This window comes from Neopsephotus bourkii, unplaced genomic scaffold, assembly GCF_033783945.1.
Source record: "Neopsephotus bourkii isolate Nb327-2 ecotype Australia unplaced genomic scaffold, CSIRO-AGI_Nbou_v1 NB_668, whole genome shotgun sequence".
NCBI classification, from domain to species: Eukaryota; Metazoa; Chordata; class Aves; order Psittaciformes; family Psittacidae; genus Neopsephotus; species Neopsephotus bourkii.
Window position 1 is genome coordinate 1,278,933 of NW_026901167.1, and position 142,361 is coordinate 1,421,293.

A 142,361-nucleotide genomic window follows, 5' to 3' on the forward strand; every position below is an offset into this window, starting at 1 on the left:
CGAGGACTTCACTGGGGCAGCACATCGAAGGGCAGTGGCTGCTCCACCGTCCCACCTCATGTGGGGCGTGATCTCAGTCCCATGGCCAGGACCACCCTCACCACCCTCTATATCAACCACCCAGGATGCATCTCACCACTGGCCACCTCCCTGACCCTGATCTTCCTCCTTTCCCTTGGGATTTGAGTGCAAACTCCTCAGAGCCATGGACTGCACAGGCCCTGGCACCAAACAGCCGGGTTTGCGCGGACTGATGTGGGATGCGGGATCACTGCATCCCAGCAGGGAATAGGGACCTGCAGGGTAACGAATGCCTGATCCTGCTGCTGCTGGTGGTGCTCTGCTTGGTTTTCTTTCCTTCTCTCCCAATCAGCTATTACAACAACAGGACTTTCATTTCCCCCACCCCTTTCCCCCCCAATCCATGACCAAACCGCAATATCGGTTAGAAATATCATCTGTGAAAAGAAAGGGCAAATAAATGAGCACATCAAAGGCAGCAGCCTGGGGCCGTTCAGTTGGGAGCAGGAACAGGGCTAGGCCCTGGGCCCATTATCTTGCTGATATCTAATGCCACCACTTCAGAGTGTGAGAATGGAGCCTTTTTCCCCCTGCAGCCCAGCGCGCTGGCCCCGCTGGTGTTTGGGAGCACAAAGGCCGCCATCCACCCGGCTCTCACACAGGCTGTTGACACGTTGCGCTCGGATTTCATCCCTGAAAACCTGGAACTTTATGCCGAACAAATAACAGGATCTTTTCCCTTCATCTGGAAAGGATAAAAACAATCGCTGGCACTTGGAGCGGGTCGCTCTTTCTTTTCCTTCCTCCCCGCTCTTCTCCCAAGCCCCTGCTCGCTACCCGCAAGTCACAACTTGTGTATTTTCACCTGAGAACTTTAAACCATGGGGGGTGAGGGGCAAGAGTGGAGGGGAATGAAGAAAGGAGATTAAAAAGGAGGGTTGGAAGCAGCACTGATGCAACCATGAATGTGCGGTAGTGTGCGCGCTGCCCTGGCCCCACGGGCAGTGTTTGCTCTTTGGGGGGACATAGGCAAGGGCTGCCTGTGCTCCTCATGGAGGAGTGGTACCCAGCCCTGCAGCACATCCCTGCTAAGGGATGGATGGTGCCTGATCATGCAGTGCATCCCTGCTGTGGGATGGATGGTGCCTGACCCTGCAGTGCATCCCTGCTGTGGGATGGATGGTGCCTGACCATGCAGTGCATCCCTGCTGTGGGATGGATGGTGCCTGACCATGCAGTGCATCCCTGCTGTGGGATGGATGGTGCCTGACCATGCAGTGCATCCCTGCTGTGGGACGGATGGTGCCTGACCATGCAGTGCATCCCTGCTGTAGGAGGGATGGTCTCCTGCTTCCCCCATTTAGGGGCTGGGACAATGGGCAGGGTTTCACCCTCCAGGAATCACACTGATGAGCATCACACCTGGGATGGGGATGCAAGCTATGACGCTGTGGTCCAAGGCAAAGCCTGGTGAGCCTTCCTCAAGCAGCAGGACAGGCTGGCGCTCATCCTGTGCCCTGGTCCTCTGGGCTGCTCCTTCCTGGGCTTTGTTTCCAGCATGGCACTGTCGGGAGAGGAGCTACACCAGCAAATCCAGCCCATGAGCGGGGTGTGCACTGCCCACACCTCCTGCTGCCGCCGGGGGCATTGAGCAGGTTTTGTTTCCTTTCACCCGGGTAAGTACACACGGTTTCCACTCCGTGTTTACAAACCCTTTTGAAACAGCCTTTAAACACAGCCAGTGCGTGGGGGAACAAAACCATCATTATTGTATTCTATCCATCACTATGTTATTGATACCGAAGCCCTGCACAAAGAGGTTTGTGGGTGCTGTGCCCTCTGCCTGCACTTGGGTTGGTCTTGCCCGTTAATGGGAATTCTCCCAGGCTAGGATAAGCACATCCCCAGCCCAGGGGTTCACAAAACCCTGGAGCAGCAGAGATTAGGACTGGAAAAAGCTTCAGAACCCTGGCCCTGGCCCAGCAGCACTGACCTCGAGCTCTCCTCTCTCTGCTCTCAGAATCCCTCCTCCATCAAGACTCCACAGCCTGTCCCAGCTACCGATTCGGGATCTTGTTGCACAAAAGCATTTCCCAGTGGCTAACCTAAACCTCCCTGGCCGCCAGTCAAGCTCGTTGGGGTTTTTTTCTCCTATCTCCTGTCCATGGAGAAAACAGACCCTGCTCTCGGCAGAGCCCAGGGCTCGGCACATGCGGCTGGCACGGCACACCATGGCTGGACATGGCTCCATGTGTGGCTCTGGCTGTGTGGCCTCGGTCCCTGCAGAGCTGGGGCAGAGGGGATCGACCCCAAGTGCTGTCTGGAGAAGCAGGAAATAATCTCCTACCATGGGAAGGAGATGGGGAGAGGCACGCTCAGAGCAGCAGGTGATGCAGCAGCTGGCACTGCTTAAATATCTGGGTATACCTGAACCCCCAGCTCAAAACCCACGGAGCACAGCCAGGGGAGAAGGGGCCCCATTGCTCTCAGTTGTCAGCAAGACCATCCTGGTCCCCTCTGATGCCGTCCATCCCTAGTATGGCAGTTGCTCACTGGGTAGGAGGCTTGTTTCCACCAGCAGCATTGGTGCTGTGCTCCGGGTCAAGCTCTGCTTGTGCTGGGCTGGAGCCGCACCGTGATGGTCTGCAGAGAGGTCAAAGCTGGCTTCTCATAAAGATCAGTGTGAGGTTGCTAGGGGCAGCTCCAGCACCCTCACTGCTTCATCCAGGGCCTTTCAATGCCCTCAAAGCCCTTCTACCCCGGCACCGGTCCAGCGAGCGCTTCATGCGCAGACATCTGCCTTGCTCCAGCAGGGATGGGCATCAGCCCTTGAGGGCTCCATTAGCGGAGGGGAGCAGAACTGGCTCATCCCTTGAGCACCAACCAGGACACGGGAGGCAAAACGGGTTGAGAGAGAGAAGGGGAAACACTGGCTCCAAGTGGGACTTTGCCCAAAGAAATGGTAAATGCTCCATCCCTGGCAGTGTTCAAGGTCAGGCTGGACAGAGCCTTGGACAACACGGACAAGTGTGAGGTGTCCCTGCCCGTGGCAGGGGGCTGGAACTGGATGAGCTTTAAGGTCCCTTCCAACACAAACTCATCTGGGATTCTGTGGATGGAGGATTAAGCGCCATGGCTGTAATTCAGACCAACAAAGGCCTGGGTCCTATCCTGTCATCCAGCTTCCTTGCTGACATCCAGGTGTGTGGCCACCTGGGGTAGGGAAGATGGTGACACATCCCCCGGGATGCTGAGCTGTGGGAAGGGATGCGGGTGGTCCGGTGTGGATCCAGGATGCCAGTGCTGGTCCAGGGAGCCACTGGGGAGAGGCAGCCCAGGGACCTTCTCTGCAGAGCCGCAATGAAGGAGTGGAGAGAAGAGGAAGCCGTGGCAGGCTCTGGAGCAATGGAAGCTGACGTTCACTTGCTGGGAATCTGCTAGGGAATATTTTTACCCACTGGGTGTGAGTGCGCTGCACGTCAGAGCCATCTGCCTGCCACAGGGTCCCTCCTGCCAGAGCCGGCACGAGCAGGCACAAGAGCCTGTGAGCACGAGAGCATTCCTGTGCCCTCCGAAGCTCTGTGTCCCCACATCTCCTCCCTGCGGTGTCTGGGGACAGAGCTGGGACCACATCCTGTCCTGCTGTGGGAGAGACAAGCGCTTGCGGTCCCTAAAATGGAGATGGTCTCGAGCTCTGCACAGCAAGCCCTGTACCCTGCGAGCCGGTTTGGACATGGGAAGCCGTGTGACACCCTTGTTGCACATCCAGCTTGTTCCCCTTGTCCTCTCAGCGTCTTCCCACCTTGCTTCAGTGGGCACAGCACTGCAGAAGACAGCAAGGAGCTAACCCCAGTTAACAACCAGCTGAGCAGCTTCGGGGGGTTCTGTTCACTGTGAGTGAATGGGCCCCAGGGTAAAAATAAGTGGTAAAAATAAATGGAGCCGTCAGCCAATGCTGAAACATCAGCTCTGCTCACCCTAAAATACCAGCCCATTGACATTTAAAACCCAGAGTCGCAGCCTCGTTTTGCAGATCCCCCATCCTCGTGCCAGATGTCGTGCATTAAACACACCCCCGATCTGTGGGATCTGGGGTTTTATCAAAGGAGCCTGTTTCCACTGGAGCCTCCCTGGTTCCAGCCCGACCGCGCTGCCGCAGGATGGGGAACGCGCCTGGCTGGGGTTCACAATGAGCCGTCTCCTGCTGATGAGCTGGAGCTGGGAAGACGCCCGTCCAGCTCCCTTTCAGCACTTTCTAACCTCCTTGTGGCCCAGGCTCTCCTGCCAGAGTGGAGGATTTAATCACCCCTAATGATAGCCAGCCCAAGGACCGCATCCAGCCAGCTTTTCCTAAAGGGAATCTTTATCCAAGTACAACCCCCTCCACCGTAAATTCCCTGACAGACGGCTGGGAATGCCGCAGGGCTGTGGCAGACCCCTGGCCAGGGCCAGGATTAAATCAGAACCAAAGTTTAAGCCCTGGTGGGGCTCCAGCAGGATTTCAGATGTAATCAGTGCCTCTGCTGGGCTTGGGGCTCCCCTCTGCTGCCAAGGGACTGCCCCACTTCACCAGTTGGAGTTCAAACCCACCCAGCTCACCGCACGCAGGTGGGAATGACTTGTTGTGATTTGTAGCGGAAGCTGGTGCATCACCAACGGGGACTCATTGGGTTTGCCCCATGTCCTCTAGAGCGGGTTGAACGTGGTTTTAATTAAACTGACACAACTCTGTGTGTGGACAAAGGCTCTGGCAGGAGCAGCGTGGCCGGAGGTCTGTGCTGGAGAGGAGAGGTGGCACAGAGCGGGGAGGTGAAAAGGAACAGCGGAGGAGCTGGGTTTCCTCTGCTTTCCCCTTCCCTCTCTCCCCAAAGCTGGCAAAGCTGCAGGTTTTCCACTGAATGAGATGCCGGACACTCGAAATGCCAAGATGCCACGGCATCTGCAGGAGGCTCCTTGCTGGCGCTATGGGGTGACATCACCTTGCCCCTGTCCCCTGTGTTGGGGCCAGCAGCAGCTCTGCCCAGCCCAGGGGTACCCACACTGGTGACAGGGACACATTGGGAGTCCCCCCCAAAAGGACAGAGGAGACTCGCAGATGACTTTGTGAGCCAGAAGCCCTGCAGGAAGCGTAAGCTCGGCTCCCTGCCAGGTAGGGGAGATGGGGACATGGGAGCATCCCATGCATCTGTGGCTGGAAAAGAAACCCTGAGTGTGGGGGCAGAACTACTGATGGGGAGAGGAGAGCTCGGGGGGTTTGGGGTGTGTGTGTGTGTGTGTCAGAAGTTTTCACCATGAAAAAACCCAACCCTCAGCATCCTTTTAAAACTGATCTCAAGGTTTTTCCCTCTGCTTTCCTCCTGGGAAAAGGAGAGGAGCGGGGAAGGGGAATCGCTCGAGTGGTTTGGGGCGAGGGGGCTGGGGAGCTCCTGCCAGATGTGCACAAATGCTGCAGAAGAGAAACAAATCTCTTCTTCTGAGTGGGGCGACTTTGCTGCTCCTTGAAAGGGAAAGAAAAAGGAGTTTTCTCATGAAAAATTCCAGGCAGAGCCATTGTCTCGCTGCAGCCTTTGATTGAGCGACTTGATCAAGCACTGGACAAAACCCTCCGTGTTTTTCAGGAGGTTCCTTAAATCCCGCCGAGGTATGGGATTATGAGGAACAACAAATGGCGAGCTGCCTCTAACCCCGCAGACTTTCTCACTCTCGTTTTCTCTCTCGCTTTGGAATAAGAAATGCAGTGCTCCCTGCTGAGTTCTCTTTAAAATTCACATTGTCTCTTCAAATAAAGGCGGGGAGGGTGAGGTGGCGCTTTGAAAACCAGAACTCAGTCATACACTGCAGGGCCAGATCCTAGAGGATTATTCTCTCTCAGGACACTTTATAACTTCATGAGAACTTCTGGCCTGGCTCGTCTCACCAGCCCGGTGTGAGCGGCCCCAGCGGAGGGCAGGGTGGCTGAGATCCCTACACCCCTTCCCATCGCCATGGCTCTGGAAGCTTTTTAAACTTAAAGCCAACTCCAGCTCTGCCCTTGGGGATGGCGTGAGCCCGTTTCCCATGCAGGCAGGGATGCATCCATCCCACAGCAGCACCCTCTCCATCACAGCTGGACCAGGCCTGCCTGGGTTAATGTGACTTTCTCCTGCTTCTGAGAAGCTCGGAGCTGCAGCAGCATTGTGTTCCTATGTGAAGGGCCTGGCAGGGCAGCGTGGCTGAGCTTTGCTGTTGGCATGCTTTTGCTGGGAAATGAATGGAATAGGAATGGTCTTTTCTTCCTGACACACACACATGGCGTTGTGCTGACAAAAGCTTGAGAGCAAGGGGGTGAAGCTGGCAGCCTCGCTGTTGTTTCACTCTGTCCTTCCCCAGAGTGGCAATGAGAGAAATAATAGAGGAGCATATTGAAATGTAAACTGCTGGTTTTAAATGATGCTGCCACCAGGCCATTACACTGCCATGGGGCAAATGACACTGTGGACACACAGACACTGCAGCAGGACAGAGATGCCTGTGCAGCATCTTCCCCCCATGGGGCACCGGCACTGAGAGCACGCCAGGCAGGGAGCAAGGTCTCCATGAGCAAAGCCTTGAAGTGTTCACACACAGTGTAGACGAGGCCCTCAGTGCCATGGGTTAGTGGTGGCCTTGGCAGTGCTGGTGAACAGTTGGATTTGATGATCTTAGAAGTCTTTTCCGACCCAGTTCATTCTGTGGCAGTGGTTACAGTGAAATGAGGGCAGTGCCAGTCATTCCTGCAGGGCTGTTTCTGTGATTGTCAGTAAACAGAAGCAGCAACTGTTGAACTTCAGTCCCTGGTTCAAGGGTTTAACAGGGCTTGTTCACATCTACGCATGTGTCTGCGTGCAGGGCCAGGGTACAAAGGAGGAAGAGCGGCTGGAGCACCTTGGTGTCTGCGTTCCCGAAGCTTCTGTCCTGCCCGCCTCTTGGGAACAGAACACTAGTGCGAAGGAACAGTTGGTTTTGACAACACACGGCTCAGACGTGTCACAGTGATGTCAAAACCATCACCTGAGTGAGCCTGTTAAACCAGGGGCAGAGCCGAACCATCTACAGCCCCAGTGCGGGAACAACAGCCAGCCCAGCCCCGGCCAGGGAATTCCTCTTTCCCTTGGCTGCGGATGTGCGGGACCGGGGTCTCCCGCGCCGGGGCACGCTCAGACCCGGCTCCAAGCTGCGGGATGCGAGGGGCTGGGTGCCCCTCTGGGACCGGGCTGCGCGGGGCGGGCAGGAGGGGGGGGGGAACCCGCCGATGTGGCGCCCGCTCGGGGCGGTGCGGGCAGCCCCGGGCTCTGCTCCGCCTCACTGGGCGGGCGGATCCCAGCTCCTGCTTTTCCCGGGGGCTGCAGAGGCTTGTCCCGGCCCTGCGCGATCCTGCTTGGCTGCCGCCCTCCCCGCCTCCCTCCTCCCTCTCCTCCCTCCTCCCTCCTCCTCCTCCACCACCCCATGTGCTTCCTGCCGGGCCAAGTTTGCAGAGCGCCGCCGCATCCCGGGCCAGCGGAGCGGAGCCGCCAGCGGAGCGGGGCGCAGCGGTGCGGGGCAGCGGGCGCGGCTCCAGCGCGGCGCGGCGGGGCAGGCTCGGCCTCGGGCCGGCTCCGGCCTCGGGGCGCTCTCCCCGGCCCCTGCGCGGCCGCACGATGCCGCGGCGGCGCGGGTGCTGCCTGCCGCCCCTGCTCTGCACTTTGGCCGCGCTGAGCCTGCCGCTGCTGCTGGCCGCGGAGCCCCGCGCCAGAAGTTGCTCCGAAGTGCGGAGGCTGTACGCTGCCAAGGGCTTCAGCCAGAGCGAGGCGCCCAGCCACGAGATCAGCGGTGAGTCGCGATCGTCGCCGCCGCCGCCTTTGTGCGCGATCACCCCGGAGGCGGCCCCGCGGGGTGCGCGCCCGGCTCCCCCCAGCCCGGGTCCCCCTCGCTCGGCTTGGGCTCGGCTCGGTTCCCCCCATCCAGCGGCGCTCGGCGCTCGTCCCGCCCCGGCTGCCCGGTGCCTGTTGCGGCTCCGCTCCCCGCCGCTCGGCCGGGGCTTTACGCGGCGCTGCCGCTTCCCGCGGCCCCGTCCCCGTCCCGGCGGCTCGGCAGGCGCGGGCACCGGGAGCGGTTTCTTTCTTCCTTCGCTCCTTTCCCTTTCTTCCCTCCACGTCGGAGCCGAGGGAGCGGCGCACCGCGGGGACGGCAGTGCTCGCAGCCGGCAGCGGTAGGAAATGGTAGCTAATGTGCTCCCACCCAAAACAGTTTATTCTTTTTTGTTCCATCCTTCATCTCCCTCCCAGGGCCGCTGCTTTTATTTCCCCTTCTGAATGACCTACTGGACCGCATTCTCCGCGGAACAAAGGAAGTGCCTTTTTAGCTGGAATCCTCGGAGACCACCAAGGACTCCGGCTCATGCACTGCAATTTCGCACTACTTTCAACAATAACAAAAATGCATGACTGAATGGCTCAAAAATGTGGAGTGTTAGAGGCATTCATTTCGGTCTAGGACACTGTCACAACACAGACAGACCCCGAGTAAATACCTTTAGACGGCTAAGAGAGGAGCTGGGGGTAGTCTTTGCCATTGGTGTGCCCTCCAGATATGCATACATTATCCTTTAGACTGACAAAACTGCAATGATTTCAGGCGGTTGCGCTTTTACATTGTCAGCCTAATGATATGCGTTTAGCCTACATCTGTTTGAATAAAATTGCAGGCCCGTTTGCTTCTCCAAGAAATATTTTAATGAGAACCGTCTGACTGGCTGCAGTTAAAATACTCGCTCCCCACTTCACCCTCCCTGCTTTTAAAACGGTCTCTAATAAACAGGCTGGGATTTGATTGGAGTCCAGCCCTCATCAGTGGAGGATCAGGACCCGAGCAGGCTTCTGCACAGTGGCCGGTGATTGGAAAGGTTTGACCTAGTCCTTATTTTATATGTTGTTTAAGATGACTCGGTGAACTTTGGAGGGTGTCGGGAGCAGATTGTGCTGCCAGGGCTTCCATTTGAAGCTCTGCAGCTGCGGTCAGTTTGACCGCGTGCTTTTGGAACAAGGGGTCGGAGAAATGTGATGAGCAAGGTGAGATTATGGGACAAAAGAAGGGCTTTCTGCAGAGACACGCTGGGAATACCAGCAGGGTTGTGTTACCGTCCCAGGGGCACCGGGAGGCTGTGGCTGGCCTTGCTTGGAAAGCAACAGGTCTTGCAAAGTTGGGTTTTAAACAGCATCCTGCTCCCCACGGTGTTCCGGGCGGGATGGTGGAAGTCTTGAGAGGACTTGTTCTGTGTAGAGCTGTAAAGTGTGCTGTGGTGGCACTCAGACCCCGAGCAGGGTGCTGGGTTGTTGTCACAGGTGATGGTGTGTTTTCATTAGGGTGGGTAAATGGATTGGAAGGGCAGTTACCTGGGAGGCTGGCTAATAGGTGACAACAAGATAAATGTGTGTGAGGGAAGGAGCTGGCTGTGTTTGGGTGAGTTGGCTGTGATGGGGGAAATGGGTGATTTCTGCTCGGTAGCATCCCTCTGCTCACTAAACCATGCTGGAGAAGTTTGAGCGAATTCAACAGGCTGTGGTGCTGATGGGATGATGCATGGAAACATGGTTGTTACCGGTATGAACTCAAATCTGAAGTCAATCAAGCTCTTTAGGGTTTTGGTTCGGTTAGTATGGTGCTCTGTTCTCCTGTTCTCTCACAGAACTGCTTTAGACCCCAGGGTGCAGACAGAAGCTTCCTTCCACCTTTCCAAAACAGTGTCCTAAAGGCTGTGGCACTGTCAGCATAGTGACTTCTGTCCTGTCGGGGATCACTGATCCTACCAAACGTTGGCCTGGAATTGTCACAACGAAGCAGCCGGGTGGCATGGGCAGATGTGCCACCACCCTGGGCTCTGGGACAGAAGTGAAACATCCCCATCAGATGGGCACGGGAGCTATTTGGGGTTTAGCAGCATCTCACATGGGGGTTTTGGGGCCAGTTTGACGTTCTGGAGCTGTAGATACTACTTTTTTCCTTCAAGGTAATGCTTGTTCCAGCAGTCTTTTCATCTGTATTATTGCTGTATCAGTTGCATGAAGAGGCTGTTTAGTGTTGATAATAACCCAGCAGTTCAGTTTAATATTTGTTTAGGCCAGGTTTAGGACCTAGTTAGAAGATGCATAAATGACAGGTTGTGTCTTGCTGAAGTACATAAGCATTTTGGAGAGAAGCACGTGGCTGGTCAGCTCATTGCTGGCTTGCTAAGAGGTGTAAAATGTGCTATTTGTAGGGTGGACCATACACAGATTGTTTCCTCTTCTGTTAACTTGTGTTAACTTGTGTCAGGAGACTGATACTGTAAATCTGCATGGAAGCATTTCAGAAGTCATGGCCCTTTGGTACCACCTTGTGTCCAGGTGATCTTCACCTCCTGCACCTATAGCTGTGTGATGGATGCTTTGGAAAGCTCAGGGCAGTGGTGAGATGCAGCCTTGGTGCTGCTGCTGGAGAGATCAGTGCTTGTGTAGAGCTGATGTGGATGGTTAGTTTGTGAAGCCTGACTGTTGATGATGTATAGAGTGGCTGGTATGGGGAGAGCACCAGCCTGTAGCTGCTTTGAAGATGAATCTAAGTCACTTAAACTTTTAAGTTCCCTGAGGAGAGGGCACATCTTGGAAGGTCCAGGTCCTAATGCCTGTAGCTACTCACTTTGTTCAAGCACTGCCTGAAGAGTATCGCTCCTTATTGAACCCATGTGTGTCCAGGCTGTGGTGGTGATGGAGCAAAGCTCTCTGGGATGACCTTACCCTGGTCGCCCTGCTGTGGCTGCAGAATGAAATGCAAAGCGAGCTGGTGTCAGTGGCATCCGGAGACCCACAGTAGGTGGCAGTGATTTAAAAACAAGTTTCTTTCAGGAGGCTCCTTCATGCCCTCAGGTGTTAAACGGATGGAAATTCCTTCCCTTTTCCTGCTAATTGGAAGGAATAGACGTTTCTTTTCCTGGATTGTAAAGAAACGGGTGGAAAGTGTTATCAGTTAACCCATGAGTTCCCTGAAGAGGTGTAATGCTTTCTGTGGCTGGCACTGCTGTCCTGAGTTCATGGAGGCAGGCTGGAGGGCAGGATGCCCTTTGGGGAGTACAGAAAGAGCCTGGAGCTCGGTGCAGGGAGCTGGGCACAAGCACCATTCCTTGCTCAGTCTTGGTGAGGATGCTTAGTGTAATGTTTGTCTCTGTTTGAACTGGATTAATGGAATAGTTGCCTTTATCCATTGGGAGCAACGAGAGCAGTTCTTGCACCGTGCCAGAGAGTCACTTGGCTCCTTATGTTTGCACTCATGGGATTTTGCCCATGGTGGTGGGGTGCTCCCATGTCCTGCTGCTGCTTGTTGTGGTCGTGAACCGGGTGCTGGTGCATCACCTGGATGTGCTGCCTTGGCTGGTTGGGAAGGGCGCTTTGCTGGCATTGCTGTTTTATGTAGTGAGTTCAGCAAAGACTCCTGTAGTTTTTTACGTGCTTCTCTTCCAACTGGGAAACCATTTCTGGATCTCATCCAGGCTGTCTGGCACTGTGGAGCCTGTTGCAGTGGGTTTGCACGAGAGAGCTCCTGGGTTCGTTGGGGCATGAGAAGTACCAGGTAGCACCTTGTCCTCCTCCCCATCCCTTTGAAGGTGTGGAGCTGTTTGCACTGACTCATCCAGTGAAGGCAGTGGTCCTTGGTGTTAACACAGCCATCCCCTGCTCCCCTATGGGTGGAGAGAAGTGCCCGTTGCAGAACATCCCCTGATGGCCATGGAAAAATAAACGAGAGAATCACTTGGAGTATTTTTAGCTGCTTCTAATGTCATTTAGCAACTGGAAACAGCGGGAGGGGGAGCGAGCAGCGTGCAGGGTGCCCCAGGGCCACTGGCGAGGCTGCACCGGCTCCCGGTGCTCGCTTGGGACTGCGCTCTCCCTCCCTCCGTAGCTCTGCAGCGCGGGGTTCGGTTGGGCGGCAGCAGCGTGAAGCGTGCGGTGAGCAGCGAGTGCCGGCAGTGGTGCGGGCCGAGTGGGAGGATCGCTTTCCTTGGCACACGCTTCACAGAAAGTTCTGTTTTTTCTGCCAGAATAAGCAGTCATTACATTCCGTACAATTCGCAGGCAAATTATTATCTATTGTTCAAATTGCCTTAATTATCAGATGTTTCCTTAGACGTGTAGCTGTTTTCGAAGAGGCTCAATGGATGTGTGTACATTGGGCAGGAGGCCGGAGCTGCACGATGTTTTCAGGGCTGTTTTGTAGTTTCAGGGAGATTTTCCGTGGCTTTCGTATGTCAACAGACTTTATTCTTGCTGAAACAGCAGCAGAGCGGGGCCAGCGCGGCGGCGAGGCGCTGGGTTTGCCTCGGTTCCCTGCCGCTCCCCTCTGCCGTGGTATTTATCCTTCCTTCTGCAAGTTGAGCCTGAAGCATCGCTGCTGCGTGCAGGCACTGGGTGTGAGATGGCTCCGATGGGAGGAGGTACCAGACAAGCATCTTCTGTCTTGGAGGCGCAGGTAGCACCTACCCAGGAGGCTGGAAGGCTCCCAGGTTGTTTGGGGTAGTGATGTCCATGGTCTTAGCCTGCTCTGTGGTGTTGGCTGCTGGCTCATGTGGACCCCACTGTCCTGGTTATGTGCAGTAGTTACCAACCCTGGGAGCATCCTGGAGCCTGCACGGATGGGGAAGGACTGCCAGGGCATCTGGGAAGGTGTTGGATGTGTGGCTCTTGACTCCTGTCCCCTCCACCCGTAGCCATTCCCTTGATAAGTAGAGGGCTGCTTCCCAAGGGAATTCTATAGATGTGCACATGCACATAGATGTCGAGTTGCATTGGCTCAGTCATTCATGTCTCCCTCCTGCTGTGCTCCCCAAAACCCACATGTTTTGGGATGGAGCCTTAGGATTATCCCATCTGCTGCAAAATCTTTCTTCTCTTCCTAGAAGAGGAGCAATGCTTCAGGCCCAGGTTTCTCTTCCTTGCTTTTGTTCTGACTTTTTTTTGCGGGGGATAAGGGGGTGTTAGCTGGAGGGGGGGCAAGGAAATTCTTGTCAGCCAAAGGGGTCAGAGCGTGTGTCTCCTTGCTGGCTGCCAGCGCCGGTCTCCGGGGCAATAACCTCCTCGCATTCCTCACATTCCTCCTCCTTTCTCTTTCTTTGGAGATTATGAAGATAACTTCCTTCTCCCATTGCTAAGCAATGCGAGGGCCCAGCAACACTTAAATTTTCCCCCTTGCTCCCTAAATTACCTCGTGTGATCCAACATATCCCATAGCAAACCCTTCTGGTGCCCTGGAAAGGGCAGTTTATGCTGTTTGCTGAGATTGTGCATTTTGTATTATTATTATAATTGCCAAGCACTTTAATTAAAAGAGAACAGCTTTGTTGTAGCCCATCTTTCCTGCTTCCCAGTTTGGTAAAGGCTTTCCTTAGTGTTTCATGACACTGTTTTGCCTTTTTAGCTGAGATTTTGGGCTGTCTCTGTTGTTTTTCTTTGCCCTTGCAGCCCCACAGGGGCTGTGGCTGAAGCATCCTGTTTGTTCCAGTGGGTTTTCTCCTTCTTTACATCTTTCTGGTCTGGGGAAACAGCGTGTTGGGAAGAGGGGAGCCAGAGAGGAGGCATCAGAGGCTTTACATGTGCAGAGGGGGCTGGTGGCAGCTGCGTGGGGTATCAGGAGGGTTTGTCCCCACGAGGATAGGGTTGTGATGGGTTTCATGGGATGGTGGGTTCCGTTTGCAGATGCCACAGGTGTCTTCCCCACCGAGTTGTGCCACAAAGTCCTGCACATTTCATATCCCTGTGGGGCCCAGGGGAGGGGTGAGGTGGGATGGGGAAGGGGTGGTGGTCCCCATGCGCAGGGGTCATCCCCATGGGCCGTGATGCTTCAAAGGATAGAGAAGGTGCTTAAAAAGTGCATGGGGACGGGTACCTACTGATAGGATTGGCCTTTAAGAGCAGCCCAATGTTGCTTATGATGTGAAATTCAGATTGTAGTGCCTCTGTCCCAATGTAAAGCGTTGCCTGTCTCCCCAGTCACTCTTAGAAATGCTTTTTTGTTGCTCATCTTTTAAACAGAAAGCTAAATCTGTTTCTTGTCTTTCTACTCGTGTATTCTGTGCCTGGCACAATTGGACTTGTGTTGGTTCCCTGTCAGGGACTTCTCTCCTGGCTTTGGTGTAGGAAAGGGCCATGGAGAGCAGAGAGGAGCCGCCCTTCGCGAAGGATGTGCAAGAAGTATTTCTCTGTGTTTCCAGTTTAGAAGTTGAGAATTGTCTGGATTTTAAGCAAATTCAGATGGGAGCAAACAATGATGAAATGTTTAAAATATGTTTCAACATTTTTGTGGGAATAGGAACTGTTCCTACCCAGGCAAGGCTGCAGCTTTCGGGAGGTGAAAGTATGTGGCCCTTACACATTGTCAGCGTTGTTGCTGTTCTTTTTCTTCTCCTTCTTCTTCTTTTTTCCCCCTAAATGCTCATAGGAAATTGGCTTTGGTAATTGAGTTTCTACAGAACCACAACATCCAATAGCTGTTCCTTTCCAGGGGTCACACTTAGGTTAGCTTAAGTAATGTGCAGTCGGTTTAACCTCTTGTGGTTGGCAGTGCTATTCTAGAAATTACTGGTGATTTGGGGTGTGTTGAAGTAACAGCTTCACAGGAAAACCCCAAATGTCAGGGTGTCTGCTTTTCCCAAAGCTCCGACTGCGCTGGGAACCGGGCACCTCATGGTACTTTGGGTTTGCATTGGGAAATGCAGTGAAAGCCTTTATGGCCTGTTGACTTTCCTTTTGGAAGGAGCCCAAGTTACCTTTGGTGAATTTGGGTGCCATGGTTTAGTGTGAGGTGTCCCTGCCCATGGCAGGGGGGTTGGAACTTGATGATCTTAAGGTCCTTTCCAGCCCTAACTATTCTATGATTCTCTAATTCTAATTGTTTACCCACATTGGCCTGTAACATCCTCCTGCTTCGGATGCAGGATGCTTGGTGTTGGGTCACATCGCGATGCGATCCGCTGTGGAGCATCCCGCATCCGAAGCAGGAGGATATTAAGGATGTTACAAGCCCATGTAGTAGCTCTGCTGGAGGAGCAGCAGTGCCCTGGAGCCCCAGATCCCCAGGGTTTAGGGGATTTGCTGGCAGCAGAGGGCCAGCTTTAAGAAATTATGAGTTGGGGCTTTAGCTTGGTAGCACTGACAGTTTGGTATAAAAAGCTCTGTGTTGCAGGCTGCGATGACAGGGGGTGATAAATCACTCTTGGCTGGTGCTACAGGTTCTAATAATGGTGTTTTAAAAAGATTACATGGGTTTTAATGCAAACTTTTTGCTTCTTTGTACTCTCTTCTTTTTAAAGAGCAGAGCCTGTTTTGATTCAGCATTCTTGGAACATAAAGATGGAGCCAGGATTTTTACTGGGCTGAAAGGCAGCTTTTTGCTTCTCCTGCAAACATGAGGATCTTGTTTGAGTGTCTTTATAGCCAACTGGCTGGCAGTGTCCTCTTTTACAAGGGAGCTTGCTTGTTTGTTTGTTTAAAAGGTAACTTTGCCCCATGGAAGATTAAAGAGCAAACAGCTTCATGCAGCTCACTGAGGCTATCAGAAAGAAACTGATGATAGGGACTTTGCATGATAGCAGTAAGGGGGGGGGAAATAACCTCCTGCTTTCCTTGGCCCGTTCCCATGGGAGGACAGGGTGCTTATGTGATCAAAGGAACCAGCACAGTTGTAAGCCTGGTGGAACATAATTCCCTTGCCAGGTACATGTGGGCTTTACCTTTGCTCTGAGCAATGCGGGGTGGATTTTCTTGCCCACCCGTCAACCTTTGGGTGTCTAAAGCGTGTTGGCTGGCAGTACTTGGGGAGCACACTGGTGGGGCAGTGATGGCAATGCCTCTGCCTGGGCAGAAACCTGCTGTGCGGGTCACAGCTCAGCACTATGGCACTGGTTTGGACTGGAGGAAAAGGAATGGGCGTCCTCCTGAGTTCTGGCTTGGAGCTCAGGGTGCTTTTCTTTTCAGTGGGGAAAAAAATGGCTTTGATAGCGTCTGCTAATGAATCAGTGCTGTTTACATAATAACTGCGGTTCGTTTTCATTAGCTTTCATAATGAGATCACTTTTCTTCTCCTGCAATCGCTTGCTGGTTCCATTGCCCACGTGTCTGCTCCCCTGAGCGCACCAGCGGGCCCTGGCCTCCTTCCCCACTCTGGGTGTGGAAGAAGGTTCACAACTTGTCACCGCATAGGAGAGGAGGCAAAGGGGGCTTGTGTTGCTGGGATAACTTCTGGAAGGACCCAGGCTGCAGTTTGGAGCATCACAGAGGTTTGGAGCATCTTAGAGGAGTTGGGTTTAAATTCAGTGTGGGTGATTTCTCAGTGCAGCGCTCATCTTTGTACTGAAAACTCTTGGGTTTAGCTGTTTGCAAGGAGGGGAACCCACTGACCTGCTTCCACCGGGAGGATGAAGCCAGGTCCTTTCACCTCCGACATCCACCATGTCAACAGCACTGATCTGTGACAGGCGATGTGCATCATGGATATTGTTTGGGTATACGAAGCTCCTGAATTAACTGCTGCAGCCTAACCTTGATCTAGTACTTGCTTGCTTCCTGTGTCTGAGCAATTGTGAATGGTGGCGTTCCTGTATGACAGGCTGCTAGCACCTTCCTCCCGCAGCATCCTGCTGTTGGAGCAGCAGTGCCAAGATAACACCCACCCTTGAGCTCTTATTAAGTAAATCATGGCACCGGGAGCAGAATACAGTAGTGTGAGCACTGCCTTCTGGAAAGGTAAGGCTGGGTGCTGGTTTGGCTTCTGTGTTTTGGTGGTTTTGTTCCCTTTTTAGCTTATAGGAGGCACGTTATGGTTTCGGAGCAGCCCTGACCCTGTGGGCACAGTGGTGCTCCAGAGCAGGCTGAGTCCTCGCAGGGCAGAGGGTGCTTGCCTGGTGAGTGCTATTGGGAGGATGGGTGGGTGCATGGGTTGCTTTGCAAATGCCTGTCCCAGGGAATGCACACCTTCTGCTCCCTTTTGGCTGCAAGTGCCTGTTTCTATAGAGGTGTGCCCCAAACCATTTGCTGTCAGCGGTAGATGATGGGCTCAGGTGCTGGAGGGAGGGCCTGACCACCTCTTCTTTGTGAGTGTTGGGGAAGGTGGCAGTGCTCTTGGCTGTGGCTTTGGCTGATTAAACGGAGTTAACTGGGGCTGTTGGAGAGCTGTGGTTTGTGAGTGGAGAAGGCTCAGGACTAATTCTGCCCCATTGAATCCACCAAAGGGATGCAGAGATCCCGGTGGCAGGCGCCTCGCTAGCAGGAGCTCCACGTAACTCAGCCCTCTGCTTTATTAAAGGCTCCTTTATAGCACTCTTCTGCCGTAACCCGCGTGAGAACAGCCAGCCTTTTCAGCAGCCTGAAACCTCCCTTACCAGGAAGGCTGCTCCGAACCAGCCCGAAACTGCTTTGGAAGCACAGTCTGTGAGCAAGCGAGGATGCCAGGCGAGCCTGGTGCTCCTGGTCCCGCTTTGACAGCCTTGCTGAAACCAGGGATGGGTCCACTCACCAGCCAGCTCAGTGGGATGCTGAGAAATAAAGGTTAATTTCTAGGTATCAAAATATGCCCAAAAGGTTAAACGAGACTTCCACCTTGTCAATGAGTTACAGCCTTAAAATATTTGCATTCTTTCCTGAAAGATTTAGGAATAATTATATAGCACTCAGGGGCAAGTCACTGCCAGATAAACTTAACAACTCTGTAATTTGTACTCGAGGCAGGGTTTCCTGTAAATGATAGCTTTGTTTAATTTTACAATAGTGCTTCCAAATGTTTGCTGGGTATGGATTGCCAGCTCAACTGGGCTCGTGAATCTGGAAGAGTATTTATTTGTTTGTTATTACAGACAATAAAAGCTGCTGTATTAGGCTACAACTTGGCATCGTCCCCCTTTACGGCTTCTAAGCATCCTTCCCCAGGTGGGTTCGGTGGTGGGGTGCGAGCAGCTTTCCGACCTCTCCATCCAAAGTCCCTAGGATCTCCTCCTGCTCTGCCTTTCCTTTGGGGTCGGGAAAGGAACGCTGCAGTCGCAATGCACATGCTTTATTTCCATTACTCAAAGCCGGAGTCATGCATAGTTACAGCCAAAGACACTTCAGCAGCTCTGGGGATAACAAGATAGCTGACAGACTGGAATGCGGATTTATCAGGGGTAAAAACTGGCAAAATTCCTCATTTCTGAGTCTTCTTTTTAAATAGGCCCTTCGTGCTCCTGTGGCATGAGCCCACCGTGGGCTTTAACCCCTTGTGTTCTCCCTGCTGGATGCAGGGATGTGTGTGGGACCAGCCCTGTGTCGTCTGGGGTTAAATGCCTCAGTCCCACCTCGTTCCTAGGTGCTGCTTGGAAGCTGCGGAGCTCCTCCGGGAATGTTTTCAATGGGTTTTTAGTTCCAAGTGCAAGCCTTTGCCCCAGATGTGTGTCTGAGTGACCGCAGAACATAAATTTTACTGTATGTTGCCTTTGGACTGGCAGTTTGGGAGGCTACTGGGCAGTTAACATAGGCGGATTGTGCCATGAAATGCACTTCCTTGGGATTTGATTCACATTCATTTCTTTCAGAGCAGCTCTCTTTATTGGTTTCAGTTACATTCTGATGTCGAGCTACTTTTCCTGTGCCTTTGTCAGGACAAGGAAGTATTTATATTGCTGTGTGAAACGGGTCATCTTTGGCTCTATGGCTTTTCAGTAATATATATGTATTAATAGTCGGAGACATGAAGCAATTTCTGCTTGGGGAAACGAGTTATGGCAGAAGCAGCACCCTTGGAAGTTCAATGGATGAAGTGGAATGCCTCAGTTGCAGGAGCCAGGCTCGGGCTGCTTAGGGAAAGACTTCCCAGTTAAAGTTTAACCTTTCCCAATGCTCCGGGTGCAGCCAGACCTGCCTGGTGCCAGCCCGTGGGGAGAGGGCTCTGACGTGGCCGTCTGCAGGGTGGGAGGGTGTTGGAGCTGGTGGTTGTGCCTGTGGTTGTGCGTCTGGGAATGAGGGGAATGTCACTTGGTATTGGAAAAGGAAAGGATTGCTCAAGGGTTGCGAAACACTTTGCTATGGAAAGAAATGCACGAGAGCAGGAGGGGGCTGTTCCAGAGCCTGCGGTGGGCTTGGGAGTGTTCTTCTTACCTGGGGGCTCAGGTGGAGTTTCAAGGCTTTGGTGTTAGCTTGGACTTCTGTCCCAGGGTACCCAGCCTAGAAGGCTACACTGGTGCCATCCCTGCCTCTCCCTTTGGTGATGACCATGGGAAACTTTGCTTGCCCGTGGGCAGAGCCTGGTGCTGGCTGCACTGAAAGCACTCGAAACCCGGCCGTGGGCTCTCGTGGGAAAGCTGCTGGCTCCTGGTTTCCTGCCCTCTGTGTGCTTTCTGCCCTGTCGCTGTATTTATCCCCTTGGCTGAGCCCCAGGCACATCCATTGGAACCAGCGTGGCTCCTCACTGCTTTGCTGCTGGTGCTTCTTGGCCTGTGTTATCCTGGTGCACCCACAGGGCAGGTTCATCCCCGCAGTGGGAAGCTGCTCTGGTCACAACCCAGTTCCCACTGGAGGCACCCAGCCCACATAGGATAACCATCACCAGCAATCCTCGTGCTAAAGCCTTATCTCAGCCCTGCTAGCATCACTTCGTATCTCCTCTGGGGACTGCCCATCTCTCCTCTGCTTTTCTAGCCACACACTCTGTAAAGACTGGTTTTGCTGATGGGGGATACTGGGATTGCACAGCAGCACTGCATGGAGCTCATCTCCCTGAATGGGAAGGGCTAACACAACTGGTAAATGCACCCCATCCTTCTGCTTGGCCATTCCTTCCCTGGGGTTGCAGTGTGCCGGGGGCTGTTTACCTCCCTGGCAGTGGATGTTGGATGGTGCAGCCTGGGAGGTGGATGCAGAGGTCTTGTTTGCACTTTTGCCTGCCTCGGGTTGCTCAGGACTGTGCTTAAAGAGACAAAATAACCCCCTTAGATGCCTGCCAGCAAGAGCCTCGGTGCAATTGTCAATTCTAGGGTGAGATGCTTTCAGCCTTAGTTGTTGTGTATCCACCCCACCAAAGCTGTTTGCAGAAAATCCATCTCGGATGTAAAGGAGAGGTGCCACGTTCTTCAGAGCAGAGCAGTGCCAAGAGGACATGTGCCCATGGTGAAACCTGCTTGGAAGGAGGGTTGGGAAACCAAAAAGATGGTCTTGTCTTAAAAGGCTGAAGTGGCCTCCTGTGCCCTCCCTGCGGGTGGCTGTCCCTTCATGGGGGATGCGGCTGTCCCCTCATGGGGGATGCGGCTGATCCCTTCATGGGGGATGCTGCTGCCCCTTCATGGGGGATGCGGCTGTCCCTTCATGGGGGATGCTGCTGATCCCTTCATGGGGGATGCGGCTGCCCCTTCATGGGGGATGCTGCTGATCCCTTCATGGGGGATGCGGCTGCCCCTTCATGGGGGATGCGGCTGATCCCTTCATGGGGGATGCTGCTGTCCCTTCATGGGGGATGCTGCTGATCCCTTCATGGGGGATGCTGCTGTCCCTTCATGGGGGATGCGGCTGATCCCTTCATGGGGGATGCTGCTGTCCCTTCATGGGGGATGCGGCTGCCCCCTCATGGGGGATGCGGCTGCCCCCTCATGGGGGATGCGGCTGCCCCCTCATGGGGGATGCAGCTGTCCCTTCATGGGGGATGCGGCTGCCCCTTCATGGGGGATGCGGCTGCCCCTTCATGGGGGATGCGGCTGTCCCCTCATGGGGGATGCGGCTGATCCCCTCATGGGGGATGCGGCTGTCCCTCCTGGCATGATTTTGTTCAGACAGAAACTCGATGGTGCAGATGCTGGTTTGTGAATTGTTGAGAAGGTGCTGGGGTTTATCTGTGCTAAGGAGAAGGAGTGCCCCTGTGAACCTGCTGCAGATAAGACACTGAGGTGAGAAGGGGGAATTTCTAATCCTGTGATACCCTTATCTTAATCCTTTCTCCCTGCTCTCCCACCCCCTTCCTTGGCTTTTCCAGGGGAGTTTAAACTACTCAGCCTCGCCTTTCCCACAAATACTGGCAGGTTGCTAGTTCCCGACCTGGGGAATACATTGGGAGTCTGTTGCAGCAGCAGGATGGGGTTTTGGATGTAGATCACATTATGCTGGCTGAGCACAGTGTGCTGCTTGTGTGAGCTGGGTGGCTTCTGCAGCAGATGCCCCGGCTGGGAAAAAACTAAATCGTGGTCAGAGGAGCAGGCAGGGGGCTTAAAAGCACATTTTTCAGGCAAAAATCTCATTTACAAACTCAGCTGCGGCCTTAGCTCTGAGGAGTTTTGTCTAAGGGAAGATAAAGGCGAGATGTGGGAGGTTCAGGGGATGGTTCAGACTGTCACTGGTGCTGATGCTCACCATAAAGACCCCCAGGTGAGGAGGCAACAACCCTGGCATTGGGCGCTGCCATGGTGGCACCTCCTGGCCCAGTTTCATAGGATCATAGAATACTGAAGGACCCATAGGGATTGTGGAGTCCAATTCCCTGCTCTTGGTAGGACCACCTCAAACTTCAGGGGCGTTTCAAAGGTCTTGGGAAGGTTGCACCTTGGGTTTTTTGGTGCTGGACTTCCCCTGTCTCCTGTTCCGTGGCTTATTTGCCCTGCTCCATGTGATGCTTCAGTTCGGGCTCAGCTTTGTGTGTTTTTGGAGGTTTGTCTTATTTACACGAGCAGTTCTCAGCAAGTTCAGCTGAAAAGCAGCTTGTCTTCCTGGGAGCAGCCAGGAATCACTGGTGTCTGATCTTTGTGTATAAAGTTGCCTCTCTCTGCATATAAACTTTGGCCTTACAATGGATGTGCGGTGGACCTGTTTAGATTTAAATCTGACCCACCTCCTTGTTTTCGGTGCTGGCGTCCCCTTTGAGCAACGTGTTCTTTCCTGCCTCTTGCAATCACATTGAGTTATTCAATCACTGAGGTTTTTAACCTTTCAGAATTGGAAAGCCATTTCAGATGGTGCTGTTCTGCTGCAGACAGCTCCGTTATGATTTTATTTTCCCTCTTTTCTCCCTGCACAATGTCGCATGCACAGATTGCTCGGTAATTTCCTTTATTCTGATGGCCTGGTAAGCCAGGACCTGATAACCACAGGAAGCCGGTTGTGTGTCTGAATAAGCCCCTGGTAGCTCTGGCTGTATGAGGGGTTGAGCTGGGAAGCACACGTGCACGCCTTGGTCCTCCAGATGTGATGGAAGCGCTGCTGTGAGGTGAAGCTCTCCTGGCTCTCCCTCCCAGGGCCCTTCATCTGGGCTTGTTTCCCCAACCCTGGTTTGCATCAGATTGATGGGAGCTAATTATTCCTGAAACCCCTTTAATTGGTGCCTCTTTGTGGTCCAGCTGAAACTGGGGAATTGTTTCTACACAGCCATGAGCAGAGGGGAGACATGGGGCAGAGCAGCATTGCTTTCCTTCCTGGGAAGGCAAACTGGAGCAAGGGGTTGGCAGCATGGCTGGGTCACTGATGGAGCATGCAAAGCCTTTGTGTTTTAGGTTGAAAACCAGTGCAATGCCTACTTGCTGCTTTACTGGGTGTTTGTAGTGTGCAGGTACATAGTGCGATGTAGTGTGGGTTCCTGCAGATAAACTCCATTTTAAGTTGCGGCTGTGATGAGAAGCATCATAGGGTCAGGATGAAGATAAGAAGCATCTCTGGGTCAGTCAGTAGCAGTGGTCCCTCCAGACTCCTGTTCTCAAAAGCTGCTCTGAAATGGGATATTCCTGGCTGAAATATTGGGCCCAAAACTGGCTGGGCTGAGATCACCCTGCACTAAGCTAAAATGGGAGACGGACACATACAACCAGGGAGCTGCAAGCGTTGAGCTCTGCCTCCCCTTTGGTGCCAGAACAGTCTTGGTGTTGCTATGAAAATGTCCTTATGGAAAACATTCTGCTTCTAACTGAAGTCTCATTTATGTCTGCCCAGGACCTGCTCTTGGGCTGAACTTTATTTTCTCAGCAAATGAAGATTCTTGGTCCTTGATGAAGGAAGGGGAATAAAGTGCTGGTGGCCAGGCGCCGGGAGGGTTCTGGCAGAGGGGATGGTTTGCTCACAGGAGCAGTGTAGGGCTGAGCAGGGCAGTGGGTAGCACAGCTCTCTTGGCCTGTCTTAGCTTGTGAGCCCTCTAAAAGTGAACCTCCAGGGGGGCCACAGCCCCTGTTATTCCAAGCTTCAGACTGCTGCCTATGTGTGTGTGCTTCCACAGACCCCTCCAGTCGCCTCTTAACCTGGTCTAAGGTCTTGGGTACTGTGCACTGTTACTCTGCTTGGCAAGCTCTGCAGACAGGGGAAGGGCTTATTAATGTGGGTTTTTACATAGATAAATGTGGTTGTGGAGCACTGTTGACACACGGAAATGTTGGTGGATGCTTAGAGAGGAATCAGCTGCTTTGTGATAGCTCTGTGCCAGTGCCTCCGTTTGAATGGCTTTACAAAACCCACTTGTCGAAAAGCATGTAAAAGAAGGGATGCATATTTCTGTGGCTTAAAGAGAAGAAAACCAACCCCCAAAACACCCCCCCCCCTTCCTTAGTAAAAGTTTTGCGCACATCAGAAACAAAGGCTTCAGCATTTGCTTGTCAGAGCTAATAAAGTTTGCTTGGATCTTAATTTTTCTGCTTGATTTCACAAAGTAATTGAAACTTCCTTTTTGCTGCAAGCTCTTTCTTTTTTTCCAGTATTCTTAAAAGAACATCTTTTGGTCAGTGAGCTGATGGAATTTTGCTCACAAGGCAGGCACGGTTTGAGCACACGGAGCCACTGGTCAAAGTTTATAGGACAAATCACTCGCAAGTCGTTCTTCCCAAGTTGAAAACCACCTCGACCAAATAAACCTTGAACTAGGGGTTTTATAGGAGCTTTTGAGCATGTAAGGGAAGCTTTTGTAATCGCAGTGATCTGATAAAAACCTTAAAAAACAGGGTTCCCATAAAGAAAATGGTGGTTCCACTTAAGGTGATAAACCCCACATCTGGTAATCTTTGCTTGCTACCTCCTGATGCCCTGTGAAGCAGCAAATAGTCCCTGCTCCACTGGAGAGGATGCCAAACTGCTGGTGCCATACCCTTATTATGGGGAGGGGAGTTTAGACCAAAAGCAGTTAATTTGAGAGCAAAGCCATCAGCTTTTGAAGACGGAGCATCCTCCAGCTCCCATTTGGAATTGCATGACTATGGTGTCCTGCTGCCTGCCTCCCGGCCGGCACGACACAGGGAGTTTTAGAGGTTAGGATAAGGAGGGGCCAGGGTAATTGAAAGCAAACAAACAGCGAAGACAGAAAAAGCAACATAAACCAGCAAACGCAAAGCCGCAAATAGAAAACAGGCTTCGCGGATTGATCCGTTCGGATTTGTTTATTTGAAGTCCCCAAAGTTCGCATCGTCGCTCTTTTGGGGCGGCTCTGATACTTGGCAATATGTTCACCATGTGTTTTCGGGGCGGCTTTGCTAAGAAAGACCCTGGGGTTTTGTGTGGTGGTGTTGACTTAAACTTTAAATAGAAAGGAGGGTGTCAGGCTCTGAAAACTCATTTGTAGCCTTATGTGTAGGTGCTGCTCTTGAGAGAATCATGCTCCATCAAACTCTGGTTTTGTGGAAGGTTTGCACTGAGCGTTAAGACATGGCACCAGTTGCGTTTTTCCTTGTGTCCCTGGTGGAGACGGGTTTAGGAATACTGATGCACAGTGGAGACCTGATAAAATCTGGTTTTACTTCTACTTTTCAGGGTGTTTTGGCCTAGAAGGTGCTTCCTGCCTTCAGTAACAGACCAAAAGTGTGGCTGATACATATAGAGTTTTTACAGATTTGGCTTAAACACCCCCCAGATCCCCCAGACAGAGGAATTGCAGCCTGTTAACTGTTGGCCATTAATGAATCGGGTCTAAATGCCTTGATTGTGCCTGAGCTTTCTAAGCTGAAGCATTTGCATAATACGAGTATGGCAAGAATGCCTCCCGAGCACAAGCAATTCGCCGCGCCTCTCCAGGAAGGAGTAAGTACATTTTGGGCTGCGCCGATACCATCTCGTGCCTTGGTGCTATCAAAGCGGGTGGAAGCTCCCCGCTGCTCTGGCAGCCCGGCTCTGCTGTTTTTTCACATCCAGGCGTGTTGTTTATCTTTAACCCAGGCTTGGATAAACTTCCAAAGTAAATGAACGTAGCCGTCCAAGTCGGTGTGCTTTGGCGGAGCTTCTCTGCAGTGACTCAAGCGTTATAAATATGAAAGTAGCTAGACTTCAAACGCTGCTTTTGGACCAGGTTTTCCTCGTTGTCTCCTGAAGCAAAGGGAGCTTTTCCTTGAAGAAAACCTTCAAGTTTTGCCATTTAGCCCCCCTCCTCCTTTCTCTTTTCATCTGCCCCCTCCCTTCACGTCTGCCTTCCTGATTAAGAACTAATCAGTGAAGATAGATTAGCCCGGGAGCATTGCAGCCCTTGGGACCGGTGCAGCTCCGGCGGGTCAGGAGCCGGGAGGCACCGTGGGGTCACCATCACCACCGAGGAGAGGAGGAGGAGGAGGCTGAGCGCTTGAGTGCACGGAGGAATGCGGTAACGGGATTTAAAGGAAACCTACAGAACTAACGAGGATTAAGGCTAATTGTCCTGCGAGGGGCGGCAGGATGTGGCCACGTGGGGAAGGACTCTGTTCTGCAAGGGGCAAGTCTGGTAGTTAGGGTCTGCTCATGGAGGACTTGGATAGGTTTTGGGTGGTTTAGAAGTGGAAAATTGTGCATTGGAAAGGGATGCGGGGGGAGTCAAGTTCTTCCTTAAAGACTTGGAGGGCGGGAAACATCCTATAAATGAGTGATTCTTGCCATGGCTGGGCTCTGGTTTTGCTGGCGTTGCACAACTGTTGCTTTGTGCAGGGCACTGACATCCCCCAGCTGCTGGATGCTCACCCTGGGGCTGGTCTGAGGCCACTCACTGAAGGGCTTTGCATGCCTGTGAGTTTGCTGTGACAAATGGGATGATGCTCTCGGAGGTGTTTTGGGGACCTTGCTGATTACTTGGGTCTTGCAGAAAGGCCTCAGGTATCCCTTGGCTTGAAATAGGGGGGATCTGGGGAGCAAAGGCCCTCAGGGTTGGTCCTCAGCAAGCCTACTGGGCAGGGTCGTGGGCTGCATTGGCCCAGGTGGATGGGACACCTGCCCAAGCAACCTCATTCTTGCTTGGCCCTCAGGTTTTAGCCCTTCCTGATGGAAGCAGTCCAAAGCTTGTCCTTTTCTGTCTTGTGAGGTGCCTTTGGGGATGTGCAGCAGTAGGGGAGGGTGCCCATTTCCTGGCATGAGCTGACTGTTAGGTTACAGCTGGACTTTGCTACTCCTGAACCCTGAAACCTTTGCATCTTCCTGTATGTACTCACAATAGCCAGAAGTTGTACCTCCTGCCCCCAAGAAAACCGGAGGGAGCAACGCTCTTGCAAATCAAGGAGATAAGAGTTTTCCTCCTTGTTACAGAGCTTGGGCTCGTTTTTGCTCCCCATTAGCAGGATTCCCAGGGATCGGTGGCCAGTGGCACATGGGGGTGGCAGGAGGAAGGAGTCTGCTCTGATCCAAAGTCCAGGCTGCCTTTGCCGGTTGGGAAATAAGCCCTGCTATTGGCAGCTGTGTGGAGCAAGGGATGCACATGGGAGCTAAAGGAGACCTCCTGTCCATGTCACCTAGAACATGGGTGTCCCTGCCTGGTGCTGGCTCCCTGCTGAGCCCCTGCACGCTGCTCACTGTCCTCCCTGCCCAAAACCACCCAATGCAGGGTAAAGGAGTGCATCCGTATGGATGAAATACATCATCCGGGTACTTTCCAGTACCTATTTTGGGTCCCTCCATAGAGAATTAATCTCTGGGGAAGTTAATTAACATCTCTCTTGTGTTCCAGTTTATAGATTAGATTATTGTTTGTATAAAGCCTGAGCTATGTTTTTTAATTTTATTATGAGTCGAAAACAGGAAATTGTGGCTGAATTTCACGAGCTTTGTTTCTTATTTAAGGAATTGAAAACATCTTTAGCTTTTGGGGCTCTGTTAAATGTTTGCTTGGGTCATAGCTGCGGGTTCACATGGGTTTAGTACTCCTATTCCTGCTGGTGCTCTTAGAAAACGTGGCAATGGAAGGGTTGCTTTGTGAGATGATGCGTGCTTGGTTTGAGTTTTGTGAGAAGGAAAAGTTCCCTTCTGTTGAGTCCCTGGTAGCTGGCAAGATGGGAAAGGTGAGGTATTTGGGGACATTGACCACATGGCCACTGCAGCACTGCCTTGGGATGGGGGTCCTTGCCTTCTCTTCTCCAGGCTGACCCAGCCCAGCTCTCTCAGCCTGGCTCCATCCAGCATCCCAAGCCCTTCTCCTCAGGGCTGCTCCATCCATTCTCCCCCAGCCTGTGTCTGTGCTTGGGACTGCCCTGACCTGCTTCAGGACCTTTCACTTGGCCATGTTGGACTTCATGAGCTTTGCCAGTAGATGACCGCTGTGCTGGCAAAAGGCTGTAAGCCTGGGTACGTGTCACAAGCAACCACTGTGTGTGTGTCTGAAACGTGGTTTTGTGCATTGAGGCTGGAACTGGCTGTGTTTGAAAAGGGGAAAAAAAACACTGGAAAAGCGATTGCGAGCTGTGTATCCTGCTTCTCCTGCCTGCCCGTGTGTGCTGTGAGTCTCCCAGGTGGAGGGTCCCTCCACGAAGGAGAAGGAGTGAAAATGGAGGGAGAAAATGTGGTTAAGAAGGAAAAATACTGCAGTTTGAATGGCGGTGTTTGTGGTGGAATCCGGTTTGGTTCAAAGCTGCTTTTTGGGCAAATAGCCTAAAGTTTATGGAAAAAAAAAACCCCAAACCCCAACCAGGGTGATTTTTGGCTTTGTTTTGCCTTCTTCATGGGGAATTTGAGGAAAAAAATGAGAAGTCTCATAAAGAAAGTAACTGTCTCCCAGCCAGATCTCTTCTGTTTACTGTGCCTTGTGCTCGAGGCTTCATAATTCTCTGTGTGTGCTGTTCCCAGTGGATTTTCTTTGCCTCCCCTCCTCCTCCTAACTGCACGAGGTTATACTTGGTGGGGTGTTTTTGGAGTTTTATCCCTGTAAAATCTCTTGGACTATTTCTGTGGAATTCTGCACTCTGATCACTGGCTCTGTGCAGGCTTGGGGGCTTTTTAATCATAACCTTTATTTTTACCTATATGTATGCCCAAAATTGCTGACGGCATTGGGCTTTCCAGCTGCTCTTTGGTGGCTGATGGAGGGGCATTGGCACTGCCTGTCCTCACTGTCCCGGAGAGGGGTCGTCTGCGCGCCTTGTGTTATCCATCCTCCTCACCAGAGAAGTGGAAAAACCCCAAGCTACTCTTCAGCATAACTTGTCTGTTGTGTAACACTGCTTACATGGGGCATATAGGCAGAGACATGTTATGAAAACTGCTTCATGCCTCAAGAATTTGATGATAATAAAGAGCATTTGCATTTCCGAAGTTCTCACTCAGCAGTGTCAAGTAGGGGGGTTTGGTTTTGTTTTAATGAAGAAACAACTCTTGGTTTTCATTAAAGGTTTGTGTCTTAGATAGAGCTGGGGAGAATCCTCTACTTAACCAGAGCTATTTTAGTCTCCAGGTTTGCTTAAATAATAAGTTTAATTGTGTAGTATTATTATTTTCCCCTCGCTTTATTTGTATATTCAGGTCTTTGTGTGGTTGGGCTCGTGTTTGATGTTTGCAGAAGTGCATTATCTTCATCTGTCTGGTTTGTGTTTGGTGTGCCGCTAATTGACTCAATATCCTGTTTGTTGGAATGAAAGCATGCTCTATTATGGCATATTTTTCCAGGGTGTAAAACCTCACCATTTTTGGGCCACCCTGTTGGGAAGGAAATTGTTGGTTGCGCTGTGGAAACGAAGCAGTGATGGTATTTTTCCTCAGGTGAGCAGGGTTTTAACTTGTAAATGAACTCTTATAAAACCCTACTGAAGGTGAGATCCTGCATCCTTCTTGCTTGGACATCACCTGCAAAGGGCTCAGATGCGCTGTAGAGCATTTTTGGGTTTGGTCACTGGGGGTCTCCACCTGAACCTCCTTGTTGCCACAATCACAATGTGAGAGGAGGGGACCTTGGTTGACCAGTGATGCTTCTTCAGAGTGCTGCAGAGAGTAGAGACAAGCCCTTGGCTTTCATTTTCGGGTGAAGAGCTGCATTAGGATCATAGGAAGGGCTTTCCTGGTCTGCCCCTGCCCAGGAGGGATATCCCAAAATCACTCTGCTCAGCCTCAACGGGTGGGATTTGCCTGGTCATGGTCCTTCAGGGACCTGGCTCTGTCATCAGCTCGAAGACAAGCTTTGTGGTAGGAATTCGGACTTGAGCGGGTGGAAGGCAAGAGCCCTCTTTGTGTCCTAAGTTGCTCTTTCCAGTAGAAAATTAAGGTTCCTAATGTGAGTTTAGCTTAATGCACACACATGAATATAAATCTCTCTTGTTCTCTTAAGTCCCTGACTCGCTTGGCAGTAAATTTGGGAACCCGAAGCTGTCAACAAAGCAAAACGGGAAACTAGAAGCCAGACAGACCTGGGTTGTGTAGGGTATTTTAGGTAACTGTAGGTACACTCTATGGAAATAATTAGGATTATTTGTTGTGTTGAAGGGAGGTATGTCACTGAGGTATTGTGTGCGCTGGCATTCCCTGCGCCTGCAAGATGGATTAGCAGCCGAGTTAACAGATGCAGTAAAGCTCGACTGAAAATAGTTCACTGTTGTTAAGCGTAGGTGAAAGGGCTTTGGTTTGGGTATCAAAGAGTGTGTTTTGACTGCTTGACAGGTTTGGAGGGGGGAAAAGGGAATTTCAGTGTTATAAGCTTGCTCTGTGAGTCTGGGGAGGTTTTCTGTGCCATTAGAGTAATCAGCAAAGAGCTGAAACGTGCATTGATTAATAACCCAAGTGGAAGCACAGGGGAAACAAGTGGCTTTAACATTAATAAGGCAAATAAACCATTTCTCTAAAATGGTTGCTAATTGAGTGGGATGTTAAATATGCTGCACGCTGGCACATGCTGCCAGACTGTGGTACTTCCATAACCCTACCAGTCAGCTCTGGGAGCTGAGTGCATGTGTGGATGTCTTCTGGCTTAAAAATCCTGGGTGCTTGGATAAAAGGGATGCAGGTGGGGGCGAGCATCCTTGATGGGCGAATCGAGGACCAGGTCTTCCATGGCTGTGGAAGGGCTGGAGCTGCTGGGCCAGGCTGGAAGGCAATGCTGGTTGCTGACTTCCACGACAAGGACCTGGGTTTGGGTATGTGGGATGCTCTTTTGGTGCTTTTTGGGTTTGAGAGCACGATGATAATGGCAAATGTTGGAGGAGGGAAGAAAGGAAAGCTGGCTCAGGTTGTGTGATAGTGGCCTTCAGGTTTGGAAATGATTTGCATTGAAAATGGGGTATGTTATTTTGTGTCTGATGGGGATGGATGTAGGGAGGATGCTGCACAAAGCAGTTCTTCTGGAAACATGCAGTAGAAACGCTGCTTTGGGCTGGAAATGGCACCGTGTGCTTGGCAGGACTGGGGAAGATACAGCTCCGAATGTCCCAGCCTGGTTTGACCTGCTCTGGCCAGAGGATACCAGCAGCCCTGCATCATTTGCAGGATGTTTGCTTAGAAACTTCCCACTCTGCTCTTGGTGGGTGCATCACCTCCGTTAGCAGAACCTCAGTGCTGTTTTACATCTCTTCCTTCCTGGAATGCTGGGCTAAAAAGCACTCCGTGAGGCAGCATGCACGTGTGACACTTTGGATGTGCGGTGTACACCAGAGCTGGGTTATTTTTCTCCCTTTGGCATTTGCAGCTTAGTATCGTGTCATATGGAAAGATGTATATGCTGAGGCACTCGCTATCTGGTTTTTTATAGTACTCTTCATTAGCAGGTATGCTTCTCTTCTACAAGCAGCATAAGGAGTGGTTAGGGTGACCCAGCATTGCCGGGGGGACAGGGGCTGTTACGTTTGTGCTGATCATCTGTAGGGTTACAGCAGCACCGACCTCACAGTCCATTCCCAGAGATGCTGAGCATCCCCATCTCATTCTGTAGCCAGGAAAACTGAGCTGGTTTTGGTATTTTGGGTGTAATTAAAGGTGATCGGATTGGGTGGATGGTTCAGCAGCCTTGTCTGTCTCGATGACTCTGCTGGAGTCAATCACAAGCTCACACTTCCCTTTCTTCTTCTCACTCCCTGTTAATGTGGGGCCAGAGCAGTGGAGCTGTGCTCAGGGGTGATGCTAGTGTTTCTTGTCATCTTTGTTGGGGGTTTGGTAAAGCCTCGGTAGCATGTCAATTATATATGATGGGTGGAAGCCTAATATTCTGTGATAATTAGAAGGCAAGTCTAGTGTGAAATCGGATTAGAGCCTGGCATTACAGTCCAGGATTCCTTTGGTATTTGGTTCAGAGGAAGTCATAAAACTCTTAAAGATGACACAAGCCCGTGTGTTCTATAGGGAAGAGGCAGAGCACAAGGCTGAAAGGATGGCACTGGTCCCCCCCATAGTGTTCACCTCCTGCTCCCCCATCAGCCCAGCTTACCTAGGCTGTTAACTCGCATGGGAGCCCAGTCCAGCAGTAACATCTTGGATGGTAAATGACTTTTGGCTTGGTTACCAAGCTGCAGTGAAGGGCTAAACTGTGTAAGAGTCTAACCTCTGCCTCCCAGTACAGAACTCCTGCTAGTTTTGCAGCTAGGTATATATAGGTGTGTATATATATAGGTATATATGGGTCGCTTGAGATTGCCCCAGGAGTTGACAGTCCTGGTCGGAAGCTTCCTGATTCCCTAAGAAGCCTGTTTTCCATCCAGATTTGCCTATCCCACATGCCCTTGGTCATCATGCTGGTAGTAAGCTGGGTAAAGCCCTTCTCAGATCTTTGTTCGTGAAGCCAAGCCATCAATATCCCCTAAAGTATGAGCTTGGCCGAAGCAGGTTGGGAAGCCACATTAGACATCCAGAAACAACATTTGGAAAGGCCTTGGGAAATGGGTGAAGAGAACTGCTTTTCAGGACCACTGAGCCCCCCGAGTTCGCAGTGCACGCTTGCTCACTCGATGAGAACTTGTTTTCCAGCACACTGCCAAACAGTTACTTGATTTGGAGGAAACTCCGTGTGCCCAGAGCCTGCTAAAAGTGGTGTTTCTGTGATGGCTTAAATGATGAGTTTGCAAGATTACCTTTCTGAGCGCATTTCCTTGGATGTACCGATGGCAGTGCTGTGTACCACTGCATTTCTGTCTTTAAACCTCCACCTCCGTTCCCCAGAGGTGTGCTGTTAACTGGCCAAGCTTCTTCCTTAATTTTGGTCCTTCCTTTTTCTCCCTGTGTTCATCTGTAGTGTAAAACAGAGGAAAAGGCTTGCTGCAACAGGCCATGGGAACGATCTGCTGCGAATCCATGGCAAGCTGCAGCCATGGTATGCATATGTGGTAGATACTTGGAGTCGTTCTCTGCTACTTAAGCTCTTTTTGCCATGCAGCCCCTGATGTGATGATTGCACACCCTGCCAAACAATTCAATAAGGAGCCTAACTTGAAAGGAAGCTGTGGCAGGGTTGTATTTTTGCTGTGCTCACATGGTGATAAATTACAGAAGCTGTTGAGTCTTTAACACTCAACAGTAGATGAAGAGTTGCCTTCTATGGGCATTGTTTGATGAGTTTTAACTCGGGAAATAATTGTTGCCGAATGTGTCCTTGACAGTGAGCGCGCACCAGGAGGGTTCTTTACATAATGTACATAAGCATTAGGTCGCTGCTTCAGTGGAACTAAATAATCTGGTTTTCACTCCTTTTCCATAGAGGAGTTGACTGGAAAGACAAAGAGCGTTGTCTTTGGTCTTGGCTCTGGATGAGTGTTTTCTGTGTGTGACTGGTCCGTGTTCACATGGACCATTGGTTTTCATTCCCCTGCAGACCATGGTTGTAGCACTTTGTGTTTTGAAGCTGGCTGGGGTCTCTTCTTGGAGGCATAAGCAGTTCCCAACACCACAGCCACTCACCGGAGGGCAGGTGATGGATCCATCACCCAGGCAGGTGATGGGATGTCGTGTTGCTCTCCCTGCAAACTCAGGCATGGGGCAAGTCCTGTGGATGGATGCTGACCAGATCAGCTCTGTTAACTGATGTAAAACAAAGGCTAGACATGACTTCTCACAAGCTGTGTCAGTGCCTGTTGCTTTGCTAAAGTGAGGCTGTATTCTCAGGGATGTGGAGGTGCTAAGGACAACCTTTCCTGTGGGAAAACTGGAGCCCCCACTGTCTTTGAGTGACTTTCCATTGATGTCTCCCACTGTGGCATAAGAAAAGTGCAAGAAAAGCACCCCACAGCCCTAAACGTTCTGGTTTTTAACACGGGGTAACACAGTGCATCCTCTATGATTAGCACTGAGTAGCCGGAGCTCCTGGGCTCCAGACAGAGCTAATTCTTGATCACGAGCCAAGACCACATAGTGCTGACATGACTGAGAAATATCTTCCATAATTAGATTGCTTGGTCATTCATTTTTGAATGTCTGCATTTTGGAGCATAATTTCTTAATGATCAACCAAATGAGATCTGTGCAAGCTTGATTTACTACCAGTAGTGTTCTCTTGGCTTGGCTTTGTGTGTGTGTCCTGGGGAGGCACCGTGCAAATCAGGGAGGAGAGGGATCAAAGAGCAAGGATTTAGCTTGTAACACTAGGTGCCTGGTAACTTTAGTTTAATGGTATAAATGGATATAAACCTGTTGTTTGTATTTGTGGAGTGCATGGGGCTCTTATATTTTTTGCCATAAATAAATGGAGTAGTTGCTAAAAACAGTCATTTTGGGGAGCCCAGGGCATCTGTGAAGAACTTGAGAAGTTGCCAGTGTAACGAGTGTAACCTGCTATCAGTAGGTTTGAATTTGCCAAGTAGGGTAGAGGCTTACCACTCCAACACAAAAGAATGGGAAGTATGTGAGTTTAACCATCAAAGGCAGGCGTACATCATGGCAATAGGACTGAATCTATGAGGTGTATTTCCAGCATACTCCCCCCATAAGAAATACAGGAAAAAATCAACCCCAAACCATTACAAGAGCTTTGAAATGGTGTTATTTTGACACCTCAAAACTAGGTGCCACTCTAGCTGAAGTTATGACTCCACTGCTCTTTGTTTCCCATTGAGTCAAAGAGCTGTAGTCCTGTATTGAAATAAGCTGTGGTGCTTGGGCATTTTCCCTTTGTAATGCTTGCTAGCAAGGCAGGCTCATTCCAGGTGCATTCCAGGATGGATTTGGTGGTCAGGCTCTGAAAATCTGCCTCTTCCTCTCCTCCCTTAATGCCTTGTCAAACTAAATGGAGCCGCATCCCTCAGTGCTGCTCCCCTTAATGCGTTTGCTGCTGGAGGCGCTCCTCTGAGGTGGAAAGGAATAGTATCCATGGAAGGAAAATGTATGCGTAAGGAGATTGTGAGCTTTTTTTCTGTGTTTTCCGAAGGCTGTGCCCAGGTGGTGCTGTTTCCTGTAACAGACCCTGAGCTTGCTGGAACTCAAGAGCAGCGGATGGGCTTGTGCAATAATCAGCTGTGGCGGAGTTATCTGTTGGTCAAGGTCTCTGTAACTCCAGGGAAAACAAACCAACCCCACAGCACAAGAGGAAAATAGATTTAGGAGGAGAGGTTCTTAGGAATTCTATATATAGATATATTTATAGATATAACAGTATGTATAGCTCATTTTAAAATGGTCCTTAAGTGTTTGAAAGGAGCGATACCAATATTTCTGGGCTGGAAATTGAAGCAAAGTGATGCAGAAGTTCAATAGCTGGGTAAATGATGTTGGTATGAGGTCTGGCAGAAGGCAGGCAAAGAAGCAACTGTTAGGCATGGGTAGGCTTTGATTTGCACTGTGCAAAACCTGCTTTTGTTTCTGTAAACCCACTTTTGATGCTCTTTAGTAAGGACACAGTTCACAGCTCTGTTGAGAAGAGGTGGTTTGCTTTGCATTTGCCATGAGTCCCTGAATCTTGGTGGTGGTTGTTGGTGGCTTTCAGGGTGTGAGCAGGTAGGGAAGAGCCTTTACTCCTCCATCTGCTTCCTTGGGATGGAAGATAAGGTTTGGCAGCGGGGTGTGAAACTGGGAGAGAAGGCAGCAGCTTACATGTAGGCTGTGTCATCTAAAATACCATCTGACTTGGATGGATGAGTTTCTCATGTTAACTGCTTGTTTTGATCAGATCTTCAGAGTTGACAAAGATTTGCACAGTTTGCCCAAGATTGAACCAGTTTCGTGTCAGCCCACGGTGGTGCTGCTGCTTTGTGGGACCTGCCAGAGAAGCTGGAGCTGAGGATTGCAATGGGAAGAGTTTACCTTGGCCCACCAAACTCGACGGCAGCGTTTTGTTGGTGCTAGAAGCAGCTTCATCCCACACTGCAGCAAGATGCTTTAAAAGCAAATGATGTGGGGCCAGATCCTGTGTCCAGATTGCCTGTGAAAGTTTGAAATGGAGCTCTAGTAGATAACGGAAGCACTTGATGATGGCTCTGACCACACCATCTTGGGCCAGATAACTCTTAGGAGAGAATCATCCTTCAGGGTGAAGGAAGAAAAATCTGTTTGAATTTTCTAAAGCCTGGTTTCACCCAGGACGATGACGGAAAACTGTCAAATTGGGAGCTGGGAAAGATAGTGCTGTAGCATCAGTGAGCTGTAGCATAAACCACGTGTACTTTAGTGTCGGTGATAACTGTGCTTCTGAGAGGTGACTCCTCCTGTGGTAATTGGAGGTGAAGAAGAAAGGGTTTATCTGTACAAAAAGGACTGCTGGCATTGATACTGTGTGGTGTGCGAACTGAATGAATTGGAAGTAATTAAAATATTCAGCAAAAATTTCATGGTAGATATCAAAGAATATACAGGTCAGTTTGCTGGATCTTCAAATTATACTGTGTGAGATGAGTGCGTGTTTATTCCATTTATTAACTGAATAAATAGGAGGCCCCTTTTTAATGTTCTCGCAGAAAGACCAGGTCGTATTTACATGTGTTGCTCTAAAGTTCTACAGAACCAGGTTTTGATATGCCCGGTGCAGTGCTCGCAGTGAGGGGGATGCTCCTTGGAAGGGGATGGTGCTGTGGGTCCTCGTTCCCTGTGCCTTGCAAGCTGACCTCTTTGCATAGAGAATCCTTCTAATTGGGGGTATTTTCTTCCCTGCTTTTCAGGTGACCATTTGAAAGTTTGCTCCCAAGGCTACACGTGCTGCTCCCAAGAGATGGAGGAGAAGTACAGCCAGCAGAGTAAACACGACTTCAGGAACGCCGTTGTAGAGCTTAGCAATCACCTACAAACCATGTTCAGTTCTCGCTACAAGAAGTTTGATGGTAAGTGCGGAGACCTTGAACTTGCTTTCCTTGGGATCAGATGTAAGAAAACCCTCATCCTGTTGTTGCCTGTGCAGTTGTTCTGCTCTGCCTCCCGTTCGCTGGGAAAGTTCATGACTCGTGGCTCGGAGGGCAGAGCATGCCTTGTTTTGCAATCCCATGAGAGAGAAGTATTTGCTGCTTATGGCTCTTTGTTTCCCAAAGATCTTTCCTTCTGATTAATCCCTTGAAAAACCATTTTGCTCTTAATACAAGCTCGCAGTGAGTTTTGTTGGTACATCCCTGCAGTGTGTGTAATTGTAACGTGCGCATCTCGCAGCCCCGATCCACAAAAATGCTGATCTTTCCCAGCATGTTATGAACCAGCAGGATTTGTATCCATCTCACATAGCCTTTGGGGCTCAGCAGAGCAGCAGATTAAGCACAGAGCTGGTTTTGTGAGGAGGCCAAGGGTTCAAGTGTGATGCAGGGTCAGAAGGAAAATGAACAAAGTCTCTGCTGAGTTCCCATCCTTTGACTGGCATTTACTGCTGACTGATAAGCAAATGCCTGGTCCCAGTATTGTCCTCTGATCCACAGCAGTGTCCGGTCAGACTGGGTCTCCATAGGGTTTGCACTCATCTGAGGTCTGAACAGCATCTCTTGGTTTCACTGCTCAGCTCTTGGTTGTGGCAGTTCCCTTGGTGTCCCCGGTCACTGCAGCCCCAGCCCCTTGGCATGCCCCTGAAGGAGGAGCAGAGCATCAGGCTCCTGCCTGGGCTGTCCTCGTTGACTGGGGGATGAGGTGGTACCCACTGGCACATGGTAATACCTGACGAGTCAGGTGGACTGGGTTGCTGAGATTGTTCTGCTCGTACATCATCATCGTTGTCTGGTAGTAGAGGGAGATGCCACTGCGCAGAGTCTCTGGATGTTCTTCTCCCTTGTTTGGTCATTAGTTCAACATGGGTTTTCTATTAATATCGCAAAGTCTGTGCCTTGAGACCTCCCAGAGACCCCCTCTACCTGACGGCAGCAGGTAGCAGCCTCTTGCTTTCAAAAGGGTAAGTGAAAAAGTCTCTGGGTATGAAATGGCAGTGAGTCACAGTGGAATGATGCAATCGTCTTGATAGCATCTAAATCTGCTAGCTAAATATTTCCCTCTTAACCTCTGTTGTCTCTACCTGCTGGCACACCAAAGGGGTGATAGAGAGAAAAGCAAAGTGTCTAGACTTGCAAGCTTATTAAATGCAGAACAAGACACTTAATGAAATCCAGCCCATAGATAAGCCCTTTCAAAGAGACCAGAGGAGCAGCATCTGCTTCACCTTAAATGAACGACGAAGCTTTTTGAAATGCTGCCTTGAAAACAAAGCATGCATGCAGGGTGCAGTGTCTTAGCAGCCCTGCTGTGGTGCAGACACATGGTGAGGTGTGGCTGCCTGTTTGTAGGGCGAGAGATGGCTGCAGGGCTGCGTTTTGTTTTCTGTCTGCCCCTCACAGCTTTCCCTATGCTGGCCTTAGCCTCATCTTGGCCCTGGGAGTCCTTGGGAGGCAAATCTGGAAGGGGATGTTGTGATCCTATTCCCAGAAGCTGAATTTACTGGGCCCGGCGTGTCCCTGCAGGGTGTTTCTCTGCCCTGTACAAAACTAATGAAGGAGAATTAACAACCTCCTCAACCTAGTCCCAAAGCCTAATGGCTCTGTCTTTGAACATTTGCTAATATCAGAGCTGAATCTTCATTTGCTGCAGACAAAGCTGATTTAGGGAGTTTTTAATCTTACCTGGGCTGGAAGCAGAGATTAACTGATTACTGTTCTCCATCATTTACCTCTTGGAAGACTGAATCATGCCTGCTTCTCTCCTTCCAGCCCAGTCACCTGGAGGCTGAAGGCACACCTCCTCCAGCAGCACTCATGCTGGTGGCTGGGCAGGTTGAGGAGTCTTCCCTCTGAGGTCAGACCCTTCCATGACAGCTTTGGAGTGCCGAGCCCTGGCTAGTTGTGTTTGTTTAAGAGCCTGCTGTTGAGTGCTCAGCTGGTTGCAGTGTGCTGTTTCCTTCCCTCAGTCCTGGTGCTTGGTCATCAGGTCAACCATGATCAGTTCTGCCTTGCACGTCTGGGTTCTCCTCGTTGAATGTAATCCTTCCCACACTTCTTGGTGCAATGTGCTCAGACTGCAGGAAGGAGTGCATTGGAGGGGCTGAGCAGGCAAGATGAGTTACTGCACAGACCAAATTCTGCTCCATGAACTGGTCACTCAGCAAGGGGGATGAACACTCCTCTTGCAGTGTGGCACATCCCCATGCTGCCAAGAGCCTCTGCAGGATGCAGCTCAAGCAGCAAACTGCATCCTCCAGCTCTTTGGAAGTGTTTGTTATGGGTTCTCTGGCTGTTAATCTCTCAGCCTTGACCTTCAGGTTGAGAGGAGAGGCAGAACCGTGCTGCCTCCGTTATATGCTTGACCTTTGCAGCAGTTGCCGCTGCGGAAGGACAGTTGAAGTCCTTTGGGTGGAGGCTGGGATGCCCTGTGGCTTTTGGAGTGTTTGAATGAGCTGTGTGCCATTGGAACCGTTGCCAGAATTGCTCTGATCTGACACCAAAGCCATACAGAAATGGATTATCTCCTCTTAATCGGGAGCATGGAACAAGCTACTGATTATCCATCCCCATAGGGCTGACCAGAAGGCATTTCGGCTCCTAATGCGTAATGTGACAACGTCAGATCCTCCCGTGTGTGTTTGCTTTGCAGACACTGGGAGAAGACTGAAGCTTTGGAGTCCCATATCGTATGTAGGCTGTGTAAATATTTGCTTACAGTACAGCTATGTATGCTCCTGGGGGTTTCTCCTGTTGTAATTTAAACCACTAGCCTGATTCTGGTGTAGTGGTAAGGTATAGAGCATCAGCAGTAAGGGGAAGGCTTTTCTGATATAAAGAAAAGCACTTTGGGACTTGTTGGCTTCCCCACTGCGAGGTGTTTTTAGAAGTGAGCATCTGCTGGGTTTTATGGTGTACATGATCTCAGGTATGTTTATGGGCTTCACTGAGAAGTTAGTGCATGTGATTCCCTTGGCCAGGTAAGCATCTCCATCTGACAGCCCCAAAGCTGTGTGACTGTGGTGACACCTCATGCCACAGAAGCAGCTACAACAGTGAGGGCTTGAAACATAGCCCCCACACCACACTTCTTGCTTTGGGGCTTTTTTCCCCCTTTGGCTTGTCTCATCTTCACCAGGCAGTGCCCTCCCCTTCCCTCTCCCAGGTTAATAACATTAGCAGGATTAATGGTGACATTGAGGCTGCGTAAATGCTTGGTCCCATTTATTAAACTCGAACTTTCACCTCTTTTGCCCTTTGAGGCTGAAGTTTTCCATGCCAGGGGCTGTGCTGGCCAAGCAGTGCTTTGGGGAAGTTGCTCAGCTGTTTTGAGGAATTGGAGCAGGGACAGGACAGAGCCCATAACTCTTCCGCAGCGTTTCCGCTGTTCTCTTGCTTCCTAGATAAGATTTCTTGGTTTTTTTTTTCTTATTAAAGACACCTCCTGGATCTCTTGGAACACATCTGTTGTGCCAGGCCTTTTCTGGGGGCAGAAATGGTCTGTTTTGTGGGCTGGTTGCGGAGTGATTGGGAAGGCAGAGCCCAAGCCCTAGTGAGCAGGGGAACTGCCGAGTCCAGTGGCTGCTCATTCCCTGCTCCTGTGTTTCACAAGGGCTTTTGCTGCTGCACTTAACCCAAGTCTTGTCCCTTTCTTCTGTGCACTCTGGATTTAGGAAAGGCGAGTGAGCTTCTGCAGCCCTTGTTGTATGGGATATGTACAGGAGGTGAATGGGAGCTGGTTTGGCAATAGTTTTTAGTGTTCCCAATGCCCAGGCGACAGTGGGATTTGTGCAGAACCATACAGCTTGAGCCAGCCTCTGGGAAGCTGTTGAGTGCCAAGAGTCTTGTTTCTGATCTGCTCACCCTGACTTTTCCATTAGCGTTCAAGATAAAGCAAATCCGGAAGTGTAAAACGAAACCCCTTCAGGATGATGAGCGGAACGAAACCGAATCCAAGCAGCGGGAGCAGCCAGGGGTCCCCAAGACCGTGGTGCACCCACCCCTGTTCTGTGCGGGGACCAGGCAGAGGGCCTGGAGGGGACTCCTGTCCGTGGACCCTGTGTTTGTATTGGGCACAGTGGCCACAAATCAAATAGGTGTAAAGCACAATCATGCCATGCATCTTTAAACCATCCCCTTTAAAGGGTGCCCTTTGACTGTGAGTCTTGTGTTACTCCTGGGTGCATGAATTGGTTCCACTACTGGCATGTGGTTGAATCTCAGTCACCGGTCATGGGGGGCATTGGCCAAATACCCTCAAGCTGCTGAAAGTGGGGAGCAAAACCCCTCTAGAACCTCATTTCTGAGTGTAATTTTTGTTGTTCAGATAACCCCTGGCTTCCAGCCGCTGCTTCCAGGTGGGAGTTAGCAGGGAGGTGTGCCGGGACAGTGGGATACAGAGCAGGGAATGAGACAGAAGGGACCAGGGGAAGCTTTCCATGGTCTCCTCCCTGCAGGCAGTGTGGAGGCAAACGGTGACAGATGAGCCCCGCAGGTGCCCAGCCTGCTGCTCCTATAGTTAGAATTTGGCAGAGCATCGGGGCGCTCTGCCTCACCGAAATAACTGCCCTTTGGGGACCTTCATCTCACATTAACTTTTGGATTGGAAACTGCCTGCAAGAGCAGAGACCTGGGGCCTCATCCTGCCCTTGTGCCAGAGCACCCCGTGTCCATGGCACCCAGGACTGAGGGGTTGATTCTGACCTCTGCAGGTAAATCACAGAACCCCAGCCTGGTTTGTGTTGGAAGGGACCTCAAAGCTCCTCCAGCTCCAACCCCTGCCACGGGCAGGGACCCCTTCCACTGGAGCAGCTTGCTCCAAGCCCCTGTGTCCAACCTGGCCTTGAGCACTGCCAGGGATGGGGCAGCCACAGCTTCTCTGGGCACAGGGACACGGAGAGGGGAGACCTGGTGGACCTTCGATGCTTGCTGTGTGGTGTTCCCACTCCTGAATCAATCTGTGCTGTGGAGAGAGCTCTGCCGTTACAACCCATCCTCTGGTGTGCGTGCTGGTGGCAACTGCATCATTAACATAGAAACAATAGAGTGGTTTTGTCTACCTGCTGCCACTCATGTCTAAATGAAGGCACGGCCTTGTTCTTCCCTCTCCAGGCACCAAACTTCGTACCAAACAGGACAGAAAATGATGGGAAGATCCCTAAAATGTCATAGAAGAAGCAATCGCTGAGATCTCATCCTTCAGGCTTGGGGTCAGACCTGTGCTCACCCAGGGTAGGGATGGAGTGTTTTAGGAGAAGCAGGAGGGAGCAACCACCAACACACTTCCTTTAGTAAATCCCACTTGTGGGCTTTTGTTTGTGCTTTCCCACTCTCTGCAGCAATAATGAAGCACATTGTGTGCTGTCTGTGCCTGGAAGTTCGTTTGTTCGTTGTTTTTGTTGAAGTGGCTCCTCTCCATCTGGAGGTTTTTAAGGAGGTTCGTAAACCACTGTGGGTTTTAGCCCTGTTCATTGAGAAGGGTGATGCTTATGCAACAGTGATGGGGACCCCGCTGCTGGTTTGGAAGATGTGGGGAGATGCTGAGGTCAGGTTATCTCAGGAGATCTCAAAGGAGGATGTGGGGGGGAGGCTCCTGCCCTGTAGGTTTAGGGACGGGGGAGAAGGAAACCAAAGTTTGGGTTTTGTAACTGGGCAATGACTTCAGGAGTGGGCAAACCCACTTTGTGTATGGGTTTGGAGGCATCAGTCTTCTCCTGTCTCAGGTCCAAGCTGTTCAGATCACAGGTAAACTGCTCTTTTGGGTTATTCTGTTCCAAAAGCAAAGCTGAGGGCAGCTTGCTTTACACACAGGAAACATGCTTGATGCTCTCTGGTTACTAATTGCTGTCAACCAGTCAATGAGCCATTGTTTGTCTGTTTAAAATTAACTCTCTCTTCCTCTTTCTTGAATATAGGAGCCACCTCTATGTGCAAGCTAGGATCCCATGGATGATGCCTTTTGATTTGGTTGTGGTTTGGGCTCTTGTAGTAGGCTTGGTGGTAACCCACCAGTGCAGAGCTGGAGTGATTGCATTAGTGTTAAAGGTGCTGTAATGTCTTAGCATTTGGCTGTTTGCACGCTGGATGTACGAATAAGAGAGGTGGCCTTAGCTACAGGAGCTCTCTGTCCAAAGGTGAGGAGATGAGGGGAACTGAGGTAACGGGAGCAAGGGAGCCCCACTGTTCAGCAGCACAGGTTCTCCTCAAGCTCTTCAACAGCAGGAGGAAGGGAGGCTTGGAGAAATACCTATGTGTGAAATGTCTTACTGAGCGTCCCAGAAAGCTCCTCTGAATGTGGGGTATGCAGGAGGCAACCTGAAGGAGCTCACTTTCAGGTTTGGCAGGTGGGAATTTGGTGTGCTATGGATGCGGGTCAGCAGGCTAAAGCAGCTGAGGGGAGTCCATGTGTTTGAAAAGTCAGTTGAGATGGAGGAATGGGTGCAGTGAAAATAAGACACGGTGGGGGAGTGGAGGCACGAGCGAGCAAACAGAGGGAAAAGAAGCAGCAGCAGGGGAGGTGCATTGGGGAAGATGAGTTGTGGTCGTGAGGATGGAAGAACTGGGAATGATGAACCTGCTGCTTGGGGAGGAGGCAGCGTGCGAGCAGCTGCAGAAAGCCACTATAACTGACCCAGAACAGGACGTGTGAGTAGTGATGGTCCCTAGAAACAGGGACAAGGAGGCTGCGAAGTCAGCTCATCCTGCTATGTGGGATGGACCAGGAGGGGACCAAGGGCATTTCTGTTGTCACCGCTTTCCTAATTTGTGGAATGACTGCTATGTGCAGCAGGATGCAATGTGCTGCTCTTTGAATCACAGACACACTGTGTTCCCCTCCCTTTTCATTGGTTCTTAGTGTGATGGTGATAATCTCGCTCTGTGTGTTATCTTCTGCCCTGCTTTTTCGGGGTCCTGCCAGCCACAGCATCTTGGGCCCTCCAGAAACAAGTTCTAGAAATCCTGGTTTTTGGTGGCTGGGATGATTTTTTTCCCTATGAGGCTGCAGCCCAATTGTTGTTACTGTCTTGGAACCTTTCACTGATGAGGCAAAGTGTGGAGTGATGCTGTTTTCCCTCCCACCCCTCTTTAGAGTTCACATGTTGGGGCTGTTGCTGCGACACTGGCGTGATTTAAGCCTGTACTTCTTCAAACTGTGTGGAAGAGCTCTTCCCATGTCAGTAAGTGCTAACACATGTTTGAAAACAGGACAGAGAAACAGCTTGTGGATTCGCCCTGCCCTTCCTGAGTTCTTATTCAATAAATGTGTTAACACTGCGCCTGCATCGGTTTCCCAACACTTCCGGAAGAAGGTTGTTAAGCCATGGTTTGTTTTTCCCTGGTGGAAATTACAAATGCACTATATGCAATAGAGGAAGTGAAGGCATACTCAAAATAATGAGGCACACTTTTCCTTTGGAGTCAGTGGCATGGCTCCGGATGGCTTCACCTTTGAGGTGAGAAGAGCTGTGAAACATCTGTCTCCTTCCCTCCGCATCCCTTTTATCTGTGCATTGGCTTTTGCTTTGCATGGTAGGAACCAGCTGCAGGGTGGAGTTTGCATCCACACAGCGAAGGCGCTGGGATCATAGGATCAACCGCATTGGAAAAGACCTTCAAGATCATCAAGTCCAACCATTACCTCAGTGGTGCCAAGACCACCACTAAACCATATCACTGCGGGCCTCATCTACACAGGTTTTGGGATGGTGCCTTCAGGGCTGTGGCTCAGGCAAGAACGTTCGTCTGGGAACACGGATTTGCTGTTGTGGATGTGTTATGAACAAACCATTTAATGAGAAAATGTAATTAATCTCTGGCAGGGTTCTGTACATGCTAGAAAGCATAATTGTCTATGCAGACAAGCAAATTAAAGGTTTTGGTAAGACAGACGGTCCTTAATGACCCGTAATCTGGAAAGCATATTAAGAGGATACCTGAAAAGCTGGGTGGCAAATTAGCTGAAACTAATTAATTGTGTCCTTAAAAAGTCCCTCTTTGTGCTTGAGCCTGGTTTTTGTGTTTTAAGGTGTCTTTGGTAATCTCACATCTACCTGGTGTCTGTGTAGTCACTTTGGAAACCTCAAGCAGAATAAGGCCAGTTGAAAACCCAGTTCTAAAATGAAGCAGACCTGGTGCATGGGAAATGTGGCTTGTCCAGTGGCTTTGGGGAGCAGAATGGTGCGTGGTGGACCTGGTCTCCTTTTGGAGGGACATCAGCACACCCAAATGTGGCCAACAGATGGGAGTCTGTAGAGAGCACACCGGCTCAACAGCCTTGCTGAGTTAAGACCCTTTGGGAGTCTTGGGTAAGTCTCTGCCTTTTCCCCAGCTCAGTCTAGGTTGTTTTGATGCTGAGCCCTGCGTCCCTTGTGGTTTGTCTCTTTGCAGTTGCTGAAGAGGAGCAAGCAGGGTCCTGTGGAGCATTCCTGAAGATCAGGGAGTGCAAGGCGAAACTTTGCATCCTATGGTGGTTCGCTATGGATTCAGCCTGGGGCTTGGATGGAGGGGTAAAGGACATGAGGGCTATGGCCCTGCTGAGGGGCAGCCGGTGGTGGCAGGAGGCAGCTCAGCCCAGGAGGTTTTGCTGCTGCTTCCTTTGTCACCAGCAGGCGTAGGGAAATGACCAAACCTGCCTTTTGGTGAAGGTGGATGTGCCCCTCAATGTGGTCATCTAATTTCCAGGAGGTACCTTTGATGGGGATAGAACTGTGCCCTCCAGCAGCAGGCTCTCCTCATCAAAAGCCCTCTTGTATGATAACCCCACTCTTAATGTGCTATGAAAACGTTAGCAATGGGAAAACGTTGCATCCCTTCTTACTTGGAAGCTATTTTCGGATGAGACCTTTGGATCCAAGATTAAAAAGTGCTGGGTACAAAAGTGGAAGGAAGTGGATGTATTGTCTGGAGGTGGGATTTGCCCTCTTCCTCACAGTGGATGGAGTGATTGTGTGTAAGTAGCTTGTGTATTCACAATAGGGAAGAAAGAGTGTTTTGAGTTATTCTGGCAGTGGAAGCTGATGTTATGTGGAAGCACCTCAGGGAGATACTGTGCTGGGTTACTGGCAGGGCTGGTCTGCCCTTAAGATGCAAACAGGTAGTACATCTTATTACCTGGAAAAAGAGGAAATTGCCAAGTAACTATGTTATGGGTTATGTTTCCCACTGTGTTCTTTTATGGAAGTTGTTTTGTGTTGTTTGGTTTGGTTTTTCCAGAACTCTTCCTGCAGAAATACCATGTCACCTCCAGTCTTTCTTACAGTTTCATTATAATCACAAACCGGTTTGTGTTGAAGGGACCTTAGAGCTCCTCCATCTCCAACCCCTGCCACGGGCAGGGACCCCTTCCACTGGAGCAGGGTGCTCCAAGCCCCTGTGTCCAACCTGGCCTTGAGCACTGCCAGGGATGGGGCAGCCCCAACTTCCTTGGGCAACCCCTTAAGTGTTGGGCATTGAAATTCTACCCTGAAATCAAACATGTTAAAATAATAAACAGGGCCCAATGCTGTAGATTGCCCCACTGTAGATTCCTGCCTTTTCTATCTCTGAAAATTAATTGCATTGGAAATGTCATCTCCCTTTGAGCATCAAAGACCATAGCATCCATAGGGTTTATTTTGCAGTAGTCTTTCTTCTTGGTGTTAGGAAAGGTTTTGTGGCTCTGGTACCCTCTCCTGCACTCATCCTCCTGGGCATCACCACAAGGTATGAGATGGCTTTGCATCTGCAGGGCTTAGGTTGGGATGGGTTGAAGCTGTACAATGGCAACTTGCTCCTGTATCAGACTGGACCAGAGCTGGCTGAGCCATGTTACCCCACACCTGCTCTGTGGTCCGTCCTCTCTGTGTACCCCAAACATCTCCCCCCACTCTGCACTTAGGAGAACCAGGGAGACCTTCAAGCCATGTGCTGCTCCTATGGGTTAGTTTGGGAAGCCCTTCCCAGTGGTGTGTTTGCTGACAGAGGGGCCAACCCTTGTTCTGGGAGTTTAAACAAGATAACTGGAGGGCAAGGAGAGCCTGCCATCCCTCCAGATAACAGCATCTCCGAGAGCACCAGCAAACTATGGTTTGTCATCTGTGAGAAATGTTTGCCTTTGACAGCTTTTCACAGGAAGCCTGTCAGAGTGATAATTTAATGAGTACAGATTGCTTGCAACACAGCTGTAAAACGTGCTTTTACAGTGCTGTAAAATAAGCAACCAAGGCCTTTGTGTGTTTGCTTTGTTTGAGAACAAGTCAGCTTCTAATACAAATAAAAGGTGGTCATTTATTTTACCCAGCAAACAGTCAAGACGTAAGAGAGGAGCCTGCCATTTTTCTTCTTGTGTTGGCAAGGTTAATGCTGGGTTACGTTGGTGTTTGCTGATCAGCTTGTTTCTGTGAAGGGGAGAACTAATATCTAATTAGATGGAGGGAGTTACTAGTCAGATTAGCATTTAAGTCATAAAAAAGATTTTTGGGCTTTCTTCTCTTCATTGCAGAAATCTCTGCCCGTGGTTTGCACGATGTTCCTTCTGTGCCCAAGCTGATTTCTTGACAGGGAGACAGAAGCTGAGGATGCGCACTTAGAGTGTGCCAACAGCTAGAGTAAAGCAGATCTGTATTTATCACTTGATCTGTGCTGCTGACCAAGTGAAATGCTGTGCATTGCGTGGAGGAAGATATTGCTGTGAGTGTCTCACTGCTGGGTTCATCCTGCAGCCCCCCATCCCCAGGGCTGTGCTGGGTATTCCTTCTTCCCACATTCCCAACCTCATCCATGTCCCAGGAACCTTGATGTGCCAGCAAGGCCATCCACTGGCACCAGGGCATCCTATCCGGCACGGTTTGGGATGCAGGCTTGTGCTGGTGGGAAGCCTCATGGGGCAGGAGGGTGGGTGCTGCCTCTGTGCTGTAGACACACAGCCTCCTCTCTCCTCCTTCTCTCCTGATCTGGAAAGGGGCACTTGGGAATGGGTGTTTCCTGCTTATGGAAGTGGTGGCTGCTGCTCGAGCCAGAGGTGATGGCTTCTTACCTACCTGATGCCTCCTTCCGCAGTGTTGTGTTGGGGCTTTAAAGGTGGTTGGTTTTGGGGGGAAGGTTTCATTTCCTTTACCTTCCTTTTGGGGAAGGTAAATAAGGTGTTTGCTGCTAATTAGGTTGTATTTTATTTTCTGCATAATTAACGAACATACCTGATTCTAACCCATGTGAAAAACTGCTAAGAGCCCAAGTGCTCTAAAGCCCAGGTTCAGTTTATTCAACTTCCATTTTGGAGTATAACCAATAAATGAGTTTGGGCAAGAGACTAAATTGATTATGGTAATATGGGTATATTACTTGAGGTGATTTTCGTGGCTCAAAACAGTGCATTTAGGTTCCTTTAGACCAGTGGTTGGAGCTCTCTCATAGATTTCCCATCAATAGAGTTTCAAGATCTTAATTCTTTCTGAAGAGTTTGCTGATGCATCTGCCAGCTCTTGTGCCTGGCAAAAAGAAGTCTATTTAAATAAACAACTGATTTGGTGCTCCGAAAAGGTCTGAGCAAAGGAAGGAAGTGAGCCTTCAAGATGATGAAGTGAATTAGAAATTAATATACACCAAGCTAATCTCTATAGTATAAACTCCACCGAAAAAAAGCCTTCCTGCAGAGGAAATGCCAGTCATGGGAACGAAAGTGGAGGTTCCTGCTGATGTTGGACAGAGGACGGGTTGGGTGTTTGAAATCAATCTCTTCTTCCCTGGATCATTTCTCTTGTGCTCCTAAGAGGCTGCGTTATATACAGGCATGTCAGGCGCGGAGCCCCATGACTCTGCTGGTCAGGAACTCCAGGAATGTTTCAGTTTTTCCAGAAAATGTTTTCTGTGTTAGGCTTTGTTTGTACTGGAGCACTTTGAAGACGAAAAGCTGAGCTTCAGCATACTTTTAATACGTTTGAACAAGGTTTAAATTCACACTGGGCCAAAATAGCCCTCCCCCCCCCCCTCCTTCTAACAACTTCTGGCTCTAAACGTGGCTCCTTTGAGGATTAAAAAACCCCACAGAGGCATGTTTTAATAGACAATATTTATTGACAATGAGTCACTGAGAAGCAGAGGTCGCAATCCTCAATTGCTGGTGGCATGCATAAAGTAATACACTTCCTTGCTGGTGCCGTGCGTGGTGGTGGAGGCTGTGCCCGCGCCCCAGGGTGCCCCTGTCCCCATGGACCTGGAGCAAGCGGGTGGTAGCACCACTGGCATGTGAGGGTTTGTCCTGGTGGCACCCACCCGTAGCTCCTTCCCAAGGCCATGGAGCATGGAGTTTTGTTCCAAAATGGCCCAAATGTATTTGGCTTAATGGACTCTCCCCTGGTTTGGTTTTATTTTGTTCTGTTTTATTTTACTTTACTTTTTACTTTACTTTTTACTTTACTTTTTACTTTACTTTTTACTTTACTTTTTACTTTACTTTTTACTTCACTTTTTACTTCACTTTTTACTTTACTTTTTACTTCACTTTTTACTTCACTTTTTACTTCACTTTTTACTTCACTTTTTACTTCACTTTTTACTTCACTTTTTACTTCACTTTTTACTTCACTTTTTCTTCACTTTTTACTTCACTTTTTACTTCACTTTTTACTTCACTTTTTACTTCACTTTTTACTTCACTTTTTACTTCACTTTTTACTTCACTTTTTACTTCACTTTTTACTTCACTTTTTACTTCACTTTTTACTTCACTTTTTACTTCACTTTTTACTTCACTTTTTACTTCACTTTTTACTTCACTTTTTACTTCACTTTTTACTTCACTTTTTACTTCACTTTTTACTTCACTTTTTACTTCACTTTTTACTTCACTTTTTACTTCACTTTTTACTTCACTTTTTACTTCACTTTTTACTTCACTTTTTACTTCACTTTTTACTTCACTTTTTACTTCACTTTTTACTTCACTTTTTACTTCACTTTTTACTTCACTTTTTACTTCACTTTTTACTTCACTTTTTACTTCACTTTTTACTTCACTTTTTACTTCACTTTTTACTTCACTTTTTACTTCACTTTTTACTTCACTAACTCATCTACACCAGATCTCCATGCCAAAGAGTTTGTGGTAATCGCAGAATCAGGGAATGGTTTAGGTTGAAGGCACCTTAAAGCTCCTGGCTTCTGTGATGGGATTCATGCATCACAAGAGATTTCATTCTTTGGAGTCTTCCAGTCTGGAGAGAGGTTGGGGGGGTTGGTTTAGGAAGAGTAACCCAAAATATTGAGGTCTAGAAATGGTGTGAAGTTCTTTAGGGAGCCTTTTAACCTTCCATTTCATGCGGGTGATGGTGTTGTGGTGAGTTTCCAAGCTCAGCAGTGGGTGTAGCATGTGCCAACACTCCTGTTCACCAGATCTCCTCTTCTCCTTCTAGAGTTCTTCAAGGAGCTCCTGGAAAACGCGGAGAAGTCCCTGAACGACATGTTCGTGCGGACGTACGGCCGCTTGTACATGCAGAACTCGGAGCTGTTCAAGGACCTGTTTGTGGAGCTGAAGCGGTACTACGTCGGGGGCAACGTCAACCTGGAGGAGATGCTCAACGAGTTCTGGGCGCGCTTGCTGGAGCGCATGTTCCGGCTGGTGAACCCCCAGTACCACTTCACGGATGAGTACCTCGAGTGCGTCAGCAAGTACACGGAGCAGCTGAAGCCCTTCGGGGACGTGCCACGGAAGCTCAAGCTCCAAGTGACGCGAGCGTTCGTGGCTGCCCGCACCTTCGCGCAGGGCCTCGCCGTCGCGAGGGACGTTGTGAGCAAAGTGTCCGCGGTGAGCTCCGTGTTGTGGTTATTCCCATGGGATGGGTAGCATCTTTCCCTGTTGTCCTGATCGGGTACCTAAAGGTGTTGGTGGTAGTTGAGTGCAGGGAGGACCAAAGTCTGTTGATGTAGGCTGTGCATAGGATCGTAGAATGGGTTGGGTTGGAAAGGACCTTAAGATTGTCCAGTTCCAACCCCCTGGCATGGGCAGGGATGCCTCCCACTAGACCATGTTGCCCAAGCTCCATCCAACCTGGCAGTTCTTCCAGGTTCATCCAGCCTCCAATTCTTTCTTATATCTAAACTTCCCCTCTTTAAATTTAAACCCATTACCACTTGCCCTAACACTACAATCTCACATGGTAGGTTCACATTCTGGGGACAGCACCATCCAGTGCTGCAGCCTGGCAGCTGGGATGTTCCCCAGCTTGATGCTGTCCTCCTGTCTAGGGAACAGCAACAAGCAGGAAATTAAATGCCTGCTGCAATGGAAATAACCATGTTTACTTGTGTAGTGGCCCTATCTTCTTAATATTGCCTTCAAATTACAGTGAGTCATGGATGCTACGGGCATCTATTATGGAGCAGCTGGTTATTTGCTCCTTGCTCCCAGGCATGGGGAGAGCAAACAGTGCTTTTATGATAACAGTAAGCCAGAGTCACATGCAGAGGGCAGGAGCCAGTTGTACTTGGTTCCACACATGCAGCACAAGTTAGACCCCAGACTTTTATGGTCAAGTCATTTGGGGGGGATCAAACAGCTGTGGTGTGTTGCTCACTTGTATGTTTACCTCCCTGTTCTTAGAAACCACTTTGGAGTGGTTTAACTGGGGTGACGTTTTCTTTTGATATAAGATCTGTCTTTAATTTTAGTCTAAGGAGCAGGTGTAGCCAATAATCCCTTAAAGTGATTGTGCAAGATAACAAATATTTGTGATTTCCTTTGAACAAACCCAGCTAATTTCCTGTGGGCTCCGGAAGATTTGGTGCAATCATTGAATTGGGCAGAGGGAGGTTTACTTCCTCTCTACCTGCTTACGGAGTAATAAACAGAGGGCTGGAAGAGCAGGCAGTAGTTTGAATCACCCTCAGTGCCAAGAAAGGGGAAAAAGGAAAGGCAAACCAGAAAAGAAAGGAGTTCAGGTATTCTTAGAAGCAGAGTGCAGTTTTGGAGGCAGCAAAAGAAGCATCCCTGAGGGGTAACCACTGCAATTGCTTTGACTTGTAGGGATAATGTTAAAATACTGTCTTTCTGGAAAGGGGGAAAAGTCTGTTTCCATGTTAAGTCTTCTTGAAAAATGAGAAAGAGCAGCCTGTGATAAGCCTGCATGTGTGTGATAGGGCAGAGGATATTAGCAAGGACAGAACTGCCATATCCAGGCTCCAGGAACAAGTTGCACATTAGTGGTGGCAGATCCCTGGACACAATGACTCCCCATCTAATAGTGCTGGCTCTTAGGTTAGACATGTATATGTGCCACTGGTTGAGGATGGGTGTTGTGGTGACATAGGGGTGCCTCTGATGAGACCATAAAATCCTTCAGCCTCAGGGACACTGTCCTGTGGTGGGATGATGTGGGAGGGGGGGACGGTGCTGGGTGAGGCCAAGTGTGATGTCTCCATGCCAGCTCACTGGCCAAGACCTGTTGGTTGGGGTTTCAGCTTGGGTGGCTCCTGTTCCTGGCTCTGTGGCAGATGCTGTGGTCAGGGGTTGGGGTTTTCACTGCCGGATGTGGATGAGGTATTTGGGTGGGAAGTCTGTGTTAAGCCCCAGCGAGGTTTTAGGGAATGTGCAATCACTTGATAGGCAGTGAACGTGCATGGGTGGGGGATCGTGTTTATGCTCCATCTGCTCAGAATTCATCAAAACGGCTCCAGACTTGACACGGAACCACGAGGGCTTCGGTCCCCGGCATCTGTTACGAATCAGAGTCGCGGAGCTGAGGTGGCGTCGTGATTGCTCCTTCCCTTTGAAGATCCTTGAGTATAGAGTTGCTTTCAACCCTAAAATGAAGTGCTTGAGTGTGGAAAGCCACCCAGAGTCCCACTCAGCTGCAAAAATAGCTCGTGTGTTGTGGACAGTCGCAGTTCCTGCACTTCCCACTTCACTTTCACAAGTTGCACTGGAAATCCTGCAACGGATTGACTTTTCCAAGCAGTAACAAAAGGCCCTGCTGCTGAATAAGCTTCGGTTGCAGCAGGAGAAGGAATAATGATCTCTTCTGTAGGGTTTTAATCTCATTCACTGGAAATCTAACATCACGTTTCTGCAGGATACAATGGGAAACTATATGCGAGTTTAAAAGCTGCTGTTTTTATGCCTGCTGCTTTGCGGTTGTGTTTTGGGGCTTCCCACATTACATATAGATTAGCCCGGCTTTGCTGAGCTCTGTATAATGACTCTATTGACTTTGCTTCCTTATTATTTTTACTCAGGACTTGTAGTGGAATGGCTGCTTATACCAGGGCTTAACTTGAGGGATAAATCTTCTATTCTTCCTGATGGAAAAATGCCCAAAGTGATGCAAATGAGTTTTACTTTTAGTGCTTTTTGTAACAAGCAAGTTTAAACTGCTTAATTGAAAATCCTCAGGAGGAGGAACCCAAACTACTGCAAGGCCCAGCTGCTCCTTACTTTCCTGGGGTGCTCTGAGGAGAGCTAAGAGCGCTTCACAGTAGAACAGCCTTGATGGCTTCTTAATGATCCTGCGTGTTTTTACATCTTCGCTTGGGAAATGCATTTAGAAAGGTATTGTGAATTTGGGAGCGAAGGGGGAAAAGAAGTGAGAATATTGAAAAGCTGCAAGTGTGCTTGATTTCTGAGCCAGAATGACTGAATTCAGCCTTGGATGGCTCAGAAGCCGTGTGCTGCTGCCCAAGCACGCACCAGAGAGAGAGCTGTTGGGTTCTGAGAGAAAGCACAGATTTTTTTTCAGAATGTGCCTAAAAACCACACAGTTTTTGATGCTCCAGTGTCCACCTCTCAAATTCCCTCCTTTGGACCCAAAAGGTACAAAATCCTCCAGTTCCCTCCTGAGCAGGAGGTCCGAGAAGAAATCCCAGGATGCTGTTTGTGCCTGCTGGAGATGTGTCCTGCATCTGAGCTGGGCTGCAAGGGGCTGGGGGCCTCCAGCCCTTCCCTCTGTTGCCTGCTGATGCTTGGTGCTTTCTCTGACCTTGCTGCCCCTGCCTTGGGGACACGGAAATCTGCCCATCCCCTAATTACTCGCTTGCTACTTAGCCCTTGACAAGCACTAAAATCAGCCGGGTTAAATTGCTGCCAGCAGTGACATTTCCTGCCCCAGCCAGGGCAGGGAAAAAGGAGCAAATACAGGCCAGAGCCCAGAGTGCCCGAGAAGGGATGAGAACCAGCAACTGGGCAGTTCTCAAGCTGCAGGGATGTTCCCATAATTACTTACATGCAGTTAAATCCACAGCCTGGTCGAGGGTCATGACACCTTTGAGGGCAAGGTGCCCTCAACTATAGGCACAGGATGGAGATCCCTGTTATGGGGGGAGAAGAAGGTGGTGAAGTCAAGGACTGAGCTTGGGAGGACTCTGCTTGCCCTGCAGGATGAGGTCAACAACAGAGGCACGTGAAGGATGAAGGCACCAGATATCGAATGCCTGTGTTTGTGCTGCCATCTCTCCATAGTGTTGCAGATGGGACCTCCTGCAGCCGCAGTGGTGGTGAGAGTTTCCTGCAGCCCCCCAGGAGATTAATGCTCATGAACTGTTGTTTTGGGGTTCTTTCACCACTTTTTCCTCGTGCCCTTGTGTCTGATGGGTTGAGGAACTGCTGGGAGCACAGCTTCTATGAGGAATACACCTACCCCCATTTGGCATCCTCAAGAGACTGACAGCCTAGAGGAAGCTGCAGGGATGTTTGTTCACGGGGGCTGCAGCAGGCTCGGCTTCCTTCGTATCAGCATTTCTCCCCTAATGAAGTGTGATGATAGCAGCCAAGTAGGGAATTTTCTTCAAACCGTTTATGGAAGAGAATTGCAGAGGGGACACTGGTGATTGCCTTCCCACAGCATTCCCAGAGCTGGAGCGAGAAGCCTAGAGCCTTAACTCCTTTTGATCTGAGCTGCCTCATCTCTAGTGAAGCATCCATCCATGGAGAACAACTTGAAGCTCTGAGCCTGCATAAACCAACCTACCCCTGACCTGTGTGAGCTCCCTTACCTCCAGCTGCATCTCCTGAGTCCTTTTTTGCATGGATGCTGAATGTGGACCAGACATTAGCTGGGGAGGATCATAGAATGGTTTAGGTTGGAAGGGACCTTAAAGCTTCTCCAGTTCCAACCCCTGCCACAGGCAGGGACCCCTTCCACTGGAGCAGCTTGCTCCAAGCCCCTGTGTCCAACCTGGCCTTGAGCACTGCCAGGGATGGGGTGAAGTGATGCTAAAAGTAACAAACCAATGAAAGAATAAGAGTTAAGGCCTGTAGGATAAAAAATGTTAAGACACAGAGATCCCATTAGAGTAAAATTTATGCTCCTTGTCAGCACCATTTGAGTATCTAAAAGTTTAGTCAGAAAGCAAAGTTCCAATCTCCCCTTGTGTGGTTTTTGCCCTTGGTTTGACTTAAAGGGAATGTGACCGTAATCCTTTCTCCGGGAAGAAGTTCCTATTTCCATACCCAGTGACACTGGGCAGCCTCTGGGCAAGAGCAAACCCTCCTGGGGAAGTGAGACAAATGAAATGTGTTGCTTGAATGTGTAGAGAGGAGCCGGGGGGGGGCAGATGCTGCTGCTTCATTGGCAACCGAGAAACAGCCAGGAGGAGCCCTTTTAGTGTTGCAGAAGGACTTCTGGTGTTGTCCAGGCAGCAAGTTACTAGCCATGAGGCCAGACCGAGGGGCTGCTCTGCACAAGGACATTGCCTTCCTTATGCCAAGGGCAAACATCAATGCAGAAAACAATACCAAGCACTTCTCCACATCAAAGATGACCCTGAGAAGACCTGCCAAGAATGTGGCTGCATCTGCCTCAGCTCCAGCCATCTGAGGGTCTGCACTAGGCATAGCCTTCAAAGCATGCTTGAGCAGGGTTTAAGGGGCTGAGAGTGCGCCTGGATGCGGCTGTGGAGTTGGAGCTGATGGCATCATGCAGGAGTGTTTCAGTCCACTGTTTTTTGGGAAGGTTTTTTGTTGTTTGGATGGTTTTCCATTTCATTTTTCCCTTTTTTTTTGTTGTTGTTTGGATGGTTTTCCATTTGTTTTTTCCTTTTTTTGTTGTTGTTTGGGTGGTTTTTCCTTCCTTGCCTCTCCCCCACTCTGTGGTTCTGCTGCTAACTTTGAGAGCAACGTGAAGGGATAACTAAGGCAGTTTTTGGGTGTAGCTGCCAAGATAAATGTTCTCCTTGGTTTGCTCATTAAAGCAAACACTGCTCCTGGGTATTTGCAGGGTGTCTGGGTTAGGGAGAGTCAGGTGCTGGAGAACAGGCTTTGTGTGAAAGGCACGTTGATGCTGGGGACACAGAGCAGGAGATGCTGACTTGGCACCCCGAGGTCCCCTCTGTCCCACGTGGGCTGTGGGTGCTGATGGGGAAGACAAGCAAGACTTGCTCCCCTTTTGACACGTTAATACTACGACTGAGCAGGTTGAGCGACTGGTGGTGTGATTCTTAGGAGCTCTGCTATTCCTCTTGCAGTGTCGCTTCATGTAGGAAACAAGGTGTAAGGAGGAAACGAAGCGTAAATGTACTCTTGAGCTACTCCTTGCACAAGACAAAGCTGCAGCAGACATCACCATCAGCGAATACCGAGGCACAGAGCCGCACAGTTCCCAAAATCCCCTCCTAAATATGCTCCTTTGTGCAAGGCTTTGGAGGCCCAAACGTGTGGTTGAACCAGATGCTTTTGAAATTATTCATGTGTTAGCACCGGGCCAGAAAACTGGTTGAAGGCGTAGTTAATTCCAAAACACTTTCATTGGAATATTTGGGGTGGGGAAGCAAACCAAGAGCCTCCCAAGTGATGATCTGCTTCACAGCGAGCCGAGTGTCTGGACCAGAGTGTGCCAAGATGATGCTCTTGCACAACACCGAGGGAAGGAAGAAGTGATGCAAGGAAGGTTGTGTTGGTCCCACAAATGGATGACACTTGTCTAAATGGGCGGGTCACCTGGAGCACCCCACAGCCCCTTCAGTCAGCTTTGGAGTTGGCTTTGGAAGTCAGGAAATCCCTGTCACTGAGAAGTTATCCCTTTGGTCTTCCTTATCCAGTATCGCCCTGATTTTCATTTATGTATTTATTTTTGCAAAGGAAACAGTATAAATCAAAAGTGATTTCACCACAATTTGTTTTCAAATTGCTGGATTTTTATGGGGTTTGGTGGCTGTGCTGCTGGCATGGCAACGCTGCCGTTGTGCAAGCTGGGAAAATAAGCCAGCCTGGGCTATCAGTGGTGGTATAAATAGTTATTAAAGCTGACAGGTTTCTAAATGTTGTTATTAACATTCTTAATGTTAACTTGAGGGTAGAGTGAGGGAACAGAATGTGGCTCTGGCTGTCTGGCAGCTGGTGGGAGCTCCCTGCAGGACCATCCATGGTTGGAGCTCTGTCATCCTTCCTCAGCTATTCCTTGCCTTAGGAAGAAGTGGGGATAAAGAAACCGGTTGCTTCTCTGAACTTGCAAAGATAGGTTTACTTTGAGGTTTGGTGGCTTTGTGGTAGGCTGTTAACAAGGCATTTCACTTGATAGCTGTGTATGTTAATGGTGGAGTTTCTACTGGATGTATGAATACAGATGCAATTGCCAAGGAGCTGGAAAAGGCAAAGGATGTAAGGCAAAGCATTTCCCTTGTGTGAGACTGTGGCATGGGATGGATGTGAGAAGGTACCAACAAAACCAGATTCTACTGTACCAAGAGCATCTTCTTTTTAAAAGAACATGCTTGTACCTTCACGCGTCAGTGTGAGCTGCAGGGGTGTTGTGGTTTAAACGCAGTGGAATGTAAAACCAGCAGGTTGAGATAAGAACAGTTTAGCAACTAGAGTACAATATGATACTACTGCTACTAATAATGATAAGGGGAAATAACAAGGGGAGAGAATGTAAAGCTAAAAGGAGAAAGGGAAAAGAAACCCTGGCCAGCAGTGATGCCCAATCCGACTGCTCAGCCCCTGCTGACCGATACATAGCCTGACCCGAGCAGCAATCAGTCCCTTCCAGGTAACTCCTCCCACTTTATATCTGGGCATGATGTGCTGTGGTACAGAACATTCCTTTGGATAGTGTGGGTCAGGTGTCCTGTCTCTGCTCCCTGCCGGCTTCTTGTGCCCCCCTCACTGGCAGAGCATGAGAGACTGAACAGTCCTTGATCAGGGTAAGTGCTACCAAGCAAGACTTAAACCATCAGTGCGTTACCAGCATCATTCCCAGACTAGAACCAAAGCACAGCACTGCACCAGTTATTAGGAAGAGAATTACCTATCCCAGCTGAGACCAGGACAGGGAATATCTCAATAAATACGATGTGAAACGTTTGAATCAAGCCCAGAATTGTTTGCTCTTCACTTAATTCTTGTGGCTTGTGTGCAAATCTGTATTTTTAAGGAGCAGGTTTGATACGAATGTGAAGATTGGTGCCAGAACACGTCTGTTAGCAGCTTTTAATCTTCGTGTTTGACAAAGCATAGAGATCTGGACAAATTGTAATTTACATGATGAAACCACAGGGTGATGGATTGCTGCAGCAGTGTGGAACGCCAGGCAAAGCAGATAAATTTCTCAAGATAAAAGGAAGGGGTTGGAGTGCATTTGCTCCCATTAGAAGGTTTTACAGGGGCTGTGCACTGCAGTGTAGTACTACCTGGGTTCAGATCTACCAGGGTAAATCCTCTTCAGCAAATAAAGCTTTCTTTGGGACTCTGCTTTATTAGGAAGGAGATTATTTGGGTTTGAGGGTCATTCTAGAGTAGAGTTTGAATGAACTCGAGTTGCTTTCCAAGATAAACACAACCCCAGAACAAAGCGTATCTGGGTTTACTGTTACACACAATGGTGTGTTAAGAGCTTGCACCTGGTGTGGCAGAGGGAACATGAAAAGCTTGTGAAGAATTGCCAGTGCAACATATGGCACATCCCACTGACAGATCCAGAGCTGCTCCGGACTGGGTCCGGGCCCCTTGCCAGGGCTAGGGTTCTCATTGCAGGGATAGGCAGCAGTGAAGCATTTATCGCTATTGTAATGGGGTGTAATTGCTCTTAATCTTCCCCAAAACTCTCTCTTGGAGTTGGTCTTGCCTTGCACCTTGCTGTTGCTTCCTGACACCGTCAAATGCCAGAGCTGCACTGATGGATTTCCCTTTTGTCTTCCTCTTCACCTGCAACTATTGCAAACAGCTTCCCTGTGGGTTACATCCATCAGTAGTGAGCGTTCGGTTTGGTCACCGCGGGCTGGGGTTTGTCTTCTGCCATCACTCTCTACTGAGCTCTGTGCAGGGCAGCAGAGGCACGGACCTGTGTGGGGAAGGAAGCCAAAACCCATTTGCTTTTAAAATCATCCAGGGTCTTTGTTCAAAGGATCTAATGCAAGTGACCATCCCACGTCGTCCGCTGTGGAATGTGGGAAAGCGGCTTCAGTTTCCACTGCATCTGTTGGGATTCATAGAGATGAACCCCTATGAAATATCAAAGGGGGGGGATGATGCTGCAGGATAGCAGCCACTCGGCACTGATGGGGCGAGCTTGGAACCTAAGCTGGGAAGGGTCCTCCTGGGTCACTGCTGTGCAGCAATCCCTTTCATAGGGCTGCAGCTTTCCATGATAGGGTTGGGGAAGTCTCCTGTTTCTTGTCCCATTTCAAACTGCTCTGGCACCTGCTGGTGCTATCAGCATTTTCCAGGGGAAATCCCATCCAAAGGGAATGTGGAACAGCAGTGCTAGAATAGCTGGGATCTGCTCATAGCCATAAGGACTAGGTGTGGAGGTCCAGGCACCTTCCACTGAGTGACAGAGGAAGGGATTTTTATCATAGAAAAGACTAAGCTACTAAACTGGAGCATCCTTCAGAGCTCTGTCTCTGGGTGGAATACGTTATTTGGTTCCCTCTTCCCCCTGCAACTTTTTTGTTATGCAAGGGCTGCACCATCTGGATGGCAGATGATATCTTTACATTTGTCTGTTTTCAGTTTTCCAACTATAAATCATCTGATTTAGCTGATTTCTGTTGCTTGAGCTCTTCCCAGCGTTTGAACTAAGCTCAGCTTTAAAGCTACCCTGCCCCAATAGGGAGCTTTCTGCTGGGGCTCCTGCTGCGTCTTCCAAATATATTTATATACATATATATATATATATATATATACACACAGAGATACATACATACATACACACACACATATATATATATGCTCTGAAGCATCTGAGTGAGACTCCACCATCACCACAAACAGCTTTCTACCTTGAGTCTCCTTTTGCGCCATTCAGTCCTATTGTCCTCTGCCGTGAAGTTGATTTCCAGTCCTCCAGCAGATGAGGCGTGGAGACCATCCACATCTCCACCTGGTTGTATTGAATAACTTCTCTCTTCCTTAGGGCTGTGTGTGTGTCTCCTCCTTTAGCACAGTCTTGGATCATAACCTATTTACAGCGCTCTCCATAAGTGCCTTACCAGAAGTCTTGAGCACATTGCTTTAAACACCAGAGACCGCTTCTATTTTGTCAGTGTATCTCTGATTGCATCTTAATTTTCCATTTCATGTGTGACTAATTAACACTTAAACTTGCTCTTTGGGGAGCTTCTCTCTTCGGTGCTTTAGACGGACCCACCACGTGGCCGGCACTGGGACGTGATGCTGGAGCTAATGCTCCTCAGACCGGCTGGGTGGAAATGGTTTCAATGAATGTTTTGAAGCTGGGCCAGGGAGTGAATCAAACATGAATGACCATGAGTCACGTTGGAAAATAGCCCTGTGGAGGGCTCAGGGGGTGACGTGCCTGCTGCAGATAGCTCCACTTGCACGGCCAGTGATTGCACATGGGCTTCGATGGTCCTCCTGGCTTGTCCTCATCTGCTGGCTGTAGCTGCGGCCTCGGTTGGGTGTGGGGAATGGTGTTACTTAGCATGATGAGTGCTGAGTGTAAATGAACCCGGGTATGTGTCATGTAAATGCTGTGTTGGGGGAGCAGAGTGTAAGATAAAGGAGCTGGTCTCTCTGCCCTGCTGGGCAATTGTCCGGGCAGAGCCTAGCCACAGCGCCAAGGAGCAGGCAGGCACACTGGGTGGGTTTGGTGCAGGGATAGGGGTAAGCACCCCATGGCGGCTGCTTTGTCCCCAGGAAATCCCAGCATCATCGTGCTCAGTGTGTATTTGCAGCAGAACTTGGATCATGCAGCCTTGCATAGTGCCTTTGGGTTTTACTGCTTCCCTGAGCCGGAGCACTGTTTGCCTCCTTGGGATGCCTGTCCTTGTACAGGTCCCACAAGGCACAAGGTGCATTGCAGTGTGTTTGCAAACCCATCATCTGCCCCCCAGATCTCTGGACCACATAATGGGGAGCTCTGACTGGAGGGTGGTGGCTGACCCCATTGCATCTCCTCTGCACAGATCTTTTCCAACCCACCCTGGGGTAAATGCATGGGGTTTGTACTGTATTGACCAAGGACTAATTCCGTTCTCCTTTCCCCTTTCTGTCTCTTACAGGTGAACCCCACACCACAGGGGACACGAGCACTGTTGAAAATGATGTACTGCCCACACTGCCGAGGTCTGGTGTCGGTGAAACCCTGCTACAACTACTGCTTTAATGTCATGAGAGGCTGCTTGGCCAACCAAGGTGACTTGGACGCTGAGTGGAATATCTTTATAGGTAAGGCAATGTGGGTTAGATCTTCATGTGAGTGTGTGCTGATACCATGTCCCTCACCTGAATGGCTTTTGTGAGTGGCTGTGCTGTGCTATAGTGAGGTTTTTAGGTGTCTGTGATGGGTATCTTTTCCTTCCACACCTCTGTGTGTGTTTTGCTTCCACACCTTTTGCCGTTCATGTTCATTTTCTGCAATCATAGATTGGTTTGTGTTGGAAGGGACCTTAAAGCTCCTCCAGCTCCAACCCCTGCCACGGGCAGGGACCCCTTCCACTGGAGCAGCTTGCTGTGTCCAACCTGGCCTTGAGCACTGCCAGGGATGGGGCAGCCACAGCTTCTCTGGGCACCCTGTGCCAGCGCCTCAGCACCCTCACAGGGAAGAGCTTCTTTATTAGGATATATAGGATATAATATTAGGATATTATTTTCCTAATATCTAAAGGAAAAAGATAGAATCAAGTACATAGAATCATTCCTAAATAAATGAGCCTTCTCTTGGGCCAGTGATCTCTGTTGCAGCAAGCTTTAGAAGGATGGAGCTGCCACGTGCTTGTAGGCTTGGAGTATCTCTTCTTGCTTGGCCAAGCCTGTGTGCAAGCTGTTTTTTCCATACTGCTCCTTATACATTCCTGTCACCATCAGCTGTCCTTCCTGAAGCCAGTTTTCTTGCTCAGCAGCCTGGAGTCTCCCAGCCAGCCGGGGGGAGCTTTGGGAAAAGCTGTAGGCCTGTGTTTTACATTAAACCATTGAATGGGATGTGTGTCTGAATCTGTTTTTCAAGCAGCTCATCGGTGCTTGGCCACCATCCTTTTGAACGCTGGTTTACGTGATGCTGCGTGAGTGCTTTTGCCATCTTATTCCTCCTCCTTGTTAATTCTCTGCTTAGAAATTGGTATTATTTGATGCACGAAATCTAGACCGAAATGTTAAATTCTACATCACGTCTTGGGGGGCATGCAATAGGTAATGTTAAATGATTTCATTTGGGCTCCTTTTCCAGAGGCTTGGTTTATCTGTGAACAGGCATCCTTTGGGAGCACTCACTTCACTCCAGTTCATGCGTGATCAAGTGCACATGTGAAGTGTCTGCTGCTACTGACTGTGCTACTCTTCCCGTCCTGCACATGGCAAAAAGAGACTGATAGAAAGAAAGATTTCCCCTTCATTGAGCTGGGAGATGAAAAAGAAGGGAAATTGTTGACCATTGGCATTTCAGCTAGATTTAAATCTTAAAACTTGTTTTGCACACTGGCTTTTCACTTTGCCCGCACCAACTGGATGTGTGCAGGGTGTTATTTTCAGAAGACCTTTTTTTTGCCTGTGCATTCCACGTAGGGAGTTCAACGTGACGCTAAACTGGGTTTCCAAGTCATTCTCTGGGAGGCTGACACCCCCCTCCATTCCTCCCAGCCCTCTTTCTCATGAGAATATGAAGCATTTCAGCTACAATTGTTGCTGAAGTAGCTCAAAGCCAGGAGACTTGCAGACATCTAGTCCAAGTAGAAAAGAGGGATCCCATGAAAGGGAAGGGCATAATGCCAGCAACCAGACAAAAGCACAAGCAGCTAATTGCTGTAGGTGGTATGCGGCTAAAAATGAACCTCAGGGGAAGCCAGCGAGCCCTGTCACACGAGACTGATCAGCGACTGCATGCAATAATTAAGATTATTAAGCAAGCCAATATAAATAGCTGCGATTCCAGGTTGGAAGCAAAGCTTTCTTCTAGCAGGGCTGTCTCCCCAAGGGAGGAATTCCCCATGGGAATTCTTGTCCATTCATTGCTTGAGTATGGTATTAAGCTTTATTACATTTATTGGGAGTTATCTGCTTGGTTCTTGCACTCTGGGTTGGTTCTTGCAATGCACCAAAATTAAGCTGTGTTATCTTTAGTTGAATAACTGACCAGGTCCTGGCTGTGGTCCAGATTTTGGGTTCTATCTCCATGTGCCATTTGAGCAAGTAAAATGAAACAGATCAGGTGTTTGGGGCAGGGCATGTGTCGCACATCTCCTGTGTGTAGGGCTGGAGGGTTTAAATGAATCAATAAATAAAACCCCAAATCGCCCTTCCGAACCCACCCCACAACAAAGAAAACCCCGTTCCACCTGCATGGGCGCAGTGGGTTGAAGTGCTGAAGGATGGCAATGATTTATTGTGTGTCAGAACCAGCTTTTGGATGTAGCAACATAATTTAAAGATAGTTAAATGGGAGAGCTTGGAACACATGCTGCAAGTACATGTGAATGGGTGCACGTGTGTATGAAATGCTCACGTGTGTGTTAGTGGGTCTGTACGTGAGTCATTTATGTGGAGCTTTTCCAAACTCGGATGTAAAGTTTGTGGGGTTTTTTTGGGACAAGAAGGCTTTTAATTCCTTACCTCTGGAAAGTGCCATTTAAGGTTATGGTGTAGGAAATAATGAGGGAATTGTACTCTTTTCTCCCATTTAGCTATTTGAATTATTTCGCCCTCTATTCCTGACACAATTACCCCAATTAGACAGGGGTATACTTTGTTTCAAACAAGCTGTTGCAGGGGTTGGAGCTCTCCTGAATGAGCAGTGTTAATCTCCAGTGCCTTTTCATCATTTTGATTCTTAAATGTATTTCCCCCCCTCCCCTCCAAGGTTTATTCTGCTCGGAGATGTCAAATTCAGGCTCTCTATATACATATCTGCAGCGCGACTCTGTGTGCAAAGCATTTTTTCTCCCCTTTAAGAAAAGATTGTTGTTAATGAATGGTCAAGGTCTTCCCCCTCCTTCCCACCCCTTTAAAATCAGATCTTGGGGTTAAGACTGAAAACTGCCTTTTGTTCTTCAAGTCAGACAGTGAGGCTGAAGATGTGGGTTTCTGATTATTGGGGCCACAATGCAAAAGAATTGCTCGCTTTCATGAGAGCGAGGTGCTTTGTTGCCAAGGATTGTCTTAATGCCAGTAGCAAGGACAAATGTATGCAGGAGGAAAAGGGTCTTTAAGGGATAGTGCTATGTGGTGTGGGTTGGAGGCGGGGGGCTTCCCTCCCTAAATCCACTTCCATCTCCCCATCCCAGGGAGGAAACACTCTTTATCATGCTGTGTGTTTGTAATAAATGGCCTGGGTACGTTTTTCACTCTGCCAGGCTTTCCTTTTTGTGAAGCATCTCACTATGGCGTATAAATAGCAGTTATTTTGCACCAGAGCTCAGGCAGAAATCATTGATATTTATAATCAACTCCTCTCTCCCAGTAATGGGAAAATCATTCTGGGAGGCGAGTTGCACGGAAGCTTCATTTCTGGTGTTGGTGCAGCGTGCCTCCCCTCTTGTGTGCTGCGATGGCAACGTTATCCTGAGCCCCAGCCAACCTTATGGATGTCAGACGTGGCTGCTGGGGGGGAATCGCAATTGCTGCTTACCACGACTGTGGTGGGGACACCAGCCAGCTCCTGGTGGGAGGTAGGAGTTTGCAGGATGCCTTCAGAATCAAAGCTGTGGATGAGGTTGAGCCCCCCCCCCCCCTTTCCCTTTTCTTCTTTCCCCTCCTTTCTTTCTAATGGAAGTTTATTTCCTTTAGCCCTCCTTGCCAGTATCAATCCCCACTCCAATTATTACTCTCCTTATCTTTCCTCGGCAGCTTTGGCAGCTCTGCTGGAGGCCGAATGCATTTTCTCTATGGGCAGTCAAAGCGGAGGCTGCATTCCTGGGCTGTGATACACGGAACGCCATGGCACCCCTGCTAACAAAGGGCCCAATTCGCTCTACATTCCCATGGTCTTGTGGATGGCCTGCCCGGCTCAAAGTTTACAAAGATGCCAAACAGCCAGAAGAATTGGGGTTTATGTTTCCTTTCAGGCTTTCACAAACACTTTATTGATCTGCGGCCTTTCCTGGCCGCTCGGAGAATGAAGTAGTGACAAAATGGAATGATTTTTGGGTCGGGTTTTCCTGTTTCGGTTGAAACTCTGCGTTTTGTGTGTTTTATTCTCTGGCCCCTCATAATATTTTTATCTGAAATGAGCAGCTTCCCCCAAGGCGGGCCGGGACGTTCTTTATCCGCGTGAAAACCCCCAAAAGCATTGACAATGATGAACACATTTAAGTTGTGCTCCACTTGTTTACAAAAAGTCTCCATTTGGTAGCACATCAAAAGCATTTTTCTCCCCTCCGGCACAATGGTATATTCATGCTAGCAGTCATTACTCAGAGATTTGAAGCATCACTTTATTGGAGCCCACCACAATACAGTCTAAGACTCTTTGTTTCATTTGTTATTACCTTCTTTCCCTCCTCCCCCCCCTTCTTCTTTTTAATGCATTTAGTTCAGACCTGTTTGTAGTCCCTGATGGCTAAATTCTAGCCATGCCTTGCAGCAGCTCTGTCATTGATGCTGGTGGTGTGTGCCTGTGGGATGAGGAGGCTTCCTGGGGGCTCCAGCTCCTCCTAAGCACCTTGGGGTTTAGGATGGGGTTCATCAACTGATAGACCTTTAACCAACAGCCAACAAATCTTCACAATATTGAGTTGGGTTGTCTTTAAAAAGTAAATTTACAGGCTGGGAAGGAATCTACAGTTTATGGGGTTTTGAATAATATTAATAATTATTATTATTATCATTATTATTATCATTACCATTATTACCATTACTATTTTAAATGCAAAAGTAGCTTAATGGTTTATGGCTTTTTTTAGTGTAGTTTAACAGGACTTGGGCACTAAGGCAGAGCTATTACTAAATTGTTCACTATATGGAATGTCTTTATAGGGCTTTAAGAGGTAGCCAGAGCCCCCATCAGTTTTCTGCTTGTTGAAAGTACCTTCTGCACTTGGAGGATAAACATCACGAGAAAAACTTGGCAAGAGAAATTAATAGAAATGGGAAATGCCCATTTCTCCTTAATGGAAGGGAGCAGGAGCGGGGAGGAGCTCCTCAGGAAAGGGTTTCTTCAGGGCCAGAGTGAAGAAACAGGCTGTGCCCTGGCCTCCTACATCACACAGACTAGGAAAAAATGAAGAATTAAATGCAACTGGGAAATGATGAGTTTGTGCGGAGCATCGTGAAGCGATGCAGGAGAGGAGACGAGCAAACGGGGTGCTTTGGGATGGAGGGACCGTGGTGAAAACTGATGTGAAATAAAGGTTGTGATGGGCAAGAAGAGGGGAGTGCTTAGCAGGAGGTGTGTACCTGGAGGCTCCTTCTAGAAGAGAACCAGAGAGGGCTTAAATGCAATGCAGAGCAAAAGCCTTAATGCCAATAATAATTTCCCAGAGGAAGTAGTGGATGTTCAGTAGCTGCTGTGTTTAATGATGTATTTGATGAGGACGTGCATGTCGGCACGGGAGGAATGACCTAGTGTTGGCTGGGGGACTTTTCCATCTCCCCTTGCCTAGGGGTGTGCCAAAGACATCATTAGTGCACAACGAGGTGTGTATATATACAGATATATATGTGTGTGTATGTATATATATGTATAAAAAACAGCATTTACCTTGGTCTCATACAGTCTCCCTTGTGCAAATTGTCCGTGCAGTCCTTGGCTTCCTCAGGCATGGTAAAGCCTGTAGCTTTCCATTAGGGCGAGCTGGTAATGATGATCATCTTGAGCCCTTTCCCATTGGTGTCCTGCGTTCAGGAGCACCATGAGGAAGCCGGTGCCTTTGAAAGCAGTCTTGAAAAACAGATGACACAAGACATCCTTTAATAACCGAGGATGGAGAGGAGGGTGTTAGTAATGCTTGTTCTAATGGGAGGAGCTGATTACAGCCTGCCTGTTGGCAGGCTGCGATGGTTCTCTCTCCTTTAACATGGCTTTTGATGTATATGAGCCTGTAGCTCGGGGCTGGCAGCCTGGAAGTGCCTGGTGATGGCTCTGGGAATGGAGCAAACTGTTTCCTGGAGATGTGTGCCGGTCAGAAGCAACATTGTGGTGGTGAACATCTGTGTTCTTCATCTGTTGTCCTTGTTACCTGTTAGTCTTGAAGCGTCTCCGTTAAAATCCCTCATTTCTCTCTTTGTGTTAGATTCGATGCTGCTGGTAGCAGAGAGGCTGGAGGGTCCCTTCAATATCGAGGCAGTCATGGACCCCATTGATGTGAAGATTTCAGATGCAATCATGAACATGCAGGAGAACAGCATGCAGGTGTCTCAGAAGGTAAATGGGCCAAGGGAACACTTTGGTTTATTCATCCAGTGTGTTCTGTTTCCCTGTTCTCATCAATGGCTTATTTCTTTAATGCCCTTTCAAGTGTATATACAGCTGATGCATTATTTGAGGCAGGGGCCGGGTGGGAGGCTCTTGTGACCTCATCTCATAAAACCCTTTCCTTCTCTCGTGTAGGTTTTCCAGGGATGCGGCCAGCCAAAACCTCTTGCCCAGGGCCGGGCCGCGCGCTCCCTCTCCGAAAGCGGTTTAGCTGCTCGCTTCAGGCCCTACCACCCGGAGGAGAGGCCAACGACAGCCGCCGGCACGAGCTTGGACCGGCTGGTGAGTGCCTGGTCCTGCTTCGCACCCCTGTGCCGCAGCGTGTAATTTTCCACTTGTGATTTATAGGGTTTCTTAATATTCCTTGGCTGTCTCAGGCTCTCGGAGGGTGTAATCTGCCCATGGCTCTAGACGTGAATTACCTCAACGCTTCTATGTCAGAAAAGTGCCTGTTTTAAAGGCTTGGCGTATGAGTAATGTGTGAGGAGCGGTGTTTAATTTTGTATTAAAGAAGTAAATCAACCATCAAAACACGCAGCCTGAAGATCTGGCCTCTACACGTCTGTTGTGATAAAAAATACCTTTCCAGCTTCACTTTTAATGAGCGTTTGCTATTCTGGATTATGTCCTGTTTTCTTTTTTTTTTTATTTAATAGGTTACTGATGTGAAAGAGAAGCTGAAGCAAGCCAAAAAGTTTTGGTCATCTCTCCCTGGCAACATTTGCAACGATGAAAAGATGTCTGTAGGCACTGTCAATGAGAACGAGTGCTGGAACGGGAGCGCCAAGAGCAGGTTTGGCGATGTTGCTGCCCCTGCTTAACTCTCTCCCTCTCACCCCAGCCTTTCCCCAAGTGCTCTTCTCCTACAGGAGCAATCCCAGGTCCCCTGAGACAGGCTGCTGCCATTATCCCTTCTTGTTCTTGTGGATGGGAGAGCTTGAGCACCAAGCTAAAGGGTTGTCCAAGCTCTGCGTGGTGGTTTATTTGAAAGGAGGGAGCTGAGTATAGATAAGCAGACCTAGCATCTCCTCTTGGACTTAAACCTCCTTGTTAGTGGTTGCTCGTGGGTTTGGGAAGGTGATCTGTACAAAGTCCTGTATCACAGCTGCAGAGTGGGGATGCTCGTGTTGTTGCCCAGTTGAGCAAGGGGAGATGGAGGCTGATCAGATGTCCTCTCCTCCGCTGCAGAGGTCAGTGGCATGAGGGGGGGCAGTGGTTTCCATGCACACTTTTTATGGAAAAATAGTTACAAACCTTATTTTTTTTTCTTGTAAGGAAGAAATTGCCAACACATGAATGAGCCAAAGGTTTTCTGTCATATGGTTTATGTAACTGTTGTTTGAGTTTGGAAATAGAAGTGGGTTTTTTTCTGTTTGCTTACTGAGGAAATAAGCAATATCCAAGATGTTCCATTAAAACAAAAAAGCCCAACAAATCAGTCATCCAGGCTGTTCCAGCAGTTTCTCTTAAGTAATAGCAGGTTTCACCCCTGGTAGTTTTGGGGCATAGGACTGAGCCATCCCATGTCCACTTTGCACTGTTTTGTGGGTGCCTGAAGCTGCCTTGCTTGGCCAGGGTGATGGTTTGGGTGTCTGCAACAAGAGATGAGGTGCTTTGCCCCCCTGAGGACTTGTTCAGCAGCTTATACAGGGCTTTTCACAGCAGATCTCCCCAGTGTGCATGCAAAGCTGGCCCCAGTAGGAAGGGGAGATGGAGACTTGGCAGCACAGGGCAAGGACACAGAGGACGCTGGACATCCTATGTGGGTTGTGCAAGATGTTTTGCTTTGCTGTTACCATTTTCTCTGTGGCTCCAGTAAGCTCGAAGTTCAGTTGTCTTCCATGCTCTGGTTTCTCTTTTGGCTCTCTGACTTCTTTGAGACATAATATTGATCACAAATAACAACAAAACCACCACCATCACTAATAATAATAATAAACAACTTTTCCATACACAGGACAACGTTTGAGCCCTGGGGGTGGATGCTTGTATCTCATTGCCTGGTCTCCAGGATCCGTAGATAGTTCTAAAGGCTTTGCTGTCCCATGGTACTGCCATTGGTATCATAACTAAGAAAAGAAATGTTTTCTTCCCTTAAATGATGATTTTTCTTGTAAGTCAGGTAATTGAAGGAGGAGAAAAAGTGTCATATCCCTGCTCAATAAGATGAAATACCCATTTCAGGAGACTTATTCTGGTGGGTTTTGTTGCTCAGTCTCGCTCTTAAGCCAAGAAGCCATATGTGGGACCAGACCCAAGCACACACTCCTCAGACCAGCAGCTCAGCTCTTCTCTGCCATAGTTATGTTACCTTCAGCATCACCGATGTTTCTCCTGCTGGGGTTATTAGGGAAACCACATCTCATGTCTGCGTGGTGAGAAGTACACGTTTAGCTTGGTGGTTAAGGTCCATTATGCAAAGCCAGAATGATATTCTTGCCCCCAGTAGTTACTATAGGTTTCTCTGGGATAACTATAGCCCCAAAGGTTGTTTTCCCAAAAGTGTCACCTGTGTGGGCACCTCAGCAGCTTGTTTTGCTCTGTGGCCTGCAGCAAGCTCATTTATGCTCTTGTAAGCCATTATTATTACAAACCCCAGATCTCCTTCTCTTTTCAAGTTGGGGAGAAAATTGTCTTTCCCCCCTGCCTTTGTGGCGCAGGCTATATGAAACCAGTGTTTAATTCCACAGGTTGTTCAGGCTGCGGGGAGGGAAGGTGGGGTAAGGAACCAGAGAAGGGCTCTGGGAGGATTCTTAGCGCTGGTACCAGCAGGAATGGTTTCTTTGCAGGTATGACTTTGCGGTGACTGGGAATGGCTTAGCAAGTCAAGTGAATAACCCCGAGGTGGAAGTGGATATTACCAAGCCAGACATGGTGATTCGCCGGCAAATCATGGCTCTGCGGGTGATGACCAACAAGCTGAAGAATGCCTATAGTGGGAATGATGTCGACTTCATTGACATAAGTACGTTTGCTGTTGTTTGCCTTTTGCTTTTCCTTGTTTTCCCTTATTATCTGGATTTCAGGCTGACATGGGGTAGCTGGATAAGCTTCAGCTGTGAGGAAGTGTGGTTAGTAAAGAGGGTGGGAACAAGCATGTCAGACAGGGTGTATGAGGAGGGTTGTTTCCATAGCACGGTTTGGATTGGAAGGGACCTTTAAAGGTCAGCTAGTCCACCCCCCCTGCAGTAAACAGGGACATAGAATCATAGAATAGGGTTGGAAAGGGCCTTAAGATCATCCAGTTCCAACCCCCTGCCATGGGCAGGGACACCCCACACTAAACCATGGCACCCAAGGCTTTGTCCAACCTGGCCTTGAGCACTGCCAGGGATGGAGCATTCACAACTTCCCTGGGCAGCCCATTCCAGAGCCTCATGACCCTTACAGTAAAGAACTTCTTCCTTATATTCAGTCTAAACTTTGCCTGTTTAAGTTTGAACCCATTACCCCTTGTTCTATCTTCAACTAGATCAGGTTGCTCTAAGCTCCATCCAGCCTGGCCTTGAGTGTTACTAGCGATGGGATGGGGCCTCTGTCATCTCTCTGGGCACCCTGTGCCAGCGCCTCAGCACCCTCACAGGGAAGAGCTTCTGCCTAAGAGCTCAGCTCAGTCTCCCCTCGGGCAGGTTCAAGCCATTCCCCTTGCCCTGTCCCTACATCCCTTGTCCCAAGCCCCTCTCCAGGTTTCCTGCAGCCCCTTTAGGCACTGGAGCTGCTCTAAGGTCTCCCCTTAGGGCTCCTCCTCTTCTCCAGGTCATCCAGCCCAACCTGCAGGAGGGTAATGGATGCCTTTGTGCCCGCAGGTGAGGAGAGCAGCGGGGAGGAGAGCGGCAGCGGCTGCGAGCCCCAGCAGTGCTCCTCGGAGTTCGAGTTCAACGCCACCGAAGTCACCGGGAGCTCCAACAAGAGCGATAAGAACGCGAACACTTCTGCCGCCGCCCGGGGCAGTCTGTCACAAGCGGCCTTGCTCCTTAGCGTTTTCCTCTTGGCTGTGCAGAGACAATGGAGATAATTGTGCAGCGTAGGGGTGGGGGGGAAAGACTTTTATTATCAAAGTTAGAAGGCACCTGCTTTCACTTTTATACCATCTAGGGACTTTGCTTTTTAAGTTAATGGACAACAGTGTACAGTTTTTACTATGTTGCCACTGGTTTTAAGATACTGGTTATTTTTTTTGCCCCTTGGTATCCTGGGAATAGCAGGACCGGGGGGTACCAGTCTGTCCCGTTCACCAAGAATCCATGTGAGAGGTGGATAACAGAAATGTATATACAAGCCTGTAGTTAGCTCTGCATTTGTGTCTTTATCACTTTTCTTTTTTTTTAATTTTATTTTATTTTACCATATTTCCTACAAAAACGAAAGAGCCCTGGGGTCTCCTTGGCCTGTAACAAGTCTGTGTTCCCGAAATGAGAAATATCTGTACAGAAGCAGGTTTTATTTATCATGTTCTCTAATGGGGGGAAAGAAAAAAGCAATTGCCCAACAAGCAGAAAACGTGTTTCACGTAGTTAACTTCCCATTTATCCACATTATGTTAGTTGCCTTATCTGGAAAGAGGTGGAAGTAATTTGTCTTTATTCTGCGGTAAAACAAGAGGCGAAGGCAGAGCTGGTCAGTGTGCCAAGAGCCCCGCTTGCACAGGGTGTTAATGCCAGGAGCAGGTTGTACTTGTAAAGAAACAAGAGGTTTGGTGAAATTGGAAGAGACTACGGAGAGCTCCAGTTCTTCAGACACTGAGAAGAGTTGTCGTTTGTCCCCCGGGATCCTTGCCATTAGCTGTAACTCCTGTAGGTCAGTTCCCGACGTGCATCCCCCTTGGGAATAAGGCATTAAACTTGTTCAGTTGGAAGCATCTTGTCGTCTCGCAGATCCAAATGCCAACACGTATCTCGCCTGCCAATGTGTTAGGTGAATGCTGGATTCAGTTCTTAGTGTTGGTTTGGTTTGAAGGGATGCGAAGTGGGAGGGAAGGTGGGGGGTGTTGGATTGGTTTGTGCAAGGGTTGTGTTTTCCTCTCCCATGGGGTGCAAGAGGGAAGGAGCAGGTGAGCAGTGCTCTGTGGCACTGGTGCAGGCAAATCCGAGTTGGAGCTGGTAGGGCTGAAATTCCTCCTTTTCCATGTATTTGATTTCCTGGGAGCCAGTTCCCAGTGACTGCAGCTTTTCAGCATCACCCAAGACACCCTCCCCTCCTTACCTGCGCTTCTGCAGCTGGAACAGTGTTGTGGTGGGTGGCAGCAACTCATTGATAAAAGAAATACGTATTTTTAAGGCAAGAGATGAAATAGCTTTTGAAAGAGTTTAGGGAAAACAAGAAAAGGCTTTGGAAAGACTCAGAATCATTCTGCACATCTCCTCTTGCTTTAGGTAGCCTTTGGGTCTGGCTGGATGCCGGGAGAGCAGTGCAGAGAGGGAGGCTTTGCTCTGTTCCACCCTCGTGTTGTAAGGATGATTTTCTATTTTTATATTGAAGCATTATTTAGCTCAGGGCCAGCGTTACATTCAACTTTATATTTTCACACCAAATTGCTGCAAAGCTATAAAGGAGGAGTATTCTTGGCTGGTATAAGCAATGCTGGAGGCTTAATTTTACTAGAAGTAGCCAGTTATTTATTAAAACATGCTGTTAGTAGAGGTAGGGAGATTCTGGAATGATTATTTTTCCTTAGAAAATAAATCATGGAACCATAAAATTGGGAAAATTCTCAATTTATGTGTGGGAAAAAATGGATTGTAAATAGCAAAGTTGCCTTGCGAGGCATTGGGAAATGTGCTGATGCTTAGAAACTACCTCAGTCCTGAGGAATTTCCTTTCTAGCTTTGAGTGCTGTTACACTGACTTGGTAGAAGTGAATCTGGTTTCCAATATGTAGCTGAAAGAGTTATCCCTATAGACCTTGTTAGATTGTTTTTAATTTAGAGGGTTGAACTCCATCCAGCTGTTTTCTTTCAGCTCAGTTCCCTAACAAAGCGAATTTCTGCATTAAATATTGCTGATGGTTTCCATGACTTTTCCTGATTTGTTTGGTTTCATGGCATTTTCTGATTGCCCTTTAATTAGTTAAATGGGTCGAGCCGTTTGAATTTGGATCCTGAGATAAACAAACCTTAGATGCACTCCCCTTGTAAATACATGGCAGGGAGGGCTGCCTGGATAACCCCGCTGGCTTCCACCCAGCTGGCGGGCCAGCAAAGTTAAATGAAGAAAAAGAAAGAAAAGCGACTTAAACTTCTTCAGCGCTCAGAGAATGGGGGAACAAAAGCCCTTGTGTTCGGAGGGGCTGAATCTCCAACATCTCCCTTCTTGGCCGAAGTGTTCGTATGTAAGAAAGTGCCTTGTAAATGCTGCTTTGGAGCGGGTTTGCTCAGGAAAAAGAACCGTTTCTGCATTTATACCTATCATTTTACAACTGATGGCTTACTGATTGTCATTCCTTAGTTTGGTACAAGCCACCAATGTGAAGAGCTGTGGTCAGTTTTGAGTGTGTCCGGTTGACTTTGTTAATAGCACCAACCATCCTCTGCTACATAAAGGGCAGATTTGTCACCTGGGGCTACAGGAAACGAGAGTAAACATCACTGTAGGACGATCAAAAGTCGTGTTCCTGCTTTGATTCTGTGTTTGTGTGTGAAATCAGCTTGTAAACTGAACCATACGGGTAGGGATGAGGCGTGCTGCTGGCTTCGAGGAAGGCATGTGCTCCCTTCCTTCAAGTATTTCTTGTTTCCACATAATCATTGGTATTATGAGGATGATTTAACAAAAAATTCCTGGGCATAGAATTAATAATTAAAATTAATGGAACTGGGAATGAGCTTAAGGGCTGGAATGGAAAACGCAGCCCTTGGAAGGAGCTGCTTTGCCACTGTGCTGGATCCCTCCTGCTGACCTGCCTCCAGCGCAGCGCTGCAGGTAGCAGTGAGGGGGTAAACAGAGCACATCGTGGGTCTCCTGTAATCTCATGTTGTGCTGTCTGGGTGGTTGGAACAAATAACCAGGACAGCAAGAAGTATCCTCCTGCACCTCCCTGCCCAGCCAACCCAGCTTTTGTCCTCCTGGGCAAGTTGGTGCATTCATTCTGAAGGTGCAACCTCTTGGTATCATGGAATGGTTTGGGTTGAAGGGACCTTAAAGCTCCTCCAGTTCCAACCCCTGCCACAGGCAGGGACCCCTTCCACTGGAGCAGCTTGCTCCAAGCCCCTGTGTCCAACCTGGCCTTGAACACTGCCAGGGATGGGGCAGCCACAGCTTCTCTGGGCACCCTGTGCCAGCGCCTCAGCACCCTCACAGGGAAGAGCTTCTGCCTAAGAGCTCAGCTCAGCCTCCCCTCGGGCAGGTTCAAGCTATGAGCATCCAAAAGCAGCTGGTGAAGAAGCAGCCGGGAGGACGAGCACCGCACACAGGCTGGGTTAGGGCAGCATCCCTGGGCCAAAGCCACTGCTGCCTCCTCTAACAGCCCTTCTCACCCCTAAAAGGACAACACAGTCTTCAGCAAAGAACTGCCAGCAAATGCCCCTCTGGCAGCAAATGACCTCCGAGAGGACAGTGCCTGGCTCCCGCAGGCTGGCTCGGCTGCTGCCCAGAGCCAGGGAATGGCATCTCACAGGCAAATGGTTTAGCAGCACTGTTTCAAAGTGGCTGCGGGTGAATGGTGTAAGGTACCCGCACGCCTGTGCAATAGTGGCATCTTTAGGACCACCTGAATGTGAGTGCACCCATGTAATGGTTTTCATGTCTTGATAACGCTGTTTCAGGCATCGTGTTCTCTGGGTTTGGTTGGCTCTTTTGTTGCTGCTGCTGTTTGGTTTGTAATCCTCTGCTGTGGTTTGTTTGAGGGCTTGTAACAGTGTAAATTGCCTGGGAAGACGCGGCTCTTTATGGGCTTGCTGTAATTCTGGGTCAAGTGTGCTTAAATTGCTGTAATTTGTATCTAATGGATTACATGGGTTGAGAGCCCTTTGTGTGACTGCTGGTGCGAGGAGGGGCTGCCCGCCCTGGAGGAGGGGAAGGCAGCCTGGGCATGGCCCGTCCTTTTGTCCCTCTCCTGAAGGCATGGACCATCCTTTCCAGTGGTCCCTTGGGCTGTTAGGGAGAGCTGGGGACCTGCCAGGCCCTGGAAGGGCAGGTAGCCATGGGGAAGAGTTTCTGGAGGATGCTGATGGCATGTCCTAACATTGCGTTGCCTTCCTCTTTACTCTCCATGTGCTGTAGGCTGGGTGCTGGTGGGTAGCTGGTGATGATGCTTTTACCTCCCTGAACCTCAACAGCCTCTGCCCTTTTGGGCTTCTTCCAGCCTGCTCATGGCAGCTTGCCCCATGCTCCTCGCTGCCTTTCACCACATCTTTGCTTTTCATGGTGGAGCCTGTTGTGTGTGCCCCATTTCCCAGCAGGAGCGGAGTCCCCCATGGACTTTGGTGGTCTCCCCTGCAATCCATCTCCATTTCACCCCCAACCAGAGACTGCTGCCACTATTAAAACAGGGTTTTCCTTTAAAAAGCAGCTCTTAAACCTTATGTTGGCAAATCTGCCTCAGGTTTTTAAGCCATTTTGACAGCCAGGTAATATTTCTGCTTCCCCAGTGGTTGCATAGGAGCTGAGTGGGAGCAGCTTCGTTCCCATCATGAAATCTGGGGTGCCTGTGCCCCTCTTTCATGTGTTGTGCTAATACAATTCCCGGAGTAGCTGCTCATCTTCCCATCGTGTCCTGCTACATGTGTCATTAATTCATATAATCCTATGCAAATCAATATGCTAAACCCCTCATTAATTGCGTAACTGCCTTATACTAATGAGACTTAAAATCCTGGAGAAGTTTGAGGGGATTTGTTTCCCCTCCAAAGGGCTCTGCAAGCTATTGTCAGCCCTACAATGGCAGGCCCTTGGCTGGGCTGGTAATTGCCTCGTGACTGTATTTGCATTGACATAATGGTGAGGATGTTAGCAGGAGTTAAGACATCTCCTCTTTTCCTCTGAATAGGAAAGTTCGGGATTAGCAAGGTGGAATGCATTGGGCTGCTGGCAGCGCAGTTGTGGAGGGTGGCAGCTCTTCACCTATAACTCGGCTCTTGTTGGAGTTTCCATTAGAAACTTGCTTTTTATAAGCCCAGCCATAAAACCCAAGCCTGCTGCAAACTTGGCACAGTAGGAATTGGCCAGGCTTTCATTTTTACTGGTGGGAAGAAGTGATGATTATTTTTAGAAGAAATTGTTTCGTCTGTGAAGTTTAATGGGTTGAAATGCTGTTTTGGCATTCGCAAGCCTGCAAAGCAGCTCTGTTGAAAACCCCATTTAGCATCATCAATAATACACTAATGCTGAGCATCCCCAGGGGCAGGCAACTGAAACAATAGCCGAAATCCTACATTTTTAAAGCTAATTGTGGTACATGTTCAGCCGTTTCCCCCACGCCGGTGCCACACACGTACTTGCTGTCTTGTTCAAGGCGGAGATCTGAGGATGGTTCAGTCCACAGGAGGCATTTCACTGACGTTAACGGGGGGTGCATCTGCGTTTCTAGGGGCTTTTTAACAGAGGCAACATCACAGATACACAGCAACTGCATTGCTGCAGTAGGAAAACTATTCTGATTTAACCAAAAGCCTTCCTTTAGTTCTCTTTTTACAGCTGTGTTTGTCTGCATCCCTATTAGAGTGTCTGTTTGTATCAGAGCTGGTATGTACAGTCCTAAATAAATCTAATCCTGTCCAGCAGGGTTCTGGAGGCAGCTTTCAATGCGTGTGTTTCACACCACCCTCTAATGTTGGGCTGAGTGGTCCTGTTTGCAGATGGGGAGCTGAGCTGGGCACCCTGATGAATGCATGGGATAGTGGAGTAAGAGGAAAAGTGGCTCTCACTTCAACAGTCCTTAGTATTTTGTTGTTTGCTCTCAATTTCCCAGGTATAACATAGGCCACGCTGCTTTCATGCTGCTTCAGGTAGAAAGTCTCAGAGAATGAGACAAGGAGATAAACTGGGATAGGCTCCAGTGCCCCTATGTCCTGGGGCAAGTGGGGATTCTAGCTGATGTGTGATGGATTTGCTACTTTTGCTTTTCCCATAGGAGAAAAATAACCTCAATTTGGAAAAAAAATGAAAATGCATCATCACTGTTTATTCATTGTGGAGTTCTTTTGGTTGGTTGTGCAGTTAAAACCGCTTCAGCGTTCAATGAGGATTTGCAGCTCCAAAGTTGTGGTGGAACTGTCAGGTTTGAGCAGGAACAGTTGGGGATCAGTGTTGGAGAGCAAAGGGCTCTGGGCTAGCCAGAGGCCAAGAGAGTTCCTATGACAAAGAAGCTGTTGTCTTTGATCGAGGTCTTCCGGAGCCTAGCTGTCTGAAAATAATGAGCCAGATAAATTAGGTGTGTTCTATTCCCTGTGTGTTCCATGCGATGTAACCCTGACATTTGGCTTCCTAGTGAAAGAGATTGTCTGTTGTCAGACACCCCTGCTCACTGCTGCCTGCCTGGAGGAAGCCCCTATGGAGGACGTGGGGAGGGATGTGCTTTGCACAGATAAAGGGCAGGAGGAGCTGTCGGGAGCCTTGTGCTGACACAGGGATGGGGATGAGCCCCCAGGGTTGAGGGGTGCAAGGGTGGGTGCATGTTTAACTGCAAATGGGGTTAGAAAAGGGGTACAGAGTGTGCTGGGTGGTGTGCTGCATCACACTGGGGCAGGCTGGGCATGGGGGAGTTTGTGGCTCATCCAAGAGCTCCCAGCATAGTGCGGCTGACAGGCAGTGGGTTAGAAATGAGGGGGAGACATGAGACGGGCAGCACTTGAGCTGCATCTTTGCCACCTACTTGCTTCTTGTCCTTTCTTTCCCTCTATTTAAAGTACATTAAGTGCAGGTCTGTATTAGCAGCTTCTGTCCTGTGAGGGGCTGGTGCTCGCATCATTTGGCCCATGCTCCCATGCTGGTTTTCTCTGACGTGGCACAATTCCCATCCAAAGGCAGCAAGGCTGCAGCATTTCCTCTCGTTGGCCACCTTTGGAACAGCCAGTGCAGAGGCCCTCACTAGCCACGCTCCCAGCAGAGCCATGCTCACCCCATGTGTGCCTCTTCCCACCTTGTCTGAACCCTGCTGGGGTGAGAGCTTTTCATTTGCAGCTCGGATGGGAGGGGGATGCAGCTGAGAGCAGAGCAGCCAGGTTTGTCCATGGGTTTTGCACTGCACCCTCAGGTGATCACAGGAAGCAAAAACTAATTTGAGCCTTCTGGAAAAGGAAAAACTCCATTAAGATTTGTAATGTTGCACTGCAAAGGGCAATTTGCTCCTTTCCTCTGTTTCGTACCCTTGCTGCTCACTTGCAGAGTGTAAAAGAAGCAGGAACCCCAGCTGGGAGGAGTTGCTAAACCTATACAATTGTGAGGTGCATGGAAAGCTTGTGTGAAACAGTGACCAAACCTGTGTATTAGTCCTGTCTCAATGGACAGGGGAAGCAATGGATTGCATCCTTTTGTTTTCAAAAGCATTAAAGGGAGAAAAGCCTACCATCACCCCAACCCCTCCAGCCCCAGTGCCACATGCGTGTGGGTTGGGTAAGGCACTGCAGGAGGCTTCCCAGGAGCAGGGATGAAGGTTGTGCCGAGGCTGCGCATCCTGGGGAGGAGCAGGACTACAGCACAGAACTGAGGACAGGAGCAGCCCCGGCCATAGTGAACCCAAGCTCCTTACTGTGCAAGCATCAATGAAACAATGCCTCCACCATGGGAGTGGGGATCGGAAGATGCCCTTCCTCCAGGAAGATGGGGATTTCGGGGACCCATGTAAGCAGCTTAGCCTTGCTCAGTGTGTCTGTAGATGATGGATTCATGGCTCTCCTGTTCTGGGCCCGGCTCTGAGAGACGGGAGGGGTTTTAATGAGAGCACATGAGCTAAAACTGGTCTGTGTTTGCTTTTCCTTTCCAAATTAGTGGCAGACTGTGGCTGTTCAGGTTGCTATTTTAACTGCTCCAGATGTCAAGCTCAGCTCAGCCGAGATCAATGCGTAATCCAAAGGAAATACTATTAATTTCAAAGGAATGTGGTCAATATTTAAATGTTTTGGATCTTTTAAATACGTAGACTGTGGTAGTGGTCTAGCTGGGCTTATTAACTCTGCTTTTGGAGCAGTGATTCTATTAGCATGAATTAATGTCTATTAACGTTATTGATTTTCATTGATTGTAACATGTGGGCCTGTAACGGTACTGGTTATTTTAGACATTCTCCAAGGCTGTACCGAGCTGGGAGCTGTTGGTTTAAGGCCTGATCCCACAAGCCTTTATCCTTCCAGTTCCTACTTAAACCCTGACTTAGCTCCAAGCCTGCAGAGCAGCTCCCGCTGTCTCCAGCAGCAGTCGGATTGAACCTGCTCTGGGTCTTGCTTCATCCAGCCCTGATGGCTTCAGCTTCATCTACAGAGAGACTTTGCTGCTGCTTGCATGGCCAAGGTGGATTTAACCCTTCAAGCACAGCAGCAGCCACCATGAAATATCCCCTTTGCTTTACCTCCACATCCTTCTGCTAATTCACTATTACAGTGTGGAGCCAACCTGGCTCTTCGACCCGTAACCTTCAGTAGCGATGAGTGGGGTGGACCTGGTCTATCTCTTAACCTCTATTTCTAAACCAGCCCAGGTAGACCCAATTTCCACCCCGTCCTCTGACTTTTTGTGCCCATTAAACGTATGAAGTGCTTGTAAAGCAAGGAGTTTGTCATGAGGAATGGCATCTTCTTGAATGCTTTGTTAAAGGTATGAGGAAAAATGGAAAGCTTTAAGAGCACGAAGTTGTCTCTTTTAAATCAGGGTGAAAAACAACGGCAACTTCCAGAGTTAGAAATGGATCTGGTTCTCAACAAAACAATAAGTTCGTAACTCGTTTTCTTAACAAGAGATCTGTTTTCAATAGCTGTTAAAATATTTTGCTCGTAGAGGTCACACATTCTTGGAGGACGACATATTTTTGGGGTTAAAAATATATTTTTAAAGCCAAATGATTTCCATTTAGCAACCACAAAAAAAAAAAAGTTTGAAATTGGTGGTAAAATTACAGAAAAGTTGCACAAGAAGAAAATTCTGATCGGCCTGGATGTATTTTTGGACAAAGCAGGAGCTGGTCTGCGTCAGAGAAAGCTCTCAATGAAAGGAAACCTTTTGGTTCCTTTGTCTGGAGAAACCTCACCCTTTGTTCGTGTCGAAGAGAAGTGTTTCTCGTTACTGGGTGTTTGCATTGCACGGAGAAAATGTTTCTGTGGGAGATGTTTTGCATTCGAGTGACGCCAGAGAGCCAAAATGTGGAGCTATATTGGCTGTAAGGAGCACAGGCTGATGAAGCTAGAGCAATTCAACTGGAAGCCTTGGTGGAAACGGGAGATTTCCCCTCCTTCTCAAGGCAAGCGGGGATTTCTGGATAAAGCCAGGCTCTTTCTGGGTGGGACAAATCCAGGGCAGGGGATGCATCAGCCTGTATGAACGTGGGGCACAAAGGCTGCGAGTGTGGCAAGGGCAACGGGGACATGGCCATCCCCACTGCCCTGGTGAGGGCACATCTGGAGTGCACATCTGGTGCTGTGCAGGCCTGCCCACGGAGGACACTGTGCTATTTCTGCCTCCGTGCACTAGATGGCATTGCCAACTTAGCTACCGGGAGTCGGCTTGGGCAGGGCTGTGGGCAAGGGGCTCACTGGGCACCCTGACCCTGCTGCCTGCTCCAAGAGCATCCTGCTGGGTAGGGCTTGGTCAGCATCCAGAGAGAGGCCAAGACGAAACCTGGAGAGGAACTTGGGACAAGGGCCTGGCCAAGGGGAATGGCTTGAACCTGCCCGAGGGGAGGCTGAGCTGAGCTCTTAGGCAGAAGCTCTTCCCTGTGAGGGTGCTGAGGCGCTGGCACAGGGTGCCCATAGAAGCTGTGGCTGCCCCATCCCTGGCAGTGCTCAAGGCCGGGTTGGACACAGGGGCTTGGAGCAAGCTGCTCCAGTGGAAGCGGTCCCTGCCCATGGCAGGGGTTGGAGCTGGAGGAGCTTTGAGGTCCTTTCTAACCGAACTGGCACTGTCTGAGCACACAGCAAGAAACAGTCCTTGCTGCTGCTGCAGGTGAGTTGGACAAGCATGAGTGCAGCCAGGTCGCTGCCATGTTAAAGAGGAACCTGAATACCAGAGACATCAGGAGCACCTCTTGGCTCTGCACTCAGGCTATTCCCTGTTGTTGTTTCTGATGAGTCTTGCACCCATTCTCTGTGTCCCAGTTTCCCACCCCGCTGTGCATACTGGGATCATTAACACTGAAGCCAAATTCAAAGCTGTGGAAAGAGCATCTTGAGTGGTGGTTACCTGCTTCCTTGGGTATGGCAGCTGGCACTGAGTGCCTGAAAGGATGCCCAAACCAGAGGAATTGCAAACCTGTGAGTCTTCCTAAACTGTCACTTGCTCCTCGTACTCTGAGCTGCTTTGTAAGGGACAGAAGTACTTTTCTGCTGTTTGTGTGCTCTTTTATCCCTACACCAAGTCAATAAAACAGGAGGGATTCTTGGGGTGGATCTGCAGCACAGCTGTATCCCTGGAAGCACGAACAGCATCCATTCCAGCGCAGGTTCTCCAGGGACCCACACAGCCCTGAGGTGCTGACCAAAGTGGGGACAAACCACTGAGGCTGCTTGGTGCCAGCCCTGAGGCTTCACTGGGACAAGGGCATCATTGTTTGTACCCTGCCTTGAAGTTTCCCTTGAAAACATAACCCTGAGAAGCATTCAAGTAAAGCAGAGTTCCTGTTTTCCCAGGGGGTCAGCGAGGGACATGCTCCTCTACAAGGGTTTCCCATCCACAGCTTGTGTCCTTCCAGGGTTGACCCTGGCTTGTTTTCCATCCAGAGTTCCCTTTGGTTGCCTGTGGTGTCTGCGCAAGGCACTGGTGTGTGGCTGCCAATAGATCCAATGATCAACAACAGTGTTATTCGTGTTGTGTTTGTGTCTCAGAAGTATCCGTGTGACTTTCCAAGCTGCTTGGCTACGTTATCAGTGTTGGCATTGATAAACCTGGTCGTGATAAACATGCCCCTGGACAGCAAGGACAGTGTTCCTACTGCAGCCTCTAAAAGCTATTGATACGGGAGGCTCCAGGATGCAACGGCCGGCTTGCAATATGCTTTCCTCTGCATGTAAGTGTGTGCTTGGTTGTGGGGAGCTGCTCGCACCGCTCTGGGTGTTCAAGTTTCCATGGAGAGGGAGCTGGCTGCTTTTCCTGCCCGGGAGAGGCAAGGCTTGGAGCAGAGCTGCTCTTGGAAAATGAAGTATTTGTGCTCAGTGGAGCTTCCCGGAAGGAGGACTTGGCCTGAGTGTGTTGTTTGGGCCATTCCAGCGCTGTCAATCAGCAGTTCTTGGTTTCAGGCCTTGTTTTGTATGAGATATACTTTGTATGATCTTTGGCAAGTCACTCCCCTGTCTCTGTTCCTCCCAGTGGAGGAGCAGGCATAAAACCTTATCTGCAGCAAAGAACTGGGATTGCTTCAAGCTAAAAGTGTTACTGCAGGACTCTTCCCTCCCATTAACCCCCTGCTTTACTCACCACTTGCCCCACCAGCGTGATGCGTGGCCATTTCTGATGGATTACCAGTTGTCTTAGGATCCAAAAGGATCTGCCGTTGTAAAGCACATATCTTTGCTGCCCCTGCCCCATTTGACTAACCTAAAACACAGTTCACTCCTTGGTATTCCTGCAGACCTGGGTAATGTGACATGTTGAGAGAGCCAGAACATCTGTACTGGGGACCGCGAGGTGGTCAGGAAATGTGCATATTTACTGCACACTCAGGAAAGAAATCTCATTAGATTCATGTGATCTCAAACCAATTATATTCCATGTGCAAAAGCCAGGCCTCAAGCAGTGCAGCCTTTATCATTTGGGCAATGGAAATAAAGCAGCAGCATCTGTAACATCCTTAATGGATGAATTAGGAAGCATATGCATGGGCATAATCCTAGAGACTACTGTAAGCAAAAGTGATTGTAGAAGGAGGGTATAAGAGTGTGTCAAAGTCTTCAGCTTTATTGAAGGAGTCAGTTATGTGTATGCATGGACTTGGGGTGCTAGTATCCAGATGTTGTGATTGCACCAGTCCCTCTGAGCAGTGTCCACCTGCTAGGTAAGGAACAGCGAGATAGTCATGTTTGCAATTTAGACTGTATGAGCATTCAGTTGGCCCTCACATGCCAGCCTGGACTTACTTTCATTGCATGTTACTCATCATCTCTGGATGAGACTTTCCTTGCAGGCTGCGGGACCATGTGGTGAGTTCATTTGGAAGGGCAGGTTAGGAACTCTCCCAAAGGCCTGACCCAAAGCATCCCACTGAACTCAGATGATTCCCAGTAATGTATTTCCCAGCCAGGGCCAGGCACTGTGCATTGATGCATCTTCCCACCTGCACTGCTGCTAGTGGCTCTTGAGCCATCTCAGCACATCAAAGCACGTGGTGGCAGCCACGGGGGGTCAGCAGTGTTTGCAGCCTGTTGCAGTGGAGCTCCCAGGACTTCATGGAACCACAGACTGATGATCCTCACCATGGTCTTTCCAACTCAACCATCAATTGGAGATGGACTATGAGAATGGTAGCGCGCATCGTGATGGTAACTCCTGCATCATTGTGTCAGTGGCATGAGTGGTTTTTGCTGTAGGGTATGTTTGCAGGCACAGGCAGTCTTTAGAAGTTAAAAGAAATGCCCATGGCAGGGGGTTGGAACTGGATGAACCTTAAGGTTCTTTCCAACCCAAACTATTCTGGGATTTTATGATAAATTCAAATGAAGACTTAGAAACTTATAGGATCCTAAATTGTGCCTCCTTGCAGCACTGTTCAGGAGTAGTTGCACAGTGGCTTTTAGGTTTATTTATACTGATTTTTAGTGATGTGTTACATTTGTGCTACTCTGAAAGGGTGTAAAACTGCATCGTTCTCGGATTATAAGAAGTCTTCATTGTCTTTGTTATGGACATGATTTTGTGTTGAAGGATGGTATCCATTTGCTGCTCAATGACATCCACCCCCATCCCTCCCACCCCTCTACGTAGGGTTTCCATGCAGAGGAGCTGGAGCAGGTCTGGAGGTTCCTGATGCTGTTCCCCTGGAGAAGCTGCGCTGCAGCCTGCTCATCTGTCAGCATTATGAACTCTGTTGTAAGTGCAGAGCCAGCTCCATCTAAAGCTGGGGGCTGATGTTAGTGCTTTCATAACGGAATTAATACCTAAGAGTACGTTTCAGAATATGCTGGAGACATGAATCTGTCCTTCAGTGTGTGAGCTCTATCTCAAAATTACAACTAAATCTTTCCAGTTCAGTGTTGAGGTGAAGGTTTAATTATCTAGGAATAAAGAAAGAAAGAAATCTTAAGCATACGGCACTGAACAGTGGGGTTTATCTCAACGGATTTTGTTTGTAACCTCCTTGTGGAACTTAACAGAAAATTAGATCTCTGCCACTGAATTCTTGGAGGCATTAGAAAACACTGTGGAGAAGATCTTACCTTCCATCAAATTCCACTCCAGTGACTTTTAAAGAATGCAGCTGTTCCACTCTTTTTGAATCCTGTCAGACTTTTCCATAGGGGATATTTCTAGTTTTGCAAGCGGTTTCCCATCAACTCAGTGAGGAAGGGAATAAACCCTAGACATAAGAAAGGCTTTTTGTCTTGGGGAAAGTCTTGTGTGCTCAGCTGGAGCCCTTTCCTGCAAAGCTGCTCTCCCAAGGCTCAGGGAGCTGCTGGAAGTTCCCATGGCCGCCCCTTTGCTCTGTGCACTGGGGGCTCGGGATGCTCTCCCTGGGTGAGGATAATGTGGTTATGTTGTGCTACATGTGCAGGAGTGATGCAGATGGATTTCCAGAGCTAGAGCCCCCAGAGACAGCAGCCAGAAAACCTCCCCCATGCCCCCAAAATCACCACGTTTAAAAAAGCAAGAATATAAGAAATACTGCAAGGAATACGTTTAGCTTTGGGTTTTGGCTAGCAGTGATTTTTCAACCAGGGAAGCCCCTTTGGTTCAATTTCAATGGCCCCACTGTGGGCAATGAATAGATCTCCCTCCTCCCCCTGTGACCACTACCCTGTCCTGGCAAGAAGGCTTTCCTATGAGAAGTTGTACTTTTTGGCTGAAGTTTTGCCAAATCTGGTCCTAGCCCAAAAATTTGTTGTTTAAAGATCTAGTCCAAATCCAGCCAAGTGAGCTGGGTAAGGAAGAAAAACAAATGCATGGGAAAGTTTGCAGCTGGGCCCATCAAGGAGCTGACTGAGCTTGAGTATCTGCCCCAGCCCAAAGAGCAGCCAGATTGAGAGAGTTACTGGGATGTTTTACCTCTACCCAGGTGACTGGGATTTTGGCTCCAACAAAGGATGACAACACATTGTGTGGCTCCAGCAGCTCATGGTGTTCAGCTGGGGAAGGATGGAAATGGATTCCAGTGCAAAGGTATAAGGACTATCATGGAATCCCAGACTGATCTGGGTTGGAAGGGACCTTAAAGCTCCTCCAGCTCCAACCCCTGCCACGGGCAGGGACCCCTTCCACTGGAGCAGCTTGCTCCAAGCCCCTGTGTCCAACCTGGCTTTGAGCACTGCCAGGGATGGGGCAGCCACAGCTTCTCTGGGCACCCTGTGCCAGCGCCTCAGCACCCTCACAGGGAAGAGCTTCTGCCTAAGAGCTCAGCTCAGCCTAGTTTGAGAACAAGGTGTTTCCTTGTGCTGTTCCAAAAGAGCTGTGCAGGATGCTGACTACGAGTTTAAAATGAAAGACATCTTGTGGGGTGTGTTGGGTTTTTCTTTCCTTCTTTAAATACACCCACACATACGGAGGGGAAGGGAGAGCTTTTGGCTGGTGGCTTTGGGCAAACAGGAGATTGCCCCAGCAGCACTGCTTGCAGGTCAAGGAAATGAATAACGGAGCTGAACCAAACTTATTAAAACAGAGCTCGACGTGCAGGAGAATCGTGTTTCTGCTGCTCCTGGGTGTGGTGGGCTCTCTTGGCCAGTGTTGGGCTGAGCTCACCGATGGGCGGTCGCCATGTAGCCAGCTTGGTTCTCAGCATGCAGGGTGGGGTGTTTTATTTAACCAGATATCTTAGAGCCCCGGAGGACTCCAGGCTGCCCTTTATCTTTCTCAGTGTCAGCACTAGTACCGTATTCCTTCCTTTTATCTGGGATCTTTTTACTTGAGAATGCTAACCAGAAATGCAGGCTTTCCAGCGCCCCTGTCACAAACACAGCTGAGACCTGGGCTTGTATGCAAGATAATGGGCAAGCAGGAGCTCGTGGGAACGGTGAGCCCTTGCCTGCAATGCCCTGGTGCGAGCACGGTTGGGCTGGGGAGCAGATTCTTGCATCACGTGGATGTTGGAAACAAGAGCTCTTACTGTTGCTGAGCTCCTTGAGGGAATGTTGTAGTTGTATTTTCTTCCCTGTGTTTCTCATGCTGCCCCAGCTTTGCTCTGATTTATCTCTATCCCATGGAACGGGGGCCCAAAGCTTGTGCAGCCCGCATGGCACACTCTACCAGCATCTCTGTGAGGATACAGCGTGCTGCCTCCTCATGTGCCCAAGGAACGTGCTCCAAGGCCTTAGAGTTTTCACTTGGTTTCATAAGAAAATGGTGCTTAGGTAAAAAAAGGAAAAGCTTTTGACCCAGTTGCCTGATTCCAGACCTGTTTGGCGTGTGGGTCAGTATCCCATAGGAATTAGGCTTCTCTAAATCTCCTACAAGCAAGTAACAGGGTGGTGGTGAGGGACTGGTCACTGTGGGGAGAAGGCTGTAGTGTGAATCTCAATCTCAGTTAGCTGCTTTCAGAAAACCCACAGGCAAAAGCTGCAGGAAACAGGTTTTTTAACTCAATTTAACTGTTCGCAGGTCTGCTTGTTTCTCTTGTATGTGTGCCTGCAAACAAGACCTACATCTATCTTTCCCCCTTCCCATTTCACACTTTTTCACCTTGTGTTGAAAATGAAACGTGTTGCAGGCAAGATCCTCACCTCTCAACAGGACTGATGTGAGGGTAAGAAAATGACAGCAAGAGAAGCTGGGGATAGTTGAAGGAAAACCTCAGGTTAAGTCTAAATATCAGCATAGATGTGATGTCCATACCCAGGCGGGGAGCAGGAGTGGTGCTGGGGCACATTTGGGACTCAGTCATCTCTGAGCTATTTAGTACCTTGTGAGGAGGCACAGAAAGAGCATTAGCAATGAATCTGATGCCATTCAGGGCATCTTGAGTCACTGTGGTTTAAAAAATGAATTATCATATAAATAGCCACTCAGGAATCTCAGCGCAGAGACCGCAGAATCTCACCAGTGCAGAGCTCTTTTGGCTTGTGTAGCACCATGTCTACTTGTGGAACATTTTTGGCCACATGTTGTAAAACCTCTTCCTATTTAAACAAAATACCATAGGAAAAGAATGAAGTCTATTGTCAGTGACAACTGCTGGTGGTTTCCCGGTGCCTCTCATTCCAAGAGGCTGAGCAGATCCTAACTGGATTTTGCATCCTGTCTTCGCTGAACCCACCCCAAGATGCTGTTGCCCTGGTGGGACCAGTACCCTGTACCCTGATTGCCCAGAGGCATGAGGTGAGCAGGAGCAGCACAGGTTTGGTTCAACACACTTTCTGGGTGGTTTTTGTTAAAGACTGATGGGTTTTGAAAAGCCGGAGGTTGGGAACAAGCAAATGGTTGTGCTCCTGCAGTTGAAGTCTACCACTGGGGTTTTTTTCTTTGCAGGCCACCTCCTCATGAATGGCATCCTGTCCTGCTGTCCTGAAGCAGAGCTGAACATGACCCGTTTGAATCTGGGGACTGTGTAACGTGCATATGTGCTAAGGTGTTTGTTACAGGCCTATCGCCCTCTCCCAGTGCTATGGATGGATAACAACATTTTCATGGAGTGATGGGAGCAGGATCAGATACCAAGAGTGAAAATCCTCTCAAGAAAACCATTGTGGGTGAGCTGCAGCCAGCCAGCTTGGACAGAACCCAACCTTGGGTTTTCCCACTATGAGGGTTCCGCCTAATGAACGGCTGATTTGTTCTGCTTCTCTTTGGGCTTGTTTCCTTTATTTGCTTATTTGTGACTTCCCTTTAGGAAAAAGCAGAGCCTGGGAGGTAGAGCAGTGCCACCGGAGCCTGTGGGACAGGGAAACGACCCTTTCAACAGGTTTGTTCCCAGCCGTTCAGCAAAGGTTTGCAATCCCAGCACAAAACGTGCGAATGATGTCTGTATCACAAAGACATTTCCCCAGCGCGGCTGAGCCGGGATGTGAAACAAGCAGATTGTCTCAGGAGAGGGGAGTAAATCCTTGGAAGTGTTCTTTTCCTAATGTTTTATTTGAAAAGTACTAGAGTGACCTTTTCTTGATGCTGCTTTTTCTTTCTTTCTCTTTGTAAAAACCCTTGCAGGGTGTGATTAGCAAGATAATGAATCCCATCTGCTTTTAATCAATTCCTTCCTTTTCTTCCAAACCCTCCTAACTTCTAATATTAATGGAAACAGATTTGAATACTGGAAGGGGCCGCTCTGGAGCGCGCTTGGGTATTTACTAGGTGCAAAGTGAAATTGCACAGGTTTATTTCGTGGGGTAGGGCATTTGACAGGTGCAATTTTTCTTCTAGATGTGTTGCATGCCTGTTTTATAAACCCAAATGCAGACCGACACATGCGAGTATAATTCTGCATGGAAATGTTAGGAGGAGGAGGTGACCTCTCACATGAGAGCCCTTCCAAAAGGATTCTTATGTACCACTCAGGGAAAACGTGGTTTACAGGTAAAGCAGGTAAAGGAAAGGATGCTTTTGAGGAGGAAAGTGATGCCCATGGTAATTTCAGTGTAACCCCTCAGTTTGTTTTGCCAAATATCCAAATGGGGCTTACCAATACAGCTTTCTTCGTGCCTGTGCATTCAGATTTGCATTGTATTCGTTTGTCTTGGAAGCTGAAAAGGTTTGAATTCATCTCCTGTCAGGCCTTGCTTCAGATCAAACCGTCTTTTTTTCTTCTGGATAGGACTTGGTTTGATTTGTGCTTTACTCTTAAGTTGGAATAAATCATCTTGCTCTGATTTAAGTTACCATTTTACCCCTCTGAAGGTTCACAGTAATAGGCATTCCTGGGATGTTTTCTTGATTGGGTTCAAGGCATTGTGTGTTCCCATCTGTCCTGGCTGATTACGAACCTGCTCTGCCAGCTAATGTTGGCTGGGAAAGCTTTTCTTTCATGCATTGGTCCAAACTGGGCCCTGAGAACAGAAATCACTGTTTCTACCACAACCATGTCCAAACCCATTGTGATTGTGATGAGGAGTTCCCGGCTGGGGTGCTCATGGATGGTGGTGTTCCATGGCTGCTCATAGTGCAAACACGCAGCGAGGCCATGGGTGCTTTGTCCCAGAGAGCTTAAACTCTGGAAAGACAAAGGGAGCTGAGAAAGAGCTGAAGGAGAATCTCCAAGGGCTTGGGATCTGTGGTGTAACCAGAAGCGATGCTGAGTGAAGGCTCTGGGTTACCCCCAAAGACCTGCATGGGCCAGCATAGGCACAGGGCTGCTTAGGTTATCAGCTCGGACAAAACCTACAGATGTTGTTTGCCCTTATGGTTCCTACAGGGAAGATGTACCACCATGATGAGAGTGTGTGTGTGTAGTAACTGTTGATCCTGTTTGTCTCCAACAACATGCATGTGTTTTTCCTGCTCCTAGGGACCTCTGAGAAGCTCTGGTTGCACTTTGGAGAGGGCATTTTTGGGATGCCTCAGGAAAATGCCACCCTCTTGGCTTGGTGCTGAAGATATGCATATGAAAGCATGAAGGCCATGAGTGGCAGGAGCTTCACATCCCATCCCTGCACAGAGGATGCTGCTGCGCTTCCCGTTGGCACCCAGATGCTGCCAGCCAGCCTGCAGTGTGTGAAGGTCAGGAGGAAATAATAGCTCCTCTTTGTAAGGCTGCTTAAATGAAAGCAAGGGGTGGGGAGGAGAAGGGAACGAAACCGGTTGTGGTTTGCCAAAAAGCCTACGTCTGACACCTCCAGCTTGCTCACAGGGGCAGGCAGTGGCTAATGAAAAGACCCCTTACTCTGAGCTTAGACTTAGAGCTTCCCTCGCTGCCCTGCTCCTCTGCAGCTCCAGTCAAGGTGGGTGTGGAGCTTGGACCTTTCCCAAAGTCAGTGTTTCTGGCCCCTCTGGGACCGTCCTGGCTCACTGCGATGTCACCATGCGGGAATGCGCTTCCCTGCGCTGGGACATCGCTGGCCAACACCAGATACCCTTCCTTCCTGCCTGCTCCCATGGTGGGGATTATTGCTTTTGGCTTCTCCCGGCTTTGAAAGGCATCCAAAGAGCTCAGCTCTCACAAGCTGGGAGCAGAGACAGAAAAGCCTCTCCCGGCCTCACCTGGTTGTGGTTATTCAGCTCCCTCCCTTCACGCTTCGGCACAATAATGGCCTGAAAGTAAAACAAGAGGCAAAGTTCTCCCCCTGGCTCAAAGCGCTGAATGAAACCCAGCCAGCGCTGCCTATTGAGACAGCATCGAGACAAATGTCAACTTTAACACAAAGAGGCTTAAATGACTGACACAGAAAGGAATAATCTCGGATCTGTTTTCCAGGCTGCTCCCCAGCATAGCTGTGCTGCAGACGGAGACGATTTTCAGTTCCCCAGGGAGATTGTATAGCCAAAAAAAGATACTTGGTGGTGATATGCTATAAGGCTAGGTCATGAGAATGGATGTTTGGAATAATGACAGAATTCATTATAGGCAAACTAAATTAAGAGAGTGTCTTGAGAAACATATGGGGAGGAAATTGCCACTGAAACCCTGCAAAGTGTAGCTTTATTTCTCATTGTCCTGGGCTCTCCCAAGGCCTCCATGAAACAGGACAGGGGGTTATAGGAGTCATTTTGTGGCAACTCTTTGAATCGGTTGCCTTTTTGTTTGCAGAGAGGGGGCTGTTGTGGCTATTTGCTTCTGAATCTTCCAAAAAAATCATTAAGGCTCATAAATAAAGGGATTGAAATGAGAATATAGCCACCTTCTGCCCAGAAGTGAGGAGTTAATAATGTCCTAGTTGGTGTCTTCTTAACCTTGCTCAGACCTTAGCAGTGCAGCGGGTTGGAACATGGGTGCTGCACTTGTCCGTGCCAAGCACCAAGAGCATCCCTGCCTGCCTTTACTTACTCATATTCCCCTAAAGAAGAGGCTGCAGGACTGGAACAAGGTTTTAAACTCATGGAACAGCTGGAGTACGAGGAGAAGTCCTGGGGAAGGATTTGGGGGTGTTTGAGCAACCTGCTCTAGTGGAAGGTGTCCCTGTCTGTGGCAAGGGGCTGGGACTGGATGAGCTTAAAGGTCCCTTCCAGCCCAAACCAATCTGGGGTTCATTCTCTAACAGGGTAGAATTCAGTAGAAAAAAAGAGCCTGGAGAAACACAAGATGAACAACCGAATAAAGTGGAAATTAGGGGAAAGGAATATTTACATGCATATTTATTTGCACATAATATATAGGCAGCACCTCTATGTACTAAGAAGGAATGAAACCGTGTCACAAATCTAGAGCAGTGTTTGCCCAGAGCATGATGCAGGAAAGGTGGAAGGATGCTTTATGTAACCAGCACCAGTTAGACTGGCATCTACCCCGTGCTATGTACCAGCAAATGTGGTCCCAGATTCAATTAGTGAAGAATTGAGTAGTAGATTAGAACTGAGATTCAGTTAATGTGGAGCATTATGGAAATAGCTCTTTTTTCCAAAGAAACCTGCTTTCATTCTTTGTCTCCCCAGGATGTGTAAATCAAGGTGACAGGGAGGCATGACACATTCTGAACGATATTTAGCTTAATATTTCAGGAGGTTCCAGCAGTGGGACATGGCAAAGTGTTTAAGAGCAACCTAAAGATGCGCCCTCAAAAAGGGGCTTAATGGGGGTCTACTGCAGTAGCCTCCCTGGGTCTGGAAGAGAAGTTCATAGATCATAAAAGTATTATTGGGTTTTCTGTTTTATTTTTGATCCAAAGCCCCTTTAGAGTTAAAAGGGTTTGGTGCTTGGTCCACTGGGAACTAAAATTGCATATATATTGTATGCGATCTTAAAAGGTCATTTCCAACCTAGTTGATTCTATGATTATCTATATACAATCATATATATATATAGGCACTATATATGTGTATATATATATATATTGCAATGTGTTGGCACTTAAGCTGCCACTGAGTCCAAGACCTTTGGGGAAGGCTCTGCCTTCTCCTGGGTGGTTTGGGAGGCAGGGAGCAAGACAATGGGCTAACCCCAGGTTTTCTGCCTGTGCTTAAAAGGATTTGCCCCTGCGGCTAGCTCTGATGCGGTGTGGAAAAGGGAAGGGACGGGGAAGCTCAGAGGAGCTGACAGAGGCAGAAAAAGGGTGTGAAATTCTCCCTATCTGGTGTGTCCCCTTTGATGTGTCACGCAGAGATTGTGCAGGCGCTCAGATGGGAAGGGGTTAACTCGTTTCTCAGTAACCATTGAAATGGGGGCTGTTATGGTCTATTTAGGCAATGATCTGTTACAATATCAATGGCATTTTCGATGGCAGTGTCTCCCATTCTTCTATTGAAGCCACAATAGCTTTGGAAGTTCACGGCCACGGCAGTCTCAGGGACAGATTTCTGTTCATTTTTCTTTGTTGTGAAGATCTTTTTCTTTCTTTTTTTTAAAGTAAATTAACTCACACAAATGCGAAAGAAGCATCAAGTGTGTGACCTTTAGACAAAAAGCGTCAGATTTGTCATTCTCCCTCCTTCACTTACGCCGCTGCTCTCAGCAATGCCCTCATACAATATAGAGCCCAGCTTGGGCTACCTGGCCACAAATAGCTGGGCAAGGCTGGAGTGACAACGTGAAATCTCCATTTCTATGCTGTTGTCAGCTTCTAACACTTAGGGAAAAAAGTCAGAGTTGGGGAGAGGTTTTAGCTGTCTGCCTCCCATGCATTTAGATAGAAAGGCAGCCTCCTGGCTCGGCCCCTCTCTGCTTCTTTAGAAAGCAGGGGCTAATGCAGTCCCCAGGACTGTCTGGAGAGGTTACTCGCCCAGCCTTCACTTTGATGATTGATGTCAGGGGAGAAACTAATGATATTTTATTCACCTGTCAAAAGAATTACTTGCCCTGGGCAAGGCCAGGCCAGCGGGGCTGGATCTGAGCGCTGCTCTTGTTACAACAATGCAGTTATCCCTTTCTCCCCAAAATATCATCTCAAAGGGAAAAGTGTCAAGCTCATCGATCTGGGATGCTGGAGAGGGGAATCTCTCTCACCTACAAAGTGCCTTGAACTTTGTTTTGGGAGCATGAAATGGGCATTGCCTCTGCTCCTCAGTGAGTACGGAACGATGGCCACCAGTGGGTGTTTTGAAGTATCTTCCCAAAGAAAGGGAAGTATCTTTAGATCCCCCAATAACCATATTAGTTGTGCCTTAAATGCTGGGATTTGGGATCTCCACCACAGACAATTTGCTTGTATTTTATCCCACTTGGGTGATTTATTTTGACTGCGTGCATTCCTATTTCTTGATTCAGTGTTATTACCATCATCTCTTTCTTGTCAAGGAGCAAACAAAATGATACCTGCTGGTGCAGCTGTCTGTTAGAGATGGCTCTTCCTGGACCTGACATAATGCATGTAATTGTTAACAAAACCATTAGTTACCCAGTTTTCTCTTAGGTTGTGGAGCTGTGTCCAGCTGCACAGGCAAAACACCCCATCTGAGTCTTTCTTATGGTTCAAATTGAGTAAATACGTTGGAAGTGAGTCCAGTATAGTCATGGAAGCCGTGAGGATCTCCCTGCACCTTTGGTGTTGTTTCCCATTAGAAATGGCAACAGTGTGAGGTCACCCTGCTTAGGGTCCTGCTGCACTTGCATGGGTTGGACCCATGGCAAAATGCTTCTGGTTGTGTCTTGGCCTGTGCTCCTGAGCCTTTATCGTTCACAGGGTTGGCAAAATGTTTCCACAAGGAGACAATGGAGAAAGCGGATGAAAAGGGTTCTAAATGCCTAGGCAGGCTCAAGCTTTGAAAAGCTGGATTCCCGCAGCACAGCTTAAAGTGCAGACATCTGAAAAGCAAACATTTCCTCTGAATGCCAGCACAGGTAGAGCTGCTCAAATGATCTCAGCAGCTGAACTAATTTGAGGTACCATTAAAATTCATAACAAGGAAACCCATAGCACAAAACCTGGCTTCTTTTGACCTATTTAGATTAGATGTAAGGAAAAATATTCTTCAGTATGAGGGGTGGTGAACACTGGAAAAGGCTGCCCAGAGAAGCTGTGGCTGCCCCATCCCTGGCAGTGCTCAAGGCCAGGTTGGACACAGGGGCTTGGAGCAAGCTGCTCCAGTGGAAGGGGTCCCTGCCCGTGGCAGGGGTTGGAGCTGGAGGACCTTTAAGCTCCCTTCCAACACAAACCAGTCTGTAGCTCTATGCTTGATTATATGATGCCATTTCTGAGCTTGCTGTGAAGGCTTGCTGTGGTCCTCATGGGCAAGACAGGGGGCCCCTGTATATGCTGACAGCAGGGTCTAGTGGTCCAAGAGCATCTCTGCGCACAGGCTGGTGGTGCTTCTTCTCCACTCCCCAGGATGAAGTTTTGAGCTATGCAGGGCAGTGCAGAGCTGCAACTTGGTCCCAGTGTGATGAGGCCTCCAAATGAGAACAAAATGGAGTTAAGGTGTTTCTTACTTGCTGGATGTGAGAGCAAAGAGCAATATGTATTACAGGAGCCACTGCTGGCGCTTAAGTGTGTGCCAGGTCAGTGTTAGGGATGTCAGTGAGCAGTGATGCTTACTGGATGCAGGAAAGCCCTTCAGGTGACTTTGCAAGACAACTCCTGCAGGAGCTGTGATTAGAGCAAGAGGTAAAATTGAGGTTTGAATATAATGTGGCTGCCACTTTGAGTTCTGGTTATGAGGCCTTACCTCTTATTTCACACCAAGAAACTTGTCTTGGCACTAATCAATGCAGGTTAGAAAAGAGAAAAGAGCAACTTGAAGCATTTGCAATGGGAAGGCTCCAGTGTGCTGTAATTTGTAATTTCAGCCCCTTTTCTTCCTCCTCCGTGGAGGATACGAAAAAAGAAATGTTCTTTTTTGGTATCCCCAGTGCAATTACGGAGATAGGGATGAAACTCACAGGAATGAACGTTGCTGCATCTTAGGGATGCCAGGCTTTGAGCATGGAAAGTGTGCAAGCTCCCTCTCTTGCAGATCTCACTTGACATCCTAAAATAGTGCCCTGGTGTGATAATTACTGTGAGGCTGCTCTTGCCCCCTGTAAAACCACAGTGTCCTGATTTATTTTCACAAGCTCCCCAGGAAATGTTGAGGTTTCAGCAGAAACTTAAATCCCAACTGTTTTGCTTCAGAAGAGCAGGCACAACACTGCAGGGGAGTGGGAGCTTGGATGTGCCCTCATGCTGGGAGCTCCCCTGAGATGTGGGAATAGGTACGAGATACTGCTGGAGTGAGTCCAGAGGAGGCCATGGAGATGCGGTGAGGGCTGGAGCATCCCTGCTCTGGAGCCAGGCTGAGAGAGCTGGGCTGGGACAGCCTGGAGAAGAGAAGGCTCCTGGAGGGGAGACCTTAGAGCAGCTCCAGTGCCTAAAGGGGCTGCAGGAAACCCGGAGAGGGGCTTGGGACAAGGGATGTAGGGACAGGGCAAGGGGAATGGCTTGAACCTGCCCGAGGGGAGACTGAGCTGAGCTCTTAGGCACTTCCTTACTAGGAGGGTGGTGTGCTGGTGAGCACCAACCACCTTCTTCTGAATGAAAGGCATCATAAGATGGATATTGTGTTCGTAATGGCCTTGATGTTTCAAATGCTTTTTCAAAGGAGACGGGATTTGGTGATGTCCTGCTGTTCCTCATAATCTGTGGAAAATGTGTTAGGTGAAAACTCAAGTTTTGAGCAATTAATGTGCCCCACACCTGTGGGGAGAAGCAGTAGAGTACCAGATTGCTTCGCAGGGTTGTGGGCTTGCTGGGGCATTTCTTTGCGCTATTACTTTACATTGCCACTAAGTGGCGGTCGAGTAAAAAATATAGTAAACCGAAACGTGCCTCAGTAAGTGTTTCATTTGGTGCCAATGCAAGGCGGCGAGGCCAAACAGAAAATTCCTAAGCCCTTGTTCCTGAGCTCAGCAGTGCCCTGCTCTTTACCCGGGGAAGTTAAACCTTGGGAGGCGATGGCAATAGCAGACATTGTAGGAATACATAAAGGTTCTTAGAAGCTGAGCGTGCAGATGGGTGCAATGGGGACCAGGTGAACAGTTGGGTGCACTTCTGCCTCCTGATCTGGACAGTGCTGTTTAACATCCATAGGAATCGGCCAGAAGAGGTTTGGGACGTTACAGCATCCCAGACTGAAGAGCTTCTGCCTAAGAGCTCATCTCAATCTCCCCTCTGGCAGGTCAAAGCCATTCCCCTTGGCATGAGGTGTGCACGGTGGGTGTAAAGCAAGGAATCAGGCTGGTCGTGTTCCCTCCCCACAGCACCAACAAACGAGGCTATCCACAAGCAAAGTGAAGATTCCCACGCAGCGAGCCCCTGGGTGAGCTTTGCCTCTGATGCATTATTAACCAGTTTAATATTTAAGCAGTTTGAAGGATTCTCAGGTAGAACCTCCCCAAAGCGAGGCAGAACTGGGTCACACAAGGAGCGCGTTGCCCTTCATTAGCAACCAGGCAGATGTTCTTCACCTCTTGTGGAATTCAGGACCTTCCCATCCGTCCCCCCCTGCTCTGCTCTGCAGCCCAAGCAGAGATGACCTCTTCAGGGAGAAACCCCAATTGGAAGTGTCAGTTATCTGGAACTTTTATCCAAAAAGCAGGATCCCAGGCGCTGTTCCAAGGTCCCCATGTTTCCAATATTTGAAAGGATTTGAAGCAAGCAGCATCCGTGAGCATAAATTTTAATGTTCAAAGCACTCCGGAGAGAACTTCTTTTTCTCCAAGCGTAAAGGAAATAGGAGATAACTGTCACAAAGTCATCTGAAAGTGCCGGAGGGGGGGTCTGCCTCAGCCACCAGCAAAACCTGCTGCTGTGGACCTGCTGAATTCCAAGCAAACCAGCCCAAATTCAGCGTTGTAGTCGCTGGTTCCGGATATGGTTTTTCTGAGCTGCACTTAAATTGTGCTTTCAGATGCAGCATCAGTCCTGAAGCCAAGGAGACAGCCCCAGTGCATGGATTCTGGAGGCTTCCAGGAGATGCTGCACTGGAGCTGAGGGCAGTGTGGATGGAAGGTGGTTGGGATACAGCAGCGCTGCCTGTGTGAGGCCTGTGATGAGCAGAGCAGTGAGCTTAAGGTGTGGTGTGGGTTGTGGTGTCCTCTTGGGCAGGATTTCCTTAACGTTGCTGCTTTGGATGTGATTTCCTTCTTTCCAAGAGCATCTTTGTGTGGAAGTTGTATGCTGGGGAGGTGCAGCACCAGCCATGCCCTGCTTTGCCCTGGGATTTGTGCTGATCTAGGACTTGTCTGGGGCTGGTTTTCCATACCCCTTGGTGCAGGGGGTTGGAACTGGATGATGTTAAGGTCCTTTCCAACCCAAATCATTCTATGTGTAACTATGAAGTTACACATGGGCTCTGCAAGGGTACTGCCCCTCTATGAGCTAATTACTACAAGCAGCCGAAAAGGGGCCAGGCATTTCAACCTCTACCAAGGCTGCTGTTTTATCCAAAGGTCACTCCAAGTGCCCATGTTTTCAGCTTTGAGCCCACCCATTTCCAGTGCCACTGTTATTTAATTTATGAAGGGGCGGGAGGAGCAATAATCTTGCTTCAAAAGGTGATGGTTTGGGGAAGATTCAATAAGGCAACACAAAAGCTGGGCTGAATGTGCAAGATGTGCCCAGGCGCATGAGCAGGGCTCCCTGGAGGGGCTCCCGAGGCTGAGAGATTCCCAGTGTTGTTTTCTCCAGGAAATGAATGTTCCCAGCTCAGAACTGTGCCATATCCAGCCTGCCTGGGCACAGCACCAGCGCCTTGGCATGGTCTGATGGGGACTGGGATGGGTTGCGGCTGGTCCAGGTGCCGCTGGTGGTACCTGCTCCTTGGGGTGAGGATGCTCCCATCATCACTGCAAGGGGCTGGCTCAGTGGAGGGTCGCACTGGGGGAGGTTGGCTTGAACTGCCCTGAGCCTCGAGATAAAGGCCCGGGCGGGAAGCCATGGGAGCGTTATCTGCGCTGTGCAGATGGGGTGCTGCAGCGTGGCCGGAGCCAAGCGCTGGATGTGGCAGCAAAGGCGCTGGCAGGGGAGTGCTCAGTGCTGGGCAGCCCATCCTGCTGGGATACCTTCTGCTGGAGCTGCTTTCCATCACAACTTGGCGTGTGTTTTCCTTACAGAGAGGCAGGGCCAGTCCCGGGTGGTGCTTCTGAGCCTTGCTGCTTTTCTAAGGGCTCCTTCCCTCACCTTGGGTCTGAGGTCGAGGGAGGGGATCCTGCCCCTCTGCTGTGCTCTGGGGAGACCCCCCTGCAGTCCTGGTCCAGCTCTGGGGCAGCAGCACAAGAGGGACCTGGAGCTGTTGGAGAGAGTGCAGAGGAGGCCATGGAGATGCTGCGAGGGCTGGAGCAGCTCTGCTCTGGAGCCAGGCTGAGAGAGCTGGGCTGGGGCAGCCTGGAGAAGAGAAGGCTCCTGAAGGGGAGACCTTAGAGCAGCTCCAGTGCCTAAAGGGGCTGCAGGAAACCTGGAGAGGGGCTTGGGACAAGGGCCTGTAGGGACAGGCCAAGGGGAATGGCTTGAACCTGCCCGAGGGGAGACTGAGCTGAGCTCTTAGGCAGAAGCTCTTCCCTGTGAGGGTGCTGAGGCGCTGGCACAGGGTGCCCAGAGAAGCTGTGGCTGCCCCATCCCTGGCAGTGCTCAAGGCCAGGTTGGACACAGGGGCTTGGAGCAAGCTGCTCCAGTGGAAGGGGTCCCTGCCCGTGGCAGGGGTTGGAGCTGGAGGAGCTTTGAGGTCCCTTCCAACCCAAACCAGGCTGGGGTTCTGTGATTTTGCAGCAACCTTTCCTGGTTTTGAGCAGAAACACTGTACACAGATCAATCTCTTTATTTCTGCTTTCTCCTTTTCATGTGCAGATTTAGACACCGTGTTTCCTTTGTAGTTTATCTCAGACTCCCGTCCGGATTCAGTCAGACTTCGGGTACCACTCTCCAGCACTGTCACAGCAGACAGCATTGGCTCTGCCGAGAGGACCTGCAGGTAGAACCCAGGGGATGCTGAACGAGGGTTATCTGGGATGTGGTTTTGGAGCTGATGTCACCTCATTTTGACCAGTTGTGCACCCAGGATTTACAGAGGAGAGTGGAGCTGTCCCAGGGCAGTTTGTCTCCAGTCTGTGACACCCCCTTAATCCCTGTTTCCATCCCAGACTCCCCTTGGCAGTGATGCACCATCCTCCAGCTCTGCTCCTGCACCATCAGCTTCACTTTGATTTGGTTTATATGTTTATTCCATTTGAAATCAAATGCTGGGCAAATAGCATTTAACCCATGTTTGAATTCCTCCTGCTTCCCACCCGGGGACTCTGCCACCCATTACAAACATAGATTATCAAATGCTTTTTCTTTAAACTAACATCTTGGTAGGCATTAGATACATAGGAGCAAAAAAACCCAACCCTGTTCCAAGGGTGGCACAATGTGTTTCTGGCTGGTTTAACCTTGTCAGTGAAGTACCAAAATGGATTGGCTGTTGGAAAGCCTAGGGCACTGTTTGTTGTTGAGCACAGAAGGGGAAATTACCTTCCACTCCTCAACGTGCAACTTCTGCCTTTTGCATGATGGTAATACAAATATTGCACGATTTTCCTTTAAACTCGGAGGTATCAAGGACCCTTTTTACCCACAGAGGAAAAAGATCTGACTGTAAGTGTCTGATTGCTCCATTATCTTCAAAGGGAGAGAGCTGTAGCTGGAAGTTAGGCTTGTCCTGAGATCCCTTGCTGAAATGGAGCCTGACAGCAGAAGCAATATGAGGAGCTCACATTTGCTGCTGAGACTTTGCTTCCAGCAGTTGGAAAAGTGAATGCACAGAGGGGCATTCCCAAACACCAGCTCAGGGATACTCACCATTAACAGGGAGTAAGTACTCAGAATCACCCTCTGTGGGGAAAACGTGAGGTGTTCTGCTGATCCCATTGGATCTGCACTGATGTATACCCAAGAAGGTCTGGCCTTAAAGACTTCTAAGGGTCTTTCAGGAAAGTACCACCTCCTGGTTTTAATGTTTTACAGCCATCCTGTGAAGCATCAGCTTATCTTTGCACCTTCATATTTATTTGCAGTGCACGTCTTGCAGCTAAATGGCACTAAATGTTGTGCTGTTACTTCACGCAATCAAATTGATTTATATGGGGCTGCAGTGGTCTCATTAGGAGCAAGATTTGCTGCTTTCGTTAGTACTCAGGGTTAACTCTTGTGCATGTGTATGTAGAAGATGATAATGAGGGAATGTTGATAGGGAGGAATGAGTTCTCTAAACACAAATGTATCAGAGAACTCTGGGAGATGGTGTCGGTCGGCAGCAATAGCTGATCAATCACATCGGGCAGAGCATTGCCTTGCTGAAGGTGATCCATGTCGCTCCAGTGACACAACCCCTCACACTGCACACATGCTCGGAGGTTTACTGGTGCACTAAGACATGACAGGGATGAGGAACGGCGAGTATTCATCTGCATCTAATTGTGCTGGCAGCACAAGGCCAAGCAGCTCATGCCGGGCAAATGAGGACTAAGCAAATATACCATACCGTATGCCTGGTCTCCAGCTGATTTCTTACTCCCGTGAGGGTATGTAAATAGGAGTGGTTTGGGTACCACTGGAGTGCCAAGGCCAGCTGTAACCCATCTGACATCTCGCCCTGCTCCTGTGTTCCCAGGTTGCAGGACACTGTTGGTATCTGTTGTGGGGAGCTATGACTATGATTTAAGGCAGAGAGTTACTTTGGAATTCACAGCTTCAGAACAGGTTCAACTAACAAGAGTTCACTTCCAGATGCTTTTAATGTGAAGGATGCTGTCGAGCTGCTTGTGCTGATCCCACACAGCTTTTGTTTGTGCAAGTTTGATTTACAGATTTCCCTTCTTATTTAAAGCGGTGATGATGTTAAGCCCGGGAATCCTTGATGGATTTAATATCGAATACTGTGAGGCTTGTAGTAATGCAGGCTAGCTGCAAATAAAGGAGGAAATCCATTAAGCATGCGGTGTGCCTCATAAATATTCCATAACACAAAAGTGTTAATGTGTAATGATAAGAAAGGGAAAAACAAAGGTGTAGGAGTCGGGAAATGTCAAGTGCTGAAAGCCCACTCGGAACATCTCTGATTTCTGCATTACCAGCCCTACAGATGATGAAGGCTGTGCCTGGACTCCTCCCTGAGTACTGTGAGTGGTGCAGGTTCAGTTTGATCTTCTTCTTCTTCTTATGAGACTCTAAAATCTGTAAGTGTTTTGCAACCAGCTCAGTTGAGTGAAATAGTTAATCAGATGTAACACTGCAAACCAAGTGATGGCGATGAATTCAGCAATGAATTTGGTGAAGCTGTGCCCACTTCTGGCCAGGCATTTTTCCTGTGGTGTACAATGGGGTAATCGAAGCTCCCATTTATTGGATATTAACCTGGAATCACAGAACCCAGCCTGGTTTGTGTTGAAGGGACCTTAAAGCTCCTCCAGCTCCAGCCCCTGCCATGGGCAGGGACCCCTTCCACTGGAGCAGCTTGCTCCAAGCCCCTGTGTCCAACCTGGCCTTGAGCACTGCCAGGGATGGGGCAGCCACAGCTTCTCTGGGGTTTTCTGGACAACCCATTCCCCCCCGTCCTGTCCCTACGTGCCCTTGTAAAAAGACCCTCTCCAGATTTCTTCTTAGCCCCTTTAGGTACTGGAGCTGCTCTGAGGTCTCCTCAGGAGGGGGCACCATGCTCTAGAACCACATAGAGTTGTGGGAAGCCGTGGTATAGCACAGCAATGTGCCTCCAAGTGTGCTTCATCTGTTTGCACTGAGAACATTACCACGTATAGGTAATTATGAGAGTTACGTTACAATCAACCCAGTGCATCTGCCTCGGAGTCTACAAACACTGAAGGGAGCGTGTGGAGCGTTCAGAGCGAATCCAAAGGGATGCAGCATATCACCAAGGTATGGAAGCCTCTGTGCCAGCTACAGAGACAAATGTTCTGCCTGGATTGTGTAGGCGCATTCATTTACTTGTGCAGCTTTGCACGGTGAGGCAAGGACGGAGAAAACCCAGAGCAGCAAAGGCACAGCCACAAGAGAGCCCTGCGGTACCCCCAGAGCCCTGTGGTACCCAGCACATCCATAGGGCGCAACCTGCAATCCTCCCTCATCGCAGGTGCTTACATCCCTCATCACCCCGCAGAAGTGATGCTGTGTTCCCCACTGTATGAACTGTTTTGCTCTGGGTGATGTGTAGTGCACTGTTTTCCAGGGTTTTTTCCTGGTGTGGGTTACTCTCAATGAAGAGGCTGGCTGCTGTTGCTCACCCCCCTCCTTCCTGCAATGTCTTCCAACCTACCCTATCTGCTTGCTGCTGTTACAACACTCCCTCACTGTTAGCAAAGCAAGGAAGGATTTGTGGTTATTTCCAAAATCCATAAGGATGGAGGGGATGATGAATGACCAGTCCTTTGGCAAGCAGCTCACTCCTGCTGAGGTGTTTCTCAAGCTGATGAGCACCACACACAAGGGTATTCGGCCAGCAGAGGGGCTGCTGGCACAGATGGAGTGGCTGGCTGTGACACTCAGTTTTGATCTGTTTGCTTTCAGCTCTCCGGTCTGAGCAGCACAAGAAGTGGGCTCTGGGCTGGGTGCTGCTGGTGTCACTCAGAACTTCCCCAGGCTTTCCAGCAGCGATGATGCCTGGGGCCAGGTAGAGATGTGGCAGCAGCACCTTGATGGGGGTATGCTGCCAGCGATGCTCTGACCACAGCAGCAGAGCCCAGCACTGCAGCAGGATGGCACCTCTCACCACCACGGAGGCACCAGCTCAAGTGAGAGCCCGGCTGGGCAGGCAGCTTCCACCTTGCAGGGTGAGTGAGCAGCTCATAGCACTTATACAGGTGATGGTCCCTCTCCTGGCATCATCCAAGTACCAGGATCACAAAAGTGGTGAAGCTGACAGAGCGTGGGCTCAGTACTGGTCAGGACTGAGCTGGGCACTGGCTGTTAAGCATTTGCTGCTGCTGTCACCAGTGCTAACTGTGCTGACATCCTCCGCTGACATGGTTATTCTGCTGGGATGCAGGACTCAGCCCCCGGAGCAGAGAGCTGAGGCTGGGGGGCACCCCTGTTAGCACAGGCTTATCTTCTCTCTAATCTGCACCTCGGTTTGCCTATGGAGAGGCCCTGCAGCACCTCGGGGCTGTGATGCTCTGGAGGATGAGCGCTGCTGTGTGGGAATGCCAGCAAGGCAGAGCTGCCTCTGCACTGCAGGGCCAGGGCTCCCTGCAGGCAGCTGACAGCAGCAGCACTGCGGGCAAGGAGCAGGGCTCTCGCCTTGTCTCAGGCCTCCCACCTATTAACACAATGTGCTCGGGTTGTCTCGGTTGTGCTCAGAGCCTGTTCCAGATCACAGCTCAAGGCTGACTATCCAAAATCACCTAACGCAGTTTGTTCTCCCATGTAAAAACTGGTGCTGCCACTGTTGCTCACTGTTGAAGCAGCACTCAGCCTGACTGAAGCCTTTGAAGCCTCTTTGAGACCAAAGTTCTGCTGATTATTATCAAACTGGGTGGCAAGGACTGGAGCCAGGGCAGTGGGAGCGGGGAGCATCTTTCCCTCTTCCATGTGCTGCTGTTTCACCTGGGCCTTTCCCATCACCCAGGCAGGGTGATGTGGGCTTTGCAGGCAGTGATCTGACTGTGGGACAGAAGGAGGGCTCTCTGCAGCACACACCAGGGGATGTTCTCAGTCTGCTTTCAGATCTAAGGTGGTGGCTGGGTGGCTCTTTAGAGCCAGATACTTGAACTGATACTTGATACGTTCTGCATGGAGACCTCATAGCAGCCTTCCAGTATCTGAAGGGGGCCTATAGGGATGCTGGGAGGGACTCTTCATTAGGGACTGCAGTGACAGGACAAGGGGTGATGGGTTCAAACTTAATCAGGGAAGATTAGATTGGATATAAGGAAGAAGTTCGTTCCTGTGAGGGGGTTGCCCAGGGAGGTTGTGAATGCTCTATCCCTGGCAGTGTTCAAGGCCCGGTTGGACAGAGCCTTGGGTGATATGGTTTAGTGTGAGGTGTCCCTGCCCATGCAGGGGGCTTGGACATAGGTGATCTTAAGGTCCTTTCCAACCCTAACTGTTCTATGATTCTAACTGCCAGCTCGCTGAATGAACTGCTGACACCAGATTGGTTTGGAGGAGAGTTAAAGGATCAAATGTTATGCTGTAGATGAGACCTCAAATCAGCTGACAGCAAGCCAGTGATAACTGAATGCATTGGATCAGCCTGGTTTGGGGTCTAATGCTGGGGTTTCCTGATGACGGTTCAACAGGAGGATGTCCATCAAACCACTGGGGTCCCCTTGTTTTGAGAATCTTGTCAGGAGCAGAGCTACAGGTGGCCTATGGAGGTGGCTGTGCCTTAAAGCACTTCTGGGGAGGCAGGTACAGTAGGAAAGGAGAGCCCATCCTCGGCGCTGCCTCCCACTCCGTGCAGCTGCAGCACAGTTTTAGCCTTGCAGCAGGCTTGCAGGCAACCAGAATACTCCGGGGTTTGCAGCCCTTATCAGACAAGGAGGATTCTGCTCCTCTGAGTCAATGAGGAAAGTCCTTTCCTGGATTGGATGCCCAGGAAAAATCCCCACAAAGGTATTTTACACCTGCTCTCTCCATATACATTAGTGGTACCCTATAGCTCTGTAGGCTGCCTGCGGTGTGCTGGGCTGGTTGTCTTGACCTGTTTCAGCATCCCTGAAGGGGCACCCTGCTGGAATTGCAGGGAAGTTTGCTAATGGGCTCATGTGCTTAGCATCCGGATCTGGTGAAGCATAAATCTGATGAGAGGAGGACTGAGGGGCTGGAAGTCATACAGCTGGTTGTGGGCTGATTCTGCTTGGACAGGCTGCAGATATATGTAGATATAGATATATATGTTGTCTCATACATACAGAGCAGGCACATGAAGTTTACTTTGACCTTGCAGGGAAGAAACCTTTGTACAAGATGTCATTGAATTAGGCAGAAGCAGGTGGCCTTTTGGTCACTTACAGAACAGAGAAGCCACCTTTCTCCTTTAGTTTTTCTCCTATAAATACTTATTTTTGTCCACAAGGCAAGCAAAGCCTGATTTCCCCTGCTGTTCGCTTTGTTGCCATCACTCTGTGGCTTTTGAAGGTGCAAACACTTGCTGGAGTTGGGACTTTCTTGTTTTCAAATGTCTTGAGGCTATTGAGCACAAGGTGATGCAGGATGACCTTTCCCTCCAGGATGCCCAGCCCAGAGCACCATGTCCTTGGCTGAGGTGTATAAGGCTTGAAGGGCTGCCTCTTGCTTTCGTGCTTGCAGTTGTATAAGGGGCAGGAGGGCAGATGCTGGGGAATAGAGCAGCAGTAGGAGTGAGCTGGTTTATGAGACTTTTTGAGCCCTGCCTGTGAAACCAACCAGTTTCTGCTGGTTTCTAAGATGTCTTCATAAAGTATAAAGGAATTCTGTACAACAAGCTAAAATGGTCAGATGTCCTGTGCTTGTGAGAGAAATGCAGCTTCAGTACGGAGCTAACAAGATGCTGTGCAATGTGATGGATAGATCAGATACATGAAACGTGACATGTTTCTTAGAAATCCTTGGCTTATTCTTGGTTTATTGGTATGAAACAAAAGAAAAGAAGATAAATCCATCTATTGCAGAAAGTTTTCCAACAAAAGAAAATGAGAGCTTTTGCCACATACGTTACTTCTAATAACTCACACTTTCTTTCCCAGAAGCCTTTGGGGTCTTGGTCTTCACTCAGTGCACAAATTATGTGTAAGAGCTCTAGTCAGATGTTGCCTTAAAGTAACGGAGTAGTAGAGGGAAGAGCAAGGTTAAAATGGGGAAAAGGCAGAAGTACAACTGGTCTGCTAACTGTGCAGAGCGCAAGCTGCTGCTGTGTAGTAGATCACTGTGTGAATTAGCAAAGCAGCAGGAATGGGGATGCTCTGGCCCAGCTTGGTAAAGCAAGCCAGTGGCCAGGCTCATCGTGTTTGTCTCTTTCCCTGACCCATTGAGATTCCTTTCTCTTAAAGGACGTTTCTCCAAATGACAGTATTTAACTGATGCCAAATTCTTATGTCTGAAGGGCAGTCTGTGATCCAGTCCATTGACTCCTGATTTCATTTAAACCGCAATTCATTATTTTCTTCCTGTGCTCATTCAAGAACCCATTGTTCATTACTCTTTCATCCTTGTATGATTGGAACAATTTGTATCTGTCGTTCATACATTGGCCAGATAATGAAATAATCATTTGTGCATCTACACAGTATTCTACATTTATTTTTCACAGTGTAATTCACTTCATAGGGTCGGTTTATCATTCTGGAACAAATTGTGATCTTGTTTAAGCATTTGCTAGATGGTAACAGCCTGCAACTGCCAATGTCAAGACACATGTCTGAATATTGCTGTCTGCAGACAGAACAGCAGTAAAATTAGTGCTGATCCTCCAGCTAACAAACCCACCCCGTCTTCTAGGAGGAAGGATTCTGCTGGCCATGGTCTTGATCCAAAGTACACTGATGTTATTGAGCAAAGCCCTGCAGTCTTTGCCAGGGTTTGGATCAGCCTTTTAGAGAGAGGCATAATAATAAGGGAGAAGATTACCTTAATAAAAATGAAACTGGATGATAATGCACCCAGAGCACCATTATGGCACTATTCAAACGAGCTGCTATTCTCAAGGAGGGCAGCAAGGTTGTGGTTTCTAGAGGGGTCAAGAGATTAGGAGAATAAACTAATTATTTTGACATCAAATAGATAGAAAGGTGATTACTGATTGGTTAATTCATTTCTCTTCTGTGAATCTATTTCTGTTCAATTAATTAAAATGACACATATGTTATACTCTCCAAATATCACACACATTATTATGGAAAGGTTGAGTTAGTCATTATGTTGGAAAAGGTCAGGGCTTGAATTTAATGCTGGAGGGAGATACTGTCTTCCATTCACTTGTCATAATTACCATCCAGTTCCTGTCCTGCCCGCTGGTGGGGTCTCAGCTATGGTTTCCAAAGGACTTGCCATACAGTGTTCTGGTCTTCCCTCCAAGAGCATCTCAAGCAAAAGCAGGATTCAATAAAACAATGCAGCCCTTATACCCATTGTTTTGGCATGGGAGCTGAGCTGTATCAGTGGTGGGATGTTAATTCTTCTGTCTTCTATCTATCTCAAGGTATCACTGGGGCCTCTAGGAGAGATGAAGACTCCTTCGTGTTTGAGACTTTGCATGAACAGTTCTGGGAGATATTTTATCCATTGGTGTATGGATGCACAGCACAGACCAGTGGCAGAAGAAAAGCAGATACATGGAGGAATAGGTGACTGTGCAAGGCTGACTTTGCTTCAGCCTCAGACCCACTAACCTCAGTATCTTACTTGATCAGCCCTGTGCTCTTAGGCAGGTCTGACACATACAAGCACTGAGGCTTTTGATGGTAATGATGCTTATAAGTGACGTTTTGTTCAACCCTTCAGCTCCACGGCGCAACATAAGAGCAGAGATTTCTGCTACTGCTCAGTAGGTGAGTGTCAGTGATGACTGAATGTAAAACCAAGCCATTCTTGCTGTTAAACGTGGAGCACACTGACAGTTGGGCTCAGAAATAACCTCAAAATAGCTAGAAACATTTGCATGTGGCCACCTCTAGCAATGCAGACAGAAGAGACGAATGTCAGCAAACCTAGGTTTGGTGTGGGTATGGACAAGGCATGGAGACTGTTGCTCCCACTTCGTCCTGGGAATGACTCCCCATTTCAATTTCTTTGTAAAGGTGATGCTCTTGGTATACATGCTATATGGCTATGTGGGGTTTTGCCTTCAGAGCCACCAGTCCAGGACACTCCTCTACTCACACGGGCTCTTCCCTCAGGAAACACCAAATGTAGGAAAGAAGAAGATCAGATAGATATTTACTGCCTTTGTAAAGCACGTACATCATATTCCAGGTCACTGCCAAGTAAAGTGTTTAAACATTTGCTTAGACTGTTTGGCCCAGGAGTGACAGAGGAGACGTGTGCGGCCGTGGGATTTGCCAGAGTCTGCAAGCATAAATCTGGGGTCACATTTGTAATTTTAATGCTTTATGTGAGACATTTTTACACTTATTTTAATGACCTAGAAATACTTTTTTTGGGGGTAAATATACCAATTCTTCCTAGTTACACGCCATTAACTGGTGTTTAGTTAACATGTGTGTAGACTGTATCAGCTGCTTTAATAGAACAAGAAGAGGCAGAAATGCTGTGAGACACAAGCTGGCATCAGATTTATCTGGAGAGAGAAAATACTGGCAGAAACAAACTGTCACAGGATGTGAAAAAAATCACCTGCTTCTTAGAGGAGATACAATTGGGTAACGATCCATGGAAACGGGAACATTTTGGATTGCATATCTTCGATTGGAATTTATGACCAGCTGTCAGAGTGCTGGTGCCCCTCACTCCACAAGAGGGATTGCTCTTGCCAGACCATAATGAGCAGATTATGGGTGGCGCTAGGAAAAGTCTGGGACTCATTGAGAAATTGCAGTGCATCGTATTAACTTCTTTCTGATGTTAGCAATTTCCCATCATATTGTATTACCAATCACTGTCACTAATATACCATGAAATTCAGATGTATAATGTAGTGTACAACTCAACCTCTTATTTTAAAGGTTTGTTACCCATAATCCTGCATGAATCATTAGTAATGTCACTGAACAGAGTAAAACTCATTCACTTCTTACAGTGTTTCCTCTGCTGGCAAATAACCGATGTATTCCACGTGGGCACAATGCTTAATTCTCCAGAGAGCTTTGATTGCAGCACTGGAAATGGGTCTTTTTAATGGGCAATCAGGTCTACACACAGCCCTCAACTACCCCCAGTCCTGCCAGAGAGCTGAACAGCTGGGTACTCCCAGAGAGCATCTATTCTCTTTGCTTTGAATAATTTATCTATCGAAATGTTGGTTGTGGTGTTTTAAAGGCAATATCAGACTAAAAGGTAAAAATAGACATTCTAAGGACGGAAAAACTGAAGGGTAAGGTTAATGATTGGGAAAGAACTTAGACATTTTGATTTCATTTTTAAGACTCGATCTCACTTGCAAATGTCACTTAGAGGCTTGTGGCCTGAGACTGGGGATGAAGGCAAGCACCCAATTCTCTCGGGAGCCAGCAGCACGGGGCCAGCAGAGAGGCACAGCACCATTCATCTGGAAATGATGCATGGATCCTTTGCTGTTGCTGCAAATGTTCTCAGTTTTAATTGCAAGGAGAATCTCTGAAGGCAGATTCAGCAGAGTATTTCACAAGGAAAGGGACTGTCTCTTCCTCCAAGAGGCAAAGGGAGAATCTCAACCTACCTGTTGGTTTGTGCTATTGCACAAATAGCTTTATTGAGCTTCATGATGGTCATGATCCTACTGGCATCATGGAGACATGGTGGGATGCCTCCTGTAACTGGAATGTTGGCATGGAGGGATGCCATTCACAGGTTGCCCAGAGAAGCTGTGGCTGCCCCATCCCTGGCAGTGTTCAAGGCCAGGTTGGACACAGGGGCTTGGAGCAAGCTGCTCCAGTGGAAGGGGTCCCTGCCCGTGGCAGGGGTTGGAACTGGATGAGCTTTAAGGCCCCTTCAACACAAACCAGTCTGGGATTCCATGATTCTGTGATTCTATGATTCTTCCAGCAATAGTGTGACAGACCCAGTGGTTTTCAGTACTTAGCCTGCGATTCCCAATTCATTTCATGAAGTGCCTGCAGTCTCCACATTTGCTAATGATGGTGATACATCTATTCTATCCCGGAAAGGATGCAAAAAAGTGACATTAGAGCCAGTGTAGCTCTATTAAATATGTCATTGGCAGGGCATATCAGAAATGCAATCTGTTTTTCAAACACAACTTGCTGAACATTCTATCTCATGGCGTACACGGTTGTTAGCAATGATACTTGTGACGGTAACATGCATGGCATCTTAGCTGCTCCTCAATATGAACTGCTGAGTGATGGTTTAGGACCTGATTGGCACATCAATATTTTTGCCTATAAAAATAACCAGGCAGCTATCCTCAACCTGCAATTAAAAATGAGATCCAGGCTGTTACCATTTGAAATCAGACCAAAGATGTACAATCCAGGGAATGATGAACCATCGGTGACGCTATCAGTACCTTACAGTAAATTAACTTCTGCAGCCTGGCCCAGGCTGAGTGTCAGAGTGCAGAAATGTGTTATCTGGCCAAGGCTGTGATCCCACATCTGGGTGCTGTGCGATAGGGAGAGCCAGGCAGAAACCTTCAGCAAAACAATTTCTCATCAGAAAATATTAGTTTATCGAGCCCCAAACTCTTGGCAGAGAATACGAACTCCAGCGGAGCACAAGGGTCATGGCATTCACTAGCAATGGCTCCATTATCTAAATGTGATTTAAGTCCCGGGTGAATGCTCCGACTTCTGCTGCTCTCTCTCAATCCGCAGTTCATCAGGATTCAATTATGACACTTTGGAAGATTCAGCCTCTACCAGTAGAGCCCTGCTTGGTGTTTTAATGGCAGGAGGGATAGCAAGGAAGCCTTCACGTGGAATCCCGGCTCGGCTCAGCACTTCTGTAAATTTCAGGATTTGCATAAAACCACCAAGTCTCTGCTGCTGTTGCTAAATTGGGCTTCAGGAGAAAATGACTTTAAAAAGCCTCATGAGTGGAATGGAGGGATGTCTGCGTGCCTGCATCTGCGTGCCTACATCTACGTGCCTACATCTATTTATGTGCCTACATCTATCTACGTGCTTACATCTATTTATGTGCCTACGTCTATCTACGTGCTTACATCTACATGCCTACATACATCTCGCACCTCCATGGCTACTTTTTGGGTAGTTTTCTGATCCAAAGACCAGAGTGGCTCCAGTGTGTTCAGGTAAAGCATATGTTTAAAGGCTTGTGCAGATGCTGCTGCTGAGATATGGGGCCCATGGAAAGATAAAACTTCAGCCATGCCCTGTTATTAGTCCTTCATATTTATTATGAGCCACGTTGGAGTCCAGATCTCATTCTGCCCTCTAATGATTCTCTTTTCCATTAGGAAGTGGTGCTGGGGCTGGTAGATATGGGTGAGACCCCATGGCTGGCCTTTCTTTGAGGCTTGGAGACCAGCAAGAAAAGTGGTGCCTGAACTGAGTGCACGGGGCTTTTGCAGAAGAGAGTGAACTGAGATGCATCTTGAGACCTTGTCAGCACGAATGAGGGAGATATTTCCTCTCCCAATGTGTTGTTCAGCTGTGGCACTCATTGCCATGGGAGGCTCTGGTGCCCAAAAGCTTAAATGGTGCAAAACCCAATTAGATGAGTTTATGGCAGAGTGATGCAGTGGGGGCTATTGCACACCGGGAGACTGCATCTGGCTCAGAAAGTCTCTAAACCCGGACTCCTGGGGCCCATCAAAGCACCCCAGGCAATTATTGTTGTGTGTTTGTCCTGTTCCTGATCTTTTTTATAGATACCCACAACTATTTGGTGTTAGAGACATGGTATTAGGCTAGAGGGACTTGTGATCTGAGCCAGCCTGGCTGTTCTCATAAAGCAGAAGGAGGTGACTTGTTTTCATCTCTGTTTTAGATAGCACTTGAAGATGTGAGCTCTCTGTGCGGTCTCTTTGGTAAGTGATGTGAGCTCTCTGTGTCTCTGAGAGCTGTTTCTGCTATAAAGAGCCTCATCTCTCTGTTGGGAGACAGTCCTGAGGAGGCTGGCTGTCACTCCTGTGTCCTGCTAGAGAGCGTTGTAGCTGTACTGGGGGCTGCATTGGTTCAAGTTAGGATGAAGAAGGGTGTGAGGTGCATGTATAGACAAAGCCCAGGCTGATTTGGCAATCCCAGTGTCAGGAGGATCCCTGCAGTTCAACATAATCACTGAAAGCAGAGAAAATCCAGGAGATTTCATTGGAACTGGAAAGAGCTTGACAGCTGGCAAATGTTAATGTAAGTAGGCAACTGGGAGTGAGGGGTGGAGGGAGGGTGGTATCATTTAGCATCGCTTATACAAGTGCTGTTTACGTCTGAAGAGAGCCTGTAGAAGAGGTGCCACTTTCTGCTCAGCCTCCCTGGGGTGTCACGCATGTCTGCTGCCCTGCCCTGCCATGCCAGTGGGTGTTTGGCGCTGGCAGAGCCTCATCTAATGCAAAGCATCTCCAGAGCAGCCTCAGTTCACCCAGCCTGGGGAAACCTGCCTCCTCCAGGGCTGCCTGGAGTGGCAGCACAGAGATGCTTACGGTGGGAGGTGGGAGCATCCTCCTGCTTTTGCTGAACCACTGGTTCAGCATCCAGTTCCATTCCTGTCTTACTGCCTCTCCATATGTCTGGCAGGGTTTGATCACCAAACAAAGCCAAATCTTTTTTGGATAGTTGCAAATGTGGCCATTTTTGTTGTATTAGAGGTAAATTTCTCCCATAAACATCAAACCCAAAGGAATATTCTCTCAGCAGCGAGGCAGTGCCAAGCATCCATGCTGTGCTGCAGGCAAGATCTGCCCCGGCTTCGTCCAGGATTGCATCAGGGTAAGTAACACACAGTACTTAGGCTGCAATAATGTCCTCTGCATCTAGCAACATTTCTCTGGTTATTCTCCCTCTCTGTACAATTAACTATTTAACAAGCTCAGAAAAGCTTGATTGGGCTCCAACAATGTTCTATGAGCCCATTCCACAGCCTAATGCTTCAAAATCACTTCCTGGCCTCTATTTCCAGCAGCCTTGTCCAGTGCATGAAACAAAGAGCTGAAGTGATTGGACCATGTTCATATTCTAACATCAAAATGGAATTTTTTTGCACCTAAATAGCAATTTTCTTGTTACAGGAGTTTTTTTGGCCTTAGACCTCTTGCTTTGCAGTTTTCTCTCACAAATACTTGGCCATGTTAAATATCCACGCTGGACACTGGTTTCCTAAAGGAAAAAAGTTCAGCAAGACACACGTGAAGGTTGTAACTGCAAATCAGCATCCTTTCACATTTCCTGAGTGGCATCATGCTGTTCAGAGTTTCAGAGGTATCCTTTCCTATCGTAGACCATATGTAGCATGGGATACATTCCAGTAAGCTTAATGATGAACAGTTAAAAATAATGCTAAAGAATCAGATTTCCAGGAAAGTGTTTTGCTTTGTTGACCATGTTAATCATAAAGTTTTGCAGGAAGATAACATCTGGGTTTCTGAAATGGAGCCTGCTTTTTTGAAGGTTATTTCTGGTTATTAAGACTAATGTTAAGTTTCTTTGTAACATCTCCTATTTGGATGTTTCTGCAGGCATCCCCAGTGTGACATTTTCCAATGAGAGGCTTCAGGAGCTTGTGGGTGTGTTAATTTGAATTAATTATAGCAGATTTGACTTGCTTGCACTATAAAATTGACTTGCCTAATTTTGCAAGTAGAAGTTGTCACTATTAAATCCAACAGGTTCGTGAGGATAAAGAGCCTGGGATTCTGGTGATCATCCTAAACACTTAATCAGCCTAGAGCTGAGATCAGTCAGACATGGTTTCATGCCTGTATTTAGGGTTGATGAGCATCCATAAATCCAGGTGCATCTGAATCTGAAACATGTTATGGTTTGATATTATTCTAATTCAGAAGGTGGGGGGGAGTCCCCAGTCTCCTGAGGAACTGCATTAACCATGGGTTTTCACTTTGTGTTTTTCCAAACCCAGCAAGAAGTGGTCCTGGCAGTGGAGAATAGACATCTATGTGATCCTTGTCACTGCACTAAGTGAGAGCCATGATGGGGACAACTCCATTAACCAGCACGATGGCTCCCGTGGGCCGTGGATGCAGCTGGAGTCCCCAGGTCTGGAGACCCTCAGGTCAGGCAGTTATCACATGGCAAAGGATCAGCATCAGCTGCTTCTGTGAATTAAGAGATAACAGCAGTTTCCAGGAGATTTCCTGCCTCTTGGGATATCAGTTTCTTTGGGATGTCTTGTGCTGAGCCCTATGCCCTGAGCTGGGACTGCTGCAGGGCAGCAGGGGCTCTTCTATGTCCTGTCAAGGAAAAAGCTTAATCAAAGGGCATGCATTGCTAAAAATCATTCCTGACCCGGTGTGCTGATGTTTCTTACAGGAAACGGTTGCTATATCAAATTAACAGTGCTGAGCCAGCAGCCTCTGTATTTGTGCACTTTACATCTAACAGCTTAGAGGTGATGGTGTTCAGTGTCCACGGGTGGGAACAGAGTTAAATGGGTAACATGGGAAAAACCCCCAAACCAAAAAAAAACCCAAATCAAACAAAAAATGCCCCCAAACCACCATAAGTAAATATAGACTTTAATAAGAGAAAGAGAGAAAGCCATGGACCATAGGGGTTAGGGGTTTACTTGGACAATACAGACATGTCAGACCTAGGGCTGTGCTGGCAGGACTGTGCCCCTGCAGAACCAGGACCCTTTGTGCTAGAACAGTCAATCCCATACACTGCTGGGAAAAGTCTCCACTTCAAAGCACAGCCACCCCCTTTTCTTTTTTCCTGAGTGAAGAATAAGGGGAGCAGGGAAGAGAGGAAGTTCTGTCAGCAGTTTCTGAATGAGCACTAAAGTGAGGCTTTTACCTTGCAGTGAGAACGGGGAATTACATACCGCCCTACTGCGCCAGCCTCCTACATCCTGTCCAACACACATGGGTGGCTAATTTGTCTCTTTATATTGTTAACGTTAAGACACTTTACACCAAGATTAACTCTGCTGGTAATTTGACTTCATTGGTGTCTGGAACACTGCACTATGTAAGCTGCATTTTTATAGCTAATATGTGGAAGAAAACGTTTGTCCTTTTGCATGTGCTTTCCTTGGGCTTTGTCTTCATCAGCCTTTGTGTATATCTAAGCTAGTTATAAGATCCACTCCTGCTCATGAGCCAAGCCAGAAGAGTTTCATACAAGCCATGCTATAGTTTTGAGAGAACACTGGTTTCTTGACTAGACTTAAATGCTGTTTGATTAATAACATGTTAATTCACAGCCAGTTGGAAAGTGGGAGACATAAAGTGCTCAGAGCAGGTTTGGGGAGTCCCTACTTTATAGAAGATACAGAGGGTTGCAAATGTGCCATGTTGTTCAACAAGCCCTTGTGGGTCACTGATGCAACGGGCTCATCCTCAGAATCATTACATGATGTATATGGCAGGGATTCTGTGCGGGAGAGGTGGCACAATCTGAACTGCAACACCAAACTGGTAACAGCTTCTTAAAGTCTCAGGTTCTTCTGCATGTAATCAGAAAACTAAGGTAAGAACAAGATAACCTGTAAATGGATCAAATAGAATAACTCAAGCTTTATTTAAGGTATGTTTTGCATAATAATCTGTGTGGTTCAGGCAATGTAGAAGAGAGTTTAGCTGTATCATGTTTCAAACATTTATCATGGATCAACATGGAATTTAGGGATAAATAGAACCAAGATGAAATTTTGCTAATAAGTTCACAAAATTGAAATAACTGAATACAGAATGGAATGATAAAATTCTGGATGGATGAGATGTGATGGATGGGAAGAGCAGTCCAAGGGCTGAGCTAAGCTGCTGCTCCTCTGTGGTGGGGAGGATGCAGTCCTGGAGGGGTGTCCAGGGATAACTTTGCAGGAAGCTATCCAAAGTGGTATTTCTTCCCTGAATCTATCTGTGCTGGGGATTACCAATTAGTAATGATTTGTGGTTAGAGTCATTCCATATTTCATCTGTTGTGGTTATTGCATAGGGCATTAGCACACCAAGTAATGAACCTGGAGCAGCTGAGTGATTCGGCTCTTTGCTCAGATGATGAAGCTGGTTGATGATCAATTATGGTTTTGTTGTTCAGGAAAGTGCTGGTTTCTAGGAGCATTAATTTCTGTGTGTGTAGTTACAGTGGAAAGCAATAGGCTCTGAGATTATTTTATTCTAACTAGTTCTAGAAGCCCTAGGATTAGAAAAAAAGAAAGTTAAAGTTGTGCTTCCTATGGTATTTTACATTTATTTTAACTCTATTATTCTTTTTTTTATGAAGCCTCTGTCTGGTGCTCATAAACCACACGGATTTACATCATCTTCTTTGCCTACAAGTTTATATAAGAGGTTGTTTGATGCAGAATTCTTTCTGTTTCTGTAGGAGATTTAACATCTGAGTTAGTTTTGGCATTAAGAACATCTTCCACAACTTCACTCATCGGTACAACCCATTCCTGACTCTGGGTGTCCTTCGCACCCATCAGAAATGCACATAAAAGCAGACATCCATTATCTCAAGATCAAATCAAATAACCCCACAATCACATGAATGCAATTAAGATAGACCTCAGAGCAGCCTTCCAGTATCTGAAGGGGGGCTATAGGGATGCTGGGGATGGACTCTTCATTAGGGACTGTAGTGGTAGGACAAGGGGTAATGGGTTAAAACTGAAACAGGGGAAGTTTAGATTGGCTATAAGGAGGAAATTCTTTCCTGTGAGGGTGGTGAGGCACTGGAATGGGTACCCAGGGAGGTTGTGAATGTTCCATCCCTGGCAGTGTTCAAGGCCAGGTTGGACGAAGCCTTGGGTGTTATGGTTTAGTGTGAGGTGTCCCTGCCCATGGCAGGGGGGTTGGAACTGGGTGATCTTAAGGTCCTTTCCAACACTAACTATTCTATGATTCTATGATTCTAAGATGTGCAGTACTTGTAAACCACCAACAGATTCCACCCTGCCCAGCCAACCTCTCGGCTTTCAAGATGAGCAAAAGGTGGATTTTGGGCTATAGTACATGCTTTTCCTCTAAAATTAGTGGGTTTTTCTTTTCCTTCTTCTTCCTTTCAGATCTCTTTCAGGTGTTTGTTGTGCACAAGCTGGGTCTTTCCTTGCCTTGGGAGGTTCTGGAGGTTGCATGTGTTTCTAGCTGCCTGCTAAGGACTGTCCATCCTTGAGCTGTTGACCAGGCACACATCCATCCCTGATGTAATCCTGTTTGCTTTAGGCTCCCCGTCAGCTCCACCTTTGCCTCATGGAGTATGTGTTAATTAACCACCCTGTTGGCTGTGAGAGAAAATACACCTGCAAATCCAGGCTGATGATGCACATGAGCGCAAATAGCACAAAGGAAAGCTTGCTGTTAGGGGAAATAAAACTGCAACCGAAAGCTGGTCCACAGAAACGAAACAGTGGTTTTATTTCAATGATTAAATGCCAAAGGAGCTACACAGACTCATGAAAAATCAATATAGTTGATGAATCCCCTTCTGGTTTACAGTTAAGGATAATTCATTTCTAATGACCCTCACTATCTCTGTGTACGAGCATCAAATAGGAGAAAGCACAGTAACCATCCCAAAAATCTGGCTCGTGCAGAAGACCAGGACACCAGCTTGTGATTGCTGGGGTTTTCTGGTTGAACTCTCAGAAATTTAACAGGATTTAATAAAACATGGAGTTGAGTACACTGTTGAACAGCAAAAAAAGGGATATTTTCTATATTAAAAAGTGCTTCTAATGACATTTATTTTCATAATAGTGTTTTCTGGAATGGATGGCTTGGACAGAAGTGCTGGTAAATCACCTGAAACGAGACTGCCTGACGCTCAAATAGCTGCTAATGGTAGGTAGCTCCTTGAGTTCTTGTTATATTTCTTTCTTGCATTTAATTCTATCCTTCTCAGCCCATTATGCAGAAGGACACTGCTTTGCTTAAAGGGTTATCAATGTCACCAGGCATTGGAAAAGATCTGGCAGCAATTTAAACCCCCTTTTGCAGATGGGACTCACACATCCTATTGAGATTCAGCAGAGCTTCACTGAGGTTGGAAATCTCTGGAGAGAACACCTGGGAAAGCTTTTCCACTGCTCTGTGGTAGTGAATCTCCCCAGGGGAATGGAGCTATCAGCAGTCGCTCCATCACCAGCCACGCAGGACATTTTCCATTTGAACTCCTATTTTTGCTCCATTCCAGGGGAATGATACTTAGAGTGGGAGCTAAATCTCTCTTAATCTTAACAGTATCTTTGGGCTCTGCTGCCCTAATCTCGCCTTGTCTCCATCGGGTGTTTCTATGGCAACTCCCTGGGGAGTTTTCCTCTTATCTGGGTGAAGTTAACTGGAAACAAGTAAATATTCTGGAGATGAAGTGGTGTTGGAGGAGACCGATGCGGCCTTCAGAGCATGGCCTGAGAAATAAGGTGAATTATTTGCAGGAGCACCCCCTTGGAATGGGCTTGAAGCTCCCACAGTAAAAGATTCTGCCTGAAGTGCATTTGCCCTCCATGGTATCAGCACAGCCCCAGGTACAGGCAAGTTTTGCTGCATTGATATTAAAGTACACAGAACCCAAACCAGCCAAGCCTGGCATTCCCTGCCAGGGAATGGGATTTACACAGGCAGTTTGAGAAGCTCAATAGTCCCCATTCCAACCAAATCATAACAAATCTGATGTCACATCCCATGAGCAGGCATCCCCGTGTGGTTTCATACCCTGTGCGTGATCCATCTCCCAGCTGGTCCTGGGTGTCCACGGGGAAGCAACACCTTTACCACCCATCCAAAGGCAGTATGAGAGGGGCTGGACCCAGCTCCACTGCTCGAAGGAGGCTGCGCTCTGAGAAGTGGAGGTGAAGATGGGCCTGGCTGTAGGGATGTTTGAATGGAAAGAGACCTTTCATGCAGCTTTGTGCTGTCTGGGGGCTGTTGCAGCAGCTTTTAGAATCATAGAACAGTTAGGGTTGGAAAGCTCATCCAGTTCCAGCCCCCTGCCAGAAGCAGGGACACCTCTCACTAGATCATGCTGTCCATGGCTCTTGTCCAGCCTGGCCTTCATTTTCTCTGAATGAATAACCCAGCTTATCCTGAGTCAGAAGATTTATCCCGATTCAAACCCATCCCTGTCACTCTCCCTCCTGTTTCAAGGCTGTGGATCGGACCTTTTCAGGCTGGTGTTGTAATTGACTTTAATACTCTTTTCCTCCATGTTTTAGACCACCATAGACCAAGCCATTTGAAAGCTGCCAGACCTTTGCTAGCTGGTGAGTGTTTCTCTTTCAGGTTGAGCAATGTCTCTGATGGGGAGCTGTGACCTGCTGCTACTGTCACCCCAGGGAATGGAAACCTGCCTCCTTTGCGGCACGAGCTGCAGCTGCCAGCCTGCTCCTTTCCCTGCTGTAATGCCTTGGATACCAGCCACGGGTTGCTTATCATTGGTTCTGATCCCTAAAGCCGAGGTGCTGATTCTAATCCGTGGCTGCAGCCAGGTTTAAATCTTTATCTGCGATCGGTGAGTCTGAGCGCTGAGTGTGCAGGGACGTTATTAGATTATTAAATCAATGACACTCAGGTTATTAGTCACACTCATCCGCATTACCTGACACTCTAATGATGTTCTATTTTTACTTCCAGCCTGCTAATGTCCCAGAGGTACTGAAATTATGTCCAGAAAATTAATTTCTATACATTTGAACAAGAATAGAAGTATAGGGAATAATCCCACATCGAGAGTATAAATCCTAATGGAGTTGTATAGAAAAGCAAAGGGGAAAGGGAGAGGGGTGAGGGCTGTTCCTTGCATGCAGCCTTGCCCCCATGCTGCCATGCAAAGCTCTTATGGGTATGGTGCTTGCTAATAACTGGGCCAGACTATTTTAGCTTCTAATTCATTAGGGGCAATTAGAACTCCTGAGCTGGCATTAATGATTTTCCTTGCTCAGCCAATATTTTCTTGCCGAATCCCTCCACCAGGACTTCAAAATGGGCTTTTTTTTTCAGGCATGAAATCAAACCCAGTGTCCTGGTATCAGCTGTAACAGTTCCATTTCTCCTTCCTAGTAGCTGTGTGTGCAGCGCTGTGCTTGGCTTCAGTGAGAATGATGCTGGTAACGCACCGATGGTTTAGCTGTTGCTCAGCAGCACTTACCCTGATCAAGGACTGTTCAGGCTCTCATGCTCTGCCAGTGAGGGGGGGCACAAGAAGCTGGGAGGGGGCAGGAACAGGACACCTGACCCACGCTATCCAAAGGGATATTCCATACCACAGCACATCATACCCAGTATAGAAACTGGGGGGAAGTCACCTGGAAGTGATGGATTGTTGCTTGCGCTGGGCTGGGCATGGGTCAGTGGGTGCTGAGCAATTGTATTGGGCATCACTGGTGTTTTCTGAGCACATGTTTTCTCTTGTTGTTTCTGGTGATGATGATTATTGTTATTATTATTATTATCATTATTGGCATTCTTTCTATTATCACTGTATTTTTCTTTTGGTTATTAAAATGTTCTTATCTCAACCCATGGGCTTTCCATTCCTTTGATTCTGATCCCATCCCACTCTGGGGGTGAGCGAGCGGCCGCTGGTGCTGAGCTACTGGCTGGGTTAAACCACAGCCCCCAGTAAACAGAATGAGGCCAGCACATGGCAAGATGTTGTTTATGTTCTGACAAACGGCTCCTCAAGCACAGGCAAACTCTCATCCCAGCCCCAGGTTGAGGGGAGAAGGGAGGCGCAGTCTGATGCACCTGGAGGCTGAATGGGATGTTATTGCTGCTCTGACCATGTGCAAGTTGGGAAGGATCTGTTACAGTGGAAAAACACCATGGGAGATGCTCAAAGTCCATCCCCCCCCTTGTCTATGAGGTACTTACATCTTGTCCTTGCAGTCAGAGAGATGTAGAAATGTGGACTGAAGGGTTCCATCCCCTGCTTGGGAGCCCTTGGGAGAGAGCTGCTGGGGTGCATGGGCATGGGGTGATACTGGAGTGGGATGGGGAGACAGAAACCCGTGGTTCCCAGCCAGCTCGCAGCTGGTGCTGGTCTCTGGTGCACACAGGGGGTTGGAAATAACGGGGATCATAAAGTGAAACACCCCACAACAGAGCCACTCGCTCCTTTTCCCCACACCAACAGCCCCAGCTACTTGCAAGCTCCCCGAGTGATTACTGGGTGCAGATCTCCATATTGCTTAATTACAACTTGGGTTTAATGCATATCTTCACAGTGTATTTATTGCACGTTTGCAACTGATTCTGAAGTGCTCCAGAAATGGATCAGGGTGACTTTCTGAGATCTTCAGCTGAGGAATTTCCACTTGAAACCAGAGAGAGACATGTGAGTATCTGTGTGGGAATAGGTGTCGTTGGTACCTGCTGAATGCATGCTGCAGGATGCTCTTGTGAGCAAAGTGTGTAGTAGAGTTATAATGAGCTGAGTTGCTTAGGTGTAATTAAAAGATGGGGTGAGAGCTTGCACCAAAATCCTTTCTTCCAAGCTTTGGGAAGCCTGCTAATAATAAGGCATAAACATTTAGCAGCTCAGCTGGAGTACAGTGTTCTCTTTGGTTAAACATTAAAGGGGCATTGTCAAGTGGTTTTAATTAATTAGCTCGGTTTTAAATGAAATCACGTCAATTTGGAGCAGTTAGGCTCAGAATTAAAGTTGTTTTCACCTGGTGGGAAATGCCCTTCAAATGCTGAACATCTTAATGAAAATTAAAAATGCCTTTAAGAAATGGCAGCCACATGGTTCCCTTTTCTTTATCCATTTACCCAGAGCATGGCTAGTATTATGATGATCTGGCAGGACTATAATTGCTGTAACAAGCCTAAATTATGTCCAAATTATCTCTTTTTGTCTACATCCGCCCCCACTAGCATCATTTACACAACATCTTCTAGACATGCAGTACCCAGAACCCATCTTAAACCTGGCTTTTTAGGTCTTGAACATACTGTTCTCCCTCTTTATTAAAACTCATGGTGCAACATAGCCCTCACACTAACAGGAGGAGGTGGATGCTATCCAGTTCAGTCAGTGCAGGAGAGGGGTTTCTATTTTTCTTCTTGCTGTTTCGGGAAAACAAAGCTATTCTTGATATTGACTTTTTTAAAAGTAAAAAACCCCAAACAACAAAGAACAAAGTGAGAAATTAGGCACTTGTTAGGCCAGCAATAGTGTGTACTATCTTAGATGCTTTGTGTTAGATTTAGGAGGAGAAAAATCAACACAAACTCCCTGCAACACAATAGGCCATAACTGCTGGAAGCTGTTACGGGCTATTATGTGAAGCTGTTACAGTCTATTGAGTAAATAATCTACAGATTAAAGCTTTCTAAGTACACAGTGACTTGACAGGTATCCAAAGAAGCCATTAGGATATGTCATGTCAATAACAGGAGGATTAAGGTCCCTTACACTTGGTGCAGTGACAGAGTCTGTCTGCTGAAGAGTGTGAAACAAAAACCATTGCCTTTTAAAAGCACCTGCAGTGCTGGGGCTGGGGACTGGGGATGATTTCAGGGGCTGTAACGATAGGACAAGAGGTGATGGGTTAAAACTGAAACAGGGGAAGTTCAGGTTCCCCTTGGGCTCAGCTACTTCTGGGCCATGGTTGGCCAAAGCCAGAGCTACCTCCCATGGGGCAAGGAGCAAATAGGCAGGTTTGGGGGCACCTTCCAGTCCTCTTTATGGAAATAAGGTGAAATGTGGGAGAAATGTGTGTGCAGAGAGCCTTGCTGTGAGGCAGCAGGACAGGAGGATGTATAGCCCCATGAGCCCATGCAAAGGGAGGAAGCAGCATGCTCAGTGGGAAGCCAAGGGGCTATCCCCAAGCAAGAGAGATTTCTTTCTTCCTCCCTTGTCCATCCATCCATCCATCCATCCATCCATCCATCCATCCATCCATCCATCCATCCCCTGACAAGCAGCTTCTCTCCCTTTCTCAGGAGTCCAGCTTGGCACTTCCCCCCTCCCCAGGGCACCCCAATTCCTCCTGGGGACCTTTCTGCACCTCTTTCTTTTGCAGGGGCCACCTGGCTGAAGCTCATCCAGCATCCACCTCCTCCCAGCATTTAATTACTCCAGGTTTCCAGTCCCTCTGCTGAGTTTAATATGAGCTATGTAAATTCCTCCCAAGAATGATAGGGTTTTGACAGCCTGATTTGCCTTGCAGGCATCCTCAAACCAGCTCATTTTCTCTTCCCTGGAATTTTTGAGTGGTTGGGTGGCATTTGATTATCATTGGCTGGCATGTCTGAGCTCTGGGGTTGAGCACAGAGATATTTTGAATTTAATAGGTTTAAGATGTCATTATTTCCATGCTGATGAATTTATACTTGTAACCAGAGAAACTTAGAGCATTTAATGAACTTATTTAGATATCATAGTGCAAGCTTTAAACCCAATCCCCGGTACAAAATTAAATCATGTTGGATAAAAACTAACATCCAGAAGCAAAAACTGAGCTTGGTAAATGACTGAATTTCAGAAGACAGAATAAATACAGACATAAGGCACCTAAGGGACAGATTTACTAAGAGTTTTTGCACTGTTTTCAATGGAGCTTGTAATAGCATAAAAGTATTAAATCTGATTTACTATAAAGGATTTGTACAGTATTTCAATGCCTGCTTCCCTGTGCCAGCAGCCCCTTACCCATCTCTCCTGACTTGCTCGTAGGACCTCTGGACACAACCAAACATGAGATGGAGAAAGCTCCAGCTTTGCTGAGGAGCACACAACTGCTTGGTGATCCTAAAGGATTAACAGTGTGATTCTAGGAAAATCAATTCCCATTCCAAACAGGTCAATACGGAGCAGCACCAACTGGGAGACGGATGCTGCACCCTCCCTGCTGTGGTGGGGGTTTGGGTTTGCCAAGGTAGACTTGAAACCTCCTTCCCAGCTTCCTCCTGCCACAGCTTTTGAGCATCTTTCAAACCCTACTGACTTCCAGAGTTCATGCAAAGCAAGTGTCCCTGTGCTAATAAGGGGAACTGGATGATCTGAAGGTCCTTTCCAACCCTAACTATTGCATGAGTCTATGATTCAGTTTTCAGCATAAAAGTTGGTTGTGTCATGTGGGGTCATGGTTTTGAAAGACCTTAAGTGACCTCTTCTCTCTCTTTAGAGAGCCCAGGTGAGGAGAAGCAGCTCTTGACTGATTCCTGAGGAGCTCATTCAAGGTGTAAGTGCTGATGAGCTGCTCTAGTAGTGACTGTTATCAAATTCAGCATCCCTGTGAAAAAGAACCCATCCTGCCACAGCTCTATTTCATTTTAAATTAAGCTGGAGAAGAATGAGGAAGCAGATTAAGAAGAAATTGGAAAGAAGAAAAGTTGCCTCAACACTACCTACAAGCAGAGATTGCTCATTTGATGCTTACCAGAAGTATGCAAATGCACCAGAAGGCAAGCCAGCAGGGCTGAAGGACTGAAAAGAATCACCAAAAAGCCTTAATGGGACTAGGCTTTCGCAAGATTCATCTTCTAAGGACTGGTAACAGGTAGGAAACCAGGAGTAGGGATAAAGCCCTATGTCAGTTTGTACTGGGGGCAGAAATTAGAGTAGAAATCCTGCAGGTACCTGCTAGACACTGGCAGCATGTTCAGAAATGAGCTGGACCCAAGAGGTGAGTGGTGAGATGGTGAAGTTTGCAGGTGACACAGATTTGCCCAGGGAAGACAGACCTGAAGCAGAGGCTTTAGGATCATAGAGAACTAAGTGCCTGGGTGATAGAAATGAGCAGGTGAAATTCAGCACTGATAAGTGCAAATTAATGCCCTTGCTAGGCCAGGTCTAACTTCATATAAAGAATAATGAGCTTTGAATTAGCAATTACCCTTAAGAAAGAAAATGCAGCTGTGGGGTTTCTCCCCTCCAAATGCTGGCACCATCCTCATGGCCACACAGAGGAGAGGATGGAGGAAGGCTCCAAGAATGAGGAGCATCACTGCACATCCAATCCTCCATGAAGGTCTGGTTGCCCATTGCAGAAACAGATGAAAGTATGAGGACAACAGCAAATCTCATTATATGCAGGTACCAACCTCTGTGATAAGAAAGCTCAATGTATTTAGGGCTTTTGCTTGGAAAGAGCATGACTGAAGGGGAAAGGGCAGAGGTGTGCAGTATCTCAAGTGTTGTGGAGGTGGATAGAGATGAACATTGTTTGAAAGCAAGAGGGAAAAAGGCTTGTTTATTCATTTATGGATTTATTTTGAAGGGCAATGCTCAGCTTAGGGTCTGTCCAGAGGAGGGCAACCACGATGGTGAAAGGCCTTGAGGGTAAGGCTTAGCTGGAGTGGCTGAGATTGCTTGGTTTGTTCAGCTTGGAGAAGAGAGGGCTGAGGGGGGACTTCATTGCAGTCGACTCCTTCCTAAAGGTGGGCACTGGAGGGAGAGCTGCTGGTGATCAGTGGTAGGATACAAGGAAATGGAGTGAAGCTGCATGAGGGGAAGGTCAGGTTGGACATTAAGGTGGATAACTGGAACAGGCTCCCCACAGCACCAAGCCTGTCAGAGTCCAAGGAGCAGGGAGCTGGACTTTTGATCCTTATCCCTTCTAACTCGAGGTATTCTCTGATCCCATGATCAGCCGCAAGTGGAACGGGTTGCTGATTTTCCAGCTGAACAATTTTATGAGCCCCTTTCTGTTGGAAAATGCTGATCCCATCGGATGAGGATGCTCGGTGGGAACGTGTCAGTGCCATCATGCCGGCAGCAGAAGCCAGACATCTGCCTGGTCTCCTTGCCTGCTGCCCAGCTGGCTGGCTCCCTGGGACAGCTGCACCCCATGCTGCAGCCAGAGCCCATTTGGTCTTTCTTCACTTTGTCATTGTTCTATTTCTATTGCGTTTTCCCCTCCATTTTCATCTTTAGGTTTTATACCCATGTACTTACGGCATTAGAAAATCCCCTGTTGCCTGTCAGAACATCAGGTGTCAAATCAAAGTGCAAGTCACTCTGTGAGAGTAATTTCTAATTTAAATGAGTTTCAAGCATACTTTTTAAGGTATAAAACTGCATAGATGTAAAGAACATGCACAGTAAAAGGTTCTGCTTGTTTTTATTTGTATATCATGTCATATATTAATATAAAGTCATATTTTATGCTATATAGAGGTTTAGTCCCTGAAAACAAAATGATACTTTAAATCTCTTTCTATCTCCCTGGGCTGAATGGAAATGGGTTTTTTCTAGGATGCAATTTTAGCATTCCAATTCCTGGGCAATTCAGCACTTTGCTGTGTTGGGCTGCTTTGTTTCACAGGTGTTTCCATAAAGCGCAGGAATGATAGAATGGGTGTTCTCTCTGCTTAAATGGAAATACCTGTTCTCAGCCTGAATCAAGGCTAATGCATCACACTAAATGGGTGAGTCAGATTTCAGAGGCAGGTGGAAAATCAACCTTATCTGGGGTAAAATGAGCAAGCAAAACCCCTTCCCTAGGCAACGCATCACTGGAAACAGGAGCAGGATAAACTACGTAAAATACCCGTTGTTGTAATCCAAGATGGGAAGAAAGCAGAAGGAATGGATAACTTAGTGACCTGGGATCACTTCCAGCCTTTTTGGTTTGCCTGCATCAACTAACACCTACATCGGAGCAGAAATCTGCACCTGGATGGATATTGCCTGTGCTCTGGATGAGGTTGTCACTGGCAGGAGGTGGTACAAGCTCTCCTGAGATGAGCAGCCCTTGCTCATCACTAGATAAGCAGCATCTTTGCAAGTCTCAGCATGCTTGTTCTGATTGGAAAGGCTTAAGTTGGGTCCATACAGTCACGTAAAATTAGATTAACAGTTAACCTGTGTACTTGCCACTGGGATCACCGGAGCCTCCCCCAGCCACTGAACAGACCAGCATCCCTGAGGTCAGAGCAGTGCTGCCAGGTTGGGATGCAGTGGGATGCCTGAAGGAGGTGCCAGCATTGGGAGGGGATTCTGGGGGATGGAGAGTTATTTATTATGCCTTCAGTCTCTTTTTCTTCTCCTTTTCCTCATCGGGGCACTGGAGGGAATAGGAACATGCTATCTCGTTTCCTAATTTTCCTGTCAGCTTTCTGGCTTTCAAAATGATTGCAGCAGAAATCTATAAAATGAGGATGAGGGAAGGAACCTTAATACCACTGTAAATCTCCAAAATGGATGCAGAAACACAGTACTCAAATAGGAGTAAATAAAAGCAAGGAGAGATTCATTTCAGTTTTCCCTGTAAACCTCCTGGCAGCTTGGAATTATTCAGAAAACAACATTTAACTGAGGAAAAGGGAACCCTGTAAAATGGTAAAGATTATACCGTAAAGCTAAGCACCCTCCATAAATCAGAGCTGGGAACATTGCTAAGTTATAGGAACCTGCAGATGGCTGTCATTAAAGGGAAAGAGCCTCTGCTGGCTTGGCAGGCCACGCTGCCTCGTGGTGGGTAGCTACAAACTGAGCTGCTTGCATGGGGGAACCACAAAAGTGGTTTTAAAATGGGAACTTCAACCAGAAGCCACGGCAGCTCTTCAGCAGGGCTCAAGCTCATTGCAAAACCACAGCGGTAATTTCAGGTCTGATTTAGTCTCATAAGCCTCCTGTGTTTAGAATAATATGATGATAGTTTTATCACTATTGCATGCCCGAGGTGAGAAGAGCAGGCATAGGGCAGGATGCTCCAGCACCGAGCCTGGTGTTATCTCCATCATAGAGAGGGATAACCCCTGCCTGTCCAAAGGGGTGAGGCAGCTGGACCAGGTAAGGTGCTGGAGGCCCTGTCTCCCAGCTGGGAATGTGTTGGGACACACTAGCTCCTTCCCTGCTCCAAGCACATTTCTCTGTGCTCACATGAGGCATCGCTGGTTTCCCCCTAGGGATGAACTTGTCTGGGGCTTTGACTTGAGAAACAGTGGGGGAGATGCTCAAAACAAGCCTGCAAAGCTGAAAATAGCACACACCGGCTGCTGCTGCTTTCAAGATAAAGATGTCACCAGGTGAGCTCCTCTGGAATTCTATATTAAGCCTCACCATGTCATAGCATCAAGACCCTTCCACCCCCATGGGTTGGTGTCATCTCTCTAAGCCGTGCATTGCAGGTGTGCAGGGATGTCTGTGCCAGCACTCAGCCATGGGGTGCTGGGGAGAGCTGGGGGGGACCCTGTGCTGTGCTTCCAGGCACTGCTTCCCAGAGGCACATCACATCATCACACAAGAACCTCCACAGAGACTTAATCCTAGATATTGCCCCAGTGCTCCCAGTGGTGGTGCTGTGCCAGGAGGTTCAGATGCAGGTCTGGCAAGGCAAATAACCCAGCTTGTAACAAGACCTCCACCAACCTACACTTGTTCTGAGGCTGGAAATGTTTTTCTCACTCAGCTGCACTTACCAGGGTTCATGGGCATTCAAGGTCACTATCTCTAACAAGGTCAAGAGCCTTTCCTGATGCACAATGGCACAGAAGCTGATTTTAATCCCACCCCCTTTCTCTTCCCATTTCTACTGTGCCATCCTGACTTTCCTCCCTTGTCAGCATTTCTGCAAGAGCATCATTTACATTCAGGTGCTGGGCTCACTGCTCACCAGGCCAGCGGCTTTCCCAGGTGCTAACTCCAGGCTCCCTGCGATAGCTGTAGTCACAACACTTGCCAAACACATGGCCAGGAAGAGCTGGATCCCACAGTGTTTTCCTTCTTTGTCTCTGGGTGAACGCAAGAAATGCTCCCTGCATCTCTAACAACTGTGTTTAGCTCCTTGTCACAGCCCCCTTTTGTGCCTCAGGCAAAAAAGGCATCACCAGCAGGTGCAGTTTCTTTTAGGGCTGGAAAAGTGTTTGTTTTACTGGAATTGTACTCCATTATCTGGTGGCAAAGAGACTCGGCAGTTTATACTGGCAGCACTGAATGTACTGAGATTGGCAGTGGTTGGGCTTGCTACCCAAGGCAACTGGCTACCTAACCCCACAGCTTGCTACCCAAGGCACTGGGGCTTTTCAGCCTGGAGAAAACAAACTGTGTGGAGACCCCAGAGCAGCTTCCAGTGTCTGAACAGGGGCTACAAGGATGCTGTAGAGGGACTCTTCATCAGGGACTGTAGTGACAGAACAAGGGGTGATGGATTCAGACTGAAACAGGGGAAGTTCAGGTTAGAGATAAGGAAGGTTGCCCAGAGAAAGTGGTAAATGCTCCATCCTTGTCAGGGCTCGAGACCAAATTGGACAGAGCCTCGGGTGACATGGTCTAGTGTGAGGTGTCCCTGCCATGGCGGGGGGCTAGAACTGGGTGATCTTAGTGTCCTTTCCAACCCAAACCATTCCCATGATTCTGTGACTAAGGGAAGTTAGGAGCATACTCGTGTATCTCACCACAGAGCAGCAATAGAAGATCTGTATGGTTGCTATCAATCAATCTTACATTAGTAACACTGTAAACATTTTTTAAGATGGTAAAAGATTCAATAAATCTGCTTTATTCTGCTTCATTGTAAGGTCCAGTTCTTCCTTTTCATCATGCAAACAACTTCCACGTAATGGAAGGGATATTGCATTTGCTATTCACAAATCACACTTCGAGCTATTATTTGTAATTTTCAGTGCCTGCCTTCTTATGTGGTGCTCATAAAATGAGATTAAAGTGATTTACAATAGCGAGAGATGGAACAAGACTAAAAGGAGATGTGACTCATTAGACATTAACCTGTGGCTGTTGGAAGCAACCTGCATCACTCAGGAAGATGCGCTATGATTTTCCAAAGCCATCTAGAGGATGTAGATGTGTTTTTGAGGGGTTTCAGCACCAAATGCCTGTGTTTCATCTCAAAACATGACCCACGAGATCTGACTTCATCTTTTATTAGCCCAACCAAGAAAATCAGATTGAAGGGTGCCTAAACTCCATCCTGACCCGTTCGTCTCCTTATAATATTGCTCTAAAATGGTGTCCTTTAAATACTGTGTCACTGAGCTTTTCAAAAGTGAAAAAGATGTTTGTATTTGCATTTAAAGTGAGGAAGTTATACTTTGGTTGTAAGTTACAGTGCTTCAAAAGTATCAATATTAGTTATGGTTTGAGTCATAGATGCTGTAAAGAAAGGATTTGTTTCTAAAGAAGGATTTGCTTTGGACAAAACTCGCTCTTATCTGTCCTATTAACAGGTATGAAGTGGGCTTCACTGAGCAAATGAAATAAGAAGCCCAACCAAGGGTTCAGTTTAATAAGCAAGGAAATGAACTCCAGCAGATGCCGATCCATCTCCTGGAGTCATGGATGGTGCTGGGAAAGGGTGAGTGAGCTCCCGCCTGGCCATTTGGTTCAGTATCTCCTGCTGCTTGGTTTCCTCTTCCCGGGCACCCACACATTTCTGCCAAACTGTTTAGTGCGTCTCCCTAAGAAAGAAATCCAATTGCTTGTCAAGCAGCAGCACTTGCTTCTGTTCTCTCTGAGCAGACAGGATCTGTAACGAATGACTTGCATACAGTAATTACAGTCTATTCCTTCCTCTCTTGCATTGATTATTCACATGTGGAAAGAAAGTTCTCTCCTGAATAACAGAAAAGATCTGAAGAGCCAAATATTGGATTTTACCCCCCCTCTTCCCCCTCTCCTTTGTTTTCTGGGTACCGTTTGCAGACATGGTATCCTGAAGAGATGAAACATCTATAACAAAACCCCCTGTCAGAGTGCTTGTAGTTTATGTTCATTTAAAGGACAATTTTGTGTCACCTCTTTGTATTTTAATAGTCAAAAATATTTTGCATAATAATTCAACTCCTCTCTGCTGCCTCTAATGACTATCTGTATTTTCTGATGGATGTTTCTATTTGTTTCCTATGATTTACATGACCTGACATCTCATATAATGACCTTTCCAGTGCAAACACCATTTGTGATACACCGCTCAGCACTAATCTATCATTTGATGACCTTACAAGTACTGGGGTCACGGATTCAATCAGTGAAATGTTTCAGGGTGTAATTAATTAATTTTCCCCCTTCCCACTCTGCAACTGTTCGCTTAAAATCTGATGAAAGTGATGCTTTTTCATAACGCTTCTTCAATACATATGGTTTGTTTGTGTAATCAATCACGCTAAGTTGGGAAGTTCTTAGTATTCATGGCTTTGTCTTGCTTGAAACTTCCAAATGTTTGTTTTGCAGTGTAATTTAATAGTTTAATTAGGCAAACAACTAGCTACTGTACTTCTCAAAGAACACTCAGGTTGTGATTTAGAAACGCTGCTTTGCCTTTGCTAAAGCTGGCCTGGATTGCACTGCACAGGCAGCAGAGCGGGGCTGGCCGTGAGTGGCACTGCTGAGCCATGCCATGGCTTGTCGCAAACCATGATGGATCTGTTGGCTCTCAGCTTTAGGCTTCTCATCAAACAAAGAAGAGTGTTTGAGGTCTTGGGGTTGAGCAGCCTTTGCTTGTGGCCATGTTGCTTAAAAACGTGGGTAAATGTCAGAAGTGAGGGCTGTGGGTGACGGCTCTAGGATGGAATTCCCTACTCTGGGATTTTCGTCTTCACAGGAAAGACACTGGCTACCATCCCATCCTTGTCTATGTTATGAGCGTCTGATGTTTCATCTCTGCCTTTGACCTTATGCTGTGTTTTGTAGGTCTTTGTCAATAGGAGGGGTAATTTTGTGTGTATGTAGCCATCTTTTCACCTAATAATGTGAATCTCTGTTTTACAGATGGCTCTGGACCCTTCCTCTGGGACTCTGCTAGGAGAATGTGATGTGGTCTTTGCCAGCAGCGCTCAGGACTAAGCCGCTGAGGCAGCTTGGAAGGAGCAGAAAGCCCTCTTCGTTCAAAATGAATTCCCTGAGATGCTGTTGTTATGTTAACAAGTTTCGTTTTTATCCTATCAAGGTCTTGTGGAATCTTTCTATTGACCATTAAGGCAAAGCAAGACAAAACATGCTGAAATTGAGAACTGAATGCTTATGGATGGAAATCCTATAATGCTGTGATTCAATTTCTCTTCAGGTAAATATGATGGTTTCTGCAGTCCTGCTGCTTGGCTCACTGAAGCCAGGGAAAAGGCTCAGAGGGAGGGAACACAGAGATGATGGGGAGGGGGAAGGAATAAAAATGGGGGGAATATTCCAAATCCACCTGATAAATTGGCTTAGAAGAGGCGCAGGGATGTCTTTAAAAGACATCAGCTCTCAGTGCAGGGCAGTGGAGTTTGGAAATAATGCTGGTGGCATCTCCCTGAGGTCGGCAGCTTTTGTAAAGGGCATCACACAATAGCAAAATCTCTTTAGAGTGAGGGGTTAAACCAGCACTGGGAATGCACTAGATGAGATCTGGCTGCTAACTCAGTCCCTGCTTGCTTGCTGGACCAGGGTTATCCTGTGTGAGCGTGGCCTGTGTAGGGAGAAAGCTTTGGGAAGAAGGTCTGGTGGGGACAGAGGCTGGGAAGCTATTCCCAAATGTGGCCTCAGTCAGTGCTCCATGACTTGCTAGAAAGATCTCTTTCTCACAAATGATGTTTTCTTTCCACCGTTTTGAGCACACTGTGGGTAGTAAATCACAGCAACGCTTGGTTGGCATAATGGACTGATGTGAGGTGGTGTAGCAACATATTTTGCTCATAGTCTGTAACCATTATTTTGATGGAAAACAGGCAGGGAATGCAGTGGTCTGATGTGCTCAGGGGTAGCATCTCAGACCCATCCAACTCCACAGGGCAGCTCATGCCTATAAACACACATGCAGAATTAAGGCTTCATGTGTAATTTCACTTGGAATTGGCTCTATCCAGCAAGAGGTATGATCAATATTGGATATAATACCTACAGCTCTGCTATACAGACTGTACCCATTGCTATAGTGGGAGAACCACTGCTGCTGCACAGACTTCCTGCAGTGGTATTTGGGCTATGTAGGATCTGTGTTTTCTTTGAAATGTTAAAGATGAGGAAGGACCAGTCCCAGCTAAGAACTAATTGCTTGGAGCAAACATTTCTCTCTAGTGAGAGAGTCTGGAGTAGTTTCTGAAACTACAGAAAAGTCACTGTGCTTTTTCCTCTATCAGCAGACTTTAATGAAATTCTGAAGGGGGGAAAAATTGCTTCTTGGCTTAAAGCATGAGCTGTGTTATTAATCTCTGCAAAGGAGTCTTATAATTGAAACGCCAGTGGAATGGAAGCTCTACTGACTCACATCATGACATACCAGTATCTACCATAAGCATATATGAGGCTACATAATGCTATGATGTCATGACTGAGAGTTCCCAATAATGTAGGCAGGTTGAAAACTATGGCTTACGTTCTTATCTAAATTCAGTTCCTTTAAAATCGTTTTTTTTTGCCATCTTTATGGTGTCTGGTTATCTGGTATGGCATGTGGCAAGCGGTGGTGAGATCCCACTTGCAGCACTGTGTGCAGTTCTGATGTCCTCAACGTAAGAAGGACATGGAGCTGTTGGAGCAAGTCCAGAGGAGGCCAAAAGGATGCTCAGGGGCTGGAGCAGCTCCCGTATGGAGACAGGCTGAGAACATTGGGGCTGTACAGCCTGGAGAAGTTCAGGTTAGAGATAAGGCAGAAGCTCTTCCCTGTGAGGGTGCTGAGGCGCTGGCACAGGGTGCCCAGAGAAGCTGTGGCTGCCCCATCCCTGGCAGTTTATCCCATGAGGTCACATGCACTCCATGGATTGTCTTTGGGAAGTTATGGGCATGGCTTGTGCTGCCTGTTGGTACAAAACCATCACCCTGCTCTGTCACCGTTATCAGCAGTTTGAAACAGAAAAGCGATGCTCCCTCTTAGGCTGGCAGTGCCTGTGGGCTGAGGGCAGTACTGCCCATTAGGGAAGTCAGGAGCATTCTCCATGCTGCTTTCCTCAACCTCTGGGCCAAGCTGTACATTTGAAAAGCAATTTCTTGGCCAGTTTAGCTTGGGGACTTCCCAGCCAAGCCAGAAGCTCCACGTTTCCCAGCTCATCCCTGCTTCCATAGCTTATCCTGGGGTTTGTTCTTGTTTTGCTGGTTTTGCTCCAGCCTGTGCAGCCCTAGGGAAAGCAAGAACTGCTCAGGTCTGCTCTCTGGAATGCTGGCATTCAATAGTAACTTTTATCCTGATTTCTCTACGTTTTTCTCTTCCTGAGGTTTCAAAAGAGCAGTGAAGAAAGAGACATAAATTACCAGTCTCAGCCTGGGCTTTTCTGTGTGTGTTTCTGATTAATATACACCAACATGCCTTCATTATCGCCCTGGTTTGTACCTACCTGTCAGGTATGTAAAGCAAAGCCACTATCAGAAAATCTCATCTTCCTCTCCCCTTTGCTTGAAAGTAGGTGAATGTGCGAAGAAAAAGGACTGTGAGAAACAGGCTTTTAAACTAATGATTTCCTTTCCTAAATGGGAATGCCAGTGTTTGAATGGGCAGGAAATGCAGTGAGCACTCTCCCTGCCTCATCCTGTTCATCCAGGAACTGGGAAACTTTAGAAAGATGCGTGGTAAAGAGGAGATGGGAACAGAAACCCCTCTGGGAAGGTGCTGCCATGCTCCTGCCTGCAAGCTCTGAAGTAATGCCAGTTCCTTCTGGGTTATCAGATTTCTGCCTTGCCTATTCAGACCTAGCGCTTTGCCGTCAACAAAGCACGAGTTTCACTTGCTGAGCAGATGCATCTCCATGAGAGGGGCAGTGCAGAAGAACCAGACCTTCCCTGGTCCCTCAGACCAGCACCAAGGTGGTTTCCCTGTGGAGATGCGCTCCAGTTTGGACCCCTTATGGGTACTCAAAAAGCTCTTTCTTGAAGATATTGAGGAGCCACCAGTGCCACAGAGACCCACATTTTGCTGCTATCTCCTAATCCAGAGAGCTCATGAAAAATGACGCCCTGGTTGTATTGACTGCTTTAATATCTTCACTTTATATTTATGGTACACGCAGTTCTTTGTGCACCTTTTAAATGTTACATTAAAATACTGAGTGGCACTAGCTTTAAGGAGTTGAAGCACAAAAACTCCTTCCCTGCTCTTGTCTCCTGTCGTGAAGAATTCACAAAACTCTCAGGGAGGCTCTTGAATTATGGCTCTTCCTCTTCCTCATGATGCATGGAGATAATAAATGTATTATTAATCTGCCCACTGTCAGAGATCTCTGCTCCCTCTCTCTCTGTCTGTACACAAGGAGACAGATGACAGGAACAGTAGACGTATGCAGAATTGCCTAGTGTGTGCTCTGGCTGGTGAATCACCAAATGCTGGGGATGATGAGATGCTTGGTTTGAACCGGGGCTGCAGGGATTTGGTGTAGGAAGGTATCCGCCAGGAACATCTTGGTCCTGGACCAGAGAAGTCCTCAGATGTTTGCAGGAAGCTCTTTTAAAACATTTATAGATATATTTCAAAGGCTGTTGGTTTGGGGACAGCCAGCTTGAGACACAGTGAACTGTGTTTTGAGAGGCCTATGAAGTTCAGCCTGTCTGAAGTGTGCAGGTCAGTGCCTGCAGGGAGGGGAGTGGGAGCAGGTTGGGTACAAGCCCCAGCACTTGGTGGGGATGCCAGGAGCAATGTGGCTTGAAGAAACTCAGGCAAAGGGGGCATCCTATCCCATCCCTCCCTGAGCTCCGTGGTGTGTGCAGAGCAGCCCCTGCACACCCGCTGCATGCACAGTCATATTCCTGCTGGGACTGTGCCCTCTTCCTGCTCCAGACCAAACAGTGTGGCTCTGTGCCACTGCCTACACCTAGGAAGGGGGGGGGGATCGAGTAGGATTAGGATTCAGCAAGGGCTTGTTTTAGCTTCAGAGAGCAAGAGCCAAGGCGGGAGTCGACAGACGTGAACGTGTCTGCGTCGTGACTCAGCTCCTGTGGGATGCATCTATCCCTGGGGAAAGCCCGGCAGCGTGCGCCTGCATCCTGCCAAGACTGCTGCCAGGCTCTGTCTTGGCTCCCAGATGAAGAGGGATTCAGTCTGGATGTGTAAGTACGGGCTTTCCCACGGGGGCTGTGAGGTGCCTCACTAAAGAGAGGGACTGTGCTCACAAGGGACAGAGCCTCAGGGAAGTAGGGAGGGACTTGCTAAGGAGAAAAGCCTGGGCTGGAAGGTGAGACCTGAGTTGCTGCAGAGGCTGATTAGTCTCAACACGTGCTTAGTCCCCCCGTAAAGATGGTCATGAGCTCTGTTTGCACTGTCCATCCTCCTTCCAGCTCAGGATGCTAGGATGCCCAGCAGGACATAGGGTGCTGGCACGTCCCAGTGACATCTGTGGGTATCACAGCATGGGGATGTTGTTTGCTTGCTCTTTTGTGCTTCTCCCTCCTGTATGGATCAGTTGCTTCATCTATGTGTAGCTCCAATGGGAATGCTCTCACTCGTAGATGGTATTCAAAAAGAACTGGTTTCATATCATATCACACCACACAGCTCCTTGGAGGTTTGCTTTGTGCAGCTCCCTGAGCTTAGCTGCAGAGCTTTACAGCTTCTAGAAATCCCAGATTTATCTGCATGGAGACAACCAGTATCTCTCACCCTCCTCCTCCTCCAGATTGGAATATTTCCTACCAAAAAGCCTGCTGGAGTATGTGGACATCAAGCACTGCTTTGCTGTGCAGCAGAGATGATTATATCTGTGTCATACATACAACATGCAGTGTGATGGCAAGGGGCATCTAGGGAGCTTTAGCATCTCCCCCTGCATGAGTGAGACCCTACCATCTTCTCGGCCTTCCCTTGGCCATAGGTGAATTTTGGCTTGTGGTTCTGGGTTCCTGGGGACAGGAAATTTTGCCTTTCCTGGATCAGACAAGGAGGCTTAGTGTAGAACAGTGGGTACAGGGCGTCTGGTTGCAGTGGGCTTAGAAGACACAGGCAGGGTGTTGCATCTTGCCCACTGTATGCATCCCTGCCAGAGCAGAAGAAGGGCAGAAAAGCCATGCTGGCCATGTGAATTAGTAATGCCCCTTTTATGGCTTTGTTTTAGTGTCTGTGCTCTGTAATGCTGCTGGTGCTTGTTAGTTCTGCTTAGTGCTGAGGCCATCACACTGCTTGGGTGCAAAGAACCTGCTGTTTTCTTCCAGAAGTTTCCATTTGTGTTCCCTCCTGTTTTCCAAATCCCTGTGGAGGATGTCACGGTCTGTTCCCTTCCTGAGTACCATAAGGTGTTGAGAGGGAATGTCGTTTGTATTTGCACGAGCAAGTTAACAGTCTGAAGACATGTATCGATGCTCATTGATTTCCTGTCTCTTTTCCATGTCCAAATGATCTGCTATGTCACTGCTATAAATACCAATAACTTCCCAGCTGAAAAACGTGGCATGAAGTCGTAGCCTGGTTGTTGCACGTGCAAAGGGCAAGAGACACACCAGCTGCTGATCATCCGGTCGGTCGTGTACACTGGAAGCATCAGAAAGAAGCAAATGAAACCACTGACCCCGTGAGAACAGCAATTCAGAAGGAACGCAGCGTATGAGGAGTGTGAGAACAGCGTGAAGGGATGTAAACTGCCTGGAAACCCTCTTCAACAGCTGCGTGAGGTTGAGAGATGCCCGGGCTTTGCATTCCATGGGATCTGGCTGGTAGCTTGGTCTAGAAATCCTAAGGAGAGGAGGCTCCCTCCACTGTGTTGCACTAAGTCACGTTTCTTGAGCTTGACAATGGCCATATTTGACATCCCAAATAGAAGCTCCAAATGTTGGAGAATTCACAGCCCTTTACCTGGAGGGTTTTTACCTTCCCTATTAAAAATGAGGCTGTCATGGTTTAACCTCACGTGAGACCCTCCCTGAACTGAATAACAAAGATGGGGAGAGACATTTAAGCAGGGCCTGTTGTAACAGGATGAGGGGTGATGGGTTTAAACTAAAAGAGGAAGATTCAGGCTGGATGTGAGGAAGAAATTCCTTACAGTGAGGGTGGTAAAACACTGGCACGGGGTTACCCAGGGTTGTGGTGGATGCCCCATCCCTGGAAGCATTCAAGACCCACGGAGGTCCTAAAACAACTTGAATTTTGCTGTTTTCTCAAAAGGTGCCCTGATTCATGAGGCTGAACAGAAATCACTGATCTTATAAATCAGGGGCAATTCCAAGAGCCTGGAGAAAAGAGCCCTCATCTGTCAAGTGCTCAGGGAAGGTGAGTGACAGGACTGGGTTGTGATGTTGGGTCAAGTTCTAAAAGGGCATACTCTGGTGAGTAAAGCGCTGAAGGAAGATGAGATAATTCATATCAGTCAATGCAGGGCTGTGAGAATATTAACATGGTGTTGCTTTCTTATTAGATTACACATGGGGTCAATAAAAGCAATAGTATTGACCTTGGATATGTAGACATCTGTAAGCATTTATGATTTTGCAAGTTTTCACTATTGATCAAGAATGATGTTTAATTCTTAGGGCACACATTAAATGGTTGAAATAGTGGCCAGCCAATGTCCAAAATGAAAGCTGTTTATCTAGTTTCTTTTCTGAAAGATTAGCTCTTGTTCCTATGCTTTCTTCTTTTTTTTTTTCAGTATTTTTATCTACAGTATGGAAAATAATATTCTGAAAGTACTGATAAGGTTCCCAAGTGATTTGAAGTGATTTGAAGATTGGAAATGTGGTAAACAAGGAGAGAAACTCTGATACACAACCTGGGCAGCTAGCTAAGCCAAGGGCAAGCAGACAAACACGCGTTTCAAGGCATGCAAATACAAGGTCAAGCGTTTAGAAACAAAGGATGTAGGTCAGGCTTGTGGCGGAGGAGGCTCTCAGGAAGAAGAAACTCAGGAAAGGGATGGTGGAAAACCAAATGCATGTGACTTCCCACTCGTGGTTGCAGCTGAAAGACCAGTAAGACTCCCTGCGTGTATGGCTAAGTATAGCAGGCAGTAGGAGTAGGGAGGTTGTATTACCTCTGGGTTTGGCACTGGTGCACAGCTGCTGGGTGCTGGGCTCATTTATGGTGTCCACGGTTCAGAAAGTATGGAGAAAAAGGTTGGTAAAAAATGTAGGAATAGAGATACAGGAATGATCAACTCCAAGAAACGGCCCCTTGGAGTTAGTGAGAGTTGCCTCATTTCATGTATCAGACTGAAGTTAAGGAGTACTTTGAATCCCAGTTGATGACATTGCTGGACGAAGGCAGCTGGGTGGTTCAGCAGAGTTCTTCCATCTCTAAAATAGGTAAATTCAGGTGGAAAGCAGGTTGCAAATTGTTGGCAGTCAGGACAAAAACCCCTTGCAATGGCTGCAGGGTCTCCATCGCCAAAGATCTTCATCCCCAGGTTGGGTTTCTTCCAAGATACATCCCAGGACTCATCCTAATGTCTGTGGCCAAGGTGGGGTGCAGGATACCCAGTCCCCAGGCTGCTGAGCATCCCAATGGACATAGCTATGCACCGTGGAGGACAGCAGCAGTGCCACAGAGCAGGCAGAGGGGCAGAGGCAGGTTACCTGGGCAGTGGGATGGGGTGGCCCTGCGGACATCAGCCTACCCTGCTTTGCATCTCACAGCGTGTTTGATACCCCTCTGGTCACTTCTGTGACTGATTTGACTGCTCGATGATTTCGTCTGTTCAAATATCTGTGTTTATACAGTTTGTTTTCTCTTCTCAGTTCATCCCAGGCTCACCTTACACTTTTGCAGGAGTTATTTATCTAAACCAATTCCTTCTCCCATCGGTCTCTTTGCCTAAAGTGATACTGTAAGCTATTTCCCTCTGGTAAGCAGTCTTACTCAGACTTTCCGTGTCCATCTAAAATCCAGCAGTATAGTTCTGTGGAGACCTGAAGCCCCAAAATATGCTGGAGCAGCTGAAACCAGTGCAGGAGATCAAATATGAAAGCAGAGAGGTCAGGGCATACTATGGGGCTCCACAAGGGCTTCGGAAGCCCTCTGCAGTGCTGCTGACTTCTACAGAGGCTGCACTATCAGATCCCATTTTCCTGCATGTTGGTAATTATTGCTGCATATTGTCATTACTGAGTCTTGCAGCTTTGGCTTGCCATTGCCTTGCAGTGCTTCTGCACTAACAGCCTGTAAAGAGCATTGCCAGTAATAAATCCCCCCTGATTTTAACACACTGTTATTTCAAAGGCGAGGTTATCTCCGTGACAGCTTGACATTCAGGGATCACAAAGCTTCCCTGTAACAACGAGGCATGGAATGATCTAATTATGCTTTGACAGGTCATCCCACAAAACAATTAGGTGGGTCTGGAGGTATTTTATCATGTTGCTGTGTGTGCTACATGTCAAAGACATGAAGGCAGGAAAACTTTCAATTAAATAATGCTTTCAGGGCTAGTGGCTGCAGCTGGGATAACCTGTGTGATTCCCTTCCCTTCTGCCCCTGCTGTTTGAATGGAGGCTGACTTTTACCAGCTGAGATTGTGGCTCTTAAAAACTTTCTCTTTCTGCTGTTAACTATGGCACATTGTTTAGGAAAATCCTCAGCAAATAAGTTTCCTGAAATATTTGATGGAATTTGTCTTGGTGTATTCCAGTGCTGTTGCACAGGAAGCACACTGGGCAGGGCTGGCTCGCTCCTTGCTAGCACACCCCGTGCTAGGAAGGCTCTTTAAGGGGAGACCTTAGAGCAGCCCCCAGTGCCTAAAGGGGCTGCAGGAAACCTGGAGAGGGGCTTGGGACAAGGGATGTAGGGACAGGGCAAGAGGAATGGCTTGAACCTGCCTGAGGGGAGACTGAGCTGAGCTCTTAGGCAGAAGCTCTTCCCTGTGAGGGTGCTGAGGCGCTGGCACAGGGTGCCCAGAGAAGCTGTGGCTGCCCCATCCCTGGCAGTGCTCAAGGCCAGGTTGGACACAGGGGCTTGGAGCAAGCTGCTCCAGTGGAAGGGGTCCCTGCCCATGGCAGGGGTTGGAGCTGGAGGAGCTTTGAGGCCCCTTCAACACAAACCATTCCATGATTCTATCTGCTGTGGCCTGGGAACAGCATCACCGCATTGGCACACGTTGCAGTGCCCAGTGCACGCTCAGCCTGCACAGCCCAGAGTGGCTCTGCCCAAGCACCTCATGGTCATTGGATGGGTCTTCCCAGCAGTGCAATGCCAGTGTTCAACTGCAAGCTGAACACGTGCCCACAGGTAAGGCAGCCCTGCTCTGTGCTCCCTGTATCAGATTTCCTTCTGGCATGAGCTTATTTCCACTGGTAGGAGTAAAGAAAGAGAGTATAAGACCCTGGCTAAAGTCCTTTCCAATGGATGGTTCTGGGAAAAGCTTTCCTTCAACAGTTTAATTGCTATGTGCATAGGGTAGGACCCAAAGGGCTCCACCTCTTCTGGAGATGCCTTCTTTTCCTTTGGAGCTGGTCACAGTTGTATGCTAAATCCTGACTAAATGCTTCCAAAGAAAAGCACCAGCAGGACTGAGGTGATAGTTTTTCCATGGACTGCACCTTTCAGCTCGGTGCTGCCTCCTCTATTGTAATTTAGAATGAGATATTGTCATGTTCCTGGCAATAATTACTTGTGTATTATTACAAAGGTTTTGTTGATGAAAAAGCTAGAATGCATTCTTTAAAATGGTCCAAATATTGTTTCCATTAAGATAAAGGGATTATTTAGTATAATAGCACGCTATTGAGCATTTCTATGGCATTCTTCCTTTTCAAAGCACTTCAGGAAAGTTAATGTAGAGAAAACATCTTTTGTTAAAACTGGAGGAGAGCACCAGGGTCAAGGGGAGAGCTCTCAGAATTTAACATTTTCTCATCACCTGCTGAAAGACTGGAACTCTTCTGAAAGGCTTCCCGATGAATTCTGTTTGGAAGGCAAGAACTCGACCTGTTTCACATGTCTGCTATGCAGGAAAATGGGCCAAACCCCTGCTCAGCCCTCCAGCAGAAACAGCTTCCTGTTTCAGACAGCCTGTGCCAAGGTTTGGCCCCAAGGGCTGGGCTTGAGAGGCCTGAGCACTTCAAAACGTGCTGTGGAAGCAGAAGCACGGAGTCATCCTCAGCAAGAGGGGCCTCCGGATCTGCAGCACCTTCCAAAGGCACTGGGAAGGCACCTTAATTGCGTTTCCAATGCTTATTCCATTGTCCTTGGTAAATGCCAGGTTAGAAGATGCTTCGTACAACAAGTTATCTTCCTTTTTAAAATAAAGGTTAGTTTAAGCTTATCAAGAAAATTAATTGCCATTGCAATGTACCATGGAGAAAATGCTTTCACTCCATCCTGGAGACAGCTGTGAGGCCGTAACTC

At 48.4% G+C, this 142,361-nt stretch overlaps 1 protein-coding gene across 2 annotated transcripts; it reads left to right on the forward strand.

Moving 5' to 3' along the window:
- The first annotated feature begins 7,613 nt into the window (after positions 1–7,613).
- On the forward strand, positions 7,614–73,244 carry GPC4 (glypican 4). 2 transcript variants are annotated; one of them, XM_061353230.1, is made up of 9 exons: positions 7,614–7,848; positions 36,230–36,388; positions 49,855–50,246; positions 60,890–61,055; positions 67,049–67,179; positions 67,366–67,512; positions 67,887–68,023; positions 70,020–70,195; positions 71,037–73,244. In XM_061353230.1, exons 1-9 carry the CDS (start codon positions 7,677–7,679, stop codon positions 71,243–71,245), a joined length of 1,689 nt encoding a protein of 562 aa, XP_061209214.1. In that variant the 5' UTR covers positions 7,614–7,676; the 3' UTR covers positions 71,246–73,244. The 2 variants fall into 2 exon arrangements, with proteins under 2 accessions (XP_061209214.1, XP_061209215.1); XM_061353231.1 differs by lacking the exon at positions 7,614–7,848 and adding an exon at positions 9,301–9,618.
- Positions 73,245–142,361: the final 69,117 nt, after the last annotated feature.

Excerpts from the sequence above, each read along its gene's own strand:
- GPC4 (XM_061353230.1), top strand. The coding sequence starts at position 7,677 with ATGCCGCGGCGGCGCGGGTGCTGCCTGCCGCCCCTGCTCTGCACTTTG. Across the intron at positions 61,056-67,048 it reads TGAGTGGAATATCTTTATAG|ATTCGATGCTGCTGGTAGCA; the intron begins GTAAGGCAATGT and ends TCTTTGTGTTAG. Across the intron at positions 70,196-71,036 it reads TGTCGACTTCATTGACATAA|GTGAGGAGAGCAGCGGGGAG; the intron begins GTACGTTTGCTG and ends TTGTGCCCGCAG.